General features: G+C 37.8%; 4 protein-coding genes and 1 pseudogene across 4 annotated transcripts; 3 read left to right on the forward strand and 2 right to left on the reverse strand.

Moving 5' to 3' along the window:
- Positions 1 to 6,508: 6,508 nt before the first annotated feature.
- On the reverse strand, positions 6,509 to 7,438 carry LOC142844945 (olfactory receptor 4K3-like). Its single transcript, XM_075963722.1, has one exon. The coding sequence runs from the start codon at positions 7,433 to 7,435 to the stop codon at positions 6,509 to 6,511; it is 927 nt and encodes a 308-aa protein (XP_075819837.1). The 5' UTR covers positions 7,436 to 7,438.
- Positions 7,439 to 7,549: 111 nt separating this feature from the next.
- LOC142844280 (olfactory receptor 4K3-like) lies at positions 7,550 to 57,282 on the forward strand. Its single transcript, XM_075962615.1, has 4 exons — positions 7,550 to 7,740; positions 43,822 to 43,919; positions 50,838 to 50,899; positions 56,341 to 57,282. Exons 1-4 carry the CDS (start codon positions 7,550 to 7,552, stop codon positions 57,280 to 57,282), a joined length of 1,293 nt encoding a protein of 430 aa, XP_075818730.1.
- A 17,723-nt stretch (positions 57,283 to 75,005) lies between these two features.
- Positions 75,006 to 75,946, forward strand: LOC142844946 (olfactory receptor 4K3-like; annotated as a pseudogene).
- A 24,939-nt stretch (positions 75,947 to 100,885) lies between these two features.
- Positions 100,886 to 101,833, forward strand: LOC142844947 (olfactory receptor 4K3-like). The gene has a single exon (XM_075963723.1). The coding sequence runs from the start codon at positions 100,886 to 100,888 to the stop codon at positions 101,831 to 101,833; it is 948 nt and encodes a 315-aa protein (XP_075819838.1).
- Positions 101,834 to 117,883: 16,050 nt separating this feature from the next.
- LOC142844948 (olfactory receptor 4F3/4F16/4F29-like) lies at positions 117,884 to 118,822 on the reverse strand. The gene has a single exon (XM_075963724.1). It carries the CDS (start codon positions 118,820 to 118,822, stop codon positions 117,884 to 117,886), a length of 939 nt encoding a protein of 312 aa, XP_075819839.1.
- Positions 118,823 to 144,179: the final 25,357 nt, after the last annotated feature.

Below are 144,179 nucleotides of genomic sequence, written 5' to 3' on the forward strand. Positions count from 1 at the left end.
GCAACCTTTCAGGGGGTCTTGGTCCAACAAACCACATTACCCTGAAATTAATCCACAGGTTCTCATCCTCTGTAGAAACAAAAGAAGAACCTCATTTCCAAAACAACATATCCTTAGATCCATATTCTGAAATTAAGATACCTTTATAATATACATGCTGGCTTAGCTTAGCAGCCCATACACTGAACTGTCTCTCTGTACTTAGCTCCTTCACATTCAAAAATTCAAAGAAAATACAATAATATACATAATCCAGACTCTATGTATATTCTATCTTTATATGGCTTTTCTTACTCTATTGCTTTTAATATTTATTTTATTGTCTTTACTCTAATTTATGAATTCTGTACTCTGTCTCTTTAAAAACTTTATTTTAATTTTTAAAATTATTTACTTCTTTTATAAATCTCTATACTCTTTTTCTTCTCTTTCTCAAACCTACATATATTTATCCAACACTACCGCACAATTAAAGGTCTTTTCCATCTGAATTTGTCTTGTTCTGTATTTGTAATTCATTACTGTCAAGGAGTACTTCTTAAAATGCTAAGTGTTTCTTAAAAACATAAGCTGTATTATTGCTAGGTCAAATTCAGTACTTCCAGCTTGCTCTGCTGTCTAGAATGGTTGAGCTCTTTGCTGTCTCTGAGAGCCATGTGCATTGCAGCATTTTTAGGCACACAGCCAGTCTATGTTGTCATTAAGCAAGTTGTAGCACAATTCTTTTAAATGCTCAGCCTCCTGAAAGTATCAGAGTTTGTGCTAATAGCACAGCCCACAGCCAGGAAGCCACTATTTTAAAATCATGGCTTTTTTCTGCTAACACTGAATCAGAAAGACCTCTCTTGAAAGAGTTACAGCACAACTCCAGCAAGATAGGCCCATTAGAGACAAAAAAATGTAGCTAAACTCTGGTTTTTTGTGTGTGTGTGTGTCTAAAATTCCATTCCCAGGCCTCTCAGGTTTTATGTGGATTTTAGTTTGCCACGTTGGCATCAATTTGTTGAAGGGGGGGTGCTAGTTTGTTTCCCGTCATCTCAGACTCCCAAAACAGTCACACAGAAGTGTATTATTTAAATCACAGCTTTTCCCATTAGCTCTAGCTTTTTATTGGCTAACACTTACATATTAATTTAACCCATCTCTATTTATCTGTGTATTGCCATGAGGCTGTGGCTTACCAGCTAAAGTTCCAGCATCTGTCTCCAGTGGGGCTACTTGGTTTCTCTCTTTCCACATTCCTTCTCCCAGCATTTGGTTTAGTTTCCCTGCCTACCTATCTTCCCTATCAACAGGCCAAGGCAATTTCTTTATTCACCAATGATATTCACAGCATCAAGAGGGGACTACCACATCATTAAGTAAGGTCATTTAAATTAACTTTTCTAGTATTACAGATGTATGACACTAATACATTATATATCTGTGGGTGTAAAATATCTTATATCTGATTTATGATACATTTTGCGATGATGGTTCATCAAAACTCTTTTTAGATGTTACTCAGTATATTTTATTTCTAGATGATATATGAGATATTAGTAAAAATGCTGTCAGACACTACAATAACTTAAAAATACTACACACTCAATGTAACCTGTAGCCAACATGTAGAAGAAAATATACACATGGGAATCATTAAATCTTTCTAGTCTGCAGAGTATGATGATACATGAATTGCCTCCCTTTATCATATTTTCTAGTGTATTTTTAAACAGCATCATTCATAAAGTTATTTCTTCATGAATTCTTTATTCAGTTCAGCTCTTTGTATAAAATATTCAAGCATACAAACATAAAATATATGTGTGACAAATATATATACATATTTATATATTAGTTTAGGTAATACATACCTTTGCTATGAAATATGTGTGTATATGTGTGACTTTATTTAAGATACTTGCTACTTATACTTTCCTAAGGTCAAACAGACCTGTTCATTAACTATGAGATAAGCAGATATAAAAGACATTTGACAGGCTAATTTCCTTTCAGGAACATAACAACCATTTCACAATTCTCTTCTCTTGCCCAGGACCAATTAGTATTTTAGAAGACCCAATGACATACATTATTCTATTAAAGTGTAACTATAATTTTTTGTTTAACTCAAAGTCAATTCTAATGTTGGCTATTACATGAACAATATTTAATGAAGGGAGACAATCTTAATTATATTTTTTAGAGACCAGCAACAAGATATTTATTTTCTTCTATGTGCAAAGTTTTTCTATAATAATTGCCCTTCTATCAAAGTGCTAAACTTTGTAATAATCTCAATATTTATACTTCTTTAAGTATTATTGGATATAGTCATATTTATAGAACTTAATAGACACCAAGTGATAGATAATAAGGATTTAAAGGGTGATAATTTAGTAGCTTTAAGTTAGTTTTCCTAGCAGATTGTGTGCAATTGTGTTATTGTATGTCTGTTTTGTTTGTTAGTGTATAAGGTTAATTTTAATTTTTAATGCAAATACATAATATCACTTCCTTTCCTCCCTCAAATTTCTCCCAAATACCCTCACTAAACCCTTCCAGTACCACCGCTACAGTTGATAGCATTTTTTTGGTAATTTTATATATATATATACTTGTGTACACAAATATATACACATGACCTGCCCAATTTTATTATTGCATCCTAATATAGGGCTGAACACTCTACATTTGAAAACAAATTAAGGAGCTCATCTCTGGAAGCAGCTAACTCTCCTTCTTCTTGGAGTCATTAATTTTCAGTATTTTGTTTTTCAATTTGGGTTCTCTAATGACCATGTATTACCTCTATTCTCATTTGATTTGTTGTCATCTTTACTATTTCTATGCTGAAAGTTATATATTCACTCTGATTTTAAAATGTTTGGTCTTGTTAAGTTGAAGGGAATAATCATACAATGGTAGTTGGATAAAGCTCTTATGGATTATCTGATAAAGAATGATGATCTTATGATGTAGACATAAATAGGAGAAAAACATGAGAGATGGGAAAAATCATATTAACTGGCCTCCAAAGATAACATAGAACAAAGAAACAGTTCTCAGTAAACACACTGGGTATTGGTAAAAAGGGATAACTAGAAGTAGATGGAGAACTTCGTAACAGAAGACTATCAGAGAGATGACTTACCAAAATTATAGTTTTCTCTTTGGTCACACTTTCTTCCCATCTGATGTGTGCTTATGAACACATTCATGTTGTGTAAAAACAGTCTTCCTTTGAGACTGACCAATCTTCACTTCCTGACATTGTCCCATGGGTGAACCATGTCAGTTGTTTTGTATTCTGGATATAATGAGAACCTTGGAAATAATTATCTTGGACATCTCTGAGGGATTTCTCTGTTAATAGTAATACTTAGTGCAGAAAATTTGTGAAAATATAAAGACAAGGAAAACCCTTTGTTCGTTAGCCCAGCATTGATAGTGTTAGTCAACTTTTCAAAATTATTCACTTCACCAAAGAGAATGAGGAAGAAGCATGCTGTTGCCTAGTTTGTTATTGTCTTAATATAAACAAAGTAACTCAAATGCATAGTTAGGAGACAATTTGTAAATGTGTGAGATATGACTAGAACAAAATCCATGCTGGGAACATAATTTCCCAATGTATGAAAAATCTATTTCATTTCTTCATCACATAATTCATGGATTTCATTGTCCTCCATACTTGCATGTGATATTGCTAGGTTTGAAATATCTGGCAACATACTTAGTCCCCATTATGTTTTTAAAAATAATTTAGCTATACTTATCTATGCTTGTGAGTTAGTGTGTGCTATGGTGGTATATGTGCATGTATAAATGTACATATATACATATATGCGTGTGCTCATGTATGTACACATATGCAGCTCAGAGGGTCTCTCTGTCAATTCTGTTCTACCTTTATCAATTTTTTTAGGTGTTTTTCTCAGGGTGTTAGATTTGTAGTGGCATTTAAATTGTATTTTAATAACTAAATCTTGCCTGAGGATCAGAAAAGTAAAACAGCCACACTGGTCAGCATTACAGACTAGGCTGCAGTTACACACATTTTTAATCCCAGTAGTCACACTAAGTTGCCATAAAAAGCAGGTGGTAGTGGTATATGCCCTTAATCCTAGAACTAGAGAGGATTATAAATCAGGAGGAGATAGCTCTCAGTCTTAGTCTCATTCTGAGGTTTCCTGGAGGTAGGAAAACCAATTTTATACTGAGATAGAAGAAAAAGCCAGTGACTGGCTACTTTGCTGTTTTGGTCTTCATATTGAACACCATAATCAGTGTCTACATTTTTATTAATTGTGCTCCATTTGGCAATCAACATGAGGATCAAATCCATGATCCTGGGAACAGGAGTCCAATGTCCTACCAGATGAATTAGGTGGGTTCCTGCCAGTACCTTCACCATGAAGCTATACTCTTAAAATGTTAAGGAATGGAGCAAAGCCAGCCACTAAAGCCTCACTGTTATCCTAGCTATATATATCACTTAGCAATTTAAGACTCATGCAGTCAAGAAACCATGGAGATATATAGTAAAATCAGATTCAGAAGAAGAAGTTTCTAAACATTTTACAGTGTGTTTAAAAATATATGAAGGCTTGATAGAGAAAAGAATAAGTATAGGGAAAGTCCTTTTAAAAAGCAATAAAGTAGCTAGGCATGGTGATACATGTCTTTAGCTCATCTTTCAAGAAATAGAGGCAGGTAGAACTCTGTGAGTTTGAAGCCAGCCTGGTATACAACTAGTTCCAGAACAGGCTCCAAAGCTACAGAGAAACCCTGGCTTAAAACAAACAAACAAGGAAATAAATAAATAAATAAACTTTGTTTTATACTGTCTACTGTTTGCCAAATTATGCTAATGGTATGGTGCCACAAAACTTGTGGGAGAAAACAATGAATGTCTAAATTGACTTAAAGTTCTCCCCACAAGATGAAAACTCATATCTATAAAAGAACCAGAGACCAGGCAGCTTAGAGAACAACACAAAAATGTGCATATTCAAAAAAAATTATAAAATGATTGAATCCTAATGACATTCCTCTATTCTCATAGATTATTGCCTCATTCAAATATTACTGGGAAAGCTTCATCATGCATTAGATGGGAACAAATACAGAGACCAACAATCAGACATTATACAAAGAGATATTTTGAAATATAAAGCTCTAAATGGAATATCTCTATCAAGCTTTTTCCCTCAGAGATCAAATATAAAAAAATGAGTGGTGAAACATTGTAGAACCAGAGGGAATGGAGGACACTAGGAGCACAAGGTCCTCTAAATAAATCGAGAAAAAACTTACATGAACTAACAAAGACTAAAGCAGCAAGCACAGGGCTTTCATGATTTAGTGCCATACCCTCTTCATATAAATGTAGCTTTCAGCTTAGAAGTTTTATAGGACTCCTGAGTGTGTGAATGAGGGGATCTCTGATGTTACTGCTTTCTCTTAGGTCTCTTTTTCTTCTGTTGCTTTGCAGTGTCCATCTTCAATATAATGAATTTTTTTATCTTCTATTTTATTTTATGTTATTGTTATCACTTAAAACCTGCTCTTTTCTAATGAAAGACAGACAGTGAGGGGAATCCCAATAGGCAAGAAGGTGAGAGGAACCAGAAGTAAAGAGAAAGGAAACTGTAATAAGTATATATTGCATGAGAAAATAATCAATTTTAATATGTAGCTTAAGTAAATATATAATCATCTCCCAGCTTATAAGTATATTTAAGTCTATAGAAAACTGACAACATGTTACTTTTAAATAATAATAATAAAATAAAGACTTTTCCTTTAAAAAATATTGTCCAGGGTGAGACTCACTAAGGTAATAATGACCATAATAAGTTGAAACATTACTACATTTAAACATCCACAAAATGGTTAAAATTTAAAAATGACACTTTCTTCTCTTTGGGTGGAAATACTAAACTTATTAACTATTTTAAAACTTCTTGTTTTTTTTCTACAAAATAACAAAACCAAAATATTATGTAATGTGATTATTAAAAAGGAAGACAGTATCAAGTATATATTCTTTGATATTTCCCGGCTAAGGAGAAATAGTTACATATTACAGGCGAAATATTTTAGGAAAATTCAAGTTCACCATTAGAATTTATAATCATGAAATTAGAAAAACATTTAACGGGCATATGGTGTTATACAGAATTATATTCAAGTAACATTTATTAAGATTTTATTTGTTAAGATAAATATATGGGGTTGCTCAAAAATGTTAAGCTAAAATTTATTAAAACCATAGAAGAATACTTTGATGGCTTTCCTGTGTGGAAAAGGTTTATATTTATAATTTAAGAAAAAGAATTAACAGTGTTCTGCTGATTGATGAATAAATGTCATATATTTTAAAATGTTAAATTGTATCCATATTAAAAGATTGGTATAAAATGTCAATATAAACTGTATTTGTTGGTTTTAAATATATTTCATAGAGTCAATCTCATGGTGTGAAGCAATTAGTGCATGTTTCTGAATATTGTGAATATCCTTAGAGTCCCAAGAATTTGCCTATGAATCTTTTCATAGCATTTTTCATCTCTTTATTTCTCAATGTATAAATGGCTGGGTTTAGTAGTGGTGTAAAAAAGGAGTAAAACACAGCAAGAAATTTGTCCAACCAGGTAATACTGAGGGGCCACACATAGATGAAGATGCAAGGCAGAAAGAAGATCATTACCACCGTGATGTGGGCACTGCATGTGGACAGAGCCTTAGATACACCAGATTTAGAGCTCTGGCCAACAGTGATTAGGATATATGTATATGAAATCAGCAATAGAATGAAGCAGGTTACAGCCACAATCCCACAGTCAGCATGCATTAAAGTATTTAAATCATGATAATCTATGCAGGCTAGCTTGATCACCAATGGCATATCACAAAAGAAACTGTCTACTTCCTTGGGACCACAAAAAGGTAGCTGCAAAACCACTGCCAAGTAACTTATGCCATGTATAAGGCCAGTAGTCCAAGAAATCAACACCAACCCAGTGCATCTTTTCAGGTTCATAATGGTGAAGTAGTGGAGTGGTTTACAGATGGCCACATAGCGGTCATAAGCCATTACCACCAACAGAACCATCTCCACTGCACCAACACAATGAGAAAAGAAAATCTGGAAAATGCAGCCTGCAAAGGAGATGGTCTTGTATTCTCTGAGAAAATCTGATATCATTTTAGGAGTGGTGTTTGAAGAAAGACATAAGTCAACAAAGGACAGGTTGGCCAAGAAGAAGTACATGGGAGAATGGAGATGGGGGTCAGTGGTGATTAAAACAAGGATGACGATATTTCCAAACAAGATGAGCAGATAAAGTATGAAAAATAGCACAAAGAGTATGACCTGAAGATTCTTAGAGTTGGTAAGTCCCAAAAGCATAAATTCTGACACCACAGACTGATTGCCCCCATCCATTTCACTCAGTGAGTCCTCAGAAGCGGCCTACAATTTAAGAAAAATTAAGATTTCGTCATAATAGGAAGATTACTTCTTTTGTAGAACTGTTTATTAACTTTGAAACTTACCTGGATGGAAAGACATAAATGTAAAGAGGAATCTAAGGCAAACAGGGGTGACACTGCTGCCCAAGTGAAAGCTAATGAGCCAAGAGCAACTCCCCACGAAGAGAAGCATCAGGCGCGACTGTTATCCACATGCTCAATCGGGAAATCCCTCTACGAGAGAGCAGCAAAAAGGCAGGATGACAATGTGAAGAAAAAGTGCGTGCTCTGAATTTATCACTAACAATCATGATATTCTATAACATAAATGGGGTTTAAACATAGAAACTGCATTTATGTTCAATACAAATGGTCAGACAGGATGTTACCGTTTTTGGAAGCATTATGATGATTGCTTTGAGCATTCAGAAGATAATATTAGTGACATAAATAAATTAAAATTTTGAGCTCAAACTCAGAAGTAGAGAATTGGAAACCTTCAAAATCTCAGAGAGGAAGCATTCAGAATGCCATATGACATATACACATTGATAGAAACACTGAACCAGATCCAGTGTTATTTATTATTAAATATATATCTTTGACTTTTGTTGTTGTTGTTGAAAAAAAATTCCGCCTCCTCCCCGTTTCCCATTTCCCTCCCCCTCCTCCCACACATTGCCCTCCCTCCCCACTCCTCCCTCCTTCTCCCCACTCCATTCCCCCTCCCTCTCAATACTGAAGAGCAGTCCAGGTTCCCTGCCCTGAGGGAAGTCCAAGGTCCTCCCGCTTCTATCCAGGTCCAGGAAGGTGAGCATTCCAACAGCCTAGGCTCCCACAAAGCCAGTTCATGCATTAGGAAACTGATTAACAAAATATCATTGCAAAATCCATCGGAGGTGATTTACCAAAGCACATGGCAACGTGCATTCAAATCTTAGCTCTGAAAGTCACATTTAGTTCAGTCTTAGCACTAGGAAAAAAATATTGATCTTAATTGCATCAAAAGATATTGAGAATTCTTATACGTTAAATATTATATTTTATTGATATCAAATAAGTTATCTACCATCGATCTAAAACAGTATATTTTCTCATTATGTCACATATCTACCAATTAACTTTGCTTTTTTAAAAGAAGAGAATAAATTACATAAACATGTAAGCATAGCTATTCTTTGTCAGCCTGGATGAGTGTGACATTACACTTTCAGTGACCATCAATTTTCATCTCAAATCACAGAAGGGTGCTTATACTGATCTAATAAATAATATTAAGCTGAATGATGGATAATATTTCTCCCTTTTCTCCCACATTTAGTGATTCTCAACATATGGGTCTTATCATCCTTTATCCTTTGAAGTCTCTAGGTGGGAGGAATCCAGCAGGTGAACAATGAGATCCCTGATGTTATCATCAGAACTATTTGACAGTCCTGTTTTCTGAGGACTCAGAAAGGTGGAGGAGTAAGGATAAAACAAACAAAAAAAATTGAAGACATGGGTAACAACACATCAATGAGCTATAGCACCATGATAGCATAAAAGTAAACACATGTGCCTTGCAAAGATTTATCAAGTATATAAGGAAAATACACTAATACACGGCATAGAGTTGGTGTTTCTTGATAATTTTGACTTTTCATAAGGAAGCTTCTGGTCAACCTAAATATTTCAGGACAACATTTTTGTTTTGCTTTATTCTAATTATTTCTTGAATTTTTAGATTATAATGTAGTTAAATCATTTTCCCCTTCCCTCTCTTTCCTATAAATCATATAATAGACCCACTCCATGCTCTTTCAAATTTATGGTTTCTTTTTTCAGTACCTACTACTTCATGAATATATGCTTATACCTAAATATAACCTGCTCAGTCTGAATAGTGTTACTTGTATATATAAGCCGCAAGAGGTGACCATTTGGTATTAGATAATCTATAGATATGCTCCTCCCTGAGGATGATTGTTTCTCCAGATCTTAATATTTCTTAGTTGCCTTTTTTTCTTCGTGTGTGGTTGAGTCATTCTGGAGTTCCCTGTCCTCTTTAACATAGTCTCTGGTATTGTCTTTGTTCTGCACAAGTTCATGCAGCCATGATAACTTTGCCACAAATGAATTACCATCTAAGAGAGCAAGCACATTTCAGAGCTTTGTGAGATTTTCCTTTTGACCTCTACTACCAAATAGAACCAAGTATCAAGTAATGCCTTTTAAATTAACTCTTCTAGTATTATAAATGTACGACACTAGTACATAATATCTCTGTAGATATAAAATATCTTATATCTGATTTATGATACATTCTGGTGACCATGATTCATCAAAACTCTTTTAATGATATTATTCAGTTTGTTTTATTTCTAGATGATGAATGAGACATTAGTAAAAATGGTGCCTGATACTACAATAGCTTAAAAATATTACATACTCAATATAACTTGTTGCAAATATGTAGAAGGAAATATACACATGGGAATCATTAAGTCTTTCTAGTCTCCAGAGTATAATGATACACGAGTTGCTTCCCTTTATCATATTATCTAGTGTATTTTTAAACAGCATAGTTCTTAATGTTATAGACAATTATTTCTTTGTTCAAATGAGCTCTTTTTGTAAAATATGTAAGCATAGACACATATATACATATATATACACATATTTATTCATTTAGTTCAGGTAACACTTACCTTTACTATGAAACGCATGTGTATGTGTGTGACCTTTCTTTAAAATACTTGCTACTTATACTTTCCTTAGGTCATGCATACCTGTTTAGTAACTATGAGATAAGCAGATACAAAAGACATTTGACATGTTAATTTTCTTTCGAGAACATAACAACCATTTCACCATTTTCTGTTCTTTCCCACAACATTTCAGTATTTTAAAAGAACCAATGACACGCAAAAGTCTATAAAAGTTTTGATGTAATTTTATGTTTAACTTAGTGACAGTTCTAACGTTGGCTTTTACATTAACAATCTTTAATGAAGGGAGACACACTTAATTATATTTTTAGAGTCTAGAAACAAGTTATTTATTTTCTTCTATGTGTAATGTTGTTCTGTATTGATTGCTCTTCTATCAAAGTGCTAAACTTAGTATCAATATTTATACTCATTTGAGTATTTTTGGATATCAACTTATTTACAGAACTTAATAGATATCAAATGACAGATAATAGAGATGTAAAGGACTATATTTTATTAGCTTCTAAGTTTGTTTTGCTAGCAGATTTTTTTGCTATTGGTTTTTTGTCTCCTCTCTGTTTATTTTCTGTTTAGGGGTTGTAGGTTTATTTTAATTTTAAACATACTTTTAATTGAAATACAATTATATAACATCCTTACCTCCCTTTCTACCATCATATTCCTCCCTAAACACTTCCAGTACTACCACTATAGTTAATAGCCTTTTTCTTTGGTAATTATTCATATATATTTTTATTGATACACATATATATACACATAATCTGTTCAGTCCAAATTTATTATTGCATACTAATTCAAGGCTGACCACTCTGCAGCATTTGAGAACAAATTAAGGAGCTCATCTCTGGGAGCAGCTAACTCTCCTTCTCCTTGGAGTCACTAATTTTCAGAATTTTTTTTTTCAATTTGGGTTCTATAAGGACCATATATTATCTCTAGTCTCATTTGATTTTTTGTCATCTTTACTATTTCTATGCTGAAAGTTATATATTCATTCTGAATTTAAAATGCTTGATATTGTTCAGTTGAAGGGAATAATCATACAATGGTAGTTGGATAAAGCTCTTATGGATTATCTGATAAAGAATGACGATCTTCTGATGTATACATGAATAGGAAAGAAATATGACAAATGAAAAAAATCACATTAACTGACCTCCAAGGATGACATAGAACAAAGAAACAGTTCTCAGTAAACACACTGGGTATTGGTAAAAAGGGATAACTAGAAGTAGATGGAGAACTTCGTAACAGAAGACTATCAGAGAGATGACTTACCAAAATTATAGTTTTCTCTTTGGTCACACTTTCTTCCCATCTGATGTGTGCTTATGAACACATTCATGTTGTGTAAAAACAGTCTTCCTTTGAGCCTGACCAATCTTCACTTCCTGACATTGTCCCATGGGTGAACCATGTCAGTTGTTTTGTATTCTGGATATAATGAGAACCTTGGAAATAATTATCTTGGACATATCTGAGGGATTTCTCTGTTAATAGTAATACTTAGTGCAGAAAATGTGTAAAAATAGAAAGACAAGGAAAACCCTTTGTTCATTAGCCCAGCATTGATAGTGTTAGTCAAAATTATTTACTTCACCAAAGAGGATGAAGAAGAAGCATGCTGGTGCCTAGTCTATTACTGTATCAGTATAAACAAAGTGCCTCAAAAATTTATAGTTATAAGAACGTTTGCTAAACGTGTAAGATATGACTAGAACAAAACCCATGCTGTGAACAAAATTTCTTAATGTATTGAAATCTGTTTCAAGTCTTTGTCACACACCTGATATATTTTTTGTGTTCTATATTTGTACCTGGTATTGCTAGGTTTGAAATGGCTGGCAAGTTATTTAGGCCCCATTATGATATTTAAATACCTGTGTGTGTATTTGTGCCATTTTTCATTGTGTGTATATGTTGTGTGAATGTGTATGTGTTTGTGTGTGTGTGTATACACACACACACACACACACACACACACACACACACACACACATATATATATATATATATATATATATATATATATATATATATATATATATCAATCAGAGTGTCACTCTATCAACTTAATTCTCTTCTTCTACGTTTCCAATTTTTCTAGGGATTGATCTCAGACTGTCAGACTTGGACAACAAACATCTATATTCTTGGAGACTTCTTGGCTCCTCTTCTTTCAATATGTTTTAGAGAAAAGACATAGATGTACATTTCAAACATACTTATTTTCATCTTAGATTTAAAGAATCTAATCAATACAGATAAAAGATTAGCCTGCATAGAGTGAGGTAAGTGGCAGAGCTCCAGTTCAAAGATTCCCAACATCATCCAATGTAATGATTTGCAAGAGAATGTCTCCCACGGTTTCATGTATTTGAATACTTCCTTCTTAGCTGGTGGAACTGTTTGCAAAGTTTATGGGAAGGTATGGATTTGCAGGAGGATGTATATCACTTGGAGTGGGTTTTAAGAGTTGAAAGCTGGAGTCACTACAAGTTCATTCTCTTGGCTTCATGCTGATTTTGAAGAACTAAGCTCTTCAATTTCCTGCTTCTGCTACATGAAGTCATGTTTCCTGCTATTAAGGGTTCTTATTTTTCTGGAACAGTGAGCTCAAATAAACCCTTCCTTCTAAACAATAAATAAATGAAGTATCTCTTCAATTCAATAGATAAGAAAAATCTGAAATTTAAAATGTAAAATTTAAGAAGTGTTGATACATGCATTTAACCATGAAGAAGTACCATCATAGCATAGACAGTGAATTAGCTCCTTAACCTGTGATGCTTCTTTTGTATTTTAATGAGGTGTATACATATGTACACATGTTACAAGCATGTGCATCTATCTAGCATGTAAGCTAAAAAAGGTCAATGTTGTATATCTCCCTATATTATCCTCCACCTTATTTTAAAAATACTTATGTGCATATTATTATAGTGATTATATGATGAAAATATTTATAACAATTTAATTTCTTTTTCAAACTTTTAACACGCAATCCCCTAACTACGCCCCCTCCTATATTTTTCCACCCATCTTTGACATTGCCTTTTTTCCTTCTTTCTCCACTGAAACCAGTTTACATTGCCTAGTTATTCTTGGAAATAAGGACTGCCCTGGGGTATGGGATGCCTACAATGATCATATCACTGAAGAAAAATGGCTGTACTATTCTACTGCTATCAAATGCCTATAACTCCTCAGGGAGTGATGGGATTTTGTAGCCACCTTCCCACCTATAAATGTACCTTATGAAAGCTTCATTGGTATGGGAGGTCCTTCTGTCTATGTGTTGCTTTTATTGGTTATTAAATAAAGAAACTGCCTTGGCCTGTTGATAGATTAGAACTTAGGTAAGTGGGGAAGATGGAACTGAAGGCTGGGAGAAAAAAGAGCAGAGTTGGGGAAAAGCCACCGAGCCACTGGAGACAGAAGCTGGGAATTTTACCCAGTAAACCACAGCCTGGTGGCAATACACAGATTAAAAGATATGGGTTAAATTAATATGTAAGAGCTGGTCAATAAAAAGCTAGGACTAATGGGCTAAGCAGTGATTTAATGAATAGAGTTTCTGTGTAATTATTTTGGAGATGAGTTAGCCAGGTGGCCGGGCAGCCAGGAAGAGCAAGCAACCCATCTCCAACACTTCATGTATGCTGTAACAATTGCTCTGAGTTCCTATTGCATATGTCCTGTTGTGTTTGGAGAACAGTTCCTTCAATATTATCAACCACTTTGAACTTTATGCACTTATCCATGAATGATTAAATTGACAACTTTACTATGAGAAGTCATACTATAAAAAATAATCAACACCTTAATTTCAAAAACTTCGGATATATACTCAGAAACAACATAACTGGTTTACCTATTAGTTCTGTTTTTAAGGTGTGTGAAATCTACATATTATTTTCCATACTGGTTCTACTACTTTACATTCCCACCGGTGGTGTAACGTCTATGTTTTTGCAACAGGCAAATATAATGTGGCATGAGAACTAAGATTTGGCTTTTCAAAGACAAAATTAAAAAGCTCTCAGCGGGGGGATCTCGGGGGTCCCTTGGCCTCCTGTCTTCCTTGGGCTCTCTGCAGGACCTCTATTCCCTGGGTACTGCCTCTTTCTTCCTGGCACACCCAGCTTCCGTCCAGAGCCCCCCCCCCACTTGCCCCCCCCCCCCCCGCCCTCTTTTGGCGCGTGGCATTGGGCGCTGGGTCCCAGTCCTCGGGGCGCCCGGGCGGGCTCCAGTGCCTTTGTTTCTGTGGCCTGCCTGCACCAAGGAGGGTAGGCGCTTTGTTTGCTAGCTGCCCAACCAGCACAGAGGCCTGATCTCTCGGCCCTAGGAGAACCAGCATTGGGGTGAGTTTCTGGCCCACGGCGTAAGCCAGGGACGGGGATCTCGGGGGTCCCTTGGCCTCCTGTCTTTCTTGGGCTCTCTGCAGGACCTCTATTCCCTGGTTACTGCCTCTTTCTTCCTGGCCCACCCAGGTTCCGTCCAGAGCCCTCCCCACTTGGGCCCCACTGCCCTCTCTAGGCGCATGGCATTGGGCACTGGGTCCCAGTCCTCGGGGCGCCCAGGCGGGCTGCAGTGCCTTTGTTTCTGTGGCCTGCCTGCACCCAGCAGGGTAGGCGCTTTGTTTGCGAGCTGCCCAACCAGCACGGAGGCCTGATCTCTCGGCCCCAGGAGAACCAGCATTGGGGAGAACCAGCATTGGGACGAGAGAGGGTTGGGCACGGAGACCTGATCCCTTGGTGCCAGGAGAGCCAACATTGGGGAGGCCGCGTTGGGTAGGCAAGGAGACCTGATCTGGTAAAAGAAGATCCATAAGGGAGTATTTGGAAGAAGAGATGGGCAGACGACAAGGCAAGGATTCGCCCAAGAAACTGAAAAGCAACATGAAGCCACCAGAAACCAGCGACCTCACAACGGAAGGACATGAACACCCTAATCAAGAAGGAGAAAAGATTGACTTCATGAAAGTGATTGACGCCCTTAAACAGCATGTAAAAAACGCCCTTATAGAAATGGATGAGAAATATAACAGAAAGTTTGAAGAATTGAATAAATCAGTGAATGATACCCTAGAAAACCAAGGAAAAACAATCAAACAGATAATGGAAACAGTTCAAGATTTGAAAACTGAAATAGAGGCAAAGAAGAAAACACAAACAGAGGGCCGGCTGGACATGGAAAATCTAGGTAAACGAATAGAGACTACAGAAACAAGCATAACCAGCAGAATACAAGAGATAGAAGAAAGACTCTCAGATTCTGAAGATACCATACAGAAAATAAACACTCTGATCAAAGAAAACAGCAAGTCCAACAAACTCTCATCACAAAACATTCAGGAAATATGGGACACAATAAAAAGACCAATCCTAAGAATAATAGGAGTAGAAGAAGGAGAAGAAGTGCAGCTCAATGGTCCAGAAAATATATTTAATAAAATTATAGAAGAAAACTTTCCCAACCTAAAGAAAGATATACCTATGAAGGTGCAAGAAGCATACAGAACACCGATAGGCTGGATCAAAAAAAAACCATCCCCTCGCCATATAATTATCAAAACACAAAGCATTCAGAATAAGGAAAAAATATTAAGAGCGGCAAAGGAAAAAGGCCAAATTACTTACAAACGTAAACCTATCAGACTTACACCTGACCTTTCCATGGAAACCATGAAAGCCAGAAGGTCCTGGATAGATGTACTGCAGAAACTGAGAGACCATGGATGCAAGCCCAGATTACTATACCCAGCCAAGCTTTCGTTCACTATAAATGGAGAAAATAAAATTTTCCAGGATAAAAACAAATTTAAACAATATGCAGCCACAAATCCAGCCTTACAGAAACTAATAGAAGGAAAATCACTAACCAAGGAGTCCAACAATGACCACAATAACTCAGACATCTAGAGACCCTTCATCAACACAAACCAAAGAAGGGACACACACAAACTCTACGACTAAAAAAAAAAAATGACCGGAGTTAACAACTACTGGTCATTAATATCACTTAATGTCAATGGTCTCAACTCACCTATAAAAAGGCACAGGCTAAGAGATTGGATAAGAAAACAGGATCCAACATTCTGCTGTTTACAAGAAACACACCTCAACCACAAAGACAGGCACCTACTCAGAGTAAAGGGTTGGGAAAAGGCCTATCAAGCAAATGGACCTAAGAAACAAGCAGGTGTGGCCATACTAATCTCTAACAAAGTTGACTTCAAACTTAAATCAATCAGAAGAGATGGAGAGGGGCATTTTATATTCATAACAGGAACAGTTCATCAGGATGAAGTCTCAATCCTGAACATCTATGCCCCTAATATAAAAGCACCCACGTACATAAAAGAAACTTTGCTAAAATTCAAGGCAGCCATCAAACCGCACACACTAATAGTAGGAGACTTCAACACTCCTCTCTCACTAATGGACAGGTCAATCAGACAGAAACCTAACAGAGAAATAAGACAATTAATGGAGGTAATGAAACAAATGGACTTAACAGACATCTATAGAACATTCCACCCAAATAGGAAAGAATACACCTTCTTCTCTGCAGCTCATGGAACCTTCTCGAAAATTGACCACATAATCGGTAACAAAGCAAACATCCACAGTTACAAAAAAGTATTACTAACCACCTGTGTCTTATCAGATCACCACGGATTAAAGTTAGAATTCAACAACAAGGCTACCCACAGAAAGCCTACAAAGTCATGGAAACTGAACAGCCAACTACTGAACCATACCTGGATTAAGGAAGAAATAAAGAAAGAAATTAAAGTCTTCCTGGAATTCAATGAAAATAAAGAAACAACATACTCAAACTTATGGGACACTATGAAAGCAGTCCTAAGAGGAAAGTTCATAGCACTAAGTGCCCACTTAAAGAAAACAGAGAAAGCTCACATTGGAGACTTAACAGCCCACCTGAAAGCTCTAGAAAAAAAAGAAGCAGACTCACCTAGGAGGAGTAGGAGACTGGAAATAATCAAACTGAGGGCTGAAATCAATAAAATAGAAACACAGAGAACAATCCAAAGAATCAATGAAACAAAAAGCTGGTTCCTGGAGAAAATCAACAAGATTGACAAACCCCTATCCAAACTAATCAAACGGCAGAGAGAGAATTTGCAAATTAATAAGATCAGAAATGAAAAGGGGGACATAACCACAGACACAGAGGAAATTCAGAGAATCATTAGATCTTACTACAAAAGCCTATATGCCACAAAACTGGAAAATGTAAAGGAAATGGATACTTTCTTAGATAAATATCATTTACCAAAGTTAAATCAGGACCAGGTGAACAATCTAAATAGACCTGTTAGTCACGAAGAATTAGAAGAGGTTATCAAAAACCTCCCTACCAAAAAAAGCCCAGGACCAGATGGTTTCAATGCGGAATTCTACCAGAACTTCCAAGAAGACCTAATACCTATACTCCTTAATGTATTTCACAATATAGAAACAGAAGGGTCATTACCAAATTCCTTTTATGAAGCTACAGTTACTCTGATACCAAAACCACACAAAGACTCAACCAGGAAAGAGAATTACAGGCCGATCTCACTCATGAATATCAACGCAAATATCCTCAACAAAATACTGGCAAACCGGATCCAAGAACACATCCGAAAAATTATCCATTATGATCAAGTAGGCTTCATTCCTGAGATGCAGGGCTGGTTCAACATACGAAAATCTATCAATGTAATCCAGCATATAAATAAACTGAAAGAAAAAAACCATATGATCATTTCATTAGATGCTAAAAAGGCAATTGACAAAATTCAACATCCATTTATGTTAAAAGTCTTGGAGAGATTAGGGATACAATGGTCATACCTAAATATAATAAAAGCTATATAGAGCAAGCCGACAGCTAACATCAAATTAAACGAAGAGAAACTCATAGCCATCCCGCTTAACTCAGGAACACGACAAGGCTGTCCACTCTCTCCATACCTCTTCAATATAGTGCTTGAAGTTCTAGCAAGAGCAATAAGACAACATAATGGGATCAAGGGGATTCGAATCGGAAAGGAAGAAGTTAAACTTTCGTTATTTGCAGATGATATGATAGTGTACTTAAGCGACCCCCAAAACTCCACCAAAGAACTTTTACAGCTGATAAACAGCTTTAGTTATGTGGCAGGATACAAGATCAACTCCAAAAAATCAGTCGCCCTCTTATACACAAAGGATATGGAAGCAGAGAGGGAAATCAGAGAAGCTTCTCCATTCATGATAGCCACAAATAGCCTAAAATATCTTGGGGTAAATATAACCAAGGAAGTGAAAGATCTATTTGACAAGAACTTTAAGGCATTGAAGAAAGAAATTGAAGAGGATACCAAAAAATGGATGGACATCCCTTGCTCTTGGATTGGGAGGATCAACATAGTAAAAATGGCAATTCTACCAAAGGCAATTTATAGATTCAATGCAATCCCCATCAAGATCCCATCAAAATACTTCACAGATCTGGAGAGGACAATAATCAACTTTATATGGAAAAACAAAAAACCCAGGATAGCCAAAACAATCCTATACAATAAAGGATCTTCTGGAGGCATTACCATCCCTGACTTCAAACTCTATTACAGAGCTACAGTAATGAAAACAGGGTGGTACTGGCATAAAAACAGAGAAGTCGACCAACGGAATCGTATAGAAGACCCGGACTTTATCCCACAAACCTATGAACAACTCATTTTCGATAAAGGAGCTAAAAGTATACAATGGAAGAAAGAAAGCATCTTCAACAAATGGTGCTGGCACAACTGGATATCAACCTGTAGAAGAATGAAAATAGACCCATATCTATCACCGTGCACAAAACTCAAGTCCAAATGGATTAAAGACCTCATTATCAGCCCGAAAACACTGAACCTGATAGAAGAGAAAGTGGGAAATACCCTACAACAGATGGGCACAGGTGATCGCTTCTTAGGTATAACCCCAGAAGCACAGACATTAAGGGCACCATTGAATAAATGGGACCTACTAAAACTGAGAAGCTTCTGTAAAGCAAAGGACACTGTCACTAAGACACAAAGGCAACCTATGACTGGGAGAAGATCTTCACCAACCCCGCAACAGACAAAGGTCTGATCTCCAAAATATATAGAGAACTCAAGAAACTAGACTTTAAAATGCTAATTAACCCAATTAAAAAATGGGGCACTGAACTGAACAGAGAATTCTCAACAGAAGAAGTTCAAATGGCCAAAAGATACTTAAGGTCGTGCTCAATTTCCTTAGCAATCAGGGAAATGCAAATCAAAACAACTTTGAGATACCATCTTACACCTGTCAGAATGGCTAAAGTCAAAAACACCAAGGATAGCCTTTGCTGGAGAGGCTGTGGAGGAAGGGGTACCCTCATCCATTGCTGGTGGGAATGCAATCTTGTGCAACCACTGTGGAAGTCAATGTTTCGGTTTCTCAGGAAATTCGGGATCAACCTACCCCTGGGCCCAGCAATACCACTCTTGGGAATTTACCCAAGAGATGCTCTATCACATGTCAAAAGCATTTGTTCAACTATGTTCATAGCAGTATTATTTGTAATAGCCAGTACCTGGAAACAACCTAGATGCCCTTCAATGGAAGAATGGATGAAGAAAGTATGGAATATATACACACTAGAGTAGTACGCTGCGGTAAAAAACAATGACTTCTCGAATTTTGCATGCAAATGGATGGAAATAGAAAACACTATCCTGAGTGAGGTATCCCAGACCCAAAAAGAAGAACATGGGATGTACTCACTCATAATTGGTTTCTAGCCATAAATAGGGGTCACGGAGTCTACAATAGGCGAACCTAAAGAAGCTAAGTAAGAAGGTGAACACAAGGAAAAACATATCGTTATCCTCTTGGATAAGGGAAGTAGACAAAATTGCCGGGGAGAAAAGTGGGATCTTGGGGGTGGGGTGGAAAGGGGGTAAGGGGAGATGGGGAGAGAAAAGGTAGAAGGGAAGGAGGGGGGACTTGGGGAAACAGGAGGATCGGGATAAAGGAAGGTTGGATAGGGGAGCACAGAACCATAATTCTTAGTTAAGGGACCCACTTTAGGGTGGGCAGGAGAATTGACCCTAGAGGGGCTCCCAGGTGCCCAAGCTGTGGTCCCCAGTTAGTTCCTTGGGCAGCTGAGGATAGGGAACCTGAAATGACCCCATCCTAGCGCAATACTGACAAATATCTTGCATATCATCCTAGAACTTTTATCTGGCGATGGATGGAGATAGAGACAGAGACCCACACTGGAGCACTGGACTGAGCTCCCAAGGTCCCAATGAGGAGCAGAAGGAGGGAGAACATGAGCAAAGAAGTCGGGTCCACGAGGGGTGCACCCACCCACTGAGACAGTGGAGCTGATCTAGTGGGAGCTCACCAAGGCCAGCTGGACTATTACCAAAAAAAGCATGGGATAAAACTGAACTCTCTGATCATGACGAACAATGAGGGCTGATGAGACGCCAAGGACAATGGCACGCAGTTTTGATTCTACGCAATCTGCTGGCTTGGTGGGAGCCTAGCCAGTTTGGATGTTCACCTTCCTAGATATGGACGGAGGGGGGAGGACCTAGGACTTACCAAAGGGCAGGGAACCCTGACTGCTCTTTGGACTGGAGAGGGAGGGGGAGAGGAGTGGGGGGAAGGGAAGAGGGGTGGGAGGAGGGGGAGAAGAGTGGGAGGAGGGGGAGAAGAGTGGGAGGAGGGGGAGGGAAAGGGGAGGCTGGGAGGAGGTGGAAATTTGTTTTTTTTTTCTTTATTCTTCTTTTATCAAAAAAAAAAAAAGAAACAAAAAAAAAAGCTCTCAGCTAAGAAAAAAAAAGTGAAGGGACTCAGATATGTGTAACCCAAAGGGAAGATGAGGCATTATGGCACTTAGAAATTCTAATCACTAGATTTCTATATATGCCTGTCAATAGACTGGGTGATATACAGGAAATTTGAAGCTCAAATCATGAAGGAATGTTTTTTTCTCAAAAAACACAAAAGGGGGAAAAAGAAACTTATCAAAGGATATAAGAAAAATTATAAGCTGTACAGGAAATATAAGTAAACATTATTTGGTGTTGATTTTATTACCTTAATAAAAATAAAATGGTTGCATAAGCAAATACAATGTTTTCTCATATCAATTATATGAGCTTCAATAACTAAAGCTATCCATTAAACTGTTTGTTATTTCAATAAAACATGAACTATGGTTTGTCCATATGTGTATCAGTCCTGGCATATCTATAAAGCCTTATTTGTGTTTTCTGTCTCAACTGGTGTCTATAATCTTTATGCCTCCGCTTCCTCATTGCCCTCTGAGTTATGAGGGGAGAGATTATATGGAGACATCTAGGACGGAATGTTCCTAGGTTTCTTGCTCTCCACACATTGTCCACTTCTGAACTTCTGTATTTGTTTCTGTCTGCTGTAGGAAGAAGCTTCTCTCATGATGAATAAGCAAGACACTGATCTATGAGCATAGCATGTCATTAGGTGTCATTTTATCACTATATTCTTTTAGTTTTGGTTTTTCCCTACGTCCTTGCTTTGTCTAGTCTCAGGTTCTTGGCTACATGAACAGTGCCCAACAGGGGTTCTATCTCAAAAAAATAAGAAATGCAAGTGATAGTAACATACATCAAGAGAAACTTCAGCAATTATTTAATATTAGGCAAACTATCGTTTAGATGGAAGAATATTGCTGAAGAAAAAAAGATCATTTCAAACAGAAAAATAGGTCAATTATTTATAATACAGCAGTTTCTAAGCTACATGTTTTAGCATGTTCTGAACTACAAAGTTTCAAATGTGTGACTATTGTGGTAGAATTGCAAGAATAAGTAATCACATACAGGAAAAGGTATAATGAAACAGTCAAAACCCTATAAGTATTGATATAAGTAGATACATTTATCAAAGGTGAACTGATTAAATAAATTTATATTTACATACAATTTTCACCAAAACATCACAATTCTGCTACCTCAAATACATATAATATATAATAATATGTTACACAATGATCAGGGTTATGAAACAAGTATCAATTTTCTTAAATTTTATTTTTAAAAGGTTCATATATGTATCTGAATCACATCCATTCATATTACCTCCTTCCAATTCCCACAAGGTTTCCTCTAATACATGTCTCTTCTAAGTCCATGTTCTCTTTTTAGTAGCCCAGTGAGTCCAATTAGTACTGCCCATGGGCACATAAGTGTTGGGTTATACACTGGAACATGGGAAAGCTACAAGTAGCCACGGCAGCTGCTACCCACTTTAAATAATTGCCTGACTGGAGATGAGCCCTTAGAAGTTCCTCTTCTCTACATGTTAGAATTTGTAGCTAATTTGATCTTGCTCAACATAGTAAGATAGATAGAACCTCTATCAACAGGAACAAGCTAGAATCTTATACCAGACAAAAAAGGAATACAGTAAGTCCACAAGCTCAGATGAAACATCAAGATGATGAGAGTGTCCCACCATGATTACCAGTTCTGTAAAACAGGTCTTGAATGAAAAATACCCATAAGAATCTCAATGCTTAGCTAGGGAGCAGTGACAAATGCCTTTAATTCCAGCATTTAGGAGGCAGAAGCCAGAGGATCTCTGTTAGTTCGAGGCCAGCCTGGTCTACAAGAGCTAGTTCCAGAACAGGCACCAAAATTACACAGAGTAACCCTGTCTCAAAAAAAGAAAAAGAAAGAAAGAAAGAAAAAAGAATCTAAGTGATTGGAATTTAAAAGAACAATTATAAATATGATGAAAGAATAAAAGCACTTAAAGAGAACAAAAATAAACACATGAAATAATTTAGAAAATAAATTAAAGTAAAAAAATACACAACAAAGTTGAATGATAAAGTTAATTTAGGATTTGAAAAATAAATTTAGCAAAGAGAAAACATGAAAAATAACTCAACTTGAAATTGAGATGGAATTGAAATTTCAACATCCCAATTAGAAAACTCAGGAAGAAACATTACAAGTAGAATAGATTGAATAGAGGATATAGTATCAAGCTGGGCGGTGGTGGCATATACCTTTAATCCCAGCACAAGGGAGGCAAGTGGATCTTTGTGAGTTCAAGGCCAACCTGGTCTACAAGAGCTAGTTCCAGGACAGAGAAACCTTGTCTCGAAAAACAAAAAACAAACAAACAAAAAATAAAATGAAACAAAAAAGATGGAGTATCAAAATTGAAGATAAAATAGATAAATCTGACCACCAAACAAAGATCAAATTAAACACACACATATCCAAACACACAAATACACAGACAGACAGACAGACACAAACACAAAGAAAATATAGGAACGTTGGGACCCCATGAAAAGCCCAAATTTACAAATTACAGTCATAGAAGGAGAAAGATCCTTGGTCAAGAACACAGAATATATCTTCAATAGGATTATAGCAAAAACTTGCCCAAATTAAAGAATACAGATACAAGAAGCACATGGACCACCACGTAAGAACAGAGAAGAAACTCCCCATGTCATAAAATAGTTAAAACACTAAATATTCAGATCAAAAAAAGATATTAAAATCAACAAATCATATATAAAGGCAAACCTATCAGAATAACATCTGCATTCTCACTGGAAGCCTTAAAAACCAGAACACCACAAAGCAATAGACTCCAAGTTCTATAAAAGTACAGATGATAGCCTAGAGCCCTTTATCTATCAAAACTGTCTGCCATAGATAAAGGAAAAATTAAAAAAATCTAACATTGTAATATTAAAAAAAGGCTGAAAGAAATTCAAAACAACAACAAAAAAAACCAGGCGATGGTGGCTAATGCCTTTAATCCCAGTACACAGGAGGCAGAAGCAGGAGGATCTCTATGAGTTTGAGGCCAGCCTCATCTACAGAGCAACTTCTAGAACAAGCACCCAATCTATACAGAAACCTTGTCTCAAAAAACCAAAGAAAAAAATATAGGCTAAAAGAATTTTTGTCTCTCAAACTAGTCTAACAGAAAATATAAGAAGTAATAATTTGAACTGAGGTGAGGAATAAGCATACCCACAAAGCTACAATAAGAAAACAAATGAGGATATAATTGCTGAAGTACAAAATAGGGCTAATATTATGGACAGGAAAAAAATGGTTTGAAATCCACATAGACACTGCATGGAAGCTTTAAATATTAATGCTCTAAATGCCAAATCAAAAGATACAAATTAATAGATTAAGAAGAAAAATAGAGAAAAGTCTTGATTTTGTTGTGTACAAGAAATTCATCGTACCTTCAAAAATAGGCATTAACTTAGAGGGAAAGGATAAGAATAATATATTTTAAAGGAAGTGAGACCTCCAAGTATACATGTGTGCCAATAGCTAACTGAAAAAAAGGGCTCATCCCTAAACTAATCATAAAGAAATACATACATACATACATACATACATACATACATACATACAGAAGTAAATTTCACTCTAATTAAAGAAATAATTGACCAAGAACATATTTCAATAATGTATGTGAATACAATTAATGAAAAGAGAGGGCATGTATTTGAAAAGTACAAGAAGGAGTATATGAGATATTTGGGAGAAAGAAAAGGAAAGTGGGAAATGATTGAAATATAAAATAATATCAAAATTCATGTTCCTAGAGAAGCTAAATAAGAAGGTGAATCCAAAGACAAACACATAGGCATCCTCCTGAATATTAACCTTCATCAGGCGATGAAAGGAGACAGAGACAGAGACCCACATTGGAGCACCGGACAGAAATCTCAAGGTCCAAATCAGGAGCAGAAGGAGACGGAGCACGAGCAAGGAACTCAGGACAGCGAGGGGTGCACCCACACACTGAGACAATGAGGATGTTCTATCGGGAACTCACCAAGGCCAGCTGGCCTGGGTCTGAAAAAGCCTGGGATAAAACCAGACTCGCTGAACATAGCGGACAATGAGGACTACTGAGAACTCAAGAACAATCGCAGTGGGTTTTTGATCCTACTGCACATACTGGCTTTGGGGGAGCCTAGGCAGTTTGGATGCTCACCTTACTATACCTGGATGGAGGTGGGCGGTCCTTGGGCTTCCCACAGGTCAGGGAACCCTGATTGCTCTTTGAGCAGATGAAGGAGGGGGACTTGATCAGGGGAGGGGGAGGGAAATGGGAGGCAGTTGCGGGGAGGAGGCAGAAATCCTTAATAAATAAATAAATTAAAAAAAAACAAAAACAAAAACAAAAAAACAAAAACAAAAAAAATATCAAAATGAAGAGAAAAATTAAAATAGCACACATAAAACTGGACTACAGGACCCCATCTAACCACAAATCAGTAATAATAGGTAATTTCAACATCCCCTATGATTTAATAATCATGTCATAAAGACATAGAGAAATATCAAAATTGAATGACATCATACATCAAATAAACCTAACATATCTACAGAATATTCTACCCAATTCCTGAAGAATACATATTCTATTCAGTTGTTCATGGAAGTTTCTATAAAATGTACCACATATTGGGACACAAAACAAATATGAACAAATACAGAAAAATTAAAATAGTTTTATATAACCTATCAGGTAAGAATGCAATAAAATTTGAAATCAATAAATAGCAGAAGGATCGCTGGAAAAAAATGCATAAAGTCATGGCGTTTAAACAATGTACTACTGGTTTAAGAGTGGGCTAAGAAGAAATAAAGAAGACAAATTAACTTCCAGGAACTAAATAAAATAAAAGTACAATATACTAAATGCTCTTGGACACATTTTAAGATTACTCCTAAGAGGAAATAAGTCACTAAGGATCAAAGAAACTGGCTATGCTTTCTCCAACCTCAGGCATTAGACAGAAAACCCCAACTGCTGGTGAGCAGGACAAAAAAGTTATAATAGCATTGCCTTGGAACTTATTACAAGGCTCTCTTTAGTGACATTTAACACCAGGGAAAAATCAAAGACCCCTTAACTAGGACCAAAATTGATTGTGGAGCCTCTAGACTTTTCCAAGCACGATGAGTAAGTTCACGCAGTAGTAGGAAGCCTCATACAGCAGTGGGTTTTGCTCCATTCAAGTGTTGGGTCATTATTTATGGATACAGGGGATTAAGGTAAATAAAGCGCAAATATTAAGAAAGATTTCTCCAAAACTGTATCTCCTGATAAGTGCTAGGATTAATGGCCTGCGCCACCACCACCCCGCCCCACCCCCTTCACCTCCGCGAAAATAGATTTTTTTGTTTTGTTTTTTCGAGCCAGGGTTTCTCTGTGGCTTTCGAGCCTGTCCTGGAACTAGCTCTGTAGACCAGGCTGGTCTCGAACTCACAGAGATCCGCCTGCCTCTGCCTCCCGAGTGCTGGGATTAAAGGCGTGCACCACCATCGCCCGGCGAAAATAGATTTTTGAACTGCGATCCAGGAGAGAACTCCAGGAACAGTTCCACCCCATGCCATGAGGCCAAATGTAGCAGGGGTTTCTAGCCCTGGCCAGCAAGAGGACTACAGCAACAGCTGGGTACAAATCAGGTGGGCAAGTGGGAGAGCAGGCCCCTGGCAATTCTGGAGAGCTCATCATGGTGGTGAGGATGAGGAAGAACTGGTGGGCTGAACAACCCTCAGCTACCCAGGCCCAGAATTGCTACACCCCAACATCCACATCTTCTCTGATCTATGAGCGCAAATGAAGAGGCCTGTTCTGAAGCCCCAAAGCCGTAGAATCTCCACAACACAGGATAATCACAGGATATTCAGGAGGTGTCTCAGTGAGGGCCCACCATGGATAGGATAGTAGAAACCAGAGGCCTCGAACCAGATCAATGATTATTTACAAGGAACACTTGCAAGTAAAGAAATATGGACAAACGGGTTTAGTGTGTGACTCACTGTTTCTTACTACAGCTCCCATGACCAGATTTTTCCTTTTCTTTTTTCTTTTGCTTCTTAAATGTTATTTTAATTGGGAGGAGAGGATTGGAAGGGCAGAGGGTAAATACAAAAAAGACGGGGAAATGAGTAAGATCAATATGCATGATGTAAAGGGCAGAAAGAATAAATGAAAAGAAAGTTAAAAAGAAGAGAATAGAGTCTTTTCTCGTGCAATATATCTTGATAATAGTTTCCTCTCCTTATACTCATCCCAGTTATTCCTTACTTCCCCCCTCCAGATCTACTCCTTTTAAGTCATTAGAAAACAAGCTTCTAAGAGATAACCAAACATAAAAAAATAAAATATAATAATATGAAGCAAAAAGTGTCTATGCAAGTTGGACACAGCAACCCAACAGGAGGAAAAGAGTTTCAAAATTCAGGCACAAGAGTCAGAGACCCACTAGTGAGCACATCTTCCAACACTAAGATAAATGAACTTGAGACCAAGAGGTATTTGACCTCCTACCTGGCAATATGCCCTACTCTCTAGACCCACTATACAAGGGCAAAACCCTGTCTCCCACATGACTCAGTTTCTTTAGCCAGGCAGCAGGTGAGTTTCCTGCAGGTAGGCTCCTCCAACACCCCCATCCCATCAATAGTACCTTGCAAGCTACAAGTCCCAATCTAACGCCAAACACCCTTACACCTCCACCCCTGGGGAACCTAGATGGAACCCTGAAACACAACCTGCTAATACACATAGAGGACCAAGAGGTATGTGACCCAGTAGGACAACCCACTCTCTAGGCCCTCTAAACTGGGGCAAAATCCCAGGCCCCAACCACCCCTGCATCAACTACTCTATCCAGCCAGCAGGTGAGTTTCCTACAGGTAGACTTCTCCAACACCCCACCCCATTCATCAGACTCTACAAGCTACACATCCTACTCTGCCCCCAAACCCTCCTATACCCCCCAGGAACCTCAGAGGAATGCTGAAACACAAGCTGCAACTACACAGATAGGACCAAAAGAGAGGACCATGAGAGGAACTCTGAAGCACAGTCTGTGACTCTACAGAATGGACCAAAAGAGCAAACCAAGAGATCAGGCCAAGAGAGACTTCAGTGGCTTTCTAAGACACAGACAGTGGCAGTACAGAGCAGACCATGAACAGTTCCCAAAGACACAAACAGCCACTACAAGGATTGGACCAAGAGACAAAGACACTGTTGGCACCAATTGATGGAAGAGATGGACAAGAATTCATCCATCAATCTGAAAAGCAACACGGTAACACCAAAACCCAGAGGTCACACAAGACATGATCATTCTAACTCAGAAGAAGCAGAAGAAAACAATTTTAAATGTGATTTTTGAGGATGATCTCCATAATTTCCTTTAAGGAGGAAATGAAAAATTCCCTTAAAAATGGAGGAGAAAACACAAAAATTGGAAGCAATAAATCCTTCAAAGTAAACCAAGAAAAATCAAACAGGTGAAGCAAACAGTTCAAGATTTGAAGACTGAAATAGACGTAAAAAAGGAAAGACAAACCAAGGGAATTCTGTATATGGAGAATCTGGGTAAGCAAAAAAGAACTACAGAGTAAATCATAACCAATAGAATGCAAGAGACAAAAGAGAGAATCTCATATGTGGAAGATACTATAGAGGAAAAAGAGTCATTGGTCAAAGAAAACATTATTTTCAACAAAGTCTTAACACAAAACATCTAGGAAATCTGTGACACCATGAAAAGACCAAACCTAAGAATAAGGACAGAAGAAGAGGAACTCCAGCTCAAAGGCATAGAAAATATATTCATCAAAATCTAGAAGAAAACTTCTCCAACCTAAAGAAGAACATGAAAGTATAAGAAGCTTACAGAACATCAAATGGACTGGACCAAAGAAATAGCAATTAATATATGCATATAATAATCAAAATGCAAAACATACAGAATAAAGAAAGAATATTAAGAGCTGTGAAGGTAAAAGATCAAATAACATATAAAGATAGACCTTTCAGAAATACACCTGACTTCTCAAAGGAAACCACGAAAGCCAGAAGGTCCTGGACAAACGTGATGCAAACACTAAAAGAACCTGGATACAAGTTCAGAGTACTATACCCAGCATAGCTTTTAATCACAACTGGTGGAGAAAACAAAATATTACACGACAGAACCAGATTTAATCAATAACTATCCACAAATTCATCTCTACAGAACATACTAGAAGAAAAACCCCAATCCAAGGAAGTTAACTGCACCAAAAAAAAAAACCCACCAGCAACATATAATCTCACATCAGCAAACCCCAGAGAAGGGAAACACACAAACACTACCACCAAATATAATAGAAATTAACAATCACTAGTCATTAATATTTCTTAATATCAATAGACTCAATTCACCTATAAAATGACACAGGTAATAGAATGGATATAAAAGCAGGATCCATCCTTCTTCTGTATACAAGAAACACACCTCAACCTCAAAGACAGACATTACCTCAATAAAAGGTTGAGAAAAGGTTTTCCAATATAATGGACCTAAGAAACAAACAGGTGTAGCTATGCAAATATCTAAAATAAATAGACCAAACTAAAATCAACCAGAAAAGATGGAGAAAGACCCTTTATACTCATCACAGGAACAATCCATTAAGATGAAATCTCAGTCTTGAACATCTATGCCTCAAGTACAAGAGCACCCACAAATGTAAAAAAAAATATTACTAAAACTTAAATCGCACATCAAACCCCACACACTAATAGGAGACTTCAAGAACCTACTCTCCCCAATGGACAAGTCAACCAAACAGAAAATTGACAGAGAAATAAGAGAACTAATAGACATCATGACATAACTGGACTTAACAAACATCTACAGAACACTACACCCAAACAAAACAGAATGTACCTTCTTCTCAGCACCTCATGGAAGCTTCTCTAAAATTGAACGCATGCTCAGTTAAAAAAAAAAAATTTCAACAAATACAAAAAAAATTAGTTGAACAAATGCTTTTGTCATATGATAGGGCATCTCTTGGGTATATTCCCAAGAGTGGTATTGCTGGGTCCATGGGTAGATTGATCCCGAATTTCCTGAAACACCGAAACACTGACTTCCACAGTGGTTGCACAAGATTGCATTCCCACCAGCAATGGATGAGTGTACCCCTTCCTCCACAGCCTCTCCAGCAAAGGCTATCCTTGGTCTTTTTGACTTTAGCCATTCTGACAGGTGTAAGATGATATCTCAAAGTTGTTTTAATTTGCATTTCCCTGATTGCTAAGGAGGTTGAGCACGACCTTAAGTGTCTTTTGGCCATTTGAACTTCTTCTGTTGAGAATTCTCTGTTCAGATCAGTGCCCCATTTTTAATTGGGTTAATTAGGATTTTAAAGTCTAGTTTCTTGAGTTCTCTATATATTTTGGAGATCAGACCTTTGTCTGTTGCGGGGTTGGTGAAGATCTTCTCCCAGTCAGTAGGTTGCCTTTGTGTCTTAGTGACAGTGTCCTTTGCTTTACAGAAGCTTCTCAGTTTTAGTAGGTCCCATTTATTCAATGTGGCCCTTAATGTCTGTGCTTCTGGGGTTATACCTAAGAAGCGATCGCCTGTGACCATCTATTGTAGGGTATTTCCCACTTTTTCTTCTGTCAGATTCAGTGTTTTCGGGCTGATATTGAGGTCTTTAATCCATTTGGACTTGAGTTTTGTGCACGGTGATAGATATGGGTCTATTTTCATTCTTCTACAGGTTGACATCCAGTTGTGCCAGCACCATTTGTTGAAGATGCTTTCCTTCTTCCATTGTATACTTTTACCTCCTTTATCAAAAATGAGGTGTTCATAGGTTTGTGGGTTAAAATCCGGGTCTTCTATATGATTCCATTGGTCGACTTCTCTGTTTTTATGCCAGTACCACACTGTTTTCATTACTGTAGCTCTGTAATAGAGTTTGAAGTCAGGGATGGTCATAGCAGTATTATTTGTAATAGCCAGAACCTGGAAACAACCTAGATGCCCTTCAATGGAAGAATGGATGAAGAAAGTATGGAATATATTCACACTAGAGTACTACGCTGCGGTAAAAAACAATGACTTCTCGAATTTTGCATGCAAATGGATGGAAATAGAAAACACTATCCTGAGTGAGGTATCCCAGACCCAAAAAGATGAACATGGGATGTACTCACTCATAATTGGTTTGTAGCCATAAATAAGGGTCACGGAGTCTACAATAGGTGAATCTAAAGAAGTTAAGTAAGAAGGTGAACCCAAGGAAAAACATATAGTTATCCTCTTGGCTAAGGAAAGTAGACAAAATTGCCAGGGAGAAAATTGTGATCTTGGGAGTGGGGTGGGATGGGGGTAAGGGGAGATGGGGAGAGAAAAGTTAGAAGGGAAGGAGGGGGGGCCTTGGGGAAACAGGAGGATTGGGATAAAGGAAGGTTGGACAGGGGAGCACGGAAGCACAATTCTTAGTTAAGGGTGCCACCTTAGGGTTGGCAAGAGACCTGACCCTAGAGGGGCTCCCAGGTGCCCAAGCTGTGGTCCGCAGTTAGTTTCTTGGGCAGCTGAGGATAGGGAACCTGAAATGACCCTATCCTAGAGCAATACTGACGAATATCTTGCATATCATCATAGAACCTTCATCTGGATGGAGATAGAGACAGAAACCCTCACTGGAGCACTGGACTGATCTCCCAAGGTCCCAATGAGGAGCAGAAGGGGGGAGAACATGAGCAAAGAAGTCGGGACCATGAGGGGTGCACCCACCCACTGAGACAGTGGGGCTGATCTATTGGGAGCTCACCAAGGCCAGCTGGACTGTGACTGAAAAAGCATGGGAAAAAACTGGACTCTCTGAACATGGCAAACAATGAGGGCTGATGAGATGCAAAGGACAATGGCACGTGGTTTTGATCCTACGTAATGTGCTGGCTTTGTGGGAGCCTAGCCAGTTTGGATGTTCACCTTTCTAGATATGGACGGAGGGGGGAGGACCTAGGACTTACCACAGGGCAGAAAACCCTGACTGCTCTTTGGACTGGAGAGGGAGGGGAAAAGGAGTGGGGGGAGGGGGAGAAGGGTGGGAGGAGGGGGAGAAGGGTGGGAGGAGGGGGAGGGAAATGGGAGGCTGGGAGGAGGTGGAAACTTGTTTTTTTTCTCCTTTTCTCAATAAAATAAAAAAATAGTGTAACCCTTTTTATTTTATTGATTACCATTGTTTAAAGCTAGAATTTAACAATAACACTAATTGCAGAAAGCTACAAACTCATTGAAATTGAACAGTGCTCAATTGAAGCACCCCTGGATCAAGGAGGAAAAAAAGAAAGAAATTAAAGACTTCATGGAATTCAACAAAAATGAAAAGAATTCATAACCAAACCTATGGGACACTGTGAATGCAGGGCTAAGAGAAAAGTTCATGGCGCTAAGTGCCATCATAAAGAAAGTGGAGAAATCTCACAACAGTGACTTAATAGCACACCTGAAAGCTCTAGAACAAAAGATGCAGACTCACCCAGGAGGAGTAGATGAAAAGAAATAATCAAATGAAGGGCTGAACAAATAAAATAGAAATAAAGAAAACAATTCAAAGAATCCATAAAACAAAAAGCTTGTTCTTTGGAAAATCAACAAGATAGATAAACCCTTATCAAAACTAATCAAAAGACAGAGAGAGATCATCCAAATTAACAAAATCAGAAATAAAAAGGCAGACATAACACTAGACACTGAGGAAATCCAGAGAATCATTAGGTTATACGATAAAAACCTGTACGCCACAAATCGGAAAATGTAAAAGAAACAAATAATTTTCTGGATGGTACCACACACGAAAGTTAAATCAAGACCAGATAGATGAACAATTTTTTTTTGAGACAGGGTTTCCCTGTGGCTTTGGAGCCTGTCCTGGAACTAGCTCTGTAGACCAGGCTGGTCTCGAACTCACAGAGGTCCAGATGAACAATTTAAATAGACCTATAACCTGCAAGGAAATAGAAGTAGTCATCAAAAGCATCCCAAACAAAAGTGCCCAGGGACGAATGGTTTCAGTGCAGAATTCTACAAAAACTTCAAAGAAGAATTAATACCCATACTCCTCAATGTGTTCCACATAATAGAAACAAAAGGAACATTGCCAAATTCTTTTTATGAGGCTAAAATTACCCTGATACCAAAACCACACAAAGTCTCAACCAAGAGAGAGAATTACAGACCAATGAACATAGATGGAAAAAAGTTCAATAAAATACTGACAAACCGAATCCAAGAAGACATCAAAAGAATCATCCACGATGATCAAGTTGACTTCATTCCAGAGATGCAGGGATAGTTCAGCATATGAAAACCTATCAATGTAATCCACCAATAAGTCAACTGAGAGAAAAAAAATATGATCATCTCATTAGATCCTGAAAAAGCATTTGACAAAATCCAACACCACTTCATGATATACATCTTGGAGAGATCAGGACTACAAACAACATATCTAAATGTATTAAAAGTAACACACAACAAGCCAACAGCCAACACCAATTAAATGGAGAGAAATTCAAAGTGCTCCCACTAAAACAAGAAACAAGACAATGCTCTCCACTCTCTCCATATATATTCCCATCTTTTAAAGTTCAGGCAAGAACAAATGACAACAAAAGGAGCCCAGGAGATTCAAATTGGAAAGAAAAATGTTAAAATAACTATTTGCAGATGATACAACAGTATACATAAGTAACCCCAAAAACTTTAGCAGGGAACTCCTACAGCTGATAAATACCTTCAGTAATGTGTCAGGATACAAGATCAACAAAAAATCAGTAGCCCTCCTATATACAAATGATAAAGAATTTGAAAAAGAAATCATAGAAACATCATCTTTTGTAATAGCTACAAATAAAATAAAATATCATGGGGTAACAGTAACCAAAGAAATAAAAGACGTGTTTGACAAAATCTCTGACTAACAAAGTCTTTGAAAAAAGAAATTGAAAAAGATACCTGAAAATGGAAGATCTCCCATGTTCTTGGATAGGTAGGATCAAATTAATAAAAATGTGATTCTACCAAAAGCAACATATAGATTCAGTGCAATCTATAGATTCAATGCAATCCCTATATAAATCCCAACACAATTATTCACAGACCTTGAAAGAACAATATTCATACAGAAAAACAAGCAATCCAGGTCAACTAAAACAATACACAGTAAAGGAACCTACAGAGGCATCACCATCTCTGACCTCAATCTCTATTATAGAGCTCCAGTAATGAAAACAGCTTGGTATTGGCATAAAAACAGATAGGTTGCCCAATAGAATTGAAACGAAGACCAGGATGTTAATTGACACACCAACCAACACCTGATTTTTGACAAAGTAGTTAAAATTATATAATGGAAAATGAAAGCATCTTCAACAAATGGTGCTGGCATAACTGGATGTCAACATATAGAAGAATGCAGATAGATCCATATCTATCCCCATGCACAAAACTCAAGTCCAAATGGATTAAAGACCTCAACATTAAGCTGACCACACTGAACCTGATAGAAGAGAAAGTGGGAAGTAGTCTACAACACATGGGCACAGGAAACCACTTCCTACGAAGAACCCTTGTAGCACAGACAATAAGAGCAACCATGAATAAACGGGACCTCCTGAAACTGAGAAGCTTCTGTAAAGCAGAGGACCTACAATTTAGAGTGTCCATATAATGTCCACATGTAGGTCTATGCACCTGTGCCCATTCGCTGCCAGAGTAAGCCTCTCTGATGATGACTAGACAATACACTGATCTAAAGGTATAGCAGAATATCATCAGGAATAATTCCATTTATTTTATTTTGCCAGTTGTATTTGGTTCTACGCTAGGTCTCTGGAAAATCCAGTCTCCAGTTCTTGGTCATGCAGACAGTCTAGGACACAGACTCCCTCTTTTGGCATGAGCCTCAAGTTAAACCAAACCTTGTTTGACCACGCCCTCAAGTTTTGTACCTCATAGCCCCAGAACAACTTGCAAGAAGGACAGATTATAAATCAAGTGTTTTGTACCTGCATTGCTGTACAGATTTCTCCTTTAGTAGCTTGCACTCTCCGCTGACTCTCTAGCACCGTGTCTGCCTGCATGCTACCTTGCTTCCTGACAATGATAAAGTATTAATGTCAGTCCCAATTAAATGTTTCCCTATATAAGGAAACTCTTATTCCCTTAGGGCATGGGAACCTGAAGGATCAGGGTGGATGAGTTGGGGGCAGAAGGAAGTGGGAGAGTAATGAAAGAGATACCTTGATAGAGGAGACCATTTTGGGATGATGGAGAAACCAGGTGCCAGGGAACTCCAAGGAATCCACAAGGATGACTCAAGTTAAGACTCCTAGCAGTAGTGGAGAAGGTTCCTGAACTGGCCTTCCTTGTAATCAGATTGGTGACTACCCTAATTGTCAGTAGAGAGTCTCCATCCAATAGCTAATGGAAGCAGATGCAAATATGAAACAGCACTACACTACAACAACCCACAAGCTGACAGATTATTAGTACTGGGACACAGAGATGATGTGACAAAAAACTGCAAGAAAAATATTTTTGTTTCCAATACTATTCACACTAACTATTCAGCTCATCTAAGTGTCTGTGAACAAAGGATTTGATAAAGGAGTTGTGGGGTGTGCAAAACAGATCACTAAAACACAACTATTATCTGCCAAAAATGGAATCAAGCATGAGGTAATCAATCTTCTAGATTCAGGTGTCATTTCAATAAAATACAAAAGTGAATATAAATATTATGTTTAACTGAGTGTGCAAGGGCAAAAATTAGACTGGAAAGTGGGGGGAATATTCAACAAAGAACAAAGGCAGGAAGAAAATATATGTACTAGAAGAAGTTGTAAAATCATGACAAATAAACATATCAAGTAAGAATAAGTCATAGTGCTTTGGAATACACACTGGAGATGGAAAACTAACACAATCAAATATTTGGATACCAATACAGATCACATTTGTGTTTATGTTGAAAGGAGGATTTTCTGGACGTCTGGTAATTTCAATATCTTGACTTGGATAATGATTACTAGGGTGATCTGTAGTAATATGAGCAGCGGCAGGGCTGTGTCCCCAATACCCCAGCCGCCCGGCTCGGCTAGCTTATGCCCCGAAATAATTACACAGACACTGTATTCATTTAAACACTGCTTGGCCCTTAGCTCTAGCCCTTACTGGCTAATTCTGATATCCCAATCAACCCATCTCTAACAATCTGTGAGCACCGTTCGTACCGGGAAGATTCTAGCCTAAGTCCATCCTGGGTCAGAGCTTCATAGCGTGCGTCTTCTCCGGAGCAGACGCAGGAGAGATGCCATGCTACCTGCTCCAGGGAAGACGCACGCTATGAAGCTCTGACCCAGGATGGACTTAGGCTAGAATCTTCCCGGTAAGACCGGTGCTCACAGATTGTTAGAGATGGGTTGATTGGGATATCAGAATTAGCCAGTAAGGGCTAGAGCTAAGGGCCAAGCAGTGTTTAAATGAATACAGTGTCTGTGTAATTATTTCGGGGCATAAGCTAGCCGAGCCGGGCGGCTGGGGTATTGGGGACACAGCCCTGCCGCTGCTCATATTACTACAAATGGCGCCCAACGTGGGGCTCGAACCCACGACCCTGAGATTAAGAGTCTCATGCTCTACCGACTAAGCTAGCCGGGCAGGGCAGGCGGCTGGGGTGTTTGGGGACGCAGCCCCGCCGCCACCCCATATTACTACAGTGATCATTTTATAAAAATATTTTTTCTGGCAGTTGTACTGGCTAATTTTTTGTCAACCTAATACTAACTGGAGTCACTTTGAAAGAGGGAACCTCGATTGATAAAGTTGCTGCACCAACTTTGCAGATAGACATGCCTGTGGGATATTTTCCTTACTGATGACTGAGTTGGCAAGACCATGTTCACTGTGGAAGGTAGCATCCGGGCAAGTGGTCTAGGATTACAAAAAAAGCAGGATTGTACCTAGTCTTACTGTTGGTTGATATCTTGGGGAGACCTGCTGTTTTCTGAAGAGAATGGAGGAGTGGATCTGGGGGACAGAGGAATTAAAAGGGGGTCTGGGAGCAATGGAGAGAAGGGAAACTGATGTCAGAATGTAATGTATCAGAGAATAATCTTTTTTTTCTTTTCTACAGTGTTTTTTTATATTTAAATTTATTTATTTATTAATGATTTCTGTCTCTTCCCCGCCACCGCCTCCCATTTCCCTCTCCCTCCCCCAATCAAGTCCCCCTCTCTCGTCACCCCAAAGAGCAATCAGGGTTTCCTGCCCTGTGGGAAGTCCAAGGAACCCCCACCTCCATCCAGGTCTAGTAAGGTGAGCATCCAAACTGCCTAGGCTCCCACAAAGCCAGTAAGTGCAGTAGGATCAGAAACCCATTGCCATTGTTCTTGAGTTCTCAGTAGTCCTCATTGTCTGCTATGTTCAGCTAGTCCGGATTTATCCCATGCTTTTTCAGACCCAGGCCAGCTGGCCTTGGTGAGTTCCCGATAGAACATCCCCATTGTCTCAATGTGTGGGTGCACCCCTCGCTGTCCTGAGTTCCTTGTTCATGCTCTCTCTCCTTCTGCTCCTGATTTGGACCTTGAGATTTTTGTCTGGTGCTCCAATGTGGGTCTCTGTCTCTGTCTCCTTTCATCGCCTGATGAAGGTTAATATTCAGGAGGATGCCTATATGTTTTTCTTTGGGTTCTTCTTATTTAGCTTCTCTAGGATCATTGTTTGTAATAGCCAGAACCTGGAAACAACCTAGATGCCCTTCAATGGAAGAATGGATGGAGAAAGTATGGAATATATACATATTAGAGTACTACTCAGCAGTAAAATCAAGGACTTCTTGAATTTTGCATGAAAATGGATGGAAATAGAAAACACTATCCTGAGTGTGGTAAGCAAGACCCAAAAAGAGGAGCATGGGATGTACTCACTCATATTTGGTTTCTAGCCATTAACAAAGGACATTGAGCCTATAGTTAGTGATCCTAGAGAATAATCTTTTTAAAAAGGTAACTAAGTGAGCCATGAGGAAGAAGCCTGTAGCACTCCTCAAAGTCTTTGTCCCAGTGCCCCACAGCCTTTCCCTAGGTCTCGACAATGAGCTCCTATCTTGACTTCTCTCAGTAATGGATTGCAATCTTCAGTGTGAAATAAGCCTTTTTCTCCCCAAGTTGTATATGATCATGGTATTTTGTCACAGAAAATTAAATCTTAACAAAGACAACCCTCTTTTATGTACTATAATTTATTTATAAATTTAATTTAAAAATAAAACTCAGTGCTTGGTGAATGAGTTGATACATATACCTCCATTCTGTAATCTCCCATATCTGCGAACAACATTTAACTATCCCTGCCAAAGGCAAATCCCATCAGTCCCTGTATTATTGTTATAAACAGAAGAAACTTTGGTTCTGTGACTACAGGGCATACGCAACTGCATCTTCGGGGAATCACAACAACACAGAAAGTTTCTGTCTGCTGCATGAGTCCCCTGTGTAAAGAGTGCTACAAAACCCTGCCATACTGAAAGCAGTTCATTAAGAGCCCTAATTGTGCTTGTGTAGTGACCAAGAGGACCTTCAGAGACCAGACATTGCCTGCCAAGATTATGTCTTGGGAGCTGTCTTCTGGAATCATATTAATTTTCCCAATGTTGTAAGAGGGAAAGTGGTTATAAAAGGGAAAATGATTAATGGGTCACTTGGGGATTGCATCTATTCCTGTAAATTGATGTTTATTTCTCCTTGTAATAAGTTATTGTCCAGGAAGCCAACTAACAAGCAAATTTAATTGAATGAAAAATAACAGAAGGAAAAATTGAAAGAACAATTTGTTCTTTAAAACTGGTTTTGTAAATGAGATCTTGATTAAGAATAGTAATATTGTTGTCAGAGACACTAAACCTTAAGTGAATGGGAAATATTTTCCTTTGTCTTATCTACTGATTAACATTTTTAAGGGAATTGGAAGCAAACCAATAGGATAATGATGTGTTAAGTCACAAATTCAAGATGGCAAAAACATTCATGGCTCATTTGTCCGTAAAAACTTTAATTAAAATAGTGTAATGTATAAACACAGTGATTGCATCATTACATGTTTTATAAGTGTTTATTTATTCTGACTATAGTTATCCATAGCTTAAATTCCTATGAAAACAGTTTTAAAGAAAAATCTGAAATTCTAAAATACTCTAAAATTGTCCCTGAGAATAAAATGTGTGAAATATATTAGGAGTAAATAAGTATTAAAATGGAATTTCTAATATTCACACATACCATAGAGCAGAAGACACCTCCAAATTCACTGAAATCCATGATTAAAATAAATTCAAACATTTAGGATAGTCTTAATTAACTATGCCAAACTGCATGCGTTTTGTCTTTAGAAGTGGTGGAGCTTTTATTGGAAAGCCTGAAATCTAGTCCAAGATTTGCTGATCCCTTATGTTTGTTCCATATGTGGTTTTTGGATGTTGTTTTATTATGTACAGAAGTACCACACACACACACACACACACACACACACACACACACACACACACATTCACACACACACTAATGCACACACAAGGACATGTGCACATGTTATGGTTAGAGTAAGGGTTAGGCAAATGAAAGTCTCAGATTCACATGTGAAAGGAAGAGTGTAGTATTTGTTTTCTTTGAGTTTGATGACTTCTTTGAGTCTAACAAATTCTATTTCCACCACCTGGAAGTGATGCCACACAACCTTTTTCCAAGAATGAGGAAAATGCCAGTGTTCATCAATACATTTATCTGCTGATGAACGTCTAGACTGATTCCATTTCCTGCGGGCTGAGAAAAGTGCTGCAATAGATGATGTTAAGGACTCCTTTGCAGTAAGAACTGATCCAGAAAAGAGGTACCTGAGTAACATGATAGTCATGCATGTCCTTAAATTTTTGAGACCCCTCCATACTGATTTCCATCGTGACTGTTCCAGCTTGCATTCCCACAAGCAGTGAATAAAGGTCACTCTTCTTCCTTTTCCTCACCAGCATTTATAGCCAAAAGCTTCCTTGTGATAGTCATCAGACTGGAGTGAGCTTGAACCTCGTAGCTGTTACTGCTGGCACTCAGATTATTATGACATCTACTTCTGTTGACATGTGTCTTCATGGCACAGAAGTCCTTATTACAAGATAGATTTGTACAAAGGAATTGAACAAATTGCAATGAATAATTTCTTTCTTTTACTGAGAGTTAACTTGAAAATTTATCTCTTCAATCCAGTCAATAGAGCAATATTCCTTGCATATCTATTTCTTCAGATAGCTTTAACTCAACATTGTTTTCAATTTTCTTTTGGGTGTGTTTAGCAAATCCTGAAGCAACATAGGACTATGCCAGAACTAGTTGACTCCTTACTCTTCCTGATTCTAAATCATAATGTAAGCTACAGGCAGTTAGAAAAAATATTTCTATTTATCACAGAAGAGACTTTCCCAGAATTCATTTCCATTTCATTCCTCATCTTGCTCATACTCCTAAAGGTGAAAGCAGGTATTGCTCACTTCAATGGACTCACCACTTTTTCAAGATTGTCAATGTGAACATTTTTCTGTATTTTACCTTTATATGTTTAGTTTGACCATGTTCTAGTGAGTATATGGACAGAACAATTTTAAATTGGTACATTTTTCTCTATTTTCTTCATCTTTTGTTTTGGGAGAAGTCATGAGGTGGAGTGGACCTGGGAGGACTGGGCCATGAATGTGATTGGGCTGCTTTATGTGAAATTTCCAAGTAATCAACAAAAGTATTATACTTAAAAAGCATCAAATATATAACATTAATCTGATTCTCCAAAAAAATTTAAACTCCATTTTGTGATTTTCCTTTTAGTAGGAATAATAACATTTGATTCTAAAAGAAAAAATTACAAACTAATAGTAGCAAAAGTAGTCTTTCTTTTATATTGAATTCATGTTTAAATAATTCACAAGATATAATCAATAAGTTATAATTTATTAAGACTTGTGATCTGGCTTAATATATGTATATATATATATATATATATATATATATATATATATAGTTTTTTTGATAAATTTCACACATTTGCTTCAAAACCATATATTCCATAATATTAATTTAATCCCTAGACAAATGTTATTCTCATAAATGAATAGATAATAAATAGAAAGATCTATGTGGCAATATGCTATATATGGAGATATAGTTATTTAAGATATAGTTATTTAATCTCTTGCTTTTACATGTTTATTCTCATACAAAATCCCAATATATACCCTAGCTATGACTTGAATTCATATTCCTGCTGATAAACTTCATAGGTGTTCAGATTCTAGATATGTGCCATCATGCCTTGCTCATCAATATTTGCGAATTTTCTGCTTTATTTCTTATCACTTCCTATTATGTTTCCTATTGATCTACTATGTATATTTTTGTGAATAAATATTTTATATGTTTTGAAACAATGGTCTTGTATGCAATCCAAACTAATTTTATGTAAAGGTTTATTTATAGGACAGTTTGCCATACTTATGGATGATAGAATTCATGGGAAAGAGAAATAAAGTTAGTTCTCTGTTGATGATCTCCTGAGATAGAAAAGTTTACTGGACTTGAAAGAAGTAAATGTTTTGGGGAGTAAAAAATGATTTTGATGAAGTGTGGAAGTACACTCTGATTATATTTATATATACATAATATGCATATAACTATATATGTAGAGGTGTAACATTAAAAATTAAAGATAAAGAAGTCATTAATTGGAGTCAGAGGAATAAGACAGAGTTGGAAGGATTCAGGAAGGTGTGAAAATGATGGGGAAAGAGTCTGATGAAGGAAATTTTTAAAAAGTAATTTTAACAAATGAAACATAACTCATACATGGCACTGTTAATTAGGACAAGATCTTGATGCTAGATGGGCCATGCGCCTAGGGAAAACCTGTTACTATTATTCTACTAAATGAACAAAACAATAAAATGGCTCATAGTTACATAATCTGCAGCATAAATTAGTACATCACTCATCACTTATCACAGAATTTTTCTTGCAAGGAATGGTAATAAATGCAGAATCCACACTTGGACAACGTGCATAGAGTGAGACTTTGGAGCACTCAGCCCTAGTTGAGATACCTTCATCACACCCCTGCTCCCAGTACACAAATATTTATGCTGAAGAAAAGATGGAAAGATCGTAAGAGCCAGAGGTGGTTGATGACTTCAAGAAAATCATGTTTTCCAGGAGCAAGAAAAACACATATGAATTTACTTGTGAATGTGGCAGCATTCACAAGACCTGCATAAACTCGAATCAGACAAAATTCCAACACTGAGAAGCAAAATGAGGACAACGCCTACTCCTATCCAAAAATCTATTTGCAATTGATACCTACTGAGAAATGGAAAATCAGTTTTCTTCAATGAGTAACACTGGGCCTTTCAACTCAAATCAGGACACAGCTCATTCTCACAGTTGACCAGCACAAAACAGACTCCCTGTTTTTTGTGTACTTTTTTGTTACTGTTGTTTTGGCATTTTTTATTGAAAACAGTTTTTTATGCAAATTCCTGATTATAGTTCCCCCTACCTCTATTCCTCCCAGCTCCTTCCCAGCTCCCCATCCAGCCAGATCCACATCTACTCTGTTTCTCATTAAAAAACAAGTAAGCACCTAAGGGATAATAAAATAAGATAGAAAAATATAAGATAAAGCAAACAGAAACAAATTGAAATAAGACAAAATAAACAAACAGAAGTAAAAGAACCCAAGAAAAGGAACAAGAAACAGATATAGATATAGAAACCTATGTGATCATACTCTTGGGAATCTCACGAAAACACAAAGCTAGAAACCATAATATGTACATGAGATCTGTAGGATTTAAAAAATTAAATTAAATTAAGTAAAAATTAAAATTTATAAATAAAGGCTGATAGAACATTATGAAACAAGAAACCTCCAAAGATGCATTTGAGTTCATTTCTTCTTGGCCATCTACTGTTGGGAATAGGATCTACCCTTAAGAATAGTTTGTTTCTCCAGCAAGACTTCCTTGGACAAAACTAATTTTATATTTGCAAGTAGCTGAAATTGGAGATAGCTTCTGGGTTAGGGTTGTGGGCATGTGACAACTTTGCTTTTCAGCTCTAAGACTCCATCTGGTGTAAACTCATGCAGGCCCTGTGCATACTGCCACACCTTCTGTGAGTCCATATGTAAGTCAATCCTGCTGTGTTTAGGTCTTGTTTCTTTGGTGTCCTTCATCCTCTCTCATTCTTACACTCTTTCTGCATCCTCTTCCTCTGGTTTCCCTAAGCCTTGAGGGGATGAATTGAAGGAACCATACAACTTAGGGCTGAGTGTTTAGAAGTCTGTTCCTCTCTGCATATTGTCTGACTGTGAGTCTCTATGCTTGTTCCCATCTACGGCTGGAGAATACTTCTCTGGTAATGACTGAGCAAGGAACTGATCTATAAATATAGCAGAATATCATAAGAATCATTTAGTTGTTGCTGCATTGCATTTGTAGCATAGTAATATATGGGTTTACCCCAGGTCCCCTGGGTATTTACTCTCAAGTTCTTGGCCACTCAAGCAGCAATGGATATAACTTCTAATTCATAGAATGGGTCTTAAATAAAATCAGATATTGGTTGGCCACTCCCACAGTTTTGTGTCATAAGCACCTTACCATATCTTGTAGGCAGTACACCATTGCCAAAGGTTTTGTATCTGAAATTGTATTCACATTTCTCTTTTGGAAGTGCACAGAGTACCTTCCAGTAACAAGAACATCAGCAGGTAAGAGTGAAGGTTCTAGCAAGGCATGACCTTGAGCTCAGTAAGTTGTGTGGATGTTATTATATAGGGCTTTGCTGTCAGTTTGTGGGGAACCTTGGTTGTTTGGAAGTTCCAACAGGACTCCTTTAGTTTTCTTAAGAGAGCAGAAAAAAAACAAGATCTCCTGAGTAAATTGGCAGCATGGGGACCATGAGAGAGGGTTGAAGAGGAGGGGAGAGAAAGAGAGAGGAGCAGAGAAAAATATATAGCTCAATAAAATAAATTTAAAAAAGAAAGCAGACTTGCTTTTAAGGGATAATAATAAAATATAAAAATATAAAACAAGCACATCTGAATAGGGCAAAACAAACAAACAGAAGGAAAAGAGCCCAAGTGAAGACACAAGAAACAGATATAAAGCCAGGCAGTGGTGGCGCATGCCTTTAATCCCAGCACTCAGGAGGCAGAGGCAGGCAGATCTCTGGGAGTTCAAGGCCAGCCTGGTCTACAACAACTAGTTCCAGGACAGGCACCAAAGCTACAGAGAAACCCTGTCTCAAAAAACCAAAAAAAAAAAACAGATATAAGTGCAGAGATTCACTTTTTTGCACACTCAGAATCTAATAAAAGCATTACACAGGAAGCCATAATATAGATACAATGGACCTATAAGGTAAATCTTGAGAGAAAATATCCATATAAATAAGATAAAAATAATACTAAATTTTAGAAAAGATTTTTTTAAAAAGCTAAAAAGCCCTGGCATGACATTAAAAAAAAATAAAAAGGTGTTTTTCAGTTCATTCTCCATTGGCCATTTACTACTGGGTATGTATCCTATCCTAAAGAGAGATTTCTTTTCCTCAGTAAGACTCCCTTGAGAAAATTGAATTTTCATTTGCAAGTGAATATAATTTAGGGATATCTTCTGAGTTAGGGTGGGGGATATGTATCTACTTCTCCTTTCAACTCTTGCAATCACTTTCGCTGCTGCCCCCAAATATGTTGCCTCAGTCTCTGTAAGTTCATATGTGTATTGATCCAACTATTTCAGAAGACTTTCTTTTCTTGGTGTCTTCCATCCCCTCTGGCTGTTACAATCTTTCTGCCTCCTGTTCCTCTCCCTCTCTGCATATTGTCTGCTTGTGAGCCGTTGTATTGTGTCTATCTGCAGCATAAAGACGTTTCTCTGATGATGCCTGAGTATAGAAAAATGTCAGTTGCTTTCTTCTGTGTCCAGCAGAATGTCTGGCAGACTCTTTTATGAAGCAGAAATCCTGAAGGACTGTTTCACCTTCTTTAGGCAGCTTCTCTGTGGGTCCTGTATATCTGGTTCATACAACATAACATCCAGCAGTCCAGGCAAGAGAGGTTTCTTTACCAAATGGCTAACCAACTCTGTAAGGAGCCTCTTCAATGCCTATCATCTTCTTGAAGTAGATTAGTGCTTCTAGGAGTATATGTCTCATTGTCATGAAAAGTTCTAAGTTCTTAAAACATTTTAAACTATATTGAGAGAAAAGTTAGAAGGGAAGGAGGAGGGGACTTGGGGAAACAGGAGGATTGGGATAAAGGAAGGTTGGACAGGGGAGCACGGAACCACAATTTTTAGTTAAGGGAGCCACTTTAGGGTTGGCAAGAGACTTGACCCTAGAGTGGCTCCCAGGAACCCACGGTGATGTCCCCTGTTAGTCCCTTGGGCAGCTGAGGATAGATAGGCAACCTGAAATGACCCTATCCTATAGCAATATTGACGAATATCTTGCATATCACCATAGAAACTTCATCTGGTGATGAATGGAGATAGAGACAGAGACCCACACTGGAGCACTGGTCTGAGCTCCCAAGGTCCCAATGAGGAGCAGAAGGAGGGAGAAGATGAGCAAGGAAGTCAGGACCACGAGGGGCGCACCCACCCACTGAGACAGTGGAGCTGATCTATTGGGAGCTCACCAAGGCCAGCTGGACTGTGACTGAAAAAGCATGGGATAAAACCGGACTCTCTGAACATGGCGAACAATGAGGGCTGATGAGAAGCCAAGGACATTGGCACGGGGTTTTGACCCTACTTCATGTTCTGGCTTTGTGGGAGCCTAGCCAGTCTGATTGTTCACCTTCGCAGACATGGATGGAGTGGGGCGGACCTTGGACTTTCCACAGGGCAGGGAAACCTGACTGCTCTAAGCACTGGAGAGGGAGGGGGAGAGGAGTTTGGGGGAAGGGGAGAAGGGTGGGAGGAGGGGGAGGGAAAGGGGAGGCTGGGAGGAAGCGGATACTTTTTTTTTTCCTTTTCTCAATAAAAAAAATGGTAAAAATGTTTGAAGATTGTCTATCTTACTGAAAGATAGATAGAGAGATAGAGATAGAGAGATATAAAACCTAACTAACATGACTACAAGCTTGACTATTCTAGATGACTATCTATTAATCTATACTTCTTAATTATACATTACATTTCTAAATGGACTGCACAAACACAATAACTTAATAAAGAGCAGAATATATACATGTAACAAAATTCACCTTTGTAGGAGGAGGGCCCACTTGTTTGTCCTAGCCACTCAGAATGAAAATAATTACACAGAAACTGTATTAATTAAATTACTGTTTGGCCCATTAGCTCTGGCTTCTTATGGGCTAACTCATATATTAATTTAACCCATTTCTATTAATCTCTATATTACCACAAGGTCATGGCCTACCAGTAAAGTTTCAGGACATCTATCTCCAGAAGTGGATCATGGTGTCTCTCTTACCCTACCCTTCTTTCTTCCAGCATTTAGTCCAGTCCTCCCCACCTACCTAAGCTCTACTCTATCAGCAGGCCAAGGCAGTTTCTTTATTCATTAACGGTAATCACAGCACACAGATGGGACTCCAACATCACCTCCCCTTTTCTGTTTAAATAAAAAAGAAGGTTTTAACATAATAAAATCACATATAAAAGGTATCAAGCAAGAATTACAGTTACAATACTCATATATACTTTATCTTTTATCATAACTAAGGAGAACTATAACTATAAATTCTTCAACTCCATCAAAGAGTTCAGAAGTATATAATATTACTAAAGTAAACAGGAAGTGCATTGTAAGCAAATTCCAAAATTCTAGAATTGACAGAGACATCTTGCTGCTTGGACAGTCACCCAAAGTTCTTCTGTACTATTGAGGCATCCATCTTCAGCCTACTGGCCTATAGTATCCAGCAGACTTTTCCACAAAACAGGAAATTTCAAAAACACTTCTTTCTATACTTGCAGTTTGTCTATCACAGTTTTCTGTGTCCTGAGGAATGTCTAACAGACTCTTTCATGTAACGGGATCTGCAAAGGATCATTTCAACTGCAAGTTCTCTGTGGGCCCTGCATGTTTAGTTAAGCAGTCCAGGAAAGAGCAGTTTCTTGCCCAAATGCCTAGCAAACTCCATAAGGAGCCTCTTCGATGCCCATCTTTCTCTTAATGTAGCTTGGTGCTGCCAGAAGCAGATGTGTCTCATTGTCATGAAAAGTCCTTAGTTATTAAAACATTTTAAATGCCATATTCTGAAGGTCTCTGAAAGATTTGAAGAATACCTAACTGAAATATATCTCTATATATCTAGAAAACCTAACTACATGATTACAATCTTGACTATTATAGATGACTATTAAGCTTTATTTCTTAATTATATGTTACATTTTAAATGAATTCCCCAAACACAATATCTTAATCAATAACAGAAATATATGTGTGTGTGTATATATATATATATATATATATATATATATATACAGTACAACAAAATTTACCTTAAATTTCTATCAAGAAACCAAGATCCACACTAATGCAAATCTATATCATATCCCCCTTTTAATGTAAATAAACATTTATAAACAGTATTTGGGAATATGTGCATAGTAATTTCTCTCCAAACTGCTTCCTGTTCTTTATTGGGTGAAGTATTTTCTTTGTGGGGTATTCACAGCAACGTTTCAGGGCACAGTTTTCCATCATACCATATTAGTATGGAAGAAATTCATAGGTTCTCATCGTCTGTGGAAAGAAAATATGAACCTCTTTTCCAAAGCAACATATCCTTAGACTCAAATTTTGAAGTAAAGATACCTTTATAATAATATACCGGCTGGTTTAGTCTAGCAGCCCATACAATGAAATGTCTCTCTGTACTTAGCTCCTTCACAGTCAAAAAATTCAAAGATATACAATAATACACAGAATCCAGACTCTCTGTGAATTTTCCATTTTTACATGGCTTATTTTCCTTTACTCCTTTTCTTCTATGACTATCTGTACTCTGTCTCTTTAAATCCTTTTTTAAATGGTTGACTTCTTTTCCAACTCTCTATATTCTTTTTCTTCTCTTTCCCAAGCCTATGCACATTATTCCAAAACTGTGATTTATTTAGAGTTCTTTTACATCTAAAGTTGCCTTTATTTCATATCTGTAATTATTTTCTAACCAGAAGTGCTTCTTTTTTCTTTTAATTATTTTTTTTGTTTTTTTTTAATTTTTTATTGAGAAAAGGAAAAAAAAAGTTTCCACCTCCCCCCAGCCTCCCATTTCCAACCCCCTCCTCCCACCCTTCTCCCCCTCTCCCCATTTCTCTCCCGCACTCTCTCCAGTCCAAAGAGCAGTCAGGGGTCCAGGCCCTGTGGAAAGTCCTAGGTCATCCCCCCTCCATCCATGTCTAGGAAGGTGAACATCCAAACTGGCTAGACTCCCACAAAGCCAGAACGAACATGAAGTAGCATGAAAACCCTGTGCCATTGTCCTTGGATTTTCATCAGCCCTCATTGTTCGCCATGTTCAGAGAGTCCGGTTTTATCCCATGCTTTTTCAGTCACAGTCCAGCTGGCCTTGGTGAGCTCCCCATAGATCAGCCCCACTGTCTCAGTGGGTGGGTGCGCCCCTCGTGGTCCTGACTTCCTTGCTCATCTTCTCCCTCCTTCTGCTCCTCATTGGGACCTTGGGAGCTCAGACCAGTGCTCCAGTGTGGGTCTCTGTCGCTATCTCCATCCATCACCAGATGAAGTTTCTATGGTGATATGCAAGATATTCGTCAGTATTGCTATAGGATAGGGTCATTTCAAGTTCCCTATCCTCAGCTGCCCAAGGAACTAAATGGGGACATCGCCTTGGGCTCCTGGGAGCCACTCTAGTGCTTCCATGGTCCCCTATCCAACCTTCCTTTATTCCAATTATCCTGTTTCCCCAAGTTCCCCGCATCCTCCCCTTCTCACTTTTCTCTCCCCATCTCCCCTTACCCCCATCCCAGCCCACCCCCAAGATCCCAATTTTTTGCCCGGCAATTTTGTCTACTTCCCATAGCCAGGAGGATAACTATATGTTTTTCTTTGGGTTCACCTTCTTATTTAGCTTTTTTAGGATCACCAATTAGAGACTCTGTGACCTTTATTTATGGCTAGAAACCAATTATGAGTGAGTACATCCCATGTTCATCTTTTTGGGTCTGGGTTACCTCACTCAGGATAGTGTTTACTATTTCCATCCATTTGCATGCAAAATTCGAGAAGTCATTGTTTTTTACTGCAGCATAGTACTCTACTGTGTATATATTCCACACTTTCTTCATCCATTCTTCCATTGAAGGGCATCTAGGTTGTTTCCAGGTTCTGGCTATTACAAATAATACTGCTATGAACATAGTTGAACAAATGCTTTTGTCCTATGATAGGGTATCTCTTGGGTATATTCCCAAGAGTGGTATTGCTGGGTCCAGGGGTAGGTTGATCCCAAATTTCCTGAGAAACCACCACACTGATTTCCAAAGTGCTTGCACAAGATTGCATTCCCACCAGCAATGGATGAGGGTACCACTTCCTCCACAACCTCTCCAGCAAAGGCTATCATTGGAGTTTTTTATTTTAGCCATTCTGACAGGTGTAAGATGATATCTCAAAGTTGTTTTGATTTGCCTTTCCCTAATCGCTAAGGAGGTTGAGCATGACCTTAAGTGTCTTTTGGCCATTTGAACTTCTTCTGTTGAGAATTCTCTGTTCAGTTCAGTGCCCCATTTTATAATTGGGTTAATTAGCATTTTAAAGTCTAGTTTCTTGTGTTCTCTATATATTTTGGAGATCAGACCTTTGTCTGTTGCAGGGTTGGTGACAATCTTCTCCGAGTCAGTAGGTTGCCTTTGTGTCTTAGTGACAGTGTCCTTTGCTTTACAGAAGCTTCTCAGTTTTAGTAGGTCCCATTTATTCAATGTTGCTTTTAATGTCTGTGCTGCTGGGGTTATACATAGGAAGTGATCTCCTGTGCCCATCTGTTGTAGGGTACTTCCCACTTTCTCTTCTATCAGGTTCAGTGTGTTCAGACTGTTATTGAGGTCTTTGATCCATTTGTACTTGAGTTTTGTGCATGGTGATAGATATGGGCCTATTTATTTATTTTTATTTATTTATTAAAGATTTCTGTCTCTTCCCCGCACCGCCTCCCATTTCCCTCCCCCTCCTCATATCAAGTCCCTTCCCTGGTCAGCCCAAAGAGAAATCAGGGTTCCCTGCCCTGTGGAAAGTTCAAGGACCACCCACCCTAAGTGCTTCTTAAAAGTTTAAGCGCTTAAGAATCTAAGCTGCAGCATTACTAGGTCAAATATCGTACTTCATACTTGCCCCGCCAAGTCTAACACTTACTTGGTGTCATTACTATGATATATATATATATTACTGCTTGCTCTCTCAGCACAGTCCAGCATAGCAGAGCTGCTCACTGCCTCTGAGAGACATGCACAGTGCACCATCTCTAGGCATGTAGCTAGTCCATGCTGCCATTAAACAAGCTGCAGCAGTCTGCTAACCAAACCCATTCAAATACTCCATCTTCTGAAAGAGTCAGAGGTTGTGCTGGCAATATAGCTCAGAAATCTGGCATTTTAAAGTTGCCACGGCTTTTTTCCTGTTATTGCTGAATCAGAAAAATCTCTTTTAAAGGAGCTGCAGCAAGCCGCCAGCAAACAAGAAGCTGTGTTAAACTCTGTATTTTTTTTCTGTCTAGAATTCTTTTTCAAGCCCTCTCAGGTTTTATGTGGATTTAGTTGGCCACATGGGCACCATTTGTAGGAGGAAGACAGGCTTGTTTGTCCCCACTGCCCAGAACCAAAATAATTACACAGAAACTGTATTAATTAAATCACTGCTTGGCCTATTAGCTCTAGCTTCTTATTGGCTAACTTTTATATAAATTTAACCCATGTCTATTCATCTGTATAGCGCCACATGGTCATGGCCTACCAGTAAAGTTTCAGCATGTCTATCTCTGGTGGGAGATCACAGAATCTCTCTTACTGTGCCCTTCTTTCTCCCAGGCTTCAGTCCAGTCCTGCCTGCTTACCTAAGTCCTGCCCTAACAATAGGCCACGTCAGTTTCTTTATTCATTAATGATAATCATAGCAAACAAAAGGGACTCCTACATCAGGCTTTAAATTTGTATCTATAAACCAAGATCCATATCAATGCAAATCTCCATAGCATCCCACTACCATTCCTTCCTCATTACTTCCAGTGTACTTTTCCTCCAGTAGTTCCTATGACTAATTAGGTGTTCGTTCTTGGAATAGACTAATTCTAATTCTCTTGGCATGCTTTAACTACACATGGAACTATGTCTAGAGGTGATGCCATTGTAGGCAATATAGGCCTTAATTTCTGAACAAATGGAATCATGTTCAAAAATCCTTTCCTAAAACTTTATCACATAGGATACTGTCAATAGTCTTTCCTGTTTCAGTTTTCATGCTTAAGTATGATCAATTTGGAGTTCATTGTTGTATATAGTGATAGATATAGATGTAATTTCATTCTTCTCTGAGTAGATGTCTGGATTTATTGGAAAATTTTGTTAAAAATTCTGTCTTTTCTCAGTGTGTGTTTTTGGCATCGTTTTCAAATATTAGATGACCATAGTGGCAAATATTTATGCCTGGTTTTCTGTTTTATTCCATTGCTATACTATTACTTCTTTGCCAGTAACATCATTTTATTACTATGAGTCTATAATATAGCTTGGGATCTATAAAGATAGTCCCTCCACCATCTACGATTTTGTTCAGAATTGCTTGATATTTGTGGTTGAAGTAAATTTTAGGGTAGTTTTTCTTTCAATTTCTGTGATCAATAAAATGTGAAGTTTGATAGAGGTTCCATTGAATCTTCATTAGCTTTTGGTAAATGATATTTTCACAATATTAATTATACCAACCCATGAGCATGAGTTGTATTTCCATTTTCTAGGATCATTTTTAATCTTTTTCTTCAGAGATTTATAGTTCACGTTGATGATCTAATCAAGGTTGATGTCAATATCAGCTTTTCATACGTTACACATTTAAATGTGCCTTTTTATGTATTGTATTATTGTAGAGTACTTAAAATGTAAGATCAAAACAAATATATGTGAAATGTTTACCCATGTCCTTTTGAAAAGAAAACAAGGTGGGATGGGTATGATATAAATAGATCATAGGATAAGAGGGCTTGCTATTCAAGTCTGGCAACCTGAGTTCTGTTCCAGAAGACTTGTAAAGGTGGATGGAGAGAACCAAATCTAGAAAATTATTCACTAACTTTCAGAAACATATCATTATATATATATATATATATATATATATATATATATATATATATATATATATATATAATTAACATCTACAAAATAATGTTTAAAAACTAAAATTTAGAAACCTAATGAAGTTTTGATATTTTGACACCCAATTATACCTGCCATCATTATATACAGTCAGAGGTCAGACTGAAATACACCAACAAATGACCAATTGACCAATCAAGTGCCAATTTGCCATTGCCTTCTAATGCATAAGAAAATTACATTCACGACATTAATTTTGTTCTAGCATATCTTACAGCACATGACCTCTTGTTACTGTAAAACAATGTTTTTTACTTTGATGACATAAATAATAAAACTTATTGATTGAGTAAAGTATTTTGATATATAAACTAATTATGTCAATTCTAGAATAATTAATAAAATTTCTCTATAATTTCATAGATACTTAGAACTTGTAAACAGAAATTTTACAATATATATCACTGCAAACAGAGAAGTCCCTGAGAGATGTCCAAGATAATTATTACCAGGGTTCTCATTTTGTTCCACAGAGCAGGTGAATTCACCCATGGGGCAACTCCAGGAGTGAATATAGATAAAGATAAGGGGAAATACATTCAATAAACTCTCTGTATGAAAATGATATCTTCACATATGCACATCAGATGGAAGAAAATATAACCCAAGAAAAAATCGTGAGTTTGATAAGCCAATTCATTTCTCCAACATTCTTCTTAAGATAATCCCTAAGATATTTTTAGGTATCTCTTTCACCAATGCCCATTATGTAAAGACTTGAGGAATATTTCTTTGTCTCCTTTCATTTTTTGTACTCAATTAATTGGTTTTCTCTGCCTTTTCTTATACAACAGCAATTTAGTGGATGGCCATCAGGGCATATACCACCAAAAGGCACACCCACAAAAGTGTTCTAGTGTCTGCATCAAAAGATCATTCGTATGTAGTTATAAATATGAGCAGCATCCAGCTAACATTACACAATAATTTCCTGTTTTTTAACCAAGTACAGTATCCTTTAATCATAGAGTTCACTGTAGATAATTTTCAGCTCAGAAATAGGAGTAAGTGTAATAGCATGTCAAGTGAGATGAGGCATAACTGTTATTCATTTCAGAAATAATATTAAATTTATCTGGTAGCAAACAAAAAATTAGGAGTAACTACAGTATAATTCTCAGCCAGCAGGATCTACAATATAGTATATATTAAAGTGTTATTACAGTATAAATTAAATATTAACATATATATGTATATATATTAAACTTTATCCACAAATACTTACAAAAATACAAATACATTATTGCAAAGTTTAGAACTTGAACTGCATAGAAAAATTTTTAATCTGAGAAAAGAATAAATACTTGGTTTAAATATTTCTAAAAGGATAATTTGGTGTGTTTACATTCAATAATTTTAAATGTACTCATTTAAAAGTCAAAGCTAGCATTTTTTATTAGAATTGCCACCAATTAGAGACAAGAATTACAACTCAAACAATAGAAGATTCTATAGAATCTAGGCCCTCTAAAATGTATTTCACTCCTAAGAAAACTAAAAGGAAGCAAGAAATATGTATGGTCATCTTGCAGCAAATTTTAATTTTAAACACATGAAATATTAAATATTTACTATCCATGTAATTTATATCTAGAAGATACAGAACTTGTTTTTAAAAACTATACTGGATTTTTTTTAGTATGGTAAGAAACTAAATTTGGGGGTAAAATTCAGATTATCAAAATTTTTTTTCATGGAACAAAGACCTGTTTGGTGTAATATCTGTACCTTTTCCTTAGAAAATAGGCAATCTTGGAAAGGCACATATCTTTATTTGTAGCACACAAGACTCTCATCTATTGTCCTGTTTTTATAGCAAATGGATGTATTTCCTGGGGTCTTTAAAATGTTCATCACACTGCCACCCTTCTGAGTCTTCATAAAAAATGGAGAGGTGAATATAATTCTGATGAAAATACAAGATCTTTCTTTGTTTACCAGCTCTGTTCATTTGCAGTAGAGATTCACAGAATAAAGGAATAAGAACTAAAAATTGAAAATCACCAAGAGAAGTACTAAAGGTAGAAAGAGATGAGCAATGAATTCCGTTACAGATCGCTAATCACTGTTCATTAAAACTTTAACTTTATAGTCATTCAAGGTTGACATTAGGAACTACATTGAATTTAATACAGAAGTTCTGACAGAATCTTGCTATTTTTTATAGCTTACATAATGATTCCATGGATCACCAATAAAATAATTTCTTTTTTTTCAGCAGCCATTGTTTAATCTGCTATAATTAGTTGCATTATAGGTGGAGGTTTGTTATCAGCTACAGTTTAATCTCATTTATTTATTTATTTATTTATTTATTTAAGATTTCTATCTCTTCCCCGCCACCGCCTCCCATTTCCCTCCCCCTCCCCCAATCAACTCCCCCTCTCTCATCAGCCCGAAGAGCAGATCTGGTTCCCTGCTCTGTGGAAAGTCCAAGGACCTCCCACCTCCTTCCAGGTCTAGTAAGGTGAGCATCCAAACAGCCTAGGCTCCCACAAAGCCAGTATGTGCAGTAGGATCAAAACCTAGTGCCACTGTTCTTGACTTCTCAGCAGTCCTCATTGTCCACTATGTTCAGCGAGTCTGGTTTTATCCCATGCTTTTTCAGACCCGGTCCAGCTGGCATTGGTGAGTTCCCGCAATAAAATCATTTCTATAACATCATTGAATTGAAATATTTACTTAAAGCTTTACTGTAGATGTTCAGAAAGCCTTGTTGGAGGGAAACTATATAAGATATACATGGTTCAAGAATGAGATGTGAAAAACAGAAATACAATATTTTATTAACAAAAATTCATCATAAAATTTAAGCCCAATTTGTTTATATGTTTTGTAATTTATTTTGTTTTTTTTTTCAAAAAAATATAGGTGATCAATAGGTAAGGGATATTATGAGAAAACAGAAAAGCAGATGATAGATTGTCCATGTCAGGAAACTATATTTCAAAATGTAAGAGACCAGTTTTGTCCAACTGCTAAAACTGAACTTAATACAACTGTCAGAGTTTAGGTTTGAATATGAGTTACTTTGGTTACAAATTCTATATGCATTTGCAATGGTAGCTTGCAAACCTATGCTGTGATAAATCTTTGTTAGTGAAAATTTCTGATTCTGGTTTTTAACTCCCAGTCTCAAACCATGTATTTCTTATATGGTGTTCTGCCTAATTTCCCTCCCACAAGATTTTTTTTTCAACTCTACTTTAGACTTTAAACAAATATTTTAACTCAACGATATCACAGAAATTAGCCTACTGATAATCATTGGATTCATCATACATGTTGCAAAAAAATGGTAAGATTCTACCAGAACTTTTCTACTGAAATTTAATGTAATTCCTATCAGGCCCAAGGTATAAACCTCATTTCTATTATGAAGTTCTATGCTTGCTGGTGACATATTCAGATTATTTTTTTTTACTACATCTATGGACAGAAAGCCCCTTCCTGGTGAAACCATGGACATTTTGAGGCTTTCAAAATGCTGTCATACTTCCCCACTGCACTCCTGAACAGAAATTTCCTGATAAAACATGTTTGTAACAGTCACATCCCAACTCCCCTTGGGGAGCTGGACTCGGCTCATTATCTTCACTTGGATAGCAATGTTTCTCAAAATTAGTAAAGTCTTCTCTTTACATTTAGACTTTCTGTTTCATGGATATATGTTAATGTTTAATGCAAAGTCCTAGATTTGACTAAGTTATTTTGCTCATCTATCTAATTGATCTTTCTTTATCTTCAGGTTGTTTCTAAACACACCCTAAGTATAATGGAAGAAGGAATCAGTCCATAGTATCAGAATTTGTGCTTTTGGGACTTTCCCATTCAGAAGATATTCAGGTCCCACTGTTCATAATATTTTTGATGTTTTATCTGCTCATTGTGTTGGGAAATATTGTCATCATGTTCCTTATCACCACGGATCGCAATCTCCATTCCCCGATGTACTTCTTTTTGGCCAACCTGTCCTTTGTTGATATGTGGCTTTCCTCAGTCACAACTCCTAAAATGATAGCAGACGTTCTGAGAGAAAACAAGACCATCTCCTTTGCAGGCTGCATGTCCCAGGTCTTCTTTGCCCATTGCATCGGTGCAGGAGAGATGGTACTGTTGGTGGTAATGGCTTATGACCGCTATGTGGCCATCTGTAAACCACTCCACTACCTCACCATTATGAACCTGAAAAGATGTGTTGGGTTGGTGTTGACTTCCTGGACCATTGGCTTTGTGCACGCCCTGAGTCAGCTTGTGGCAGTTTTGCAGCTGCCTCTCTGTGGTCCCATGGAAATTGATAGCTTCTTCTGTGATATCCCACTGGTGATCAACCTAGCATGCATGGATTCCAATGACTTGGACTCTTTAGTAAATGCTGACTGTGGAGTTGTGATTGTAACCTGTTTCATTCTGCTGCTCATGTCCTACACATATATTCTTTTCACTGTTCAGCGGAGTTCTAACTCTGGTGCATCTAAGGCCCTATCCACATGCAGTGCCCACATCACAGTGGTGATGATCTTTTTTGTTCCCTGCATCTTCATCTATGTGTGGCCACTCAATATCACCTGGTTAGACAAATTCCTTGCTGTGTTTTACTCTGTCTTTGCACCTCTCCTAAATCCAGCTATTTATACACTGAGAAACAAAGAAATGAGAAACTCTATGAAGAGATTAAAAAGCTATTTCATAAATAACAAGGTAAATATATAATGTCCAAAAAAATTACTATCATATTTAACACATTTCACTAAATGAGGAAGGGTTGAAATTTTGTTAAAATTATTTATACGTACATTAGTTATAGTCTTTTGATATGTAACAGGTTCAATGTAATTCTGGAGATTGAATATTTTGATAATTTAGAACATTTTAAATTATTTCTGAAAAATTTTAAAACTTCACCCTTTCTTGCAAGACAGCTATTAAAATTCATTCTTAAATATCTAGAGCAACATGAAGAATAACCTAAATGTATTTGTCAAGCTTCTAGAAAATGCATTCAAAATTGCTCTAACATCAAAAAATTAATCTAGCTAGACACAATTCACAAGCCTTTTACTCATCCTTAGTAACAAGGCAACATTATCATTTTTACTTTATTCTGGCTTTCTCCAAGATAATAAAAAGGAAACAGAAAAACTGTGAAAGAATAAAACAAAAGTAATAAACTGCACATTAATTAGCACTGGACATTATTTGGTACTTATGTTATTACCTTAATTCAAATAAAATCGTTATATAAAAAACATAATGCTGATTTTCTCAATTATCTGAGTTTCAAGGTCTCAAATTGTTCTTCAAATTATTGTCTATTATTTCCATAAAATTATGAACTATAATTTATGAGACAGTGGCCATGACTGTGCTTGCTAATTCTTTATATTTAAATATTTGATATAGTTAATAATATATAATAAATAATTTTGCAAAATTAAATCTTGGGAGCTATTTCATTGAAATACTAATATTTATTTGTAATTAAAAATTTAAATATAACCTCTGACATTTCAAATATTACAAAAATTATAATTTCCATAATAATATACATCATAATAAATTATAGTACATCTCTTATATTTCAAAAGGTGGATTGAAATTCAGTGATGAAAAAATTACAAAAATAAGGTTAAAATTATATATATATATGTATATATATATATATATATATATATATATATAGCTTTTATTCATTGAATATAGAAAAATACACCAAAATTTTAGAATAAATAAAACATGTTAATGATTGTTATCGACCTGTTCGGGTTTTTCTGTCATGTTAGAAGTATTATGGCCACAAAGGCATATATTATTATCTCAAATATTTTAGTTGTTGAAGACTTTGAAATATATGTTAAATTCTTTGAGGTAGCAGACTTGAGTTTTTCTATACTTGAAAAATACAGAAAACAATTTTATTCCAACAGTATTCATTTGTTAAATGCCATGGAACAACATACTAAAATAATAATGATTTTCTAAGAAGAGTAATTCATTTTAATGAATAGAGTATACCCCTTAAGTTCAGATTATTTTAATTATGTACATGCCATAACTCGCATTCTATTTTTTCAATTCAGTGTGAATTGTGAACAATTCTGATATGCATGCTGAACTTTAACTGTAGCACATGTTGGCACACTAAAATAACTGTAAGATGTTTACTTACAGACACAGTTATACTTAATACATATATATTGCTACTAATAAAAATTAAAACAACCTTTCATACTCATTGCAAACTTTAGATACTTTGGTTCTCTTGAGTGAGGGATATTTTCTATTAAATTTTCTTTATTAAAATTGTGCTTGAGAGTAGATATGGGTCGATTTTCTTCTACATGTTGACATCCAGTTATGCCAGTACCATTTGTCAAAGATTATTTTTTACATTGTATAATTTTAACTTCTTTGTCAAAAATCAGGTGTTCATAGTGTGTGGATTAATATCTGGGTTTTTGATTTTATTCCATTGGTCAACCTGTCTGTTTTTATGCCAATACTAAGTTGTTTTTATTACTGTTGCTTTACAATAGAGCTTGATGTCAGAGATGGTGATGCATCCAGAGGTTCCTTTATTGTAGAGGATTGTTTTGGATATCCTGGGCTTTTTTTTTTTGCTTTTTCATATAAAGTTGAGTATTGTTCTTTCAACGTCTGTAAATTATCGTGTTGGGATTTTGATGGGGATTGCCTAAATTGATAGATTGCTTTTGATAGGATTGCCAATTTTATTATGTTGATCATCCCTATCCAAGAGCATGGCAGAGAGCTCCACACATGTAGGCAATGAAATATGATTGTATATACTGCCAGTTCCTCTCTCCAAGTATTCCAAGATGTCAATAAACATGGTCCTCTCCCAAAATTCAAGGCATCTTCTTAAATGTAATTAGTGGACCCATTAAGTGGAGAAGCATACAGTCATCCAGGGCAGCATGGACAAACTTCTAGTGGACCATCCTTCAAAGAATGATTCTCTCTCCAAAACGATGACAATCGCTCATAGCTCCACAGCAAAAGTTGGGGCCCAGAGAGCTCATCCCTGGTCCTTTCAAAATTGGAGGTGGCTTGATCTTGTCTTATGCAAGAAACCTCAGCTTCTGAGCACTTAATGACTACAATAACCATGTACAGAAGAGAGCCTTTCACAATAGTATTCTGTATCCTCCAGCTCTTACATTCTTTTTTCCTCCTCTTCCAAAATGTTCCCTTTGCATTGACTAAATATACTCCATTTAGGGATGAGAATTTGTGGTAGCATTCTCAGCAGCAAGACCAGTTACATATGTTTCCATTTACACTGCATACTGAAAAAAAAATAAGCATCTCTGACAAAGTTTTCAAGTAACACAAATTTATGGGTATAAGCATAAATATTTAGAAATAACAATAAGTCCCACCCTAGTTTCCGTGACCTTTTAGATACTCACTTTAGGCTAGGGTTATAATACCAGGCTTGTACTCCCTACTGTAGAGTAGATCTTGGACCTTAAATTCAATAAGAAAAAAGTTGGTTAGCCAATAATAGCCAATTGTAGCAGTGGGTATATCTTGGTAAGTCAGTACTGCATCATTAAAGTCCAGTCAGATCCACATACTCTTTCTGTCCCAATAGTCTGAATAACAAACTTCCTACACCATGAAAGCTAGCAAGCAGGGAAGAAGTTTTCAATGAACCTACAAAGCAAACTATCTTTTTTTTTAATGTAGTAGAGATGTTTCAGATAAATTTAATACATTCAGGACATACTATTTCATGACCTTCACTTCTAATCATGATACCAACATTTAGAAAACTGAAATTGAAACATCATCTTATTTTTGTTATTGGAATACATGAACAAATGTTTCCGAAGTGGTAATCATGGAGACTGCATGAGTCTGTGCTAGGTCCTCTGTATACATTCTGTGGTTGTTTAGCTTGGAGTTTTAGGAGAACTCCTAACAATGGGAATGATGGCTGTCTCTGGCTCTTTCACCTACTCTTTGGACCATTTCTTCCTCTTGAACTTCCTAATGAAGGCTTGATATGGGGACTTTTGCCTAGTCTTATCTATCTTGTTATACTGTGCCTGGTTGATATCCTTGAGAGGCCTGCTCTTTTCTGAAAGGAGAATCAGTTGATCAGAAGTGAGGGGAGATGGGGAGGAATGGGACAAGTGGAGTGAGTGGAGGCTGTGGACTAAATGTATTGTATTAGAGGAGAACAATCTATCTTGAAGGCAAGAAAAGCCAGAAGAGAAAATAAAAAGAAAAAAATCTATTTTGTGATCATTGTGGCTATCATTTTAAACGGGTATAAAAAGAACCCACTCTGAGAAGAACTGGAGGAGATAGAAAATGGTTGTTTTTTTTTCTAGAGGACCAACCAAAGAGAGAGTTTAGTGATGGAATGTTAGATCTTCAATATTTGTTATTCTTGTGGCAATATAAATTTTCCCAGAAACTTCCCATTATACACTGTGCAATTTGACAGGAAGAGGGTTTTGAAAAAAAAAGAGCAAAACCACACTTTCTCCTATCAGAATTATCATAGAGAAACAAAGAAAAACTACTAGGGTTTTTAAAGCTAATCCCCTAGACATTTGTAAATTCTAAATTGCCTAAAAGCATGTCACACTCAACACAAAATACAGTGACAAAAGTGATTGTATAAGAGAGCAGCTATGCTTATAAATCCTAGTGATTACTTAATGGCATGTGTCAAGTTTGCAAAAAATAAAACCCTAAAATAAAATAACTACCAGTTCATAAAATGAGAGAAATCGTAAGGAGTTAAAATTAATGAAAAGAACAATACAAAAATATAATAATGATGAAGATTGCTTAAAAATGGATATAAAAATAAATTAATAAAATTAGAAAGATAAAAGTGATGTTACAACAAAACCTTCAAGACCCAGAGCATCAATAGATGCTTTGAATATTTTGAAAACATATACTCCAATAAGTTAGAAAAGTTTAAGTAGCTAAATCTGATACTACTCTGATAGTACTCTGATAGTACTCTGATACTACTAAATTTGAATGAGGAAGATAATTTGTTTTGTTTTGCTTTTGATTTAGTTTTGTTTTTTTTTTGACCTTTTATAACTTTAGTAAATGATTCAGTTTTCCTTCCTATTCTTCAAATTTGTCCAAAACATTCAAAGTTGCTGTACAGCATAAAGCCAGGTTGTGGGAATTATATAGAGATTGCCTTTGTACATTAGCATAATTTCCCTTTCCAAGAAGTTGGTCTTGGAAATTTTTCATAACTCTAGTCCTACATCATTGTTCAATGGCATTAGCCTCATCTTTTCACTAGGTCCTCCACTATAATTGAGGACCAGGCTCTAAGATTGATATAACCAAATCTCTCCAGTCTTGAGAAATAATTACATTAAAAGTTGACCACAAGTTTAGTATCTGTTTCACAAAAGGTGAATACAATCATATGAGTCTATTGGTTTCTTGAATCTTCTTAAATCTAACATTTCCACAACACTCCAGTGAGTCCTTAAATAGTCTTGGGGATTTCTGTCATTTGGCTGTTCCTGTAATGTAACTGGATAAAAAAATAAAGTCGGTTATTTGGAAACCTTAAACTGTTCCCCTCTAACCCTATAATGCAATGCTAAGATTGGTTCGTCTTTAAATTCCTCTGTCTTGATTGACTATCTCTATGATCTGTTTTAATAAATTTTCTAAGACCTGTATCTTGACACTCATATCAACTATCATTTGCTGTGGAGCTCCTTCTGCTCCTTCAGCCAATAGACTTTAAGATACCAGTTCATATGGGCATGGTCTCTTTTGCTTTAAAAAACAGTGGTATCCCCCTCCCTTGCTTCTGGCTCTGCTTCTTGCTACTAGACTCTGTTTCTGGTCATGCAGACGGTTGTTGTCTAGGACAGAGATCTCTAAGTTTTCTCCTTAATTAAATAATCCTTTTATTAATCATAATTCCAAACTGGTGTGGGATTGTTTTGTGACTTACAGCTACAATCATTTTTAGACATGAACCAAGAATTATCAAGAGGATAATTAGCATTATGTCAATCCCACTTAAGTTGGCTATTCTTTCATTTAATATATTTAAATGTTCCAATTTTAAAACATGCTCTATGTAATCATATGTTGACTGATTTTTCTGTCCTGCCCAGTTCCTGTAGTTGTTAAGTCCCAAGAAAATCACAGAGTTCTACATTAGTTATAAACTGATTGGCCCATTAGCACAAACTTCTTATTTACTCTTATAACTTACATTAGCCCATTATTCTTGTCTATATTAGCCACATGGCTCAGCACCTTTTTTAGTGAGGCAGTCAAATCTTGCTTGTTCTCTGGTTGGGTCAGGACCCCAGAGGAAAGGGCTTCCTTCTTCTCCAGAATTCTCCTGTTCTCTTTTACCTGCCTCTACTTTCTGTCTAGTTGTCCTGCCTATACTTCCTGCCTGGCTTTGGTCCAATCAGTGATTATTTAAAATAAAATTGACAGAATACAGACCATGGTCCCACACCAATCATACAGAGACCTAACTCTGTCATAGTTATGCTTCCCATTTTTAACATGGGGGAAAAAAAACCTCTTCGTTCTTTTGTTAAATAGTCCCCCTTTTTAAGAATTCCCCATTGTTTCACCAAATCTGACACCAATGATGATTCAGATGATTATGAAAGTTGAAATTGACTGCTGCTGTGTAGAGCAGTAGAAGCCCGAGTGGGTTTCAAAGCAGCTACCTAGTTTGGCAGCAGCCCAATGGGGTCCAGAAAAAGTTCACAATCTCCTGGAGATAAGAAACCAAAGAAGCAGCCATGTGCTTGGGGGTGGGGATATGTGAAAACAACTACCACCTGTGGTATTTGGAACTCAAACACTTGTGGAGTTTGCTTCAGAGAGGCTGTAGCATAATTATCCCAGACTTAGAGGCTTAGGGAAAATAGAACAAAGAACCTAGTCAGTGAGATTTTGACTCTGGAAGGAGCCCCTAAGTATAGCTCCAGCATGTGTCAGTGGCTTCAGAGCCAAAGAAGTTTTTCTGGGAATTCATGCACCACATTGGGCACCAGATGTAACATGAATTCTAATTGGTTTTAGTAATTAAAAACTTCAAGCCAGATATAGGGGCAAATGCAGAAATATCAGGGAAGCAGAGCAGCCAGCTACTAGTTCTTACCTCTACCAAATCCTCAAATTGAAACGGGGTATCCTATCTCTACAAAACCTCAGACTGAATCCTAAGCTCCTGTGTAGGTACAAAACATTGGAATCACCAAGAAAGGATGGACAATGGAGTATTTTCTCTGAATTTGTCAAATACAAGTGGGCTAGACATTGTTGATGAATTTATTACCTGTATATATTGTAGTTATTGCACTTACTGTGTATAGTTTTACCTATATTAGTTGTAACTTTTTAATTGTAGACAAAAAGGGCAACTGTGGTTATATTTTGTTTATGCCTTAACAAATAAAACTTGCCTGAAGATCAGAGTGTGGAGCTAGCCACACTAGTTAGCTATAGAGGCCAGGCAGTGGTGTCATACACCTTTCATGCCAGCACTCGGGGGACAGAGGCAGATGGCTCTCTGTGAGTTCAAGTCCAACCCAGGCTACAAGAGATTGAATCGGTCTAAAAGGAAAATAGATCCAGGTAGTGGTGGCTCACACCTTTGATTCCAGCACTAGGGAGGTAAAGAGTGAAAGATGAGCAGAGAGAGAAATAGAAGGGAGAAGAAGATAGGAGCTCAGGATTCAGTCTAAGGTTTCATAGAGATGGCATTTAGTCTGAGGATTCCTAGAGACAGGAACGTACAATATGTTTGAGGATTCATTATAGGTAAGAACTAGTGTTATCTGAGACCACTGTAGCCTTGGCCCTACCTTAAACTTGGAGAGGAAAGCCTCAGAGAACAGAGAGCAGCCCCCCCCCCACCCTCAACCACCACCATGGCATCCATGACCACCAGAGCTTTGGTACCACCCTACCAAAAGAGGTAAGCAACTGGGTTCCCAGCTGGAGGGCATTACTCTAGGCTCTAGCCACTGTCAGAATACCCCATGCCCCACCCCCACACAGTAAAGCTCCGGAGACCTGGGAACAGGCTCTCCATACCCCCAACCACCCTCTACAGCATCTGAGATCACCAGAGCCTTGGACCTTCCAACACTTGGAGAAGTGAGTATCTGAGTTTCTGACTGGATGTCCCTACCTTCTATGTCCTATACCACATAGGCACATGCCATGCCATGCCATACCTCCACCCAACAAACCCCTGGAGATCTAGGAACAAGCTCCCCACACCTCCAACCAACCTCCATAGCAACTGTGACCACCAGACCCTTGATACTGAATGCACCTGGGACCAGGTTGAGTGCCTGGGACCCTAATTAGAGAACACTACTCCTTAGGCCATAGCCCCCAGAAGCACATCTTGTGCCCTACCCACACCCAGTGAAGCCCCAGAAACCTGAGAGTAGCCTTCCCACATAAGCAACCATCTCCCATGGCATCTGTAACCACCAGAACCTTGTCTTCACCTACTCCTGGAGGAACTTCAGGGCCATATCAGTATAAGCTAGAGGCACAGAGCTGCCTGCACCTGGAGGAAGAGCAGTCACCTAAGCCATAGGCCTACCTGCACCCACTGGAGAGATGATGCACATGTTAGTGTAAGAACACATGCACCACCAAAAATAAATGGCCCTACATCAGCAAGTCCTGAACAGTCCAAGGCAGATGAAGCAGAAGAAAGTGACCTTAAAAATAACCCCATTAAGATGACAGAGGCCCATAAAGAGGAAATGAAAAATTCCCTTATAGAAGTGAAGGAAAAGACAAACAAAAATTGAAAGCAATCAACAAATTCCTTAAAGAAACCAAAGAAAGTCAAGAAAAAAAACAATCAAAAGGTGAAGGAAGTAGTTCAAAACTTGAAAACTGAAATAGAGGCAATTAAAAAAACACAAACTGAGGGAACTATGGAAATGGAAAATCTCGGTAAATGATCAGGAACTACAGATATAAGCATAACTAACGGAATACAAGGAATGGAAGGGAGAACTGCAAATATTGAAGATGTGATATAGGAAATATTGGCTAAATTAATTCATTGGTTAAAGAAAATGCCAAGTCCAACAATCTCTTAACACAATATATCCAGTAAATCTGTGATACCATGAAAAGACCAAACCTAAGAATAATAGGGATAGAAGGAGAAGACTTCCAGCTCAAAGGCACATAAAGATTATTCAAAAAATCATAGAAGAAAACTTTCCCAACCTAAAAAGGACATGCCTATGAAAGTATAAGAAGCTTACAGAACACTGAATAGACTGATCCAAAAAAGTCCCTTTGCCACATAATAACCAAAACATTAAATATAAAATATAAAGAAATAATATTAAGAGCTGCAAAGAAAAAAGGGACAAGTAACGTATGAAGGCAGAACTACCAGAATTATACCTCACTTCTAAGTGGAAACCTGAAAGCCAGAAGGTCCTAGATAGACGTTCTGCAGAGGCTAAGAGGTCATAGATGCAAATCCAGACTACTATACCCAGCAAAGCTTTCAATCACCATAGATGTAGAAAATAAGATATTCCATGTCAAAACAAGATTTAAACAATACATATCCACAAATACCACCCTACAAAAAGTACTAGAAAGAAAATTCCAGCCCAAAGAAGAAGAAAAACACAGGCAATAGATAATTCCACACCAGCAAAACACAGAGAAAGAAAAGACACCTGCAATAACACCAACAACAACAAAACCTAAAATGACAGCCACAAAAAATTACTAGTCATTAATATCTCTTAATATCAATGGTATCAATTCAACTATAAAAAGACACAGGCTAAGAGAATGGATATACAAACAGGATCCATCCTCTTGATGCATACAAGAAACACACCTCAACTCCAAAGACAGATATTACCTCAGCGGAAAGAGTTTGAAAATGATTTTTCCTATGAAAGGCACCTGAGAAACTAGCTGGTGTAGCTATCAAATAGCTAAAAAATAAAGTAGACTCCCAACAAAAACTAATCAAAACAATGCAGAAGAACATTTCATATTTATCACAGGAAAAAAATTCATGACGAGAAAGTCTTAATTCTGAACATATATGACCCAAATAAAAGCATATCCTCATTTGTAAAAGAAACATTACTAAAGCTTGCAAATAGTCTCTGAATATTCGGTAGGGTTTTTCTGAGGTACCTATTTGTAGTTCTGGCCAGGATGTTATAAAAAAAAAAAGTGCACCATTCAGCTAACCAAGTTGGAACCATCTTGAGCAGCTGGTACCCAAACAGGTCTTATAGTAGTGCTATCAGCATCATGACATCACAGCAACCAGGTGGAATTTTTGTGGTGGTGCCCCATCATCTTCCTGGGAAATTCAAAGATTACTGCAGGAAAATTCATTGTTCATTGTGGAAACTTAAACCTTTTTTATACAGACATATATATTCAATGAAAGGTATGATATAGACGAAAATAGGTATGAAGAAATATAAATTATTTTTCTAAATTTTTCCTTGCTGCTGTCCCATACCAGACAGCTCTGAACATGAGACAGAAATTCTGAGTATTTCTTTTAACAACATGTTTGGATGTAAAGAAGGGCAGAGCTCTTGTCCAACTCCATCTCCAAAACCAGCTTTATATATCCATCCATGCATGTGTGTGTGTGTGTTTAAATGTATGTGTATAAGTTACATGAACTCACAAATAGTATTCCTTTTACTCAATGATCCTTAGTGGATAGTTATTTTTCCATCTGTCGATATTCAAACATCCAGGGACTCTTGAATTTTTGAAGTATTTTCCTGCAAAGATAAGAACAGAATCCTGCCCCAACCTTTATGAGATTTCCCTACCATCTGTATGATTGTCACCATTGTGGATGAGCTGTCATTTCTCATTTTCAAGAGGTTTCTCCTTTTCAAAGTGAACCTTTATTAATTTCAATGGTATCCGTAGTTTTTCTTCTCCTGTGGAAACGAGCAAAAACCATTCCCCTATGTAGCAAATCTACTGTCTTCCATTGTGAGGTCAAAACATCCTTGAAATAAAACAGCTGATTTAATCCAGAAGACTTTTCTATTAGCCAATGTCTCTCTGTGCAGTTGTCCCTTTCTCATTAACATTAAGAAAATTCAAGGTTAATAAAGCATTATGTAATATGTTTCTGGGGTATTTTCTTCCTCTATCTGTTTAACATATCCTTGTAGTAATATGGGCGGCAGGGCTGCGTCCTCAACACCCCAGCTGCCTGCTCGGCTAGCTTTTGCCCCAAAATAACAACACACAAACTGTATTCATTTAAACACTGCTTGGCTCATTTCTACCTAGCCTCTTCTAGGCTAACTCTCGCACCTGGACTAGCCCATTTCTTATCTGTATAGCACCGGTCTTACCGGGAAGATTCTAGCCTAAGTCCATCCTGGGTCAGAGCTTCATATCGTGCATCTTCCCTGGAGCGGGGAGCATGGCATCTTTCTGAGGTGTCTGCTCCGGAGAGGAGAGCTGTTGAGTCTGACCTCACTTCCTCTTCCTCTCAGCGTTTTGTTCTGTTTACTCTTCCCACCTATCTTCTAACAAATGAAATGAGCCAAGGCAGTTCCTTTATTAGCCAATGACCTTCCTCCATCATATCCTTAATAGTTTAATTTATAACTGACTGACCTGTAGGATTGTGTGGTATACCTTTAATATGCTTTATATTATTATAAGCAAAAAACTGTTTCATTTTCTTAGATAATTATGCTGGACAATTATTTGTCCTTATTTGTGCAGATATACCCATGATGGCCATAACTTCAAATAAATATGTGACTTCTGAATCAGCCTTTTCTGAGCTTAAAGCAGTTGCCCACTAAGAACCTGAATAAGTGTCAATGATGTGGTGTACATATTTTAATTTTTCAAATTCTGCTAAGTGGAACATCCATCTGTCAGATTTCATTCCTTTGAGTACCTTTTGGGTTAGTCCCTGCAGGTAGAGGTGTTTGGTTATAGAAAGAGCAAGTAGGACATCAGTTTATAATCTCCTTAACTTGTTGCCATGCAATAGAAAACTCTTTCTTTAAACCTTTGCTATTGACATCATGATTTTTATGAAATTCTGAGGCCTGCAACATGCTTCCAATCAATAATTGATCAATTTCTGCATTATCTTGTGCTAGAGGACCTAGCAGACCCATATGGATTTGGATGTGTGTTGTGCATATAGGGCAAAGCTTATTCCTGATTATTTCTTCCACCTGGATAAATAATGAAATTAATTATGTATCATCTGGTATAAATTCAGAGGTTTAAATATGCAAGAAAACTCTTTCTGCATATTGTGAATCAGTAACTATATTAAAAGGTTCTTTAAAATCCCTTAGCACAATGAGAATAGCATATAATTCTTCCTTCTGGACAGAATTATAAGGGCTTTGTTCCACCTTACTTAAATCTTCTGATTTGTAACCTGTCTTCTTTGATTTCTTTGCATCAGTATAAAATATTTGGGTTCCAGTTGTTGGAGCATCACATACAATTTGGGGAAGAATCTAAGAATTTCTCTTTATAAGGTTAAGTCTATGGATTTTAGGATTATTCCTATTAATTTCTCCAAAAAAATAGCACAAGCTCTTTGCCATGGTGCATTGTCTTCTCATAACTTTGTTTATTTTATCAATAGTAAAAGGCACTATAATCTCTTCAGGGTCTGTACCTGCTAATTGATGAGGTCTCAATTTACATTTATAATTAATTCAGAGACTTTTTCTATGTAATTTTTTAAATTTTTACTTGGTTTATGTAGATAAAAGATCTATTCTAAGATATTATCATTGCTCTGTAAGTTGGAGAAATTCTGGAAGGCAATATAACTAGAATACAAATAAGATTTGGATTCACTCTATCCACATGTGCCTCCTGTAATTTCTCCTCAACAATGGTCAATCTCTTTTCTGCTTCTCTGGGACTATTAAGTCTTTATCACCATCTAAGGTTTTGTTTAAATGAATTATTAGATCAGGTATTATCTCAACAGCTGGTCATAGACTGGAAATGTCTTCTAACAATCTTTGAAAGTCATTAAGAGTCTGCAACTGGTCTCTCCTAATTTGTGCCATTTATGTTCTAATATTTTTATACCTATTTGATAAACTAGGTAATTGACAGAATCTTCTCCCTGTATTTTCAGGGGCAATTTGTAATCCACATTTTGGCAAAGCTTTCTTTACTTTTTTAAACATTATTTCTAAAGTATCTATGTTTGAATCAGCAAATGTCATCCATGCAATGGTAAGTTATAGACTTAGGAAACTGCTTACATATTATTTCTAATGGCTGACTTACAAAGTATTGGCACAGAGTGGGCCTATTGAGCATTTCTCATGGGAGGATGTTCCATTGATATCTTCTAGTAGGCTAATAATTTTTATAAGTAGACACTATAAAGGCACATTTTCCTCTACCCTTTTCTTGTAAAGGTACAGTAAAGAAACAATCTTTCAAATCAATAACTATAAGAGGCCATTCTCTTTGCAATAGAGAAAGCAGAAGAATTTCAGATTGTGGAGGGCCCATAGGTTGAATTACCTTTTTGAAAGCTCTTAAATCTGTGACCATTTTCCATTTACCAGATTTCTTTTTAACAACAAATACAGGAGATTTCCAAGGGCTGGTTATTCTTCAATTTGGTGAGCATCTAGTTGCTCTTGTACCAGCTGTTGTTCTAAAGCCTGCAGCTTTTCTTCAGCTAGAGGCCATTGCTTAACCCATATTGGTTTCTCAGGTAACCATTTTAAAAGTAGGTATGTTGGTACCTCTAGTTGCTTAATGTTCTTGTACAACCTGAATGGCTCGTGATCTTTGTGTATAGTACCTTATAATATCCTTCCCAAAATTATGAGTTCCTGTGACTGCAGGAATGTTAATCTGGATATTCCATAGTTGCAGCAGTTCATGAACCCTTAAATTTACTACAGTATTAATAGTAATATTAGCCATATGGCTAATACTGTAGTAAATTAAACTTAACTTCACTCTCTCACCCTCTGGCCCTATGCAATCAACTCATCTCATGCTTTGTTTAACTTGAGATATGGTTCCAATTCCTGGTAATTAAACATCTACCTCTTGAAGAGGCCAATTTGGATGCCAAGATTCTTGAGTAATGATACTCACATCCACACCTGTGTCCATCAAACAAACAATTACAATACACTCTTAGCTTTGGTCTTTGATCATTTATAGAATTCTTCCAGAATATACGTTTCCTATTTCCTATCTGAATTTTTGATTTATCCTCCATGTTTATTCCAACATCCAGAACAGCATGCTCTTTTACAGAAAACTTTGGTTTTTTTTTTTAATTTTCCTGGTGAGACATGTTCTCCACCGTGACTTGGAATGACTGGGACACTTTTTGTTTGGAGGCCTGAAAGCGGTCCCTCAAGGAGTTTCCCAATGGTATCAGGTTGCCTTCTCTGTCTTTTGTTGATCTGCGTTCATTGGTCCAATGTCAGCCTTTGTCACACCTTCTACATATACCAGAAGTCTGAGTTCTCCTATTCTTGCTATTCCTAGAGGAAACATTATACCTAGGAATGCCTGGTGTACAGTACCTTCTCAGACATCCTATTCTTCTACAATTAAAACATTTGGCAATTTGATGTCCTCTCATTCCTTTGGAAATTACTTCTCCTACCCAAGATTCAGTATTATAGTCAAATGTCTCAATGATCATGGTATGAAGGATCCATTCATATATAATGAGTCACATGTACATATATGAACAAAAAATTAAATTTGAAAACTTAGCAGTGTTCTAATATTTTGACTCCCAGTTTATATCTGCCACCATCACACAGAGTCACAGATAAGACTGATATATGGAGCAATGTTAACTAGATTGCCTGCCATTTTGGCAGCTCCTTGTCCTGCATTATGGAACTGTATTCACCACAAGGCTTTAATTCTGGTCCTATCTCACACTGTTCAACACATAGCCACTATGAATATAAAAATGTATTCACTTTGATGATATAGATATAGTATCACATCTGGATAGCAGAAAATTTCCCTTAGGCATTAATGATCAAGTGAATAACTTTGAGAAATGGACTAATGTTGTCCATTCAGAGGCAATTACTAAAAGTGTCTCTCTAATTACACACATAGGTAGCACTTGGCTTTGTTCTTAAAAGAGAAATCCCTAAGATGTATCCAAGATAATTATAGTCTGGGTTCTCATCTTGTTCAGAACACAGAACAAGTCAGTTCACCCCTGGGACAACTTCAGGCAGGGAATAAATGTCAGGCTTAGGAAAAGTTATTCAAAGAGACCATCTCTGGATGACATAGATGTTGACACAAGCTCACATCAGATGGACGAAAATATGATATTGGAGAAAAACATGAGTTTGGTAAATCATCTCATCTTTATGACATTCTTCTTCAAGACCATTCTTGAAATATTTCTATGTATCTCTTTTATCAATTTTCATTATATATGAACTTAAGCAAGTATTTTTTTTGTCTTCTGTAATTATAGCAGTCAATTATTGAGATTTTCTCTACCTCTCCTAATCCAACAGCAGTTTCTGTGAATAAGCATCAGGGCACACACTACCAAAAGGGACACCCTCAATGTGTTAGTGTCTGCATCAGAAGATCATCATTTATTATCTAATGATCAGTATAAGTACCAACCAGATTATGTTGCACAATAATTCTCCATGTCTTGACCAAATGCAGTATCATTTAATCATAGAGCATAAATAAGATCATTTTCATCCTAGAAATAGTTAATCTAATAGGAAAGTCATATGAGATTGGGCATAACTCTTGGTCATCTCAGAAATCAAATTAAAGCAACCTGCTTGCAAACAAGATGCTATGATCACCTACAGTACCATGGTAAGTCATGAGGACCTACCATATGGTATCTACTAAAGTTCATAATTCTGACAATATCCACAAATGTTTACAAGAATACAAATATTGACACTATTAAAGAGTTTATAACTTTTATAAAAACAATCTACATAGAAAAATCTTCTGAGAAAAAAAAATAAGCACTTAGTTTAAATGCTCATAAAATATAATGTGGTGGTCCTTTATTATATTTTTTATTCTTCTAAAAGCCAAAGATAAGAGGTTTCTGTCAGAATTGCCACCAATTGAAAGACAAGAATTACAGAACAAGCAACAGAATATTTTATTGAATCTTAATTGTCTAAAATACTTATAGCACCTCTGAGGGAAAAAAGGTAAGCATGAAATAGCTATTAGATTTCTCTAAAATAGTCAGCATGGCCAGTACATCCTTTGCATCTTTATAACACATAATTGCTGAATTGGTGTGTATCATCTTAGAGGAAATATAATCATTTAGTGTTTTAACCAAAGGTAGTTGTACATGTTCTCTCATACATACACATACATGCATATACTTATCTTAAATATAATGTTCAGCTGAACAATAAGATCCTTGCCTAAAAGCCTAAAACAGTAGAAACAATATGATTTTTAGAATAAATGTACACAGCAAAAAACAATACCTATGTATTATTTGACTCCAGATACTGTGTTTTCTTTTATACCTTCGCAACAGAGTATTAAATAGTGTTTTAAGTTTATAGGTAAAGAAATGTAAACAAATACATTTAGGACAAAACCATGCATTATATCAACTGCTAATGAGAAATCAATCAAATCTGACTCATTTAAAAATCTATGATTAGTGTAATAATTGTGTTAAATATTGTTGAATGTTAATAGATTAATATGAACATTTCTCCATGATTCTGAATAATAATATATAACTTAATATTAAAACTGTTATATTTTATTAGTCAATTGCTTCCTAAGAATGTATATAGTCACCTTGTAGAAAATTTCTATCTTAAACACATGAAATAAATTCTATCACTCATATAAATTACATGGATGGATACAGAACTGGTTTTTGAACAGCTACGCAGGAAATTTTCAGTATGACAAGAAACTAATTTGGAGATAGAATTAAAATTATCAAAATTTCCATGGAACTTGAACCTATTTAGTGTAATATCAACATTATTTTCTTTACTAAACTAGTAATCTCTAGAAGACATATATCTTTATTTGTATCATATAAGACTCTTATTAATTATCATGCTTCTATACCACATGAATGTGTTATCCGATGTCTTTGTTTTCATCTGAACTCTACCCTTCTGAGTCTGCATTAAAAAATGGGAAGGTAAATATAACTCTGATGATAATGTGAGAGCTTTCATCTACCTCCTCTATTGCCTCACCTTAGTGATGTCAAAGAATAAAAGAATAAGATGTAAAATTTGAAAAGCACCAAGAGTATTACTGAAGATGGAAGAAGATGAACAAAACATTCCCACCATCTTGAATATTTTCTGTTACAGGTCAATATGAGCACTCTGTCAGTGCTTGCAAGGGAATAACTGCTGACGTTCACTGAAAGTTCAACTTTATATTCACCTAGGTTGACAATAGAAGACACCCTTTGCTTATGTGTTTAGTTAATTTATTTTCCTATTTCCATTAGTGTAAATGATTGTAGGTAAATGACAAAATGAGAAAGCAGATGATAGATGAAAAAATATTCATGTCAGGAAACTAATATTTGAAAATCTATAAATTCTCGATATTAGTTAATAAAATTCAAGGTTAGCTTTTTTGTACTGCTAAAATTGAATTAATTTTCAGAGGTGAGGTTTGAATATGAGTTCTTTGGTTGTTTCTATTGCAAGTATTTTCAATAGTCGTGTGCTAATCAGTTTAGCTAAATAAATAAATTCTATGACAAATTTTATTAACAAACTTGTGATTCTTGGTTTTACATACCAAACTGTGTATTTCTTATGTGGTATTCTGTACAGATTACCTCCAACAATGTTTTTAATTCAATGATGTCACAGAAATAACTCTATTGATCATCAGTGGATTCATTATCCATGCCATAAAAACATGTTAAGATCTCATCAAAATTTTTTTAGGGAAATTAGATGTAATTCTTATCAGGTCAAAAGTTCAAATCTCAATACTATTATGAAGTGTTATGATTGCTGGTGATACATTCAGAGCATGTTTTATTAGATTAATGGGGAGAAACTACCAACCAGTTGAAACCACACACATTTGTTAGGATTTCAAATTGCTGTTCTACATCCTCAATGCACACCTATTGAGGAATTTCCTGATGGAGCATGTGGATAACAGTCACACCTGTGGCTTCTCTTCAAGTTTACATGCGGGCAATGATGTTTCTCAACGTTGGCAATGACATGTTTATATTGCATTTTTCTATTTCAAGTGTAGATGTTAGTTTCCAATGTGAAGGTCAGGCCAACTAATTGAACCATTTTCCACACCCCTCTAAATTGAACTTTCTTCCTCTTCAGGTTGCTTCTGAAGACACCCTGAATAAAATGGAGGGAGGGAATCAGTCTGTGGTATCAGAATTTGTGCTTTTGGGACTTGCCCACTCGCAGAATCTTCAACTCTTTCTCTTCATGATGTTTTTGATGATTTATGGGCTCGCTCTATCTGGAAATAGTATTGTCATGTTCTTAATTGCCACTGACCATAATCTCCATTCTCCCATGTACTTCTTTTTGGCCAACTTGTCCTTTGTTGATATGTGGCTTTCCTCAGTCACCACTCCTAAGATGATCGCAGATTTTCTCAGGGAACCAAAGATCATTTCATTTGCAGGTTGCATGTGTCAGGTCTTCTTTGACCATTGTGTTGGTGCAGTTGAGATGATGATGTTGGTGGTAATGGCTACGACCGCTATGTAGCCATATGCAAACCACTCCACTACTTCACTATTATGAACCTAAAAAGGTGCACTGCATTGGTATTAACTTCCTGGACCATTTCTATCGTGCACGCCATGAGTCAGCTTTTGGCAGTTGTGCATCTACCTCTCTGTGGCCACATGGAAATTGATAGTTTCTTCTGTGACATACCATTAATAATCAAGTTATCCTGCACGGATTACCATGATTTGGATATTTACATGAATGCTAACTGTGGGGTTGTAGTTGTAAGCTGCTTCATTCTGTTGCTCATTTCCTACACGTATATCCTTATCACTGTTCGCCAGAGCTCTAAAGCTGGTGCATCTAAGGCTCTGTCCACATGCAGTGCCCACATCACAGTGGTGATGATCTTTTTTGTTCCTTGCATCTTTATCTATGTGTGGCCACTCAATATCATTTGGTTGGACAAATTCCTTGCTGTATTTTATACTCTTATTGCACCTCTTCTGAATCCAGCTATTTATACACTGAGAAATAAAGAAATGAAAAATGCTATAAAGAAATTAAAAAGCTATTTCAGAAAGCACAAGGAAAATACTTAATGCCAAAAAAATTCACTGTAAATATTTCAAATTAAAAATTAACTGAAATTAGTACAGATTGATAAACTTGGGATTTAGTTTGCATGCACAATCAGTTAATATATTCTGACATGTAATAAGCCCAATATAATTTAGAGATACAATATTTCAATCATATAGAACATTGTAAATTATTTCTGGTTGTTTTTTAAGATGGCTCTTCCTTGTGAGAAAACTATTCAATTGATTCTTGTATTTTCAGTAATATTTTTAAAGGAGCATAAATGTATTTCTTGGGCTGAAAAGAAACATTTGTTTTGTAAAATTTACTTAAATATTGTTCAAAAAGTATCAAAAAATATATTCTTTTTTAATACATCCACAAACCTTTATTCACTTCTTCGCAAAAAGGCAAAATTATTATTTTTATCACATTCCAAAACAGTAAAGAGGGAATAGAAAATATGTAACAAATAAAGCAAAAGTTATAAACTACATACAAATAGCAGTGGACTTTATTTCGTTTAACTCTTATTACCTTAATGACAATGAAATACTTGCAAAAAACAAACCTAATGCTGTTTTTTCTCAATTATCTGAGTTTAAAGATTAAAATTTATTTTTTAAGTTATGGCTTATTGTTTCAAGAAAAATCACAGACTATAATCTTTCTGACACAGTGACCATTATCCTCCTTGCTAATTCTTTTTTTATTACTTAAAAAATACTGATCCAAATTCCCACTCCTTTCCCTCCTCCCACTCCCCTCCAACTCCCTCCACAGACTCTCTTACCCCACCCCTCCAATGCTAAGAGACGGCAATGCCCCCTGCCCTGTGGAAAGTCCAAGGCCCTCCCTACTACATCTAGGTTGAGCAGGGTTTACATCCAAAGAGAATAGGATCCCAAGAAGCCAGTACATGCAGTAGAGACAAATTCCAGTGTCACTATCAGTGGCCTCTCAGCCTGCTCCAACTGACAACCCCCTTCAAGAGGAATATGTTTGTTCCCATGCTCGTTCACTCCCAGTCCAGTTGGAATTGGTGAGCTACCATTAGCTCAGGCAAACTGTCTCAGTGTATGAACCCCTCATAGTCTAGAATTCCTTGCTCATACTCTCACTCCTTCCACTCTTCAACTGGATCTTGGCAACTCCAATGTGGATCATTGCCTCTGTTTCCATCTGTTGTTGGACAAATGTTCTATAGTGATATTGAAGATGATCATCAGTCTCACTACAGGGTAAGGCCAGTTCAGACACCCTCTCCTCTACTGCTTAATATTGAAATGCTTGTTATAGTTGATTATATATCAACAAATCTACAAAACAGACAATAGGTCAATTGTTTCATCAAATACCAACATATATTTGTGAATAAAATTTGAATATGACCTTCAATATCTCAAATAGTCTTTAAATTGTTCTTTGAATAAAAATATGTATCATATTGTTCAATGCGTCTTTTATTTCTCAAGATGTGATAAGAATGATAATAAAAATAATGCCAAAAGTAATATATGTGTATGTGTGTGTGTATCTTTTATTCTCTTAATATAGGAAAAATACAACAAATGGTAGAATAAATAAAGTACATTTATGATTGTTAGCTGTCTGATCAAGCCTATGATATAAGATGTATTATTACCACAAAATGCATTTATTATCTTGAATATTTTAATACTTAAGGAAAACTTAGAAATATATATTAGATTTTTTGGTAACAAAGACTTGAATTTTTCTATAGTTGAAGGATGCAGAAAATAAATTTCCCAATGGCATTCATTTATTTAATATATTAAGAAAGAAAATTTTACTCAGAGAGTAGCTAATGTTAAATGTAATGTCAGAACAACTCTCTTAAAGTTCAGATTGCTTTTTTAACAATTCATATGTCATGATCCACATTCTATTATTACAATATGATGTGATTTGTGAACAATACTGTTCTGCATTTGGACTGTAGATATTATCACATTTGACATGTAGATGATGCTAAATAACAGTCAGATGAATAGTTGATTGCTCAATTTTACTTATTTATTGATACCGGTAAATATAAGAACTTAACAATTTATATATTACTATACATTTCAGATACTTTTTCTCTATCTGCCATGCTAAGAATATCCTCACAATATGACTTATCCTGTGTCCCTTAATGTGGAGCAGACCTTACATCCAAATAGAAAATATTTTACCAGTAGGCTCATCTTGCTTGGCAAATCAGTTTTGTATCATGTAAAGTCTGTGCTGTGTCAGACCCATAACGCCCCTTCTTTGCCAATAACTTAAATAATTTCCAGCACCATGAAAGCTAGCCAGAAGGAAAACAACTTCCAATCATCCTAGAAAATAAAATACCTTTTTATTCTTTTTATTTATTCGTCTCTCATACAATACATTCCAACTGGAGGCTCCCATCCCTCCACTCCTCCAAGTTCCCCATCCCTCTTTCAGGACCACTGTCCTTCTATATCCCTTCTGGAAATTGGCCTCCCAGGGATATCAATCAAACACAGCATAACAAGATGCAATGAAACTAGACACTAATTTTCATACCAAGGCTAGATGAGGTAACCTAATAGGAGGGAAAGGGTTCCAAAAGCAGGCAAAAGAGTCAGAGACAGCACTACTCCCACTGTTAGGAGACCCCAAAAAACCCAAGCTGAACCACAAGCATGCATGCAGAGGACCTGTGATTGTACCATCAATCTCTGTGAACCCCTATGAAGACTGCTTAGTATGTTCTGTAGATCATGTAGACTGCTGTCCTTGATACCTCTAGGTCATAAAATCCTTCCCTCTTTTCTTCCCCTTCTTCTGTGAGGTTTCCTAAGCTCTGACCAACGTTTGGCTGTGGGTCTCTGCATTTACTACCACCAGCTACAAAAGAAAGCCTCTATAATGGCAATCAGGCTAGGCACTGATCTATAAATATGGGAGAATATCATTAGGAATCATTTCATTGACTTTTTCCCTTTTCTTTTTCTTTTTTCTTTTTTAATTTTCTTTATTTAAGATTGTTTAATGGACGGATAAATTTTTTCATAAAATATTATCAAAAATATAGAATAGATAAATTAATAAAATGAGAAAAATAAAGGTGTTATTACAACGCAGCCACTGAAATACAGAAGATCACTAGAAGATATTTTGGAAACATACACCCTAATAAGTTAGAACAATAACAGTTTAAGTAAATAAACCTATCCACTATGTCCTACTGAAATTAAATCAGGAAGATCTGTAAAAATAACCTTATCAATCATGAGATATAAATTTGAGTCAGTAATAAAATTTAACCCAATAAGGGCAAAGGACCAAATGGATGCAATTCTGAAGTCTCCCAAGTTTATCAAAAACAATTAACACGGTTTTAGGTACTGAGGAGTTCCATCTGGATGGGTGAGTGTGTGCGATCCAGGGGCGGACTGTCCCGGAAGAGAGCACAGGCCCCCCTCCCCCAGCTCCTTCTGTAGGGCTGTCTTTCTTATACCCGATCCCACCCCCCCCCCCACACACACACACGCCTGCATTTTCTGCTAGGTCCTTTGCTCAGGAACAGTTTTCTGTTCCTACACTAAGGCAACCCACCCAGAGCGGTGAGTGCCTGCCTACCGGGCAGGTCTCAAGGACCCCCAAAAGGGAGCCCTGGCACCTTCAGCTTGTGCTCCAGGGGTGCCTGTGCACTCCTGGATCTCGTCCAGCCTGCCTGGTTTCTTCCTTTTGTCCCCGGATCATCCGCTACCAGGTGGCCCTGTTTAGGTACTGAGGAGTTCCATCTGGATGGGTGAGTGTGTGCGATCCAGGGGCAGATTGACCCAGAAGAGACCACAAACCCCCCCTCCCCCAGGTCCTTCTGCAGGGCTGTCTTTCTTACACCCGACCCCCCCCCCCCCCAGCCTGCCTTATCTGCTAGGTCCTTTGCTCAGGAACAGTTTTCTGCTCCTACACTAAGGCTACCCACCCAGAGAGGTGAGTTCCTGCCTACCGGGCAGGCCTCAAGGACCCCCCCCCAAGAAAGGGAGCAGGCACACCTTCAGCTTTTGCGGCAGGGTGTCCTGTGTTCTACTCGTCCCCGCCCTGCCCCCCAAGTTCTCCCCTTTGTCAGCGGGTCATTAGACTACCAGGCCTCTATATTTCGGTGCTGGGAAGTTCCATCTGGACTGGACGGTTCCTGCTTCTACTCTGAAGAGTTACAACCAGAGAGTCAATCACAGCAAAGACTGGACCAAGACACCAGGCCTCTCCTGGCTCCATTTGAAGGAAGAGATGGGAAGGCGCCAAGGCAAGATTTCCTCCAACAACCTGAAAGGCAACATGACATCACCAGAATCTGGAGATCCCGAAATAAGAAGAATAGTACACCCTACTCTAGAAAAATTAGAAGAAATCTACTCAAAAGTGAATTATATGAAAATAATAGAAGATCTTAAACAGGAGGTGAAAAACTGCCATAAACAATTAGAGATCACAAACAAAAAGGTAGAGGAAATGAATAAAGCGCTCAAAGATACCCAAGAAAACCAAGAGAAACAAGAAAAAGCAATCAAACAGGTAAGAGAAGTGGTTCAAGACATGAAGAATGAAATGGAAGTAATGAAAAAAACACAAACAGAGGGAAGGATAGGGATGGAAAATCTGATAAACAAACAGGAAATACAGAGACAAATACTACCAACAGATTACAAGAGATAGAAGAAAGAATTTCAGACACTGAAGATACCATAGAGAAAATAAACACACTGATCAAAGAAAACAGCAAAGCCAACAAATTCTCATCAAAAACATTCAGGAAATCTGGGACACAATAAAAAGACCAAACCTAATAATAATTGGGATAGAAGAAGGAGAAGAAGTACAGCTCAACGGTCCAGAAAATATATTTAATAAAATTATAGAAGAAAACTTTCCCAACCTAAAGAAGGATATTCCTTTGAAGGTTCAAGAAGCATACATAACACCGCATAGACTGGACGAAAAAAAAAACCATCTCCTTGCCATATAATAATCAAAACACAAAACTTACAGAATAAAGAAAGAATATTAAGAGCTGCAAAGGAAAAAGGCCAAGTTACTTATAAAGGTAAACTTATCAGACTTACACCTGATTTCTCTATGGAAAAAAATGAAAGCCAGAAGGACCTGGATAGATGTACTGCAGAAACTAAGAGACCATGGATGCAAGCCCAGACTACTATACCCAGCCAAGCTTTCGTTCACTATAAATGGAAAAAACAAAATTTTTCAGGATAAAAACAAATTTAAACAATATGTAGCCACAAATCCAGCCTTACAGAAAGTAATAGAAGGAAAATCACAAACCAAGGAGTCCAACAATAACCACAATAACTCAAACTTCTAGAGACCCTTCACCAGCACAACTTAAAAAATGAAACACACAAACTCTACTACTAAAAAAGTGACCAGAATTAACAACCACAGGTCATTAATATCACTTAATGTCAATGGACTCAACTCACCTATAAAAAAGCACAGGCTAAGAGATTGGATACGAAAACAGAATCCAACATTCTGCTGTCTACAAGAAACACACCTTAACAACAAAGACAGGCACCTACTCAGAGTAAAGGGATGGGAAAGGGTTTATCAAGCAAATGGACCTAAGAAACAAGCAGGCGTGGCCATACGAATTTCTAACAAAGTTGACTTCAAACTTAAATCAATCAGAAGAGATGGAGAGGGACATTTTATACTCATGACAGGAACAATTCATCAGGATGAAGTCTCAATCCTGAATATCTATGCCCCTAATATAAAAGCACACACGTACGTAAAAGAAACATTACTAAAACTCAAGGCAGCCATCAAACCGCACACACTAATAGTAGGAGACTTCAACACTCCTGTCTCACCAATGGACAGGTCAATCAGACACAAACCTAACAGAGAAATAAGAGAATTAATGGAGGTAATGAATCAAATGGTATTAACAGACATCTATAGAACATTCCACCCAAAAAAAGAAAGAATATACGTTCTTCTCTGCAGCTCATGGAACCTTCTCGAAAACTGACCACATACTGGGTAACAAAGCAAACTTCCACAGTACAAAAAAATATTCGTAACCTCCTGTGTCTTATAAGATCACCATGGATTAAAGTTAGAATTCAACAACAATGCTACCCCCAGAAAGCCTACAAACTCATGGAAACTGAAGAGACAACTACTGAACCATACCTGGATTAAGGAAGAAATAAAGAAAGAAAATAAAGTCTACTCGAATTCAAGGAAATAAAGAAACAACACACTCAAACTTATGGGACACTATGAAAGCAGTCCTAAGAGGAAAGTTCATAACACTAAGTGCCCACTTAAAGAAAACAGAAAAAGCACACATTGGAGACTTAACAGCCCACCTGAAAGCTTTAGAAAAAAAAGAAGCAGACTCACCTAAGAGGAGTAGAAGACTGGAAATAATCAAACTGAGGGCTGAAACCAACAAAATAGAAACACTGAAAACAATCTAAAGAATCAATGAAACAGAAAGCTGGTTCCTGGAGAAAATCAACAAGGTTGATAACCCCTATCCAAACGAATCAAATGGCAGAGAGAGAATATGCAAATTAATAGGATCAGAAATGAAAAGGGGGACATAACCACAGACACAGAGGAAATTCACAGTATCGTTAGATCTTACTACAACAGCCGGTATGCCACAAAACTGGAATATGTAAAAGAAATGGACACTTTTTTAGATAAATACCATATACCAAAGTTAAACCAGGACCAGGTGAACGACCTAAATAGACCTCTTAGTTGCAAAGAATTAGAAGCTGTTATCAAAAACCTCCCTACCAAAAAAGGCCCAGGACCAGATGGTTTCAATGCGGAATTCTACCAGAACTTCCAAAAAGACCTAATACCTATACTCCTTTATGTATTTCACAATGTAGAAACAAAGGAGTCATTGCCAAATTCCTTTTATGAAGCTACAGTCACTATGATACCAAAACCGCACTAAGACTCAACCAAGAAAGAGAATTACAGGCCAATGTCACTCATGAATATCAACGCAAAAATCTTCAACAAAATACTGGCAAACCGTATCCAAGAACACATTAGGAAAATTATCCATTATGATCAAGTAGGCTTCATCCGAGAGATGCAGGGCTGGTTCAACATATGAAAATCTATCAATGTAATCCATCATATAAATAAACTGAAAGAAAAACCATATGATCATTTCATTAGATGCTGAAAAAGCATTTGACAAAATACAACATCCCTTTATGATAAAACTCTTGCAGAGATTAGGGATACAAGGGTCAAACCTAAATATAATAAAAGCTATATACAGCAATCCGACAGCTAACATCAAATTAAATGGAGAGAAACTCAAAGCCATCCCACTAAACTCAGGAACACGACAAGGCTGTCCACTCTCCCCATACCTCTTCAATATAGTGCTTGAAGTTCTACTAATAGCAATAAGACAACATAAGGGGATCAAGGGGATTCAAATTGGAAAGGAAGAAGTTAAACTTTCGTTATTTGCAGATGATATGATAGTCTACATAAGCGACCCCCAGAACTCCACCAAAGAACTTTTACAGCTGATAAACAGCTTTAGTAATGTGGCAGGATACAAGATCAACTCCAAAAAATCAGTCACACTCTTATACACAAAGGATATGGAAGCAGAGGGGGAAATCAGAGAAGCTTCACCTTTCACGATAGCCAAAAACAGCATAAAATATCTGGTGGCAACTCTAACTAAGGAGGTGAAAGATCTATTTGACAAGAACTTTAAGGCATTGAAGAAAGAAATTGAAGATGATGCCAGAAAATGGAAGGACCTCCCCAGCTCTTGGATTGGGAGGATCAACATAGTAAAAATGGCAATTCTACCTAAGGCAATTTATAGATTCAATGCAATCCCCATCAAGATCCCATCAAAATTCTTCACAGATCTTGAGAGGACAATAATCAAATATATATGGAAAAACAAAAAACCCAGGATAGTGAAAACAATCCTATACAATAAAGGATCTTCTGGAGGCATTACCATCCCTGACTTCAAACTCTATTACAGAGCTACCGTAATGAAATCAGTGTGTTACTGGCATAAAAACAGAGAAGTCGATCAATTGAATTGTATAGAAGACCCGGATTTTAACCCACAAACCTATGATGACCTCATTTTTGATAAAGGACCTAAAAGTATACAATGGAAGAAAGAAAGCATCTTCAACAAATGGTGCTGGCTCAACTGGATGTCAAACTGTAGAAGAATGAAAATAGACCCATATCTATCACCATGCACAAAACTCAAGTCCAAACGGATTAAAGACCTCAATACCAGTACGAACACACTGAACCTGATAGAAGAGAAAGTGGGAAGTACCCTACAACAGATGGGCACAGGAGATCGCATCCTAGGTATAACCCCAACAGCACAGACATTAAGGGCAACATTGAATAAATGGGACCTACTAAAACTGACAAAAAGGCAACCTACTGACTGGGAGAAGATCTTTACCAACCCTGCAACAAACAAAGGTCTAATCTCCAAAATATATAGAGAACTCAGGAAACTAGACTTTAAAATGCTAATTAACCCAATTTAAAAAAGTGTCACTGAACTGAACAGAGAATTCTCAACAGAAGAAGTTCAAATGGCTAAAAGATACTTAAGGTCATGGTCAACCTCCTTAGCAATCAGGGAAATGCAAATCAAAACAACTTTGAGATATCATCTTACACCTGTCAGAATGGCTAAAATCAAAACACCAATGATAGCCTTTGCTGGAGAGGCTGTGGAGAAAGGGGTACCCTCATCCATGGCTGGTGGGAATGCAATCTTGTGCAACCACTTTGGAAATCAGTGTTTCGGTTTCTCAGGAAATTCAGGATCAACTTACCCCTGGACCCACCCATACCACTCTTGGGAATATACCCAAGAGATTCCCAATCATATGACAAAAGCATTTGTTCAACTATGTTCGTAGCAGTATTATTTGTAATAGCCAGATCCTGGAAACAACCTAGATGTCCTTCAATGAAAGAATGGATGGAGAAAGTGTGGAATATATACACAGTAGAGTACTAGGCTGCAGTAAAAAACAATGACTTCTCGAATTTTGCATGCAAATGGATGGAAATAGAAAACACTATCCTGAGTGAGGTAACCCAGACCCAAAAAGATTAACATGGGATGTACTCACTCATAATTGGTTTCTAGCCATAAATAAGGGTCACGGAGTCTACAATTGGTAAACCTAAAAAAGCTAAATAAGAAGGTGAACCCCAGGAAAAACATATAGTTAATCTCTTGCCCATGGGAAGTAGACAAAATTGCCAGGGAGGGGTGGGATGGGAGTAAGGGGAGATGGGGAGAGAAAAGTGAGAAGGGGAGGATGGGGGGAACTGGGGAAACAGGATGATTGGGATAAAGGAAGGCTGGATAGGGGAGCACGGAAGCACAATTCTTAGTTAAGGGAGCCACCTTAGGGCTGGCAAGAGACTTGAACCTAGAGGGGCTCCCAGGTGCCCAGGGCGATGTCCCCAGTTAGCTCCTTGGGCAGCTGAGGATAGGGAACCTGAAATGACCCTATCCTATAGCCATACTGATAAATATCTTGCATGTCACGATAGAACCTTCATCTGGTGATGGATGGAGATAGAGACAGAGACCCACACTGGAGCACTGGACTGAGCTCCCAAGGTCCCAATGAGGAGCAGAAGGAGGGAGAACATGAGCAAAGAAGTCGGGACCACGAGGGGTGCACCCACCCACTGAGACAGTTGGGCTGATCTTTTGGGAGCTCACCAAAGCCATCTGGACTATGACTGAAAAAGCATGGGATAAAACCGGACTCTCTGAACATGGCGAACAATGAGGGCTGATGAGAAGCCAAGGACAAATGCACGGGGTTTTGATCCTACTTCATGTTCTGGCTTTGTGGGAGCCTAGCCAGTTTGGATGTTCACCTTCCTAGACATGGATGGAGGGGGGAGGACCTTGGACTTTCCATCGGGCAGGGAACCCTGACTGCTCTTTGGACTGGAGAGGGAGGGGGAGAGGAGTGGGGGAGGGTGAGAAGGGTGGGAGGAGGGGGAAGGAAATGGGAGACTGGGAGGAGGGGGAAACTTTTTTTTTCCTTTTCTCAACAAAAAAAAAAGAAGAAAAAAGAGAGGGAGGAAGGATCGTAGGAGCCAGAGGGGTCAAGGACATCACAAGAAAACCCACAGAAACAGTTATCCTGGATCATAAGAACTCACAGAGTCTGAACCAATAACCAGGGAGCCTATATGGAACCAAGCTAGGCCCTCTACACACATGTGACTGTTGTGTAGCTTGATCTACTTGTAGGACTCCAAACAATGGAAGCAGAGACTGTCCTTAATGCTTTTGGCTGGCTCTTGTAACCTCTTTCTCACACTGGATTGCCTCACCCAGTCTTAATACAGGGGGAAGAGCTTAGTCTTGCTTCAATTTGCTATGCTATGCTTTGTTGACACCCTCGGGAGGCCTGCCCCTTTCTGAACAGACACAGAGGAGGAATGGATTGAGGGGGCATAGAAAGGTGGTGGGGGGAGGAACTAGGGGGAGAGGAGGGAAGGGAAACTGCAGTCAGGATATAAAAAAATAATGTTTTTTGTCTTGGAAAAAAACAATTAACACCAATGTTCACCAAAATATTAATCCTTATAGTATATCTTTGAAATTTGCTTACATGTATCTCAGTGCAGGTGGGATGGGAGACTGAGAGGAGATGGAGATGTGAGGAACAAGAGCAGTCACAAGGTTGCAGGGAAAGATGGTAATGATGTAAAAAAAAGTTTAATGTATAAAATTCAGAAAAAAAAAATAATTTTAAAAATTCAAGTGGATCTCATACCTGACACTGTAAGTGTGGCCTAGAATCTGATACTAAATAGGTCATAGGCCTAGAGTAAACCTGTTACTATTGTTGTACTAAGTAAACACAACAATAAAATGACTCCTAATTATATAATCTGTAGCATAAATCAGTGCATCCCTCAACCCTTATCACAGAAGTTTTATCTTGTAGGGAATGGTTATTGATGCAGAAACTCACATCTGGGCAATGTGCAGAGAGTAAGAGACTTTGGAGCACCCAACCCTAAATGAGATGATGTCATCATACCCCTTCTCCCAGTGCTCAGGTAGTTATGCTGAAAAGGAAGTGGAGATATTGTAAAAGCCAGAAATCGTGAAGGACTTCAAGAAAGAGGTGTTTTCCAGACACAAGCCATGCAAGCCATGTACAAAACACAGAAGCTGTAGCAGCATCACAAGATTTGTGCAAACTTAAGCCAAACAAAGTCCAAGCAGTGAAGAAAAAGTAAGTACAAAGTGCAACCCCTAGTCAAGGAGCTATTCTGCTGTTGACCCTCCTGAGAAATGGGTGACACAGGGTATCAACCACACCCCTGGACATGCCTTAGTCTCAGAAGTAGTTGCAAGCACAAAATGGACTCCATGCTTCTTTTGTACTTTTTGTTTTTCTTGTTTTCACTTTTGTTTAAACTAGATTTTATTCTTCATCCTGATTTTATTTCCCTTTTCTCTACTCCTGCCAGTTCTTCCTGATCTCCCTCCCATCTGGATCCACCTCCCATCTTTCCTTAGAAAACAAAGGCATCTAGGCAATAATAACAAAGAACAAAATCAGCCAAACAGAAATAGGACAAAACAAATAGGAGAAAAGGAGCTCAAGAAATAGATCCAGATGCAAAGACTCACTCACACACTTGGGGATCCCATAAAGCCACAAATCTGGAAGAAGTATATAAACAAAATCTGTAAATTAAAACATAAGTAAAATAAAATGAAGTAAAAATAATTTTTATCCATGGTATGACATTATGAGACCAAATATAAGAATAATAGGAATAGAGGAAGGCGAATAATCCCAGCTCAAAGGCCATAAAATATTTTCAACAATCATAGAAGATTATTGTCCTCTCAAGATCTGTGAAGAATTTTGATGGGACCTTGATGGGGATTGCATTGAATCTATAAATTGCCTTTGGTAGAATTGCCATTTTTACTATGTTGATCCTCCCAATCCAAGAGCAAGGGAGGTCCTTCCATTTTTTGTTATCCTCTTCAATTTCTTTCTTCAATGCCTTAAAGTTCTTGTCAAATAGATCTTTCACTTCCTTGGTTAGAGTTACCGCAAGATATTTTATGCTGTTTGTGGCTATCGTGAAAGGTGAAGCTTCTCTGATTTCCCCCTCTGCTTCCATATCCTTTGTGTATAAGAGTGTGACTGATTTTTTGGAGTTGATCTTGTATCCTGCCACATTACTAAAGCTGTTTATCAGCTGTAAAAGTTCTTTGGTGGAGTTCTGGGGGTCGCTTATGTAGACTATCATATCATCTGCAAATAACGAAAGTTTAACTTCTTCCTTTCCAATTTGAATCCCCTTGATCCCCTTATGTTGTCTTATTGCTATTGCTAGAACTTCAAGCACTATATTGAAGAGGTATGGGGAGAGTGGACAGCCTTGTCGTGTACCTGAGTTTAATGGGATGGCTTTGAGTTTCTCTCCATTTAATTTGATGTTAGCTGTTGGCTTACTGTATATAGCTTTTATTATATTTAGGTTTGACCCTTGTATCCATAATCTCTCCAATACTTTTATCATAAAGGGATGTTGAATTTTGTCAAATGCTTTTTCAGCATCTAATGAAATGATCATATGGTTTTTTTCTTTCAGTTTATTTATATGATGGATTACATTCATAGATTTTCGTATGTTGAACCAGCCCTGCATCCCTGGGATGAAGCCTACTTGATCATGATGGAAAATTTTTCTAATGTGTTCTTGGATTCAGTTTGCCAGTATTTTGTTGAGGATTTTTGCATCGATGATCATGAGTGAGATTGGTCTATAATTCTCAATCAACTTTATATCGAAAAACAAAAAACCCAGGATAGCCAAAACAATCCTATACAATAAAGGATTGTCTGGAGGCATTACCATCCCTGACTTCAAACCCTATTACAGAGCTATAGTAATGAAAACAGTGTGGTACTGGCATAAAAACAGAGAAATCGACCAATGGAATCATATAGAAGACCCGAATTTTAACCCACAATCCTATGAACACCTCATTTTCGATAAAGGACCTAAAAGTATACAATGGAAGAAAGAAAGTATCTTCAACCAATGGTGCTGGCATAACTGGATGTCAACCTGTAGAAGAACGAAAATAGACCCATATCTATCACCATGCACAAAACTCAAGTCCAAATGGATTAAAGACCTCACTATCAGTCAGAACACAATGAACCTCATAGAAGAGAAAGTGGGAAGTACCCTACATCAGATGGGCACAGGAGATTGCTTCCTATGTGTAACCCCAACAGCTCAGACATTAAGGGCAACATTGAATAAATGGGACCTACTAAAACTGAGAAGCTTCTGTAAAGCAAAGGACACTGTCACCAAGACAAAAAGGCAACCTACTGACTGGGAGAAGATCTTCACCAACCCCACAACAGACAAAGGTCTGATCTCCAAAATATATAGAGAACTCAGGAAACTAGACTTTAAAATGCTAATTAACTCAATTAAAAAATGGGGCACTGATCTGAACAGAGAATTCTCAGCAGAGGAAGTTCAAATGGCTAAAAGATACTTAAGGTCATGCTCAACCTCCTTAGCGATCAGGGAAATGCAAATCAAAACAACTTTGAGATATCATCTTACACCTGTCAGAATGGCTAAAATAAAAAACTCCAATGATAGCCTTTGCTGGAGAGGCTGTGGAGAAAGGGGTACCCTCATCCATGGCTGGTGGGAATGCAATCTTGTGCAACCACTTTGGAAATCAGTGTGGTGGTTTCTCAGGAAATTTGGGATCAACCTACCCCTGGACCCAGCAATACCACTCCTGGGAATATACCCAAGAGATGCCCTATCATATGACAAGAGCATTTGTTCAACTATGTTCATAGCAGTATTATTTGTAATAGCCAGATCCTGGAAACAACCTAGATGCCCTTCAATGGAAGAATGGGTGAAGAAAGTGTGGAATATCTACACATTAGAGTACTATGCTGCGGTAAAAAACAATGATTTCTCGAATTTTGCATGCAAATGGATGGAAATAGAAAACACTATCCTGAGTGAGGTAACCCAGACCCAAAAAGATGAATATGGGATGTACTCACTCATAATTGGTTTCTAGCCATAAATAAGGGACACGGAGCCTACAATTGGTGATCCTAAAGAAGCTAACTAAGAAGGTGAACCAAAGGAAAAACATAGTTAACCTCTTGGCTATGGAAAGTAGACAAAGTTGCCGGGGAGAAAATTGAGATCTTGGGGGTGGGGTGGGATGGGGGTAAGGGGAGATGGGGAGAGAAAAGGGAGAAGGGGAGGAAGGGGGGAACTTGGGGAAACAGGAGGATTCGGATAAAGGAAGGTTGGAAAGGGGAGCACGGAAGCACAATTCTTAGTTAAGGGAGCCACCTTAGGGTTGGCAAGAGACTTGAACCTAGTGTGGCTCCCAGGTGCCCAAGCTGAGGTCCCCAGTTAGTTCCTTGGGCAGCTGAGGATAGGGAACCTGAAATGACCCTATCCTATAGCAATACTGACGAATATCTTGCATATCATCATAGAACCTTCATCTGGTGATGGAAGGAGATAGAGACAGAGACCCATACTGGAGTACTGGACTGAGCTCCCAAGGTCCCAATGAGGAGCAGAAGGAGGGAGAACAAGAGCAAAGAAGTCGGGACCACGAGGGGTGCACCCACCCACTGAGACAGTGGAGTTGACCTATTGGGAGCTCACCAAGGCCAGCTGGACTGTGACTGAAAAAGCATGGGCTAAAACTGGACTCTCTGAACATGGCAAACAATGAGAGCTGATGAGACGCCAAGGACAATGGCAAGGGGTTTTGATCCTACGTAATGTGCTGGCTTTGTGGGAGCCTAGCCAGTTTGGATGTTCACTTTCCTAGATATGGACGGAGGGGGTGGACCTAGGACTTACCACAGGGCAGGGAACCCTGACTGCTCTTTGGACTGGAGAGGGAGGGGGAAAGGAGTGGGGGAGGGGGAGAAGGGTGGGAGGAGGGGGAGAAGGGTGGGAGGAGGGGGAGGGAAATGGGAGGCTGGGAGGAGGTGGAAACTTGTTTTTTTTCTCATTTTCTCAATAAAAAAAAGATTTAAAAAAAATACAATCATAGAAGAAAAATTTCCTAACTTAAAGAAGGAAATGCCTGTAACTGAAGGTTACTATCCTGCCCATCAATTCCTGAATATTCACTCTGAGGTTTAATATTACTCATAAACTGTTTGGTCAATAGCTCAGATTTATTACTAACTAGCTTTTACATCTTAATTTAACCCATTTCTATTAATCTATGTATTTCCTTTTAGCCGTAGTGTTATCTCACATCCTGCCTCTCTGTGTCACTGCTGGCATCACCTAGACTCTGCCTTCTCTTTCCCTTTTTCTTTCTTGGATTTCCCACCTGGCTCTATTCTGCCTGGCTATTGGTCAAATAATCTTCTTTATTATTAACAATTGGTAATAAAACATATTCACAGAATAGAGAGGCATCCAACATCTGATGCCTATCAATATACAAAAGCATACATATTACCAAATAGATTGGACTAGAAAAAAAGTCTCCTCACCACATAGTAATCAAAACATTAAACATACAATAAAAGGAAAATAATATTAATAGCTGTATAGGAAAAGAACCAAGTGTTATATAAAGGCATACCTACTGGAATTACACCTGACTATTCAATGAAGACGCTGAAAGCCAGCAAAACCTGGGCAGATGTGCTGCAGATTCTAAGAGACTACAGATATTCAGGCCATACTACTATACCCAGCAAAACTTCCAATCATTATAGATGGAGAAATTGAGATATTCTATGTTAAACCCAACCATAAATAATATCTATCTAAATTTCAGCCCTATACAAGTTACTAGAAAGAAAACTCCAACCTAAAGAGGTTTAACTACAACCATGAAAACACAGGAATAAATAACTTCAGACCAACAAAATCAAAATAAGAGAAATACACACACACACACACATACACACACACACACATACACACACACACACACACACACACACACACACACTGAAACATAGATCACCACCACCACACTAATAAAATAACTGGAATCAGCAATAATTATTCATTTATATCTCTCAATATAAAAGGTCTCAATCTCCCAATAAAATGACACAGGCTAACAGAATGGTATTAAAAGCAGGACCTATTCAAGAAACACCTCAACATCAAGGATGGACATTATCTCAGAGTTAAAGGTTCGGAAAAAGCTATGTGGACCTAAGAAGCAAGCTGGTGCAGCCATTTTAATGTCTAAAAAATAATAAACCAAAACTAATCAGAAGAAATAGGAAAGTACACTACATACTCATCAAAAGAAAAATCCACAAGAAGGACATTTCAATTATTAACATCTATGCCCACAAAACAAGGACACCAACATTTGTAAAAAGAAACACTACTATAGCTTAAATCATATATTAACTCTCACACACTGTTAGTGGGAGACTTGCATATCCCACACTCACCAATAGATAGGTCATCTAAACAAAAAGTAAACATAAAAAGCCGGGCGATGGTGGTGCATGCCTTTAATCCCAGCACTTGGGAGGCAGAGGCAGGCGGATCTCTGTGAGTTCTAGACCAGCCTGGTCTACAGATTGAGTTCCAGGACAGGCTCCAAAGCCACAAAGAAACCCTGTCTCAAAAAACCAAAATAAATTAAACATAAATACTGGAGCTAACTGAAGTTATAAACTAAATGGACTCAACACATTTACAAAATATTTCATCTAAATTCAAAAGAATATACCTTCTTCTCTCCACCTCATGGAACTTTCTCCCAAAGTGACCATATTACAAAATAAGTCCCAAAGAATACAAGAAATGTGAAATAATTCACTGTATTCTTTCAGAATATCATTGATTAAAGCTGGATATCAACAGTAGAAACAAAAAAAACCTTACAAACTCTTGGAAACTGATCAGGATGTAGATTTCTCCAGCATCATGTCTGCCTACATGATGCCACCCTTCTGGCCACAAAAATAATGGACCAAATCTCTGAAGCTGTAAGCAAGCCCAGTTGAATGCTTTCTCTTGCAAGAGTTGTCGTGGTCATGGTGTCTATTCACAGAAATAGAATACTGACTAAAACAAGTAGCATAGCATGATCCTATAACAGTTTTATTTTTTATCTTTTAAGAGAGTGGGAAAGATGGAGGGATTAAGTGGTGTAGGCAAGGTGGAAAGAGGTAGAATTAAAGATGCAACTGCAGTGACAGGTATGAGATAAGGCTACAGTGGATGGGGTAGGCACAGATATATTCTTGCTAGAAGGCCTGACAGGGTGGTGTGTAGCAGCCTGGAACTTGTGCAGATTCAATCCCTGAACATGATGCCCAGATGCATAAACTCCTTGGATCTAAGCAACAACAGGGTGTCCGAGATGATTCATTTTCTGGACTGAACCTCCTCAAAAGACTTCTACTCTATGTTGCCCTTGGAGGTCATCTTGGTATTCATAGTTGACTGCCTCAGGTCATGTAAAAACCGTGTCTTGGTCTGTGGTCCATGCTGCCACCAAGAGCCATGTCTTGATCCATAGTCTCACAATCAGGGGTTGTGTTGATGTCTGTGGCACGTGCTACCACTAAAGGCAAGACAGATATCTATAGACTGTTCTGCCACCTGAAGCCATGTTGATAGCCACTGGCCATCCTGTACCAAGGGCAATGTTGATGTGAGTGGCCTGTTCTTCAATCAGAGACCAATCTTGATGTCTTTGGCCTATATTTTCATGCATGTCTATGCTGGTATCCATGCTCTGTGCTGTGAAAGAGGACCATTTTGATGTCTGTGGTCTATATTGCTACCAGAGACCATGCTAAGGTCTGTGGCATGTGCTGACAATGGATGTCTGATGTTCATGCTATCTCCAGAAACCATGTAGAAGTCCATGTTCTATGCTTCTGCTGACTTTAAAAGGCAAGGAAGCTACTTTTACAATGGTCTCAATGACTACAGACTCACAGTTGAGAAAGAGGGATATAGAAGGCTTCTCTGACAACCCCGATAAATCTCCTATCCACAAAATAGTAAAAGACTATATTAGAGAATTCTTTAAAAATTGTAATAATGATGCTAAAGTATAGCTCTCCACAATTGATGGTTTCTTTTGGCACTGCAGGTGTGGGAGGAGCCATTTTTTAAGGGGTTGAACCCTGGAAGTTTGACCATGCTCCAGTGAATATGTGGGCAACACAAATTGGAGTTCTTCTTCTTCTTCTTCTTCTTCTTCTTCTTCTTCTTCTTCTTCTTCTTCTTCTTCTTCTTCTTCCTCCTCCTCCTCCTCCTCCTCCTCCTCCTCCTCCTTCTTCTTCTTCTTCTGCTGCTGTTGCTGCTGCTTTGGTGGGTCACAATGAAAGTAGGATATGAACTGGAAAGAGATTATGATTGGGGTTCATGATGTGAAATTTACAAAAAATCAATGAAAATATTAGAGGAAAAGATAGTTATATCATTTTCCCATTCCCTTTCCTTCACCAAATGTCTCCACTGTCCTCTTTCTAGACAGTTCCCATGGCTGTCCACTCTCTCTCTCAAAAATCATAATTTCTTTCATATATGTATGTATAAAATATAAATACAACTGGCCAAGTTCATTTAGGGTTGCTTGTATGTACAAGATTTCAGGGTTGATTGCTCTGTAGTATGTGACTAATTAGACCATTTATATCTGTAAAAGGTTGCTTCTGACTCTGTGCGTGAATTAACCACATGTAGTTCTTTGTGTAGAAGTGAGATCCTTGAGATTTCAGGTCTTGTTTCAGCAGTCATATTGGTATGTTATCATAGGTGCATTTTCCCTCTCTATTCTAGGGAACAAAATCTCACAGATTTGCCAATCCCTTTCATTCTACAGTCCTTCCACCCCTTACTTCCACAATATTCATTGGGCCTTGAGTACAGGAATTATGACAATATATTTGATGGCGCTGGTCACCACATGCTGTGGGACAGTGGTCTTCTATCCTGTCACTTATATTATTTTTAATAAAATGCTGATTGGCCAATAGCCAGGCAGAAAGTATAGGTGGGACAATGGTGACCAAGCAGGAAATAGAGGTGTGACAACGAGAATTATGGGAAGAGGAAGAGTCAGTCTGCAGTCATACCAAGACGCAAAGGACACAAGAAAAATGTAACAAGCCGTGTGGCTAACACAGACAAGAACAATGGACTAATATAAGTTATAAGAGTTAATAAGAAGCTTGAGCTAATAGGCCAATCAGTTTATAATTAATATAGGCCTCTGTGTATTTATTTGGGACTAAAAAGATGTGGTACCTGATGGGACAGAAACCTCAGACAACAACCCCACCATCACTACTTGTTCTCTGTAATTTGACCAGCTAGTATTTTCTGTGATGATCTCCATCTGCTGCAAAGAATAAAGTTTTCCTAATGAGATATGATATCCACAGTTATTTTTGATTATAAGTATAAATTTTTAATATGCATCTAGGATTTAACTGTTTTGTAAAGTGATGGTACTAAGTTTCTGAATAAGATTCAAGTCCTCATAGACTCAGGTAGTTGTCTAGATTGCAAGTAAAACATGTTTATCAATGCTTACATTGAGGGAAACTTGAGTACAATCAAAAAACTGTTGGTTACCACCAAGATATGTGTTTCACTATTGATCTTTTACAGAGTAACTTGCAAACATGGTCATAGACATCATAGCTAGATATAAATATTGGCATTGCTTCCCTCCATTGGAAGCTTGCATAACAATGTCTAATATTATGATAGCCAGTTCTCAAGAAGGAAGCTATCAGGTCAGAATAAATCAAATATTTTGAGTCCTGGGAGCGGAAGAATTGGCTCAGTGGTTAAGAACCCAGGCTGTTCTTCCAGAGGACCCTGGTTCAATTCCCAGCACACACAACTGTCTGTGACTCCAGTTCCAGGGGTCCCAACACCCGTACATAGACAAAAATGCAGGCAAAACATCAATGCACATAAAATAAAAATAAATAAAATTTGAAAAATATTTTGAGTTATATATCTGAGATACAATGGTATCTTCAGCAATACAAGCTTACCTTCAACCTGTCAGAGGCCACCAAATGAAAATAGCATTTAAGTTTTAGAAGGCTCTTATACTTTCCTGACTAACAACTTGAAAAGAGCTTTTGATTCTTTTAAGATGATCTGTGGCTCTTGTGGGGAATATTTGTCAACCCAAGTGGCAAAAGTTCATTTAGGATATAAAACAATGTATTATCACATGGAAGTTTATACAAATATTAAGAAATGTTTCCTATGGATTATTAAAATGTCCTTAATGCTCTTTATTTTTCTTCCTTCCACCATTTTTTCTGTTCACCTCCCTCCTCCAATTTCAATTAAAGCCCACCTCCCTAGGAATCTTTGTGTTTTGGAGGTCTTTGTTCACTCTAGATATTAATGCTCCACCACACGTATAGCTAGTAAAGATTCTTTCCCATTCTCTATGCTTTCTCTTCATTCAGTTAATTTTTTTCCTTTACAAGTGCAGTCTTTTGTTTTACAGTTTTAGGCCTTGATTCTGGGTTAATCAAATACTATTGACAAAGTCCCTTCTTTCAACTTTATCGTGTAAGGGCATTGCCTCATTTTCTTCTAACAGTTTCAGTGTATGATTTTCATATTTAGGTTTCATCAATTTGCAGTTTGTTGTTGTACAAAGTGATAGAGGGATCTAATTTCATTCTTCTACATGTAGGTGTCCATTTTTCTTGTGACAGTTTGTTAAAGATTCTGTCTTTTTTCAAATGTGTGATTTTGTCATAATCATCAACTATTAGATGACTGTAGTGATAAGTACTCATCTTTGGTCTTTATTTTGTTCCATTGCTCTACTGTTGTTTCTGTGCCAGTGCGATGTTGTTATTATTACTATGAATCTATAGTATGTCTTGAGATCTGGAATGATAATCCTTCCAAGCATTGGTTTTGCTTGACCTATCTAGGGTCTTTTGTGGTTTCAAATTAATTTTAGCGTAGTTTTCTTTCTATGTATGTGACAAGTAAGATTGAAATTGTTCCTGGGATTGTATTTAATCTTACATAGCTTTTGATAGATTTATCATTCCGACAGATTCATTTTACAAGGTCGACATTCCATTTTCTAGCAACATTTCTAATCTTTTGTATTCAGAGATTTAAATTTTATATGTTATGACTTCTTCATGGTTGATGGTATAGATCAACATTTTTAAAATTATACATTTAAATGTCACTTATTATTTATTGTATTATTATAGACGTTTTTAGGTGTAAAATCAAACAAAAGTATTTGATTTTTTACATATTTTTTTTCTTAAAACTTGATGAAAAAGGTATTGGGCAAATGGCTGATAACATAAGAAGCCTTGCTATGCAAGTGTGGCAATGCGAGTTCAGTTCCAGAACACTTGAAAAGTAGAAGGAGAATTCCAACTTCACAAAGTTATTCTAATTCCCATAACATACCAGAACTCACAAGTACAAACACACATCACAAAGTCTTCAAAATAATGAAAAGTTTAACTAATGGTGTTTTAATAAATTGATACCCAATTGTTATCTGCTGCTGTCATGTAGAGTCACATATCAGATTCGATACCATCTTATCATGCACTAAGGAAATACATTCACAGCATGGCTTTCATTCTGGTCACGTCTCACACTGCTCAGTACATGACGTCTTGTCACCATAAAACAATTTAATTCACTTAGATGATGTAGACATAGTAACATATCAGGAGCATTGAAAATGTCTCATTGGTTCTCACTGGTCAAATGAGCAATTTTGAAAAAAAATGAACTAATGTCAATTCTGGGATGACTAATAAGAATGTCTCTACAATTTTATAGAGAAGTAGCACTTGGTATTGCTCTTAACAGAGAAATCCCTGAGAGATGTCCAAGATAATTACTTTCAGGTTGTCATTTTATTCAGAACACAGAACAAGTCAATTTACCCATGGGACAATTTCAGGCAGGGAATATAGGTCAGGCTTAGTTTTGCTTCCAAGAGATTGCCACTGCATGAAATGGATGTCTTCACAAGCACACCTCAGATGCTCAGATGGAGGAAAATATGATCTAGGAGAAAATTACAATCTTGGTAAATCATCTCATCTCTCTGACATTCTACTTTAAGATCATTCTTTAAGTATTTCCTCCACAAATTTTGTTATGTGTGGACTTTAACATTTTTTTCTTTATCTTTTGTCAATTTTAGAAGTCAGTTAAATGGTTTCACTATCTTTTAAATCACTAGAATTTTCTGTGGATTAACATCTATGCACACATTACCAAAAGGCACACCTTCAGTGTTACTATTTCAGAAAATCAATATTTCTTATGCAGTCATAAGTATGAGCAGCATCCAGCTAACATTATACAAGAAATCATGTTTTAATCAGGAGTAATGGTGTTTAATCATAGGGTACACAGTAGATAAGGTAATTTTCTGCTCAGAAACAGGAGTAATATAATAGCAAGTCAAGTGAGTGGGGGCGTAACACTTGTTCATTTCGGAAATCATATCAAACAATTTGCCAGCAAACTAAATATTAGGAACAACTACAGTACAATTCTAGGTCTTCAGGATCTACCACCTAGTATCTATTAAAGTGTATAATTCTGACTATATCCACAAATACTTACAAAAATACAAATATTGACACTATTACAAAGTTTAGAACTTTGATACAAAACTACCAATATGGAAAAAAAATCTTCAATCAGAGAACAGAATAAATACTTGGCTTAAATTCTCCTAAAAATAATTTTATGCGATTCCTTTCATTGATTTTTTAATATTACTCATCTAATTGCTGGAATTTGGCACTTTCTATGAGAATAGTTACCAAATTAAAGGCAAGAATTCCAGATGAGGTGATAGAGCATTCTACTGAATCTAGGCCCTCTAAAATACAACACTTTTGAGAAAGAAATGGAAGCATGAAATGTTTGTTAGATTTCTAAAAAACAGGCAGCCTGATTAATATATCCTTTGCATCTACAGACGCCATAGATTCTGAATAGGTGTATATCAACTTGTAGAAAATGTAATATCAAGTATTTTAAAGAAAAGTAATTTGGTATATTTACATACAAACAACCTTAAAGTGGTCAGCTAAACAATAGAATCCTTGCATAAAACAATACAAACAATGTTGTTTAAAGATGTACATAAAAGTATACAGGAGACAATTCCTATTGTTCATTTTACTACAAATACTAGGAAAACCTTGTTTATTTCTCCTTGTGTGTTATTTTACACCTTCCAATGCAATACCAACTTAAGTATGCTGAGTAGTAGGTAAAGAAATGGAAACAAATATGTCTAAGACAAAGGCATACATATTGTTAACTGCTAGATAGATATAAATCAGATCTTATTTAAAAATCTATGCTCTATCTAGAAACTGTGCTAAACATGGGTTACTATTAATAAATGAATATGCTTATGATTCTGAATAATAATAAAATGAAACTTAATTTTAAAATAGTTATGTTTTTAATGGACAATTGTTTCCTAAGAATGTATATGTTCATCTTTGAGGAAATTACTAAATTTCTTAAACACACGAAATACTAAATTTGCAACATCTAAGTAAGTTGTTCTAAAAGATACAGGATTGGTTTGTAAAAACTATCCAGGAAATTTTCAGGATGACAAAAGGCTAATTTAGAGTTAGAATTCAGATCATAAAAATTTTCAAGGTTCACAGACCTGTTGAGTATAATATCAGTGTAATTTCCCTAGAGAATCTGGTGTTCTCTAAAAGTACATACATTTATTTAAAGCATACAAGACTCTTGGCTACTATCATGTTTCTATAGCAAATGGATGTGCTACCTAATGTCTTTAGAATGTTCTTTTCATCAATGTTTAACATTGCAATCATTCAAGTTAAACAAGTGAAGTCATCCTTTGCTTATAAGCTTATGTAACTTATTTTCTTCTCAAACAATACAGATAATCAATAGGTAAGTGACATAATGAGAAAACAGATACATTTTATTTTTCTCATGTCAGGAAACTTTAATATTTCAGTCTAAGGTTTCTAAATAATAGTTGGTAGAATTCAAGATCAGTATTTTGGAGTGCTAAAAGTAAAATAAATAACTTTCAGAATTCAGGTTTGAATATGAATTGCCTTGATTTTGACTACCCCTTCTAAATGAATTTACAATAGTATTTTGATAATCAGCTTAGCTGAACAAATAAATTCTGATAAATTTTTTGTTAGCAAAATATTGCTATTCTAGATTTTACCTCTCAGTCTCAAACCATGTGTTTCTTGTATGGTATTCTGTACAGCTTACCTCCAACAAGGTTGGAACATTTTATCTTTAAACAAATACATTGAATCAATGATGCCACAGGAATGACTCTGCTGGTGATCAACGGATTCACTAAACATGCTGCAATTGAATAGTAAGAAGTTTTGTACTGAAATGCAATGTAATTCCTATCAGTTCCAAAGAATAAACCTCATTTCTACTATGAAGTGTTGTGCTTGCTGGTGACAGAAACCCCTTCCAGGTGAAACCACACGCATGTTTAGGTTTTCACATTGCTGTCCTGCTTCCTCACTGCTCTCCTGTAAGAGGAATTTACTGATAGAGTATGTGGCTAACTCCATGCTTCTCTTCTTGGAGAGATGTTCTTGGCTCATTACCTTTCACTTGGTATCACTTGGCAGTGATGTTTCTCAAAGCTGTCAGACTTCTTTACATGTATGCTTTTCCGTTACAGGCATAGATGTTAACCTTCAATGTGAATCTTAGATTCCACCTGTTAAACCACTTTCCAGATTGATCTAATTTATCTTTCTTTCCCCACAGGCTGTTTATAAAGGCACATGAGCAAAATGGATGGAGGCAATCAGTCCGTGGTGTCAGAATTTGTGATTTTAGGGCTTGCCCACTCACAGAATCTTCAAGTCTTACTATTTGTGGTGTTTTCATTATTTTATCTGCTCATCGTGTCTGGAAATATTGTCATCATGATTTTAATCACCACTGACCCCCATCTCCATTCTCCCATGTACTTTTTGTTGGCCAACCTGTCCTTTGTTGATATGTGGCTTTCCTCAGTCACCACTCCTAAAATGATTGCAGACTTTCTCAGGAAAAACAAATCCATTTCCTTTGCAGGCTGCATGTCCCAGGTCTTCTTTGCCCATTGCATTGCTGCAGGAGAGATGGTACTGTTGGTGGTGATGGCTTATGACCGGTATGTGGCCATCTGCAAACCACTCCACTACTTTACCATTATGAACCTGAGAAGATGCACTGGGCTGGTGTTGACTTGCTGGACCATTGGATTTATTCATGCCATGAGTCATCTTGTAGTGATTGTGGAGCTGCCTTTTTGTGGGCCCAAAGAAATTGATAGTTTTTTCTGTGACATGCCATTGGTAATCAAGCTAGCCTGCATGGATTCCCATGATCTGGACATTTTAATGAATGCTGACTGTGGGGTTGTGGGTGTAACCTGCTTCTCTCTGTTGCTTATTTCCTACACATATATTCTTATCACTGTTCGCCAGAGCTCTAAAGCTGGTGCATCTAAGGCTCTGTCCACCTGTAGTGCCCACATCACACTGGTGATGATCTTTTTTGTGCCCTGCATCTTCATCTATGTGTGGCCCCTCAGTATCACCTGGTTGGACAAATTTCTTGCTGTGTTTTATTCTGTATTTACACCTCTCCTAAACCCAGCCATTTATACACTGAGAAATAAAGAGATGAAAAATGCTATGAAAAGGTTTATAAACAACTACATGGATTCTAAAGGAAATTACTAACAAAAACTTACTAAATATTTCAAGTAATAGAGATGATTTCACAAAATAAGTTTAAAATTGGAAAATTTACTTATAGTCAATATCTTTACCAGTCTACTAATAAACACATTTCAGAGATCTTAATTCTTACTGATCAGTCAGCATAAAATTTTAATTATTAACCAGGAATAGAACTATGAATGATGAATGATCCGTTCTACAATAATGCTATTCAACCCATTCTGCATTCTCTTTTGCCTTCCATAAAGTATAACAATGTTTTTTATCAAAATTATATGCTTTCTCTGTGATTAATAACTTAGTAAAATTTATTTGAATATAATTATGTATATTACACATCCCCTGAAATTTCAACTTAACACCTGCCAAATGGAAACATCATCACTTTTATTTATCACAGATATCTAACAAAATGCTAATGGAGATAGGAAGAAAAAATATGAAAAGTTGAGATAAAAGTAATAAATCATACATGCAAAAGCAATGGACTTTGCTGTGTATTCTTTTAAAACTCAATGTGCATAATATAATAATAAAAGTTTACTAATTCTAAATTGTCTCAGTCTCAAGTTCTGAAATTTTTTCAGGTGATTATTAACATTTTGCAAAATTTTAAATATAATGCTCCTGAGGACCGTGTGCGTGACTCCACTGTTTAATTCATGAATTTGTGCTTAATCTACTTGTTAACACATAACAGACCTCTAACATATACATTTGTAAGAATCTGTGCTGTGCTATCTCCCTATAATTTATAGGTCAGGAAAGCTCCAAATACCTCCAAAACAACAGTGGTTATTTCCATTGTTCTTAGTTGCCCACCATAACTAGTTGGTATGACCCTATTGCTGAAGGCACAGCATACTTTGCCTTCAAGGCAAAGAAAAATCAATTTCAAAGTGACAGAGATACTTTTTCTAATCTGACATGAATTCATTTTATTGAAAGGTGCTATGTAGGCCACAAGAGACAAAAGACACCTGGGGTCTTTTCTATCTCTGGATTCTGCATGCAGTGAATGACCTACCAAGCAAGATACAATAATGCAATAATGCACTGATGCAATAATGACATTGCTCTTATGGAGTAACTCATCACTTTCTTATTGGATTTGAGGTCTATTCCATGGAAAATAATTGATGACTAGACCCATAAGCCTGCTTAAAAGCCTGTAGCTGGAAGAGTCAGATGCCAATTTCTAAAGGCTAAGTTTGCAAAATAGTCACAATGTCAAACTCCTGTTAAGCAATCATATTTGTAACCATACGGCTGTACTATTCTCAACCTTAGTGAGAGACCTTCTTTTTCTGAAGGGGGTAGTGATTAATGTAGAGACACAATAATATTCAAAGCTCTGAGAAGCCAACTGAACCCCTATAAGTTGATTTATGTACATGTATTTTCCAATATTTGTAAGTGTGACTGCAATAAGAAATACATGAATGAATGTTCTCTTCCACCACGTTTCCTCTTACTTCTCATGGCCTCACACCTAGCTAGGGATTACCCATGTTCCTTTAAGTAACCCCTCAACTGTTCTATGTCATAAACCTCACTAAGCCTTCGTGACTTAGTCACTAAGAAGGTCTTTGATAAAACCATACTTTGGTCTGTATTTGATGACCTTTGGGACTCTTAAACATTTAATAGTGTCTCCTTGGGAAATCTAATGCACAAGGGGAAGAAACCCTACAACTCCAGCCAAATATATTTCAAATAAAAAATATATAATCCATACTGAAGGAGAAAAAGGGCCTCTGACATACTCTTTGGCAGGTAGTTTATCTTTAAATTAACTTTTTGAGTGAAAGCTATAGTTGTATCTGTGACATACAGAGATATACTAAAAAAACAAGACCACACCTGAGCTTGATACAGAAATGACACCTGGGGAATCCAGAGTAGGAAGCGACAGGAGTCCAGAACAATGGAAGTAATCATTTAGAAATAAGCTTTCTTATTTGAAAAGAAGAGCATTATTTATGTATATGAATAGTTTAAAATGCTTTACATGTTCATGTTACTAAATGGACTTTCTTTTGCTGATTAATTGCTGTTGCATCATTTCATTTTCAATTTAAACTATCATGTTTTATATTTATTTTTCTCCCAAAAAACCATGCGGCTATGTTTTAATAATACTTGTCCTTGTTTATGCAGCCATTTCTAGGCAGGACTTCCTAAATTGACCATTTTCATTTTATTTAACAGCTATTATCTAGAGGGTTGTAATTACAAAAATTCACAGAAACAAACATGAAGCATGGGGAGGCTTGAAGTGCAATGTGTGGGATTAGAATTGGTGTTGCTGATGTTGTATTCTCTTTCTTTCTCTCTCTTCCTATTTTGTTATTTTACATCTATAGATGTGCATATGCATGATGGTATATATTCTAGAATATAGCAATATATATACATATACGCATATATATATACATTTGCTAATATTTAAAGTTAACTGCTAGCAGTGAAAGAAAACACATAATTATGCTTTCTGATTCATGAACACAGCACCACTGTATTACCAAAAATCGAATAAAGCATGTGTCTAGTTAAACTTCTATATCTATCTTCCCTTTGAATAAAATGCAAAAGTGATTAAAATGTTAATATTAACTCAATCTATAACTGGAAAAGTTCAAACTGCAAAACACATGACAAAAAATAAATTTCAACAAATAAAGGTGGAATTTTAGAAGGAACTCTATATTACATGATCTCAAAATATGTCAAGTGAAAAATTAGAGAAGACTAAATTATCGTATTTTGGAAAGCAAACTTAAGCAGTAATACTGTAAAATGCAAATAAATGATGTATGACTATTCTTTACCAAAACCAGTTTTTCTTTCATTTGTTGCTACTGGTTATTAGCACAGTTTGTGTTTCCCTGATGATTAATATAAGCCAGCTCATTACTGCTTTTTAAAGTATGTTTGAAAATTTCCATAATGAATACCATGTATTTTGATCATGCACACTTCCAGCACTCCCCCCTGCAACTCCTTGTTGATCCTGGCAACATGCTCCATTCTGGACTTCATGCCTTTTGTCATTCCCTGAGTAAAGTTGTTGCTGCTTTGGAGTAGCAGCGGCTACATCTCTAAAATGTATCTCCCTCTCACAGTGACTATCAACTTCTAATAACTCCTCAGCTAGGCCTGAGGACTCATGCACCACTCGCCCACCAATGCTTAAAGATTACTAGCTTATATCATGGTGTATTCACACAGTTAGCAAGAGGTGCCTTGACTCAGTGAATGGGGTGATCATGTCCAGAAGACACTGTTTCTCAGCAATTCTTCCCAGCGTCTGTTTTACTTTCTTTCTGCCACTTTTTTCACGATGTTCCCTGACTGCAGTCAGGGCTGGGGTGATAAAAACACCCATTTAGGGCTGAAAACGCCACACTTTCTATACTTTGAGTTTCTCTATTAAGCATTATTGCCTGTTGCTGACAAAAAACTTTCTAGTGAGGCTGAGACCTGCATCCAAAGATGAGGATTTACAGTAGGTAGGCTGAGCAAGAGTCACTTAAGAATTTTTTGGTAGCTGAAAAATTGTGTTTCTATACTTGGAGTGTGATTACAAGAATGCTCACTTTATGTAAAATCATTTGTCTCATTGTATTTTCTGTATTCTAGTTTTTGAAATCTCTATAAATATAAATTAAATAAAATTCAAAACTTTGTAGAAAACTGAAGATACATAAATCCAACCCACAATCTACCTTGTCTGGAAGCCGGGATTCAACTATCATTGCCAAAGGCAAATCCCATCAGCGCATTCTCTGTTGATAATAGAACTCAGTAAACAAGCAAAACTTTGCTCTTGTGACTGGAGGCCATGGGCATCTTTAGGGAGATAGAACAACATCAACATGCAAAGTTTCTGTTGCTGTGTGACAGTCCCCTGTGAAAAGAGTGCCACAGAGTTTTGCCATAATAAAAACAGCTAATTAAGAGGGCTAATTGTGCTTGGACAGTGACCAAAAGGAACTGCAGAGGCCAAGTGCTGGCTGCCAGGAATCAGTCTGCCCTGGGAGTTGCTCTTGGAATCACATCAGCTCTCCCACAGCAATGAGAGGGAATATGCTTAATGGGTCACCAGGGAATGACACTGATTTCTGTGAATTACCATTTCTTTACTCTTCTAAGAGTAAGCCTATCAAGCTGAAAAACAAGCAAATTAGAACTGAACACAAAATAACAAAAGGAAAATTTTGAAACTATTGAGAGTTGTTTCTGTACTATCTATGTCAAGAACAAAGAATCATATAGTCTCATGGACCCTGAGGCTGAAGATGGTAGTAAAATTTAATGCTTTGCTACTTATTAATTTCTTCATAGAAAATGGAAAAACTAATAGCATTAATAAGGTGAAAGCCACACCAAAATCCAGAGGGAATAAATATTCATTACCTAGTTGACCATAAAACTTTTAATTAGAAATTATATAAAGCGTTTTTACCAATACAGATTTTCTAAGTGGATTCTAGTCTGAGCAGACCCATCCAAAAGCTGACTTCCTACAACAACAGTTTCATAAGTAATCTTAAATTCTGAAAAGTCTCAAATATTTCCTAAGATTACAATTAGTGAAATACATATATTTTAAAAATAAATTTAAATTTAGAGAAAATATCGAATCATTTAAATCCATACTTAATAATAAATAAAGTATTTTGACAAATAATTGATGATGACAAACAGTGTATTTTCTACTTACCCTTTTAGCCTATCCCCCAAATTGGTGAATCATATTTGAAAACAGGAAACCTGCTCTAGGACATATACATCTAACCATATCTGCTCATGTTTGCTCCCTGTGGTTTTGTATGTATATATAAAGACATATATGCACATGTTTGTGTGTGCACATGTGTCTATATGCACATATGTGTATAAACATATTATACAATCACAGAGATGGAAGGTAGAGAAAACATGTTAGAACAGTTTGTTATTACTATAAGATAATTACACAATCATATACTCAACAGGATTTTGAAATCATCTACATTGAGTAAAAAACAGAGACCAAGAAACTAGATATGCTCACCTGTGATATATTCCCACCACTTTAGTACAAATCAGTACTCAGAGTAGAGTTTAATTCAGCAAATGTTTCCTGAGTGACTATAGACTGTCAGAAACTACAGCTAACAAATAATGTCAACTAAGGAATCTCTTTACTTTATCTCTGCCATCTTATTATCTCCTGTGAGAGCCAGCAGGTAAAGAGAGAAATGGTGGAGGGGACAGCACCATAGTATGAAGAACTGAGAAGATAGATGGTGAAGATAATACAAGAGAAGAAAGTATTTAAGAAAGTTTCCAAGAGGAAATAAGGAAATGATGGGGGAGAGTAAGTAAATATTAATCAAGTGGTTACATGCGAGTATTTGTGCATTTTCTAAACAAAAACATGGGCACATGCAGGAAGTTGAAAAAGCATCATTTAGCTTCATTGCATCCAGATAATTGATTAAAGAATATTAACAACACAAACTATTGGAAATATGTCTTGGACATGAAAATTTCTGGTTATAAAAAGTTTGAAATACAAGGGAGAATTGAGACTGTTTTAATAAAGATAGTAGTTTACCTTTTTTTTTTTTTTTTAGACAAAACAGAAAGCTTTATTTTCCCGGCTGTTGTCCTAACAGAACCCTATTGTATGCAATCAGTATAACGATAGCGCTGATGATAGATAGATAGCAATGGTGATCATGATGGTAACCAACCCTTTACAGGGTACGCAATCTCTAAACCTGAATCCCCCCTGTCAATGAGCACAGCTGTAGTTAATAACAACAGCAGTTTGAATCGGTATAACCAACATAGGCTTCTGTATTTGGATGCTTGGTCATCTGGGAGTGGTGCTACATGACAGGGTTTGGGAGGTAAAGACTTCCCAGAGAAGGCGTGGCCTTTCAAAGGAAGCACATCACTGAGGTTGGACTTCATGGTCTCAGTTGCTCAAGCCAGGTACAGTGTCTTGCTCCTCCTCTTGCTCCCTGATGATCTGGATGCAGAACTCTCAGCTCCTTCTCCATCACCAAGTCTGCCTGCATGCTGCCTTGCTTTCTGCCATGATGATATTGGACTAAAACTATGGATTGAAAATGGATGGAAATAGAAAACACTATCCTGAGTGAGGTAAGACAGACCCAAAAAGAGGAGCATGGGTTGTACTCACTCATATTTGGTTTCTAGCCATAAATAAAGGACATTGAGCTTATAATTCGCGATCCTAGAGAAGCTAAATAAGAAGGTGAATCCAAAGACAAACATATAGGCATCCTCCTGAATATTAACCTTCATCAGGCGATGAAAGGAGACAGAGACAGAGACCCACATTGGAGCACCGGACAGAAATCTCAAGGTCCAAATCAGGAGCAGAAGGAGAGGGAGCATGAGCAAGGAACTCAGGACTGCGAGGGGTTCACCCACACACTAAGACAATGGGGATGTTCTATCGGGAACTCACCAAGGCCAGCTGGCCTGGGTCTGAAAAAGCATGGGATAAAACCGGACTTGCTGAACATAGTGGACAATGAGGACTACTGAAAACTCAAGAACAATGGCAATGGGTTTTTGATCCTACTGCACGTACTGGCTTTGTGGGAGCCTAGGCAGTTTGGATGCTCACCTTACTATACCTGGATGGAGGTGGGCGGTCCTTGAACTTCCCACAGGTCAGGGAACCCTGATTGCTCTTTGAGCTGAAGAGGGAGGGGCACTTGATCGGGGGAGGGGGAGGGAAATGGGAGGCGGTGGCGGGGAGGAGGCAGAAATTCTTAATAAATAAATAAATTTTTTAAAAAAGAAAACAAAGAAAGTGCCAAATAAATACTTTCCTTTATAAGAGTTCCCATGTTCATTATGTCTCTTCACAGCAATAGACCACTAAGACAATAATAATAATAATAATAATGAAAAATTTGAGAATATTATCGAAGCAAACATAGTTTTTTCATAAACTCTCAATGATTCCTGGTGGCATAGTAATAATACACTTTCACAATTTCACTTACATCTTGACAATGTAGTATTTCCTCATAGCAGTATTATTTGTAATAACCAGAACCTGGAAACAACCTAGTTGTCCTTCAATGGAAGAATGGATAAAGAAAGTGTGGAATATATACACATTAGAGTACAATGCTGTGGTAAAAAAACAATGACTTCTCGAATTTTGCATGCAAATGGATGGAAATAGTAAACACTATCCTGAGTGAGGTAACCCAGACCCAAAAAGATGAACATGGGATGTACTCACTCATAATTGGTTTCTAGCCATAAATAAAGGTCACGGAGTCTATAATTGGTGATCCTAAAGAAGCTAAATAAGAAGGTGAACCCAAAGAAAAACATATAGTTATCCTCCTGGCTATGGGAAGTAGACAAAATTGCTGGGCAAAATTTGATAAATTATTGCATTTACCTTGTTTTAAGTTATTATTGTTTCATAGTTTGATTAATTGCAGAATCAAACAGAAGATAAGTGTTTTAAGACTCAGCATTTCTGTCAGATCATTAGCAAACTGAATAACTGTTAGATATCTGTTGTGCAGCAGAATGTGGGAGACAAAGTGAAAATGGACTGAACGCGGTGGACCCACTTGGTAGAAAGAGACACAGAACAGTTGTCAATAGCACAGCATAGAGTCCTTCCTAAAAGTCGGAACAATGCTAGTGAGAAGGTCTTAGCAAATTATCCGAGGTCTAAAGACAGGGGAAGCATAGGTATTATAAAATGAGTGGCAAGGTTATATTGTCTCAGTATAATTTTTACAATAATTTATTTGTGTGTGCATGAGTGTATGCGTACACACTTACATATAGGTACATATTGACCATCCATGGTGTCACCAGTCCGTCTCCAGAAGAATGATTGTCCACATCCTGGAACACAGGAGACTTCAGCACAGCACCACCCAACACAAGGTTTGGGGCCTTGGGGACTTACTCTGAATCGTTAGGAGCTTGGAATGCAGTCCATGTCCCAACTCTGACAGGGAAACATTCTTCGTCTCACTCTTCTCAGAATAGAGTTTCACTTATTTTGTTCTGATTTTCCTCATTTACAGAATCACACAAAACATACTTCAACATATTTTATCACCTGACCACACTTCCCACATTACAAACAGATATCAAAGACAAGTCTTTTAAGTATGTAATTTAAATACCAATAATCTTTTATCCTAAAATTTGACTAATCTTTCTACTTGGACCTACAACTTCTTTATGAGTATCCAACTTGATTAGCAGATTGAGGGAAAGAAAAATATTGAACTCCTTTTAAAGACAGTTCTGCAGAGCTTGCACATATAGTTTGTGTTTGGTACCAGGTAGTAAATGACTTGTTTTATTTCCCTGTCCATCCTCTTGGAAGATCTTACTCTCTGAGTAATTAAGTCCCTGGCTTCAATCAACAGTTCTATGACAAAAGGATATCTATCATCTCTACATCTCAGAAACAAATATTAGTTTGTGTTGCTTATCATAACATAAATATATCTACACCAAAAGAATACTTTAATTAATCACTAGCACTATTTTACTAATTGTTGTTGGCATTATCCCATTACTATTTCATTAAGCAGAGCCCCATAGAAATGTTTTTTTCTACACTAAGAAATGCTTATACATTTTTTCCAACACAGTCATTTATTGACTTATTCATTACTTAATGTTGGTGACAACAGTATTATTCCACCCAATTCTCTTTTTAGTATTAGGAAAATAATAATTAGAATTCACCACTAGGGGACACTCTACACATATCAAAGTTTCTCCACCCCTTTTAAAGTATCTGCCAAAACATAACTTGAAGGAAAAAAAATATTTTTAAGGAATAAATCACAGTAATTAATGACTCTAACAGAAAACTTAAGAGGAGGAGCTATACTTCAAAACACTCTAAAAGATCAAAATTATGCTCATATTAAAACAAAAAAGTAATTTATATAATAGTGCTGATTACAAACTTTACAAAAGATCCTTTAACAAAATGTAAATAAATGAAACTTCAATAAAAAAAGGGTGGAGCAATGTGCATGTTAAGAATGTATTATATACATATATAAAATTGTCACAGAATAAATAACTTATTTTAAAAATAACCTCTTCAAAGACACAGTCTCCACTGGTCATCTCTTGTCACCAATTGCAGTTTTCACAGGACTGAGTTGTTGACCAAAACAGTCCCATGGAAATCTCCAAACAACCCATGCTGTTACCAAGACAGGGGGTTGTTCTCTGCAAACTGACAGCAGGGACTCATTGGTGAGGACAGCATCCACACAACACATTGAACATGGAGAGTTAGAGTTGGTTCCTACATAGAACCTTCAACCCCATGCTCTAGTATCTTTGGTATGGAAAGGTACTCTGAAGGCTACCAAAAAAGAAACATAAACACCTATCCAGTCACAAAACCTTTGATCTACAATGCTGTCTTGCCTGCAAAATATAGTAGGGCAATGATGGAACAAAGATCATGAGAACAACCAAGCAAAGTCTGATTAGACTTAAGGCTCACTCCACAAATTGGAGCCTATTGGCACAACCAGACACTAGAGATCCCACAGACCTAGCTTAAAACCATAAACTAGTGGACAATAAAAAAGTAACGATGATTCTAAATGATATTCTGCTATATCCATATATCATAGCCTTATTCAGCCACCATTAAAGTTGTTTCCTTATGCATCAGAGTTGCTTCCTTCTGCAGTAGATGAGAACAAATACGTAGACCCAACACCAGATGTTATGCATGCAGACAAAGACTTCCCCTCTCAAAGTTCAGGGAACCCCATGGAAGAGGAAACAGAAGGCATTGGGAAACAAATGGAATAGTTTTTATTTGTTTTTCCTAATGATCAAAAATGTTGAACATATATCTATTTGTACATATCTGTTCTGTTTATTCCTCACTAATCGCCTGGATTACATAGTCTTCCTGTGTTTAAGAGGTTTTTTTTTTTAAATTCTTTGTATATTCTGGTTATTGATCTTATTTCTTCACAAGCATCTATCAAAACTTTTTAATCTAGTGATGATTTCTTTCGTTGTGCAGTTTTGTTCGACTGGTACTGCTGGGAGCCATGTGCTTTTTTTCAGGAAATAAGGCCTGAGAATAGTATGGAAAGCCTGGGAGAATTTAACTCATTTTTGGCAAAGCCGATGAGTAGCTTGCTATATAATTCTGGGCATGACCCCAAAAGCATATGTGCTACCTGCTATTCCTGCTTTCCTTACACAAATTATTGCTGGCTGCTTCTAGTTTCACTTTCTTAAAGCCATAGATGAAATGGCGACTGTATTAGGAAAACCGGAGCCCTGATGAGCCTTCTCTGGGTGAGCCAGAGTGGTTGTTGTTAAAAATATACAGTGGAACTGAATTAGCCCCTAAAGTCTTTGAATGTTTCAGGTGTGACTACAAATTCAGGATTGTCAAAAACAGGATGTTGCCTTTTCAATGCATCTTATAACTGACCTGAGTCACAGAAGTTAATGACAATACTACAAATTTGCGCAATTGCCCTGGAGAGAATAATTTTAACCACAAGAGTCGAGGAGAAATGTTAATAAATAGATGATATCAAGAGTTAATGGGAACAGTCTAGGAACAGGGAGTGAAGCAAAAGTATAGAAACCCACAATGTTCTCATCTCTACAGCTGTGCCACTATGTAGGAAGCTGAAAGGAAGGGGACATAAATGGGAGGCTGGGAGGAGGTGGAAACTTGGGTTTTTTTTTCTCATTTTCTCAATAAAAAAAAGATTAAAAAAAAGAACAAAGATAAGCAATGACAACTATTAAGAATAAGTTTTTAAGTTATGCAGTTTATAGGATGATAGAAGGAAACCTGGTATATTCCCTATAGGAGTTAGAATAGTATAGACTGAAGAATGGATTGGTTCAGCCTTAGCTAATGAGTTGGTTGTGAGAGTTTAGATTTGACCAGAGGTAAACATTAACCATTAAAGGCAAAAACTCTTTCACTTTGCATGATGCTGTAACTAGAAATGCTGCCAACTGGGCACACTGTTTCATCTGTAGGTGTGCCTAGTTAGAAAACTTCCTTTGTTGCTTGCTATACTGCTCATGCTTCAGATATTAAAGCTATGAATCAAGTAGGTAATGATTACTGGTGGAGAAGTTGAGGGATGGAAAGAAAAGACGATAAGAGAACAAACTGGCAATTATTGTAATTGTTATTAGAATCTTAAGGAAACAAATATGATTGTAAACCTGTACGTGCAAACTATTGAAAGTGTATAAATAAAAAACAGCTCAGGCTTCCCGGGGCCACTTGTTGGAAATAGGTAGTCAGACTTTTCTTCGTTTCCCTGACTTCACACATCAGTCCCAGGTCACACATTGGTACCTGGGAAAGTGCCTTTACTGTCTTAGTCCCTGTTCTATTGCTGTGAAGAGGCACCATGACCAAGGAAATTTTATCTAAAATAACAAGAAAATTTTTATCTAAAAAAAAACATTTAACTGGGAGCTCGCTTAAAGCTTCATAAGCTGGGCCCATTTTTATCATGTCAGGAAGCATGGCAGCTTACATGGCACTGGAACAGTACCTGAAAGCTACATCCTGATCCCCTCGCCAAGAGAGAGACAGAGAGAGACTGGACTTAGCTTGGGCTAGCCCATCCCCAATGACACATTTCCTTCAACACGACCCTACCCCAATCTTTCTAATCCTATCTAATAGTGCCACACCCTGATAACTAAGTATTCAAATGTATGAGCCTATGAGGTCTATTATTATTCAAACCACTGGACCAATGACGTCATCTCACTTTACCCCCCAAATTGGATTTTCAATGTTCCCACCAATTAGTTATCCAAATCCTACTCAGATTATCTCCACCTCACAGCAAGCCACCATTTAGCTATTCTCTGTGTCGGGCTGCTACACAATAAAGGCATTCATTCCGTTATTTAACAGTATTGTGTGAGAGGAGAAAAGCATGTGTAAAAGTGAAACAGAGCACATATGAATATAACATAACTAGACACTGGTTTTGCCAATGTTGTGCTTGATGTGAACCCAAACTGCTTTAACCCTTCAAATCCAGGTGTTCATTACTTCTTTTATATATGTAAAGCCATATAACATAGTAATTTGGTAGTCAAAATGTAGCAAATTAACTTAAATATAGCCCTCCATAGTCATACACAAGCAGGATTTATGTATAAAGCAGGATTTGTACATATCAATTCTGGACTGTCTCTACCTGTATCATTTATTTTTCCATTGTTGTGATAAAAAAAACATGTTCAAAAGCAACTTAAGGAACAAAGAGTTTATTTTTAGTGATGGTTCCAGAGGACGAGAGTCCATAATGGTGGGGAAGGTGTACAATGTCAGCAGGAACAAGAAACTGGATGATCACATCTTTAGCTCCACAGGAAGCATAGAAAACAATCAGGAAATTGAACAGAAGTATAAACCTTCACAGCTGCCCCAAGTGATAAACCTCAGTAAAGATGTGTTAGAATTTTGGTTGGCTTGATCTTGTGGGGGCCTTATGACTAACCTCAGATGTTGTGAGTTAATAAGTGCAATAACCAAACATAACTAGAAGACAGAATCTTACAGAACTTCTGTCAATCATTCAGCTCTAACATTCTTTCCACCTCCCCTTGGGTTCTCTGAGCCTTGGTGGTGGTGGAGTTAAAATACATGTTTCCTATTTACAGCTGAGCACTCAATATCTTGTTCTTAATGTTATCAGTTATGTATTATGTTGTGAGATTCTGGGAGTGTAAAAATACTCAGGCATCATTGTGTTAGTCTTTGCTGTAGCAGGAAAACCAAGTAAATTTGTATGCAATTTCACATTAAGAACCAGCCCTAATGTGTGGTGCTGTATAAATGAACTACAAAACCTGATTTTCATGACCATTTAGTTCTAAATGTCTTCATACTCTTTGTCTTTTAATATTTTCTTTTCCTATCATATGATGAGAAAGAAGAGCATAGTATTTGCATTAATTTTATCTCCTTTTAATGTGCACTTCATTAGAGTGACATATTATGTCTTGTCTTTAGAGAAATGCATCAAGAAAAAGGAGAAAGAAAAGATTATGAGACATTCCTTCAGAGTCTTCAGACTACTGATCCACAGCTCATTATTTGTATCTGAATAGCTAACTCTCATCTCAGAGTTTTAGTTGCTTGTTCTGCCTTCTAGTGAAAATTGATCAAGGATAAGGCAAGGAGCAAAAATAGAAAACAATACAAAATATTTCTCCAAGAAGTTTTTTGAATGTGCCCTTTTCCCAGTGTTCTGACCAGCGTTTTGGGGGGGTTGTTTTCTATTGGTTTGATTTTGGTTTTGATTTTGGCTCCTTTTCATTTTCCTAGCCGTCCTGTATAACTTGCTCTGTATAACAGGCTGACCCCAAATTCACAGAGATCTGCCTTCCTCCGGATTTTGTTTTTTATATATTTGTCAGCTTATGTCTTTTGGTTGGAGAATTGAGCCATTAATAACAAATGTTATTATTGAAATTTGCATGTTACTTGCAGTCATATTGTTGATTTTTAGTGTTGTATTTGTGATATCTGTGGTACCTTGTATTTTAGTAATTTTATCTTCATGCTTTCTTCCATAGTGTCTTACCTATGCTTATTGCTCTCTTTAGCCCATAATACTTCTTACTGTATTTTCTTTGGTTTGGTGGTAGAATATAAATTTTTGTGTTTTTTATATCTTTAAAACATTTTCTTTCTCTTTAATATACTGTGGATAGTTTCTCTGGGTATAGAGCCTAGGTTGACTCTCCCTCATGGCCTTTTAGGACTTGGAGTGCATTGCTCCAGGCTCTTCTGGATTTCAAAGTTTCCATCAAGAAATCAGCTGTTATTCTGAAGAGTTTTCCTTTGTCTGTAACTTGTGTTTTTTTCCTCTTGTAACTTTTTTATTCTGTATATTTGATGTTTTAGCTATGACATGTTGTGAGGATTTTTCTCTTCAGGTCCTGTCTTTTTTGGTGACCTGTGCATTTCTTGTCCATACATACCTGTGTCTTTCCTCTATTAGAAGATGTTTTCTTTTATGATCTTGTTGAAGATCTTGTTTAGCCTACTGATTTGGTATCCTTTGCCCTCACTTATGCCTATAGTTTAAAGACTTGTTCTGTTTATGATGTCTCACATTTATTGCATGCTCTTTTTCATTTTTTTTCTAATTCTTATATTCCATTCTTATTTGGTTTCAATTTTCTACTTTATTTTTGAGTTCTGATATTCTATCCACTGTCTGAGTCATTATAATTGAAGGGGTTTTTGTGTTTTCTAGTCGAATTATTGGAATGATTGGAATTTTCAATTCCATCTTCATTTCAGTTTGAGTTCTCCTCTGTGTTTCTATCTCCTTATTGAATTCTGTTCTCAAGTCCTGGATTGTCTTCATCATTTCTATCCGGCTTATGTTTGCACTTTCTTGGGTATAGCTTGAGCATTTATTCTTCTTAAATTCTTTGTCCCTAATTTCATTATCTCTTTCTTTGTGTTTTCTTTAAATTCCTTGAATGCTTTGTTGAAGTTTGTGATTGTTCTATTAAATTCTGTGTCCTAGAGTTCCTGTAGGTAATTTTCAGTGGTAAGTATTTCTATATAACTGGTAGGCTTTGAGAAGAGATACTAGCTTGATCTTTCATATTTTTTTACTTTTCAATGAGACATAGGCATGTGGAATTCTTTGGTTAGTTGTGTCTGATAGGATACAGGTTGAGACAAGATAGAGGATTGTGGATGGACTGGGCCTTGATTGTGGAAGTGGCTAAGGTGGTAGAGAGTACCAGGCTACAGTGCAGGATGTACATCCTGGCCCAAACCTGGGTATGTGGGTAGATATGGCTGGGAGGAGGCATATATTTGTCATCTAATAGGTTGTGGGTTGGAACACAGGCAGAGTGGGTCTGGACCAAAGCCTTGAGGTTGATTGTAGTGAAGGAAAGAGTGGCTAGAATCAGTCAGGGCACTTGGTTTAAGACCGTAGGTAGATCTGCCATGTTGAGGAGAACAGAAAGGGTCACCGTGATTCACTGGACTAGACCCTGGAGAGAAATGTGTAGGATATGACTGGGTGAAGAAGTTGAATGTGAAGTGTCTACCTAGGAATATTAAAGTGAAAGTTATAACATGAATTTTTTTTAAAAAAACTTTGAAGAAACATGGGTATTTTCTAACACAAGATAAGAGAACCATCCATCATTATTAAAAGCAATTTTTTCTTTTTTAAAATTTTATTACTTAAAAAAGTACCAATTCAAATTCCCAATCCCTCCTCTCCTCCCACGCCCTTCTCACTCCCTCCACAAGCCCTTCTACTCCACCCCTCCAATCCTAAAGAGGGTAATGTCCCCTGCCCTGAATGCTCCTGCCCTATGGAAAATCCAAGGCCCTCCCTACTACATCTAGGTTGAGCAAGGTTTACATCCAAAGAGAATAGGATCTCAGGAAGCCAGTACATGCAATAGAGACAAATCCCAGTGTCACTGTCAGTGGCCCCTCAGTCGGTCCCAACTGTCAAGCCCCTTAAGAGGGACTTGTTTGTTCCCATGCTTGTTCACTCCCATTCGAGTTGGAGTTGGTGAGCTACCATTAACTCAGGCAAACTTTCTCAGTGGATGAACCCTTCATGGTCTTGAATTTCTCATACTCTCACTCCTTCCACTCTTCAACTGGATCTTGGGAGTTCAGTCCAGCGCTCCAATGTGGGTCATTGCCTCTGTTTCTATCTGTTGTTGGACAAAGCTTCTATGGTGATATTTAATATAATCATCAGTCTGACTACAGGGTAAGGTCAGTTCAGACACCCTCTCCTCTATTGCTGGAAATGTAGTATAATTACTACATATTTGTGCACATCTGAATCAACACATTCCTTTTTTAAATGTACACGAGCATTATTAAAGAACATAACACTCATTAATTATGCACATCAGGGATGCCAATACAAAATGTTCCATACAGAAAACATTATTATTCAAATAAAGATGTTATTATACTATTTATGAGATGTTTCTAAAAGTTAATAGTGTTTTGAAAATCCTCTTTATTGCTGCCTTCATCTCTTTATTCCTAAATGTATAGATGACTGGATTTAGAAAAGGAGTAAAAACTGCATCAAAAAGAGCAAGAAATTTATCTATTTGAGAGTCAGGATGTGGCCAGGTATAAACAAACAGTGTGGGACCAAAGAATAAAAACACCACAGTGATGTGAGCTGAGAGAGCGGAGAGGGCTTTGGATGAACCTTCTGAAGAATGTTTCCAAACACTGAACAGAATGAATATGTAAGAAATGAGAAGCAACAAGAAAGAGCCAACACAGATGAACCCACTGTTGACGGTGACCATGAACTGCAATTTGTAGGTGTCTATACATGCCAACTTGAGAAGTCGAGGTAGGTCACAGTAAAAGCTGTCAAATACATTTGGGCCACAGAAGGGTAAGCCAATAACAAAAGCCAGCTGGAACAATGAGTGACTAATGCCCAGGACCCAAGAGGCAGCCAGACATAAAACACACACTCGTGGGCTCATGATGGTCAGGTAGTGCAGAGGCTTACATATGGCCACATATCTGTCAAATGCCATAGCCACAAGCAGCACCATCTCCACACCACCAATGACATGAATAAAGAAGATCTGAGTCATACAGCCTCCAAAGGAGATGACTTTGTACTTTCTAAACAAATCATAAACCATCTTGGGAGAAGTAACAGAACAGGCTGCCAAGTCAATGAAGGAGAGACCTGCCAGGAGGAAGTACATGGGGGAGTGTAAGTGAGGGTCAGTGGTCACGGAGAACACAATGAGGATGTTTCCAGTCATGCTTAGCACATAGAGCACACAGGCGAGCACGAGGAGGAGGAGGTGAATCTCCCGAGAGTGGGTGAGTCCCAGAAACACAAACTCAGACACCACTGTGTGGTTCCCTCCATCCATTGATCCAATCAACTGGTCTGTAGAACCTGGGAACTAAGAAAATGAGTAAGAAAGTAGAATTATTAAGGATTACAGTAATTTAATTATTTGTGCTTGTATTATAACTATAACTACTTAATAAAATTCTTCACATGGGATAAATAATGACGATACTAATGATAGTGAGAATGACAATGGTGTTGCATAAATAACAGCATAATTCAACACAAAGCCTTTCATAACCTAAAATTAATTAGAAAATAACATAAAGCTAAATTTTTTAAACATCTATACTAATAAATGGATTATGCAAGCAAGAAATTCCATTTGTTTACAAATATGAAAGAATGCATGGGAAACTTACTTTTCTCCAAAGGTACAAAAGACACAGTGTTAGTTACATCTGACTATGCCATACACTTCATTCGAATTTTTATATTTTACATAAAACTTACACAAAGAGACTATATAACAGGAAATACTAACTTAAAAAAATTAGTTGTTGAATCTCCATCAGGAAGTGAGAGGTATATGATACTTAAGTTAGAACTGAATTTTTAAAAATAGGCTAAATCATAAGTTATAGTTTAAGATTAAATAAATTAAATTTATATAATATATGAAGTTCAATGACTTTAATGAAGGCATAATGTATTCTTTGTCATGTTGACCAGGCTCCTTATTCTTCTAAGTAATGTCTTTTTAATGTGATTTTAAAAATAAGACCATACTGACCATTTTAAATATACAGCTTAGTGATATTGAATATCACATATTATTACAAAACATATATTCCAAACTTTATCATACAACTTTGAAATGTTATATCTATGCAACAACTCTTAAGCATGACTCCCAAGACCCTTAAGACCCTTTTCTAGTTTCTAATAGCCATTCTACTTTCTATGTCTACCAATTTGACAACTTCATATGTTGAGTACATTTGGAATCACATGGGACCTTGCTTTCTGAAGCTGGTTTGTCTCTTTTATCATAATATACTCCAGATTTGTCAACTGAGTATTTTCTTGTCTGCTTCCAAGTGTAAAAGGTTATACCATGCCTCTACTGCTCATTGCACTACACGGATTATTCTGGAGCCTGTGCCGCATCTGGCCATGCTTTCTCAAAACCTAAGAAATACACAAATGTTTAAGATTTCACACTCTCTTCTGTTAGTGTATGCACTGATAAAAGGGTTGGGAATTTTCTGCTGATAAAAAGAAAGCAAGGCTTTCTATGGGAAAATAAAATCACCTAGTAGACACCTAGAACTATTTAACTCTGGCTTTACCATTGTTCAGCTGAAAAATTCCGAGACTCAAAATTACAAATTAAACTTCTCTTATTCCCACTATTAGCAGAACTAGGAACCAGAACCCAGGACTCTAGATTCTTGACTTATAAATTGCATATTCTCTAAAACATTACCTAAAAATGAAAATCCAAAATCAAAATTTTAAATGTAAAGTATTAAAATTACCAATTCACATATTGACCTAATTTTTCTGTTATTTGCACTGAAATGGTTTGCATGATATTAACAATTAATTTAAAAAATAACCATGACTAATAAAAAATAAAAGTGTCTGTTGCTGCCATACGTCAGAGAATTCTCAACAGAAGAAGTTCAAATGGCCAAAAGACACTTAAGGTCATGATCAACCTCCTTAGCGATCAGGGAAATGCAAATCAAAACAACTTTGAGATATCATCTTACACCTGTAAGATTGGCTAAAGTCAAAAACACCAAGGATAGCCTTTGCTGGAGAGGCTGTGGAGGAAGGGGTACCCTCATCCATTGCTGGTGGGAATGCAATCTTGTGCAACCACTATGGAAGTCAGTGTTTCAGTTTCTCAGGAAATTCGGGATCAACCTACCCCTGGACCCAGCAATACCACTCTTGGGAATTTACCCAAGAGATGTTCTATCACATGTCAAAAGCATTTGTTTAACTATGTTCATAGCAGTATTATTTGTAATAGCCAGAACCTGGAAACAACCTAGATGCCCTTCAATGGAAGAATGGATGAAGAAAGTATGGAATATATACACACTAGAGTACTATGCTGCGGTAAAAAACAATGACTTCTCGAATTTTGCATGCAAATGGATGGAAATAGAAAACACTATCCTGAGTGAGGTATCCCAGACCCAAAAAGAAGAACATGGGATGTACTCACTCATAATTGGTTTCTAGCCATAAATAGGGTTCACGGAGTCTACAATAGGCGAATCTAAAGAAGCTAAGTAAGAAGGTGAACCCAAGGAAAAACATATAGTTATCCTCTTGGATAAGGGAAGTAGACAAAATTGCCGGGGAGAAAAGTGGGATCTTGGGGGTGGGGTGGGATGAGGGTTAGGGGAGATGGGGAGAGAAAAGGTAGAAGGGAAGGAGGGGGAACTTGGGGAAACAGGAGGATCGGGATAAAGGAAGGTTGGATAGGGGAGCATGGAACCACAATTCTTAGTTAAGGGACCCACTTTAGGGTGGGCAGGAGAATTGACTCTAGAGGGGCTCCCAGGTGCCCAAGCTGAGGTCCCCAGTTAGTTCCCTGGGCAGCTGAGGATAGGGAACCTGAAATGACCATACCCTAGAGCAATACTGACGAATATATTGCATATCATCCTAGAACTCGCATCTGGCAATGGATGGAGATAGAGACAGAGACCCACACTGGAGCACTGGACTGAGCTCCCAAGGTCCCAATGAGGAGCAGAAAGAGTGAGAACATGAGCAAAGAAGTCGGGACCACGAGGAGTGCACCCACCCACTGAGACAGTGGAGCTGATCTACTGGGAGCTCACCAAGGCCAGCTGGACTGTTACCAGAAAAAGCATGGGATAAAACTGGACTCTCGGAACATGGCGAACAATGAGGGCTGATGAGACGCCAAGGACATTGGCACGCGGTTTTGATCCTACGCAATGTGCTGGCTTGGTGGGAGCCTAGCCAGTCTGGATGTTCACCTTCCTAGATATGGATGGAGGGGGGAGGACCTAGGACTTACCACAGGGCAGGGAACCCTGACAGCTCTTTGGACTGGAAAGGGAGGGGGAGAGGAGTGGGGGGAAGGGGAGAGGGGTGGGAGGAGGGGGAGAAGAGTGGGAGGAGGGGGAGAAGAGTGGGAGGAGGGGGAGGGAAATGGGAGGCTGGTGGGAGGAGGTGGAAATTTGTTTTTTTTTTCTTTTCTTTATCCTTCTTTTATCAATAAAAAAAAGGAAAAAAAAGAAAAAAAATCACAGTGGTTAAAAATATTGAAGGAATATTTGTTATTGGAATGTCTTTTCTACCTCCACATTATTAATCTTCTAAAAATATTCAACGTCCATAGTCATCATGAATATACAAATCAAAAACTACACTGAAATTTCATCTCACCACAATCAAAACAACTGTCATGGGGGAAAACTACAAGTACAATGATAAAATGCATGGGGAAAGGAACCCTTAGTCACTATTGTGCTAACAAAAAATGGTCCAGACACTATGCAAATAAGTATGCAAGCTCTTCACAAGTTAAAATAAGTATTTCTATATATATTCTTGTTATATACTCACAGAGGAAAATCTCACCGTGCTCCAGAGAGATTTGAATGCTTGTGAATATTGTGTCATTACACATACCGAGGTATGAAACTGACATAAGTGCCCCTTAATAAATTAATAAATAAATGGAATGTGTTAAGTGTACACAATTGGCTTTTACTAAGAGAAAAGTATTATACTGTTTTCAGGAAAATTGATGAAACTGCTTCTGATTGGGAGTAAAATAACCGAGACACAGAAGGACAAATATTGCACAGTTTCTATTTTATACATATAGAGAGCTAAACCTGGAACTAAAAGAAGGAATAATTAAGGGTGTAGAAGAAGAATATGACAAGGAGTGTAGGGAGAGCCTAATAAAGGATAGTACAAGAGGTAAATATAGTCAACGTACTGGCTTTGGGGGAACCTAGGCAGTTTGGATGCTCACCTTACTAGACCTGGATGGAGGTGGGTGGTCCATTGGACTTCCCATAAGGCAGGGAACCCTGATTGCTCTTTGGGCTGACGAGGGAGGGGGACTTGATTGGGAGAGGAGGAGGGAAATGGGAGGCGGTGGCAGGGAAGAGACAGAAATCTTTAATAAATAAATAAATAAATAAAAAGAAGCCAATGTGTAGTGAACAGAAGACCCTATAATAGTATAACATACATATGCACTTAGAAGATGCAAAATTTTGATGATTCAGACAACCCTCATAAATTTCTACCTCTCTTCTTGAATACCTCTAACAAGAGAAAAATGTAGGGAATGTTTTGTTACAGTAGAGCAATGAGTGGCATGGATTTTGAAATCTCCCCAGACTTTTAAATTACTCTCTACTTGCTCTCTAAGCATGGTAAAGTATTGGTGGAATTTTTTGAAAAACATACAACATTCATTTATCATGTCTATTCATCATTTAGTACTTTTTGGACATAGCCACATATAGAACATAGCCACACATGATGGAAACACATACACAATCTAATAATTAATAGTGAGTGCATAAGGCAAGTCAAGGCAAATGTAAACTTAACTCTTTTGATTCTTAATCCAATGAAAAATTTTATTAAATTATTTTGTTATTAGAATGTATTCGCTGGGGATGTACTGTTTACTTGGTGCTTTAAAAACAGCTTCTACTGACATTTGTGTAAATAGAGATGGCATGGCCACTGTTCCAGAAGCACCATAGACTCTGAAAAGCCTAATCAAAGCACAAGGAGACACTTGCAGTTGGCTGATCAGAGAACTGAATTTTGAAAAGCTAGTATTGAATAACAATTTGATAAATGAAAATATTTAAAGATAAAACTTGATAAGTCCTTTTGAGAGGAAGATAAGTATCAGAAATGACAGTCGAGTTCAAGACACTCTGGGACAAGGATGAGAGCATACGTTAAAGTAAGCATAGAACTGTTTGGAACACTGGAAAACAAAATTAAAGACAGTTTTATAACGTTGTTTGGGCTTAGGCTTTAAGATGACTATGCACTGTTAACAAATTAACTCAAGATAGTGAACTTAGACTGTTGAGAGAGGAATTAATAAGACCAGTGTTCATGGAAGATGATCATCACATTGGTGTATTAACTCTAAGGACAAAATAAGTAGTTACCCCAATTTCCCAGCAATAGCAGTGTATACTTGGACAAATAATCTTCATCACACAATCAATACAATCTCCACCCCTAAAACAGAGACACTGTATCTTCTGATATTGTTACTATTCTTCCCTTACCTACCTTTTGTGGTAAGGGAACAAAAACAACAATGTTATTACAGATTGAGATGTGATCTGTCCCAGGCACTCTGCAGGACTATTGGAGACATGTTAGTATGGATGTTAACTGTAACTCTAGAAGGAAGTGACCAAATAGTGCCACAGAGATCTGAGATTGTTTGAGAGACTGAAATCACATGGCCTAAAGAATTATCCCACAGGAATATTTGTATTTTCCCATGGTGGCCAGGTAGAGAAGCTGTTAATGGGAGAAATAGACTTGTAAATCCCCTATGAGAAGACACTAGCTATTTAGAAATATTTTGAAAATTACTTCATTTGTTGGCATTTTTCCTTTTTTATTCTTTGAAACTTGCACATATATCTACAATATAATGTATCCAACCACATTTTAAGCTTTCAAGCTTTAAATTACTCAAATTTTTCCAACATTATGGTTTTTTGTTCTTAAATTAACCAATGGATCCACTTAATGTTGTCCATATGTTCAAGGCTATGAGGTGACTTAATGGAGCAAGGACAAATGATCAGTGATCACAGTCTCAGAGAAGAATATTTCTCCCTTCCCTATCAGCTATCATCTGCCCATATTTCCCTTGCTGGAGGTAGAGACTTGTGAGCACTTTCCCCATTTAGGCTAGAATTTTGACTGACTTGATCTTATATAGATTTGGGACAGGTATTAACAGACTCTGGAGTTCATTAATGTAACAGCAGTGTCAAGTTCATAGGATTCCTCCTCATCATCCATCTCTTATGCTCTTTCTGCTTTCACTTCCAAGAAATTCTCTGAGCCTTGGCCACACATATGAGGGATTCAGAAGCACTCACTACATGGCAACATATAGCCACTACACTTTCCTAAGATCCAGAGAGAGCAACAGAATCAAGGAATGGAATACCCACCCAACAAAGACAAGAACAAATATCAATATCTATAATTCCAAACCCAGATGCCACAATCATTAACACACAAGACAATATGTTTTCACCAAAACTCAAAAGCTTCTAAGAGACAACAGCCCAGACTACTAGACCTAGAAAAACTTCCAGTCACAATAGATGCAGAAAACAAAACATTCCACAAGCAAAAAACAAATTTTAAATACTAAGTGTCTACAAATCCAACTCTACAGAAGCCTCTCAAGAAAAACTTTAACCTGAAACGGTCAACCACATCCGAGAAAGCACAAAGAATAAATAACCCTAGACCAGTAAATCAAAAAGGAAGGAACCAATACCATATCAACAAATCATAAGGAATCACCAAACTTATCATTGATAACCTTCAGTTTTAATGTTCTCAATTACCTAATAAAAAGACACAGACTAACAGACTGTATTAGAAAAAAAGATTTATTCTTCTGCTATATCCTGGAAACATATTTCACCTATTCTTTTTCTAATGAGAGACAGAAAGGGAGTGGATCTGGAGAGGGTTGGGGTGAAAAAGAAACTGGTAGGTGTAGAAGAAAGGGAAACTATAACGGCGATATATTATATGAAAAAGAGTCTATTTTAAACAAAAGAAAACAGGGGAAAAATAAAGAATTTCCTTATGACACTCTGGATATCCTTGATGTCTATTGCTATGTCATCCTTTTTATCTCTAATTTTATTAATTTGTAGCTCTTTTCTCTGTGTTATAGTTAATTTTGATAAAGGTTTATCAATATTACTAATGTTCTCAAAACATTAACTTTTCATTTCATCATTCTTTGTATCTTTGTTATTGTTTCTTTTTTATTGATTTTAACCTGAGTTTGATTATTTCTTACCATCTACTTTTTTAGGTGTTATTTTTTAACGTACAGTATTGACATAAAAATAGACATGCTGGCCCAGTCCTCGGGGCGCCAGGGCGGGCTGCAGTTCCTTTGTTTCTGTGGCCTGCCTGCACCAAGGAGGGTAGGCCCTTTGTTTGCGAGCTGCCCAACCAGCACGGAGGCCTGATCTCTTGGCCCCAGGAGAACCAGCATTGGGGTGAGTTTCTGGCCCGCGGCGCCAGCCAGGGACGGGGATCTCGGGGGTCCCTTGGCCTCCTGTCTTTCTTGGGCTCTCCGCAGGACCTCTATTCCCTGGTTACTGCCTCTTTCTTCCTGGCCCACCCAGCTTCCGTCCAGAGCCCTCCCCACTTGCCCCCACCCGCCCTCTTTTGGTGCGTGGCATTGGGAGCTGGGTCCCAGTCCTCGGGGCGCCCGGGCGGGCTGCACTTTCTTTGTTTCTGTGGCCTGCCTGCACCAAGGAGGGTAGGCGCTTTGTTTGCGAGCTGCCCAACCAGCACGGAGGCCTGATCTCTCGGCCCCAGGAGAACCAGCGTTGGGGTGAGTTTCTGGCCCGCGGCGCCAGCCAGGGACGGGGATCTCGGGGGTCCCATGGCCTCCTGTCTTTCTTGGGCTCTCCGCAGGACCTCTATTCCCTAGTTACTGCCTCTTTCTTCCTGGCCCACCCAGCTTCCGTCCAGAGCCCTCCCCACTTGGGCCACCCCCCCCCCCCCCCCCCCCCCCCCCCCCCCCGCTCTCTTTTGGCGGGTGGCATTGGGAGCTGGGTCCCAGTCCTCGGGGCGTCCAGGCGGGCTGCACTTCCTTTGTTTCTGTGGCCAGCCTGCATCCAGCAGGGTAGGCGCTTTGTTTGCGAGCTGCCCAACCAGCACGGAGGCCTGATCTCTCGGCCCTAGGAGAACCAGCATTGGGGTGAGTATCTGGCCCGCGGCGCCAGCCAGGGACCGGGATCTCGGGGGTCCCTTGGCCTCCTGTCTTTCTTGGGCTCTCTGCAGGACCTCTATTCCCTGGTTACTGCCTCTTTCTTCCTGGCACACCCAGCTTCCGTCCAGAACCCCCCCCACTTCGCCCCCCCCCCCCCCGCCCTCTTTTGTGTCCAGGCGGGCTGCAGTTCCTTTGTTTCTGTGGCCTGCCTGCACCCAGCAGGGTAGGCACTTTGTTTGCGAGCTGCCCAACCAGCACGGAGGCCTGATCTCTCTGCCCCAGGAGAACCAGCATTGGGGAGAATCAGCATTGGGACGAGCCAGGGTTGGGCACGGAGACCTGATCCCTTGGTGCCAGGAGAGCCAACATTGGGGAGGCCGCGTTGGGTAGGCAAGGAGACCTGATCTGGTAAAAGAAGATCCATAAGGGAGTATTTGGAAGAAGAGATGGGCAGACGCCAAGGCAAGAATTCGCCCAACAAACTGAAAAGCAACATGAAGCCACCAGAAACCAGCAACTTCACAACGGAAGGACATGAACACCTTAATCAAGAAGGAGAAAAGATTGACTTCATGAAAGTGATTGACGCCCTTAAACAGCATGTAAAAAACGCCCTTATAGAAATGGATGAGAAATATAACAGAAAGTTTGAAGAATTGAATAAATCAGTGAATGATACCCTAGAAAACCAAGGAAAAACAATCAAACAGATAATGGAAACAGTTCAAGACTTGAAAACTGAAATAGAGGCAAAGAAGAAAACACAAACAGAGGGCCGGCTGGACATGGAAAATCTAGGTAAACGAATAGAGACTACAGAAACAAGCATAACCAGCAGAATACAAGAGATAGAAGAAAGACTCTCAGATTCTGAAGATACCATAGAGAAAATAAACACTATGATCAAAGAAAACAGCAAGTCCAACAAACTCTCATCACAAAACATTCAGGAAATATGGGACACAATAAAAAGACCAAACCTAAGAATAATAGGAGTAGAAGAAGGAGAAGAAGTGCAGCTCAATGGTCCAGAAAATATATTTAATAAAATTATAGAAGAAAACTTTCCCAACCTAAAGAAAGATATACCTATGAAGGTGCAAGAAGCATACAGAACACCGAATAGGCTGGATCAAAAAAAAAAACATCCCCTCGCCATATAATTATCAAAACACAAAGCATTCAGAATAAGGAAAAAATATTAAGAGCGGCAAAGGAAAAAGGCCAAATTACTTACAAAGGTAAACCTATCAGACTTACACCTGACTTTTCCATGGAAACCATGAAAGCGAGAAGGTCCTGGATAGATGTACTGCAGAAACTGAGAGACCATGGATGCAAGCCCTGATTACTATACCCAGCCAAGCTTTCGTTCACTATAAATGGAGAAAATAAAATTTTCCAGGATAAAAACAAATTCAAACAATATGCAGCCACAAATCCAGCCTTACAGAAAGTAATAGAAGGAAAATCACTAACCAAGGGGTCCAATAATGACCACAATAACTCAGGCATCTAGAGACCCTTCACCAGTGCAACTCAAAGAAGGGAAACACACAAACTCTACGACTAAAAAAAAATGACCGAAGTTAACAACCACTGGTCATTAATATCACTTAATATCAATGGTCTCAACTCACCTATAAAAAGGCACAGGCCAAGAGATTGGATAAGAAAACAGGATCCAACATTCTGCTGTTTACAAGAAACACACCTCAACCACAAAGACAGGCACCTACTCAGAGTAAAGGGTTGGGAAAAGGCCTATCAAGCAAATGGACCTAAGAAACAAGCAGGTGTGGCCATACTAATCTCTAACAAAGTTGACTTCAAACTTAAATCAATCAGAAGAGATAGAGAGGGGCATTTTATATTCATAACAGGAACAGTTCATCAGGATGAAGTCTCAATCCTGAACATCTATGCCCCTAATATAAAAGCACCCACGTACATAAAAGAAACATTGCTAAAATTCAAGGCAGCCATCAAACCGCACACACTAATAGTAGGAGACTTCAACACTCCTCTCTCACCAATGGACAGGTCAATCAGACAGAAACCTAGCAGAGAGATAAGACAATTAACGGAGGTAATGAAACAAATGGACTTAACAGACATCTATAGAACATTCCACCCACGGAGGAAAGAATATACCTTTTTCTCTGCAGCTCATGGAACCTTCTCGAAAATCGACCACATAGTCGGTAACAAAGCAAACATCCACAGTTACAAAAAAGTATTACTAACCACCTGTGTCTTATCAGATCACCATGGAATAAAGTTAGAATTCAACAACAAGGCTACCGCCGGAAAGCCCACAAAGTCATGGAAACTGAACAGCCAACTACTGAACCATACCTGGATTAAGGAAGAAATAAAGAAAGAAATTAAAGTCTTCCTGGAATTCAATGAAAATAAAGAAACAACATACTCAAACTTATGGGACACTATGAAAGCAGTCCTAAGAGGAAAGTTCATAGCACTAAGTGCCCACTTAAAGAAAACAGAGAAAGCTCACATTGGAGACTTAACAGCCCACCTGAAAGCTCTAGAAAAAAAAGAAGCAGACTCACCTCGGAGGAGTAGGAGACTGGAAATAATCAAACTGAGGGCTGAAATCAATAAAATAGAAACACAAAGAACAATCCAAAGAATCAATGAAACAAAAAGCTGGTTCCTGAAGAAAATCAACAAGTTTGACAAACCCCTATCCAAACTAATCAAACGGCAGAGAGAGAATTTGCAAATTAATAAGATCAGAAAGGAAAAGGGGGACATAACCACAGACACAGAGGAAATTCAGAGAATCATTAGATCTTACTACAAAAGCCTATATGCCACAAAACTGGAAAATGTAAAGGAAATGGATACTTTCTTAGATAAATATCATTTACCAAAGTTAAATCAGGACCAGGTGAACAATCTAAATAGACCTGTTAGTCGCAAAGAATTAGAAGAGGTTATCAAAAACCTCCCTACCAAAAAAAGCCCAGGACCAGATGGTTTCAAAATGGAATTCTACCAGAACTTCCAAGAAGACCTAATACCTATACTCCTTAATGTATTTCACAATATGGAAACAGAAGGGTCATTACCAAATTCCTTTTATGAAGCTACAGTTACTTTGATACCAAAACCACACAAAGACTCAACCAGGAAAGAGAATTACAGGCCGATCTCACTCATGAATATCGATGCAAAAATCCTCAACAAAATACTGGCAAACCGAATCCAAGAACACATCCGAAAAATTATCCATTATGATCAAGTAGGCTTCATTCCTGAGATGCAGGGCTGGTTCAACATACGAAAATCTATCAATGTAATCCAGCATATAAATAAACTGAAAGAAAAAAACCATATGATCATTTCATTAGATGCTGAAAAAGCATTCGACAAAATTCAACATCCATTTATGTTAAAAGTCTTGGAGAGATTAGGGATACAAGGGTCATACCTAAATATAATAAAAGCTATATACAGCAAGCCGACAGCTAACATCAAATTAAACGGAGAGAAACTCAAAGCCATCCCGCTTAACTCAGGAACACGACAAGGCTGTCCACTTTCGCCATACCTCTTCAATATAGTGCTTGAAGTTCTAGCAATAGCAATAAGACAACATAATGGGATCAAGGGGATTCGAATTGGAAAGGAAGAAGTTAAACTTTCGTTATTCGCAGATGATATGATAGTGTACATAAGCGACCCCCAAAACTCCACCAAAGAACTTTTACAGCTGATAAACAGCTTTAGTAATGTGGCAGGATACAAGATCAACTCCAAAAAATCAGTCGCCCTCTTATACACAAAGGATATGGAAGCAGAGAGGGAAATCAGAGAAGCTTCTCCAATCACGATAGACACAAACAGCATAAATTATCTTGGGGTAAACCTAACCAAGGAAGTGAAAGATCTATTTGACAAGAACTTTAAGGCATTGAAGAAAGAAATTGATGAGGATACCAAAAAATGGATGGACATCCCTTGCTCTTGGATTGGGAGGATCAACATAGTAAAAATGGCAATTCTACCAAAGGCAATTTATAGATTCAATGCAATCCCCATAAAGATCCCATCAAAATTCTTTACAGATCTGGAGAGGACAATAATCAACTTTATATGGAAAAACAAAAAACCCAGGATAGCCAAAACAATCCTATACAATAAAGGATCTTCTGGAGGCATTACCATCCCTGACTTCAAACTCTATTACAGAGCTACAGTAATGAAAACAGGGTGTTACTGGCATAAAAACAGAGAAGTCGACCAATGGAATCGTATAGAAGACCCGGATTTTACCCCACAAACCTATGAACACCTCATTTTCGATAAAGGAGCTAAAAGTATACAATGGAAGAAAGAAAGCATCTTCAACAAATGGTGCTGGCACAACTGGATGTCAACCTGTAGAAGATTGAAAATAGACCCATATCTATCACCGTGCACAAAACTCAAGTCCAAATGGATTAAAGACCTCAATATCAGCCCGAAAACACTGAACCTGATAGAAGAGAAAGTGGGAAATACCCTACAACAGATGGGCACAGGCGATCGCTTCTTAGGTATAACCCCAGAAGCACAGGCATTAATGGCAACATTGAATAAATGGGACCTACTAAAACTGAGAAGCTTCTGTAAAGCAAAGGACACTGTCACTAAGACACAAAGGCAACCTACTGACTGGGAGAAGATCTTCACCAACCCCGCAACAGACAAAGGTCTGATCTCCAAAATATATAGAGAACTCAAGAAACTAGACTTTAAAATGCTAATTAACCCAATTAAAAAATGGGGCACTGAACTGAACAGAGAATTCTCAACAGAAGAAGTTCAAATGGCCAAAAGATACTTAAGGTCGTGCTCAATTTCCTTAGCAATCAGGGAAATGCAAATCAAAACAACTTTGAGATACCATCTTACACCTGTCAGAATGGCTAAAGTCAAAAACAACAAGGATAGCCTTTGCTGGAGAGGCTGTGGAGGAAGGGGTACCCTCATCCATTGCTGGTGGGAATGCAATCTTGTGCAACCACTGTGGAAGTCAGTGTTTCGGTTTCTCAGGAAATTCGGGATCAACCTACCCCTGGACCCAGCAATACCACTCTTGGGAATTTACCCAAGAGATGCTCTATCACATGTCAAATGCATTTGTTCAACTATGTTCATAGCAGTATTATTTGTAATAGCCAGAACCTGGAAACAACCTAGATGCCCTTCAATGGAAGAATGGATGAAGAAAGTATGGAATATATACACACTAGAGTACTACGCTGCGGTAAAAAACAACGACTTCTCGAATTTTGCATGCAAATGGATGGAAATAGAAAACACTATCCTGAGTGAGGTATCCCAGACCCAAAAAGAAGAACATGGGATGTACTCACTCATAATTGGTTTCTAGCCATAAATAGGGGTCACAGAATCTACAATTGGCGAACCTAAAGAAGCTAAGTAAGAAGGTGAACCCAAGGAAAAACATATAGTTATCCTCTTGGATAAGGGAAGTAGACAAAATTGCCGGGGAGAAAAGTGGGATCTTGGGGGTGGGGTGGGGTGGGGGTAAGGGGAGATGGGGAGAGAAAAGGTAGAAGGGGAGGAGGGGGGACTTGGGGAAACAGGAGGATCGGGATAAAGGAAGGTTGGATAGGGGAGCACGGAACCACAATCCTTAGTTAAGGTACACACTTTGGGGTGGGCAGGAGAATTGACCCTAGAGGGGCTCCCAGGTGCCCAAGCTGAGGTCCCCAGTTAGTTCCTTGGGCAGCTGAGGATAGGGAACCTGAAATGACCCCATCCTAGCGCAATACTGACGAATATATTGCATATCATCTTAGAACTTTCATCTGGCGAATGATGGAGATAGAGACAGAGACCCACACTGGAGCACTGGACTGAGCTCCCAAGGTCCCAATGAGGAGCAGAAGGAGGGAGAACATGAGCAAAGAAGTCGGGACCACGAGGAGTGCACCCACCCACTGAGACAGTGGAGCTGATCTACTGGGAGCTCACCAAGGCCAGCTGGACTATTACCAGAAAAAGCATGGGATAAAACTGAACTCTCTGATCATGACGAACAATGAGGGCTGATGATACGCCAAGGACAATGGCACGCAGTTTTGATCCTACGCAATCTGCTGGCTTGGTGGGAGCCTAGCCAGTCTGGATGTTCACCTTCCTAGATATGGATGGAGGGGGGAGGACCTAGGACTTACCACAGGGCAGGGAACCCTGACTGCTCTTTGGACTGGAGAGAGAGGGGGAGAGGAGTGGGGGGAAGGGGAGAGGGGTGGGAGGAGGGGAGAAGAGTGGGAGGAGGGGGAGGGAAAGGGGAGGCTGGGAGTGTAGTAATATGGGGCGGCGGCAGGGTTGCGTCCCCAAATCCCCAGCCGCCTGGCTCGGCTAGCTTATGCCCCAAATAATTACACGGACACTGTATTCTTTTAAACACTGCTCTGGCCCATTTCTAATAATCTATGTAGCGCCCCTAGGTGCGCTTACCGGGAAGATTCTAGCCTAAGTCCATCCTGGGTCGGAGCTGGGGCATAGTGTGCGTCTTCCCTGGAGCAGGCAGCATGGCGTCTCTCCTGCGTCTGCTCCCGAGAGGAGAGCTGCGGAGTCTGACCTCACTTCCTCTTCCTCCTGGCATTCTGTTCTGTCTACTCCTCCCACCTATCTTCTAACCAATGAAATGGGCCGAGGCAGTTCCTTTATTGCTTAGCCAATGAAATCAACAGATTGATATATGACACTCCCACATCACTTCCCCTTTTTCTGTTTAAACAAAAAAAAAAACGAAGGCTTTAACCTTAACATAGCAAAATTACATATAACAGTTATCAAGTAAAAGTTACATCAGAAACATTTATACATATAATAAAATTGACCTTAAAATCCATACCAATGCAAATTATTCATACCTATATCATTTCCCCCTTTAAATGTAAAAGAACATTTATAAACTATATTTGGGAACATGGGCGCAGTTTTTTCTCTCCAAACTGCTTCCTGCTGAATGGGGGCGTCGTTAATCAGATTATTTAGGGTGTAACCTGTGTGCCAGGTTTATCTCAGTTGGCAGTTGAGCAAGGCAATTTTCTGAAGATGTTCACAGCAACCCTTCAGGAGGACGTGGTCCATCATACCAAATCGGAATAGAAGAAATCCATAGAGTCTCATCCTCTGTGAAAACAAAAGAAGACTCTCTCCAAAGCATCATATCCTTAGACCCAAATTCTGAAATCGTAATACCCTTATATCCATTCTGGTTTAGCTTGGCAGCCCATGTAATGAAATGTCTCTCTGTACTTAGCTCCTTCACAGTCAAAAATTTTAAAGAAAACACAATGTACATAATCCAGACTTTCTGTGACTTTTCCATCTTTACGCGGCTTATTTTTATTTATATCTATAACTATTTGTACTCTGTCTCTTTAAAGACTTTACTTTTACTTTTTTCTTTTTAAACCATTAACTTTATTCTCTATATTCCTTTTCTTCTCTCTCCCAAGCCTACGTACATTCATCCAACAGTGTGACTCGTTTAGTGGTCTGAATCTGTCCTATTGTGAATCTGCAATTTTTTACTATCCAGGAGCACTTTTGATTTGCGCCTTTAAATCACTAGGCGCTTAAGAATCTAAGCTGTGACATTCCTAGGTTAACTTTTTGCTTTTTTGAGCGTATATCTGTAGACCAGGCTGCCTTTGAACTCTCAGAGATCCGCCTGTCTCTGCCTCCCAGGCATTGGGATTAAAGGTGTTTGCTACTACTTGAACTCACAGACATCTGTTCGTCTCTGCCTTCTAGGCACTGGGATTAAAGGCGTGTGCTACCACACCTTGAAGTCACAGAGGTCTATCTCCCTCTGCCTCCCAAGTGTTGGGATTAAACACACACAACAACTCTCTTCCTTTTTTTTTTTTAAAGAACTTCAACTTTTAGCTTGCATATATTTTTAACACACAGTAAACCATTCAGAAATTTTCTCTGTCTTTGAATCTCTCTTTACTGTATATCTCTTTTTCTGACCACCTGAGTCTTTAATTTACCAAGCAATCTCAGTAGGACTAAAGGCGTGGCTTTGCCAGCTAGATCCAGTCCATTTCTTAGCTTTTCAGCCTCTTGGCTGAGGTACTGGCTGTAGCCATGTTTATAGCATTTCAAGGTCCCTGCCAGCCAGCAAGCTACAACAGACAACACTCAAGTCCTCTCTCTGTAGCCGGCCCTCCTGCCTCAAACAGTCAGAGTTTGCCCTGGCAGGATGGCCCAGAAAGCCGGCATTTTTAAACGGCGCAGCTTTTTTCCTGCTACGGCTGAAAACAGAAAAGCATGTGTTCAGCTTTTCATCAACACTGTTTAAGTGTTTTGTGGCAGGACCTCTTAATGAGCCGCAGGGTTTTGCAGCTAAAGCTGAGTCAGGAAGCCTCTTGGGGCTACCAGGTAGGAGCGGCACTCAGCACTTTAATTCTGAGACTGAGCGTGTAGCACAGAAATTCTTTTCATCCAAGTAACATCCAAATCTGACACGCAGAGCACTGTGCAGTCTGAAAACACGTCCCTGTATGGCGGCAGGAATCCGCCATGCTCTTCCGCCTGCCTAAGCCTGATTCGGCCGTCTGCCCAGGTGCAGGCGGGGAGCGCTGAGAGCCATCAGCATGGTCTCAGAGCACTCTCCTTCCGATCCCAAGCGGGAACACAAACATAAAGCCAGAGTTTGCACTGGCGGCACAGCCCCAGGAAGCCACGCTTTGAAATGACACAGCGTTTTTTCTGCTGCTGTTGCCGAATCAGGAAATCTCTCTACAGCACGCCACCAACAAACAGCAAAAATCTGTGTTAAACTCTCTCTCCCTTATTTTTAAGACTTCTCAGGTTTTTTAAGTGGGTTTAGTTAGCCACACGTCTGGGCGCCATTTGTAGTAATATGGGGCGGCGGCAGGGTTGCGTCCCCAAATCCCCAGCCGCCTGGCTCGGCTAGCTTATGCCCCAAATAATTACACGGACACTGTATTCTTTTAAACACTGCTCTGGCCCATTTCTAATAATCTATGTAGCGCCCCTAGGTGCGCTTACCGGGAAGATTCTAGCCTAAGTCCATCCTGGGTCGGAGCTGGGGCATAGTGTGCGTCTTCCCTGGAGCAGGCAGCATGGCGTCTCTCCTGCGTCTGCTCCCGAGAGGAGAGCTGCGGAGTCTGACCTCACTTCCTCTTCCTCCTGGCATTCTGTTCTGTCTACTCCTCCCACCTATCTTCTAACCAATGAAATGGGCCGAGGCAGTTCCTTTATTGCTTAGCCAATGAAATCAACAGATTGATATATGACACTCCCACATCATGGGAGGAGGTGGAAATTTGTTTTTTTTTTCTTTATTCTTCTTTTATCAATAAAAAAAAATGTTAAAAAAAATAGACATGCTGACCAATGGAAGCAGGTTGAAACCGAAGCATACATACACACACCTGTAGACACTTGATTTTTTTCAAATGAAGCCAGAAACACACTGGAAATAATTAGAACATTTTCAATAAATTGTGCTGGTCAAACTGAGTGACATCATGTAGAATAATGCAAATAGATCCATCTTTATTATTACACTGCATAAACCTCAACTCCATATGAACCATGAACCTCAACATAAGATTAGATATTCTGACTCTGACAGGAGGGAATGTGGAGAACAGTCTTAAATTCATTGGCACAAGAAAAGACTTTCTGGTCAGGAAATCAACAGCACAGGCACTAAGAACAATAGTTAATAAGTGGACTCTCATGAAAGTGAAAACCTTCTGTATGTCAAAGGACATCTCCATTAAAACAAAGTGACAGGCTGCAGAGCATCAGAAAAGCAAGTAATCCAAGTTAAAATGAGGTACAGGACTAAGCAGAGAGTTCTCAAAAAATGAAGCACAAATGGCTGAAAAACACTTTAAAAATGGTCAGCATTCCTAGTCATTACAGAAAGGTAAATAAAACTATTTTGACAATTCTTTTTACACCTTCCAGAATGGCCAAGATTAATAAAACAAATGACAGTTTATGGGGATGAGGGAAAAGTGGCTCGCTGATTCTTTGCTAAAAGGAATATAAACTTGTCTAGCTATTGTGAAAATCAGTGACAATTCTTCAGGAATCTGGGACTAGATCTACCTCAGGACCCAAACGATGCTTCAGTCTAATTAAAAAAAATACTTGCTCAACCATTTCCATTGCTGCTGTACTCATAATAGCCAGAAATTGGATACAGTTTAGATGTCCATCAACATATTAACAGATAATGAAAGTGGTACATTTACAAAATTAAAAAAATTGTTAAAAAAACAAAATTATAAAATCCACAGATAAATTGATGGAGATATAAAAAATTCATCCTGAGTTAGGTGACCCAGACCCATAAAGACAAAAATTATATTTGTTTTCTTCTATGTGGATGTTAGTTTTTAAGACTTTGAAAAGCATGCTATAATACATATCAACCAAAGAAGGTAGGAATAGAGTAAAGAAGTAGAAGGAAAGAGTGAATCTCCCAAGGAAGGGATGCAGAATATATAGGTACAGGGAGATGTAGGAGAGACTGAAACAAGAGCAATAAGAAAGAGGGAGTTAAGGGAGGGAATCTGGGAGAGACAACTATAACTAAGGGCCATTCTAGATGTCATATGGAAACCTAGTATTGTAGAATCTTTATATATGTGTGTGTGTGTCTGTGTGTGTGTTAAACACATATATATTTTTAAAAATCTAAGTAGAATTACAAAATAATAGGGGAAACAATGCCTCAACTAGACTAGACCTCTGCTACCACCAATTAAGACCTCTAATGCCAACTATGGGTTATATCTAGTTGAGTCATTTGGCCCATGAAAACACCAAAACATCTCAGCTATTAATAAGGCTATTGAATATTCTTTACACATTGATGGTAAGGCCCTGTTACTGAAAAAAAAAAACACTTACATATCTTACTGATTACAAAGTAGAGCTGGTGAATAACTAGAACCTTCAGCCAAACTGAAAAGTATTTGTGGTACGAGAAGGTAATCTTCACACTACTAAAAAGAGAAAGGTAAACACCAACCTAGCTTCAAACCATTCAATCTACAAAGGTGACCTGTTTGCATATTATGATGGTGGAATAGTGGCACAAGTGTTGTGGGAGAAACTAACCACTCTTTCTGGATGAGATAAAATCCATACCTGATCATGCCCTGATGGCCAAGAAACCTGACACAGGATAGGCCATGGACCTAGGGGAAAATCAAATGCTATTGTACTGCTAAAGGAGCATAGCAATGAATAGACTCCTAAAGACATTCTGCTATATTCGTGGGTAAGTATTTTGCTGAACCTCCATCAGAGAAACTTCCTCTTATGGTAGATGGGAACTAATAAAAAGACCCACAACTAGACAATGTGTAGAGAATGCAAGACTTTGGAATAGTCCTAAATAAAATGTTTTTTTTATCAAACCCCACCTTCTCAGGGATCTATGCAAAAGAGGAGGCAGAAAAATTGTAAGAGCCAGAGAGGATATATGCTACGAAGGAAACTGTCTTCTAGACACCACAGACATAACATGCTAATGAATACACAGAGACTTTTAAAACATGTACAAGTCTATGCAAGTTAAAGCCAGATGGGGTGCCAGTGATAGAGGGGGAAATGGTCACATGATCCCAGCCCTAACCTATCTATCTGCATTTGAAATGAAAATTTATTTTACCCCAGTGGAGTCTCACTGGGTATATTTTTTTTAATTGTTTTATTGATAAAAGGATAATAAAGAAAAGAAAGAAAAAAACAAATTTCCACCTCCTCCCAGCCTCCCATTTCCCTCCCCCTCCTCCCACTCTTCTCCCCCTCCTCCCACTCTTCTCCCCCTCCTCCCACCCCTCTCCCCTTCCCCCCACAGTCCAAAGAGCTGTCAGGGTTCCCTGCCCTGTGGTAAGTCCTAGGTCCTCCCCCCTCCATCCATATCTAGGAAGGTGAACATCCAGACTGGCTAGGCTCCCACCAAGCCAGCACATTGCGTAGGATCAAAACCGCATGCCATTGTCCTTGGTGTCTCATCAGCCCTCATTGTTGGCCATGTTCCGAGAGTCCAGTTTTATCCCATGCTTTTTTTGGTAACAGTCCAGCTGGTCTTGGTGAGCTCCCAGTAGATCAGCTCCACTGTCTCAGAGGGTGGGTGCACTCCTCGTGGTCCCGACATCTTTGCTCATGTTCTCACTCTTTCTGCTCCTCGTTGGGACCTTGGGAGCTCAGTCCAGTGCTCCAGTGTGGGTCTCTCTCTCTATCTCCATCCATCGCCAGATGCAAGTTCTAGGATGATATGCAATATATTCGTCAGTATTGCTCTAGGGTATGGTCATTTCAGGTTCCCTATCCTCAGCTGCCCAGGGAACTAACTGGGGACCTCAGCTTGGGCACCTGGGAGCCCCTCTAGGGTCAAGTCTCCTGCCCACCCCAAAGTGGGTCCCTTAACTAAGAATTGTGGTTCCGTGCTCCCCTATCCAACCTTCCTTTATCCCGATCCTCCTGTTTCCCCATGTCCCCCCTCCATTCCTTCTACCTTTTCTCTCCCCATCTCCCCTTACCCCCATCCCACCCCTCCCCCAACATCCCACTTTTCTCCCCGGCAATTTTGTCTACTTCCCTTATCCAAGAGGATAACTATATGTTTTTCCTTGGGTTCACCTTCTTACTTAGCTTCTTTAGATTCGCCTATTATAGACTCCGTGAACCCTATTTATGGCTAGAAACCAATTATGAGTGAGTACATCCCATGTTCATCTTTTTGGGTCTGGGATACCTCACTCAGGATAGTGTTTTCTATTTCCATCCATTTGCATGCAAAATTCGAGAAGTCGTTGTTTTTTACCGCAGCGTAGTACTCTAGTGTGTATATATTCCATACTTTCTTCATCCATTCTTCCATTGAAGGGCATCTAGGTTGTTTCCAGGTTCTGGCTATTACAAATAATACTGCTATGAACATAGTTAAACAAATGCTTTTGACATGTGATAGAGCATCTCTTCGGTAAATTCCCAAGAGTGGTATTGCTGGGTCCAGGGGTAGGTTGATCCCGAATTTCCTGAGAAACCGAAACACTGACTTCCACAGTGGTTGCACAAGATTGCATTCCCACCAGCAATGGATGAGGGTACCCCTTCCTCCACAGCCTCTCCAGCAAAAGCAATCCTTGGTGTTTTTGACTTTAGCCAATCTGACAAGTGTAAGATGATATCTCAAAGTTGTTTTGATATGCATTTCCCTGATCGCTAAGGAGGTTGAGCATGACCTTGAGCGTCTTTTGGCCATTTGAACTTCTTCTGTTGAGAATTCTCTGTTCAGATCAGCGCCCCATTTTTTAATTGGGTTAATTAGCATTTTAAAGTCTAGTTTCTTGAGTTCTTTATATATTTTGGAGATCAGACCTTTGTCTGTTGCGGGGTTGGTGAAGATCTTCTCCCAGTCAGTAGGTTGCCTTTGTGTCTTAGTGACAGTGTCCTTTGATTTACAGAAGCTTCTCAGTTTTAGTAGGTCCCATTTATTCAATGTTGCCCTTAATGCCTGTGCTTCTGGGGTTATACCTAAGAAGCGATCGCCTGTGCCCATCTGTTGTAGGGTATTTCCCACTTTCTCTTCTATCAGATTCAGTGTTTTCGGGCTGATATTGAGGTCTTTAATCCATTTGGACTTGGGTTTTGTGCACGGTGATAGATATGGGTCTATTTTCATTCTTCTACAGGTTGACATCCAGTTGTGCCAGCACCATTTGTTGAAGATGCTTTCTTTCTTCCAATGTATACTTTTAGCTCCTTTATCGAAAATGAGGTGTTCATAGGTTTGTGGGATAAAGTCCGGGTCTTCTATATGATTCCGTTGGTCGACTTCTCTGTTTTTATGCCAGTACCACCCTGTTTTCATTACTGTAGCTCTGTAATAGAGTTTGAAGTCAGGGATGGTAATGCCTCCAAAAGATCCTTTATTGTATAGGATTGTTTTGGCTATCCTGGGTTTTTTGTTTTTCCATATAAAGTTGATTATTGTCCTCTCCAGATCTGTAAAGAATTTTGATGGGATCTTGATGATGATTGCATTGAATCTATAAATTGCCTTTGGTAGAATTGCCATTTTTACTATGTTGATCCTCCCAATCCAAGAGCAAGGGATGTCCATCCATTTTTTGGTATCCTCATCAATTTCTTTCTTCAATGCCTTAAAGTTCTTGTCAAATAGATCTTTCACTTCCTTGGTTAGATTTACCCCAAGATATTTTATGCTGTTTGTGGCTATCGTGAATGGAGAAGCTTCTCTGATTTCCCTCTCTGCTTCCATATCCTTTGAGTATAAGAGGGCGACTGATTTTTTGGAGTTGATCTTGTATCCTGCCACATTACTAAAGCTGTTTATCAGCTGTAATAGTTCTTTGGTGGAATTTTGGGGGTCGCTTATGTACACTATCATATCATCTGCGAATAACGAAAGTTTAACTTCTTCCTTTCCAATTCGAATCCCCTTGATCCCATTATGTTGTCTTATTGCTATTGCTAGAACTTCAAGCACTATATTGAAGAGGTATGGCGAAAGTGGACAGCCTTGTAGTGTTCCTGAGTTAAGCGGGATGGCTTTGAGTTTCTCTCCGTTTAATTTGATGTTAGCTGTTGGCCTGCTGTATATAGCTTTTATTATATTTAGGTATGACCCTTGTATCCCTAATCTCTCCAAGACTTTTAACATAAATGGATGTTGAATTTTGTCAAATGCTTTTTCAGCATCTAATGAAATGATCATATGGTTTTTTTCTTTCAGTTTATTTATATGATGGATTACATTGATAGATTTTCGTATGTTGAACCAGCCCTGCATCTCAGGAATGAAGCCTACTTGATCATAATGGATAATTTTTCGGATGTGTTCTTGGATTCGGTTCGCCAGTATTTTGTTGAGCATTTTTGCGTCGATATTCATGAGTGAGATCGGCCTGTAATTCTCTTTCTTGGTTGAGTCTTTGTGTGGTTTTGGTATCAGAGTAACTGTAGCTTCATAAAAGGAATTTGGTAATGACCCTTCTGTTTCTATATTGTGGAATACATTGAGGAGTATAGGTATTAGGTCTTCTTGGAAGTTCTGGTAGAATTCCGCATTGAAACCATCTCGCCCTGGGCTTTTTTTGGTAGGGAGGTTTTTGATAACAACTTCTAGTTCTTCGCGACTGACAAGTCTGTTTAGATTGTTCACCTGGTCCTGATTTAATTTTGGTAAATCGTATTTATCTAAAAAAGTGTCCATTTCTTTTACATTTTCCAGTTTAGTGGCATACAAGCTTTTGTAGTAAGATCTAATGACTCTCTGAATTTCCTCTGTGTTTGTGGTTATGTCCCCCTTTTCATTTCTGATCTTATTAATTTGCAAATTTTCTCTCTGCCGTTTGACTAGTTTGGATAGGGGTTTGTCAATCTTGTTGATTTTCTCCAGGAACCAGCTTCTTGATTCATTGATTCTTTGGATTGTTTTCTGTGTTTCTATTTTGTTGATTTCAGCCCTCAGTTTGATTATTTCCAGTCTTCTACTCCTCCTAGGTGAGTCTGCTTCTTTTTTTTTCTAGAGCTTTCAGGTGGGCTGTTAAGTCTCCAATATGTGCTTTCTGTGTTTTCTTTAAGTGGGCACTTAGTGCTATGAACTTTGCTCTTAGGACTGCTTTCATAGTGTCCCATAAGTTTGAGTATGTTGTTTCTTTATTTCCTTGAATTCGAGGAAGACTTTATTTTCTTTCTTTATTTCTTCCTTAATCCAGGTATGGTTCAGTAGTTGTCTCTTCAGTTTCCATGAGTTTGTAGGCTTTCTGGGGGTAGCATTGTTGTTGAATTCTAACTTTAATCCATGGCCATCTGATAAGACACAGGTGGTTAGTAATATTTTTTTGTAGCTGTGTAAGTTAGCTTTGTTACCGAGTATGTGGTCAATTTTCGAGAAGGTTCCTTGAGCTGCAGAGAAAAAGGTATATTCTTTCCTCTTTGGGTGGAATATTCTATAGATGTCTGTTAAGTCCATTTGCTTCATTACCTCCATTAATTCTCTAATTTCTCTGTTAGGTTTCTGTCTGATTGACCTGTCCATTGGTGAGAGAGGAGTGTTGAAGTCTCCTACTATTAGTGTGTGCGGTTTGATGGCTGCCTTGTATTTTAGCAATGTTTCTTTTACGTACGTGGGTGCTTTTATATTAGGGGCATAGATATTCAGTATTGAGACTTCTTCCTGATGAATTGTTCCTGTTTTGAGTATAAAATGTCCCTCTCCATCTCTTCTGATTGATTTAAGTTTGAAGTCAACTTTGTTAGAAATTAGTATGGCCACGCCTGCTTGTTTCTTAGGTCCATTTGCTTGATAAGCCTTTTCCCAGCCCTTTACTCTGAGTAGGTGCCTGTCTTTGTGGTTGAGGTGTGTTTCTTGTAGACAGCAGAATGTTGGATCCTGATTTAGTATCCAGTCTCTTAGCCTGTGCCTTTTTATAGGTGAGTTGAGCCCATTGACATTAAGTGATATTAATGACCAGTGGTTGTTAACTCCGGTCACTTTTTTAGTAGTAGGGTTTGTGTGTTTCCCTTCTTTGAGTTGCACTGGTGAAGGGTCTCTAGATGTCTGAGTTATTGAGGTCTTTGTTGGACTCCTTGGTTAGTGATTTTCCTTCTATTATTTTCTGTAAGGCTGGATTTGTGGCTACGTATTGTTTAAATTTGTTTTTATCCTGGAAAATTTTGTTTTTTCCATTTATGGTGAACGAAAGCTTGGCTGGATATAGTAGTCTGGGCTTGCATCCATGGTCTCTTAGTTTTTGCAGTACATCTATCCAGGACCTTCTGGCTTTCATGGTTTCCATAGAGAAGTCAGGTGTAAGTCTGATAGGTTTACCTTTATAAGTAAGTTGGCCTTTTTCCTTTGCGGCTCTTAATATTCTTTCTTTATTCTGTATATTTTGTGCTTTGATTATTATATGGTGAGGGGATGTTTTTTTTTTTTTTTGATCCAGCCTATTTTGGGTTCTGTATGCCTCTTGAACCTTCATAGGTACATCCTTCTTCAGGTTGTGAAAGTTTTCTTCTATAATTTTGTTAAGTATATTTTCTGGACCGTTGAGCTGCACTTCTTCTCCTTCTTCTACTCCAATTATTCTTAGGTTTGGTCTTTTTATTGTGTCCCATATTTCCTGAATGTTTTGTGATGAGAGTTTGTTGGACTTGCTGTTTTCTTTGATCAGTGCGTTTATTTTCTCTATGTTATCCTCAGACTCTGAGATTCTTTCTTCTATCTCTTGTATTCTGCTGGTTATGCTTGTTTCTGTAGTCTCTATTCGTTTACCTAGATTTTCCATGTCCAGCCGGCCCTCTGTTT

This window comes from Microtus pennsylvanicus, chromosome 2, assembly GCF_037038515.1.
Source record: "Microtus pennsylvanicus isolate mMicPen1 chromosome 2, mMicPen1.hap1, whole genome shotgun sequence".
Taxonomy (NCBI): Eukaryota; Metazoa; Chordata; class Mammalia; order Rodentia; family Cricetidae; genus Microtus; species Microtus pennsylvanicus.

What these genes read in the sequence shown, in the direction of transcription:
- LOC142844948 (XM_075963724.1), bottom strand. Translation starts at nt 118,822, where the DNA reads ATGGATGGAGGGAACCACACAGTGGTGTCTGAGTTTGTGTTTCTGGGA.
- LOC142844947 (XM_075963723.1), top strand. Translation starts at nt 100,886, where the DNA reads ATGAGCAAAATGGATGGAGGCAATCAGTCCGTGGTGTCAGAATTTGTG.
- LOC142844945 (XM_075963722.1), bottom strand. Translation starts at nt 7,435, where the DNA reads ATGGATGGGGGCAATCAGTCTGTGGTGTCAGAATTTATGCTTTTGGGA.
- LOC142844280 (XM_075962615.1), top strand. Translation starts at nt 7,550, where the DNA reads ATGGAAAGACATAAATGTAAAGAGGAATCTAAGGCAAACAGGGGTGAC. An exon ending in GATGACAATGTGAAGAAAAA is followed by an intron (nt 7,741 to 43,821) that starts GTGCGTGCTCTG and finishes CATATCTTGTAG; the next exon opens with GCAGTACACCATTGCCAAAG. An exon ending in AAGAAGCTGTGTTAAACTCT is followed by an intron (nt 50,900 to 56,340) that starts GTATTTTTTTTC and finishes ACACACCCTAAG; the next exon opens with TATAATGGAAGAAGGAATCA.